The sequence below is a fragment of the Echiichthys vipera genome (assembly GCF_963691815.1).
Source record: "Echiichthys vipera genome assembly, chromosome: 23".
Classification (NCBI taxonomy): Eukaryota; Metazoa; Chordata; class Actinopteri; order Perciformes; family Trachinidae; genus Echiichthys; species Echiichthys vipera.
The window spans coordinates 2,266,365-2,410,543 of NC_139848.1; the positions used below are offsets into that span (position 1 = coordinate 2,266,365).

At 42.8% G+C, this 144,179-nt stretch overlaps 7 protein-coding genes across 10 annotated transcripts in view; 4 read left to right on the top strand and 3 right to left on the bottom strand.

Moving 5' to 3' along the window:
* Window positions 1-43,158: 43,158 nt before the first annotated feature.
* Window positions 43,159-45,806, top strand: LOC310964798 (uncharacterized protein). Its single transcript, XM_083938064.1, has 5 exons — window positions 43,159-43,209; window positions 44,198-44,475; window positions 45,043-45,309; window positions 45,386-45,526; window positions 45,611-45,806. The coding sequence occupies exons 2-5, from the start codon at window positions 44,211-44,213 to the stop codon at window positions 45,775-45,777; spliced, it is 840 nt and encodes a 279-aa protein (XP_083794190.1). The 5' UTR covers window positions 43,159-43,209; window positions 44,198-44,210; the 3' UTR covers window positions 45,778-45,806.
* Window positions 45,807-48,692: 2,886 nt separating this feature from the next.
* Window positions 48,693-62,066, top strand: gart (phosphoribosylglycinamide formyltransferase). Its single transcript, XM_083938274.1, has 23 exons — window positions 48,693-48,763; window positions 48,965-49,056; window positions 52,084-52,233; window positions 52,634-52,729; window positions 52,807-52,981; window positions 54,727-54,838; window positions 55,258-55,326; window positions 56,552-56,677; window positions 56,773-56,860; window positions 56,944-57,029; window positions 57,110-57,278; window positions 57,484-57,715; window positions 57,958-58,052; window positions 58,299-58,408; window positions 58,883-59,081; window positions 59,181-59,432; window positions 59,752-59,904; window positions 60,153-60,356; window positions 60,457-60,615; window positions 60,765-60,895; window positions 61,396-61,537; window positions 61,648-61,763; window positions 61,840-62,066. Exons 3-23 carry the CDS (start codon window positions 52,089-52,091, stop codon window positions 62,035-62,037), a joined length of 3,057 nt encoding a protein of 1,018 aa, XP_083794400.1. The 5' UTR covers window positions 48,693-48,763; window positions 48,965-49,056; window positions 52,084-52,088; the 3' UTR covers window positions 62,038-62,066.
* Window positions 61,780-64,509, bottom strand: hemk2 (HemK methyltransferase 2, ETF1 glutamine and histone H4 lysine). Its single transcript, XM_083938275.1, has 7 exons — window positions 64,295-64,509; window positions 64,122-64,208; window positions 63,927-64,017; window positions 63,146-63,229; window positions 62,931-63,072; window positions 62,688-62,847; window positions 61,780-62,079 (listed from the first exon to the last, which is right to left on the bottom strand). The coding sequence occupies exons 1-6, from the start codon at window positions 64,429-64,431 to the stop codon at window positions 62,741-62,743; spliced, it is 648 nt and encodes a 215-aa protein (XP_083794401.1). The 5' UTR covers window positions 64,432-64,509; the 3' UTR covers window positions 61,780-62,079; window positions 62,688-62,740.
* Window positions 64,510-67,240: 2,731 nt separating this feature from the next.
* On the top strand, window positions 67,241-79,857 carry nfkbiz (nuclear factor of kappa light polypeptide gene enhancer in B-cells inhibitor, zeta; the record flags this gene model as incomplete). Its single annotated transcript, XM_083937976.1, has 10 exons — window positions 67,241-67,319; window positions 68,770-68,858; window positions 69,261-69,586; window positions 71,755-71,860; window positions 71,949-72,095; window positions 74,024-74,087; window positions 74,170-74,339; window positions 75,093-75,203; window positions 75,292-75,459; window positions 75,854-79,857. 10 exons carry the CDS (start codon window positions 67,241-67,243, stop codon window positions 75,890-75,892), a joined length of 1,299 nt encoding a protein of 432 aa, XP_083794102.1. The 3' UTR covers window positions 75,893-79,857.
* Window positions 79,858-80,406: 549 nt separating this feature from the next.
* On the bottom strand, window positions 80,407-88,318 carry LOC310964787 (protein jagunal homolog 1-B). 3 transcript variants are annotated; one of them, XR_014593759.1, is made up of 11 exons: window positions 88,205-88,318; window positions 86,279-86,376; window positions 85,828-85,900; window positions 85,267-85,742; window positions 85,084-85,126; window positions 83,565-83,689; window positions 83,393-83,481; window positions 83,167-83,312; window positions 81,709-81,857; window positions 80,979-81,073; window positions 80,407-80,898 (listed from the first exon to the last, which is right to left on the bottom strand). XR_014593759.1 is itself a non-coding variant. In XM_083938048.1 (4 exons), the coding sequence occupies exons 2-4, from the start codon at window positions 86,365-86,367 to the stop codon at window positions 85,353-85,355; spliced, it is 552 nt and encodes a 183-aa protein (XP_083794174.1). In that variant the 5' UTR covers window positions 86,368-86,376; window positions 88,205-88,318; the 3' UTR covers window positions 85,037-85,352. The 3 variants fall into 3 exon arrangements, 1 of the variants encoding a protein (XP_083794174.1); XR_014593760.1 differs by having other exon boundaries at window positions 85,084-85,742; XM_083938048.1 differs by lacking the exons at window positions 80,407-80,898; window positions 80,979-81,073; window positions 81,709-81,857; ... (1 more) ...; window positions 83,393-83,481; window positions 83,565-83,689 and having other exon boundaries at window positions 85,037-85,742.
* A 1,299-nt stretch (window positions 88,319-89,617) lies between these two features.
* LOC310964496 (uncharacterized protein) lies at window positions 89,618-106,648 on the bottom strand. Of its 2 annotated transcripts, none has more exons than XM_083937635.1 (4): window positions 106,576-106,648; window positions 95,794-95,949; window positions 93,353-93,614; window positions 89,618-92,655 (listed from the first exon to the last, which is right to left on the bottom strand). In XM_083937635.1, exons 3-4 carry the CDS (start codon window positions 93,609-93,611, stop codon window positions 90,704-90,706), a joined length of 2,211 nt encoding a protein of 736 aa, XP_083793761.1. In that variant the 5' UTR covers window positions 93,612-93,614; window positions 95,794-95,949; window positions 106,576-106,648; the 3' UTR covers window positions 89,618-90,703. The 2 variants fall into 2 exon arrangements, with proteins under 2 accessions (XP_083793761.1, XP_083793762.1); XM_083937636.1 differs by having other exon boundaries at window positions 95,794-95,946; window positions 106,576-106,642.
* Window positions 106,649-142,089: 35,441 nt separating this feature from the next.
* filip1l (filamin A interacting protein 1-like) overlaps window positions 142,090-144,179 on the top strand; it is a 66,312-nt gene continuing 64,222 nt past the window's right edge. Inside the window, exon 1 of the mRNA XM_083938188.1 lies at window positions 142,090-142,324. The gene's annotated coding sequence lies outside the window, so the exon portion shown is untranslated. The remainder of the gene's footprint in view (window positions 142,325-144,179) is intronic.

Consider the following 144,179-nt stretch of genomic DNA (forward strand, 5'->3'; position numbering starts at 1 on the left):
AAGTAATAGTTCCTTCTTCTGTGCATCATAACTTTCCTGTTTACTGACATAGTGCTTAATAGGCTTCTTTTTTTGACAAATTCAGTGTGTTTTCTTTTTCTCCCTGATGTTTGCCCATTGCTCTGTGAGCTCTTTGGTTGTTTTCTGTGTCCCAGCCTGGTCAGATACGTACATGAACTGATGAAGCCTCTTGGATGAGAGGTGAAACGTCTTCCTAGACAAATAACCAAGTCCAGTTGAGGATAACGATGACCTGGACACATGAGAACCTTCACAGGCTTGATGTTTTCTGTACTTTCTAATGCAGGATGAGCGGAGAGAGCATGACTTGTCTTCACGTCTTCACAGTGCCGCAATCTTATTTATATCTTAAATGTTAGGCAGACTTTAAAAATAACACTTCCATTAAGTTTCCTTCTGTAACTGTATATATTTCTAAAAATATTTTATACTCCTTAAAATCAAGAAGGCCTTGCATGAAGCTTTGGGACCCCCAGGTGCTCTATAACTAGTTTTGGGGACGACGAAAAGTCATTCATGAAAGAGTCTCGGGTGAAAGGAAAAAAACAAGAACAAATCGCTGAGTGCATATCATTCCCTTGAAAGGGTATTTACACCCCCCTGTGCCTAAAAACTCTCCAGAAAGTACTTTTCAAAAAGTCGATTTTCAACAAGTTCTCCCAGAAGGCGCATCATACCCTGGAGCATTTCAGCATAAATGTCTTTGTAGAGACGATTTTCCAGGCACTTTTGCTTTATTAGACAGTTCGCAATGAAGAGAAGCTGAGAAGTGGGAAAGTAACAAGCAGCAAAGGTCCAGGCTGGTTTTAAAGTTAGAAAAACGCTTTTACATTGTAGTTGACGGGGATATCCAGATGTTACCCTTTTAGAGAAATGTCTCCATGTTTCTGTGACTGTTCTTCTGTGTGAAATAGCCTCAAGCACTACCCCACAAGTCAAACATTAAATCTCTTCAGCTGCTCTCAGTTTACAGTATATTTTTTTGTGCTTTGCTTGCCGTTTACATTATGTAGGGCCCTTTTTTAAAAACGGTATCCTTCACAATGGAGGCGATCTATCACCTCTGCCTGATTTTTAATCCCAGGTGACTGAAACATCTGTCAGGATGACTGAATGTCGATAGAGCGGTACAGCAGGGAGAAAGGAAGTGGAGGCAGAGGAGGGAGGGGATGCAGATCCAGCCAGGAGTGATGACTCTGAGACAGCCAGAATCTCATCCAGATATGATGAGTATCGCTCAACAGCAAGCGCGTGTGTGCGTACGATAGAGGACACACAGAAACTTCATAAAATACATAAATAGATGGTCGTTTTTCCATCTGATGGATGCTTTTATCTGCAACAATATCATGGCTGCATGTATTAAGGTGGCACCAAAGCAACCCTGGCTGAGATAGTGTCGTACTTTATCCACTGATGGTATATGGGACCAACAGATGGTCTACTGGAGGATGTGTAGCGCATGACAACAGCCCCCCCATGGTTCATTTGAGGGCAGCTGTACAACAGATGCTCAGGAAAGTCCATCTTTAACAGACAAGGTTATCAGATATTCATGGAGACTAATTAAACAAGTACACCTTGTGTTTAGTCCCAGAGCATATTTCTTAGGGATGACATATTGACCTAATTAAATTTTGGTTTATTGGAATACAATTTCAGCCCGCGAGCTCGCAAGTTCATCACCTACCCTCTGTAGCGATGTTGCATGCATGCCTTGCCGCTTAAGGACTCTGTGCAACTTTTCCCCCTCAACTTACGTCCTGAAATCAACTTTACTTTTACACTTCCTGCTACATGCCCCATGTAAATTCACAAGACTGTCCGACCCAGCATCCCTGCAGATTACACTCCGAAGCAGGAAGTCGGGTGGCCCATACAGCGTTGGGGTCCCAGCGGCGGGTGTTATGCGTAGTGCATCCAACATTCATGACCGTAGCCGAGAACTTTCACTAACCTTAGAGCTGCCGTGGAGCTTTCCTGTAAACAAACATTCAGGGTTTCACACCAAAATGTGTTGTGTGAGTGCTGGATGCATTTCCTTCTGTGTGTGCACAACACAAACAAATTGGAGACCCGACTCACGGATTCATCTTAGCCGTTTATTTTCTCCCCATGTCGTAAAAAGTGAGATTTTCATTTCTTTTGCTTTATTGTAAAGCAGGTGAAGGTAATATATAAATACTGTTAAAATATTTCAAAAGCTCAATCCACAGAGAAATGCACACATTTTCCAGAAACTCTGCCTTTAAACCAGCTTTTATGACAAAATATATAACTACTTCATAACGTTACGGGACCTTTGTCTTCATGGTTACAATAATAAACACTTGTTATGGTTAAAGGAGGGTCTCTTTCAGTTTGAAGGGATGTCCATAAAGTCCAGGCATTGTAAAAGTCATGACAGGAATGAAAAACAGACTTTGGGGAAATGATTGCGTGTAAAGAATAACTCCAGAAAGGCTTTGGATGTCCCTGGTTATTTAACCTGAAATATGACTTTACAGCATCCATTTAATATGACAACATGAAAATCATAAGCTCGTAAACCAAATAACACATGCTGCCCATTGGACTCATTGGATTGCAATGATGAATCATATTTGTAACTCTGTGCTGTAAAACGCCTGTAAACCTGAGGTATGGTCCTCCCGTCTGCTCCAACACATCTCTGCTGCAGGTTTTTTAGATTTGTCCCCAATTAACATTCGCACGCCTGTGGTGCATCGCACTTCTGGGTCTTTTATACTGTAAATTCCCCTTGGTCAAGATGTCCAACGTAAATGTCATAAAAGCCAATTTACTTGTCCGTTTTGGAGAGGGAGAGAGAGAGAGAGAGAGAGAGAGAGAGAGAGAGAGAGAGAGAGAGAGAGAGAGAGAGAGAGAGAGAGAGAGAGAGAGAGAGAGAGAGAGAGAGAGAGAGAGAGAGAGAGAGAGAGAGAGAGAGAGAGAGAGAGAGAGAGAGAGAGAGAGAGAGAGAGAGAGAGAGAGAGAGAGAGAGAGAGAGAGAGAGAGAGAGAGAGAGAGAGAGAGAGAGAGATATATCCAATCACACTTCCCAACATTGCCACAACCTGCCCTCCCTCGCCATATTTCCTACTGCTTGCATAATTGATTGATAATAGTAATTGCTAATACATGATGGATAATAATGGTAAAATGATAAATAGCAATGAGAAAGACCTTTGGCAGCTTCGTCCATTCAACTGCCAATAAAAAAAGATTTAACAGAGGAGACTGTTGATAATATTTTTTTACCTCGTATAGATGAAAATGTGAAGGATAGTATAAAATAAGTGAAATCTGATGCACGCAGTCTCCTTTAGCACCGGATCCCATCTTAGTGTTGTTACAAGGCTGCGGGCAGATTTGACGGGGGGGCTGGAATCAGGATCATGTGGTTTAGGTCAAGGATTTAAAAGACGGCAGGGTCTTGGGAGTTAAAGCATCAAACATAACTGAAGACCTTCCCGTACAAAAAGGCTAGCGTACAGGGGAAGCTGGGTAATCCGAGCCTTATTAGCAATCCAAACAGACGGCCGCTCGCTGCCCCGTGTACCTTTGTATAAAAGTTGTTAAAATCCCAATAAAGGTGAGAGGAAACGCTGCCTGGATGCTTAAGTGGGCCGCCTGGACGGCCACCTGCATCTATTCCTGTCTTCTTTTGCTTAATTAAGATACAGATGTTGGTTAATGAGAGTGGACGCCGCTAATGAGTGATGCTAAATCCAATGGGTCACAGTTGGCAGTGCCACATGTGCTGCTTTTGATCAGGCTGGCTAGTGTCTCTCTGCCTCTGGAATTAGACTGATCCCATGCCATTTACGCAATCATTTATTCATCCACTGTTTGTCTTGTTTTATTTCCCTCATTCAGTCACGTTTCGGGCGGTTAGTGGCTTTAAATCACAGCTATTTGCCATTTCCAGAGTTTAAGACCGTTTAAAACCATTACTTTTCCACCAGAACTCCTCTTCTGTGCGAGTACAGTCGAGCAGCTTCATTTGACAGGATAGGAAAAACTCATTTCACCTCTTACACACAACATCAGTATTAAATGACTTTTTTCCCTTTTAAAGCCCAGCACAGCACTTTTTCTTTCGACTGTGTGTTACTTTTTTTCATGGAAAACAGTAAAGTTGATGTAAGTATTACATTAAATTGCCTGTAAATGTATGCGTCGATGCATCCAGTCGAGATTCCTCCCGTCTCCCAAGGTGGATAATGAGGAATTCACATCGAGGGAAGCGGAGGACGAGCCGTTAAGCTCGTGTTTGCACACTTTTCTGCATTCCCGACACTTCCACACTGAACTAAACTGTGAGATGGCATCACGATTCACATGGCGTCCTCTTAAGCACGCACACAACTCCCACTATGCCGAAGAGTTCCGGCTAATCCAAGACCTTCATAAAGCATGTGTTGGGCCTTAGCGACACATCTGTCACTCTGACGTCTGCTAGCATGGTCTGGACTGTTGGTTTCTAATCCATCTGTGCTCCGCAGAGACAGTCTGCTGCCAACTGGATCTTTGCTAAGCCTTTAGAGGAGCCGACAGAGCGGCAGCTCCTGCCAACTTGCTGAAAGTTTTTATTTATATCTTACCGTTTATTTCACCGATCACTGATTTGTTTCCCCTGATTCCTTCTTTAACACTTGCCTGGTTAAGTGAGTATGTTGACAAATGTTCCCTCTGATGAATCAGATGCTTGTGCTCTTTGCTTTGATGTCACCAGGCGATCAGAATTGCATGGAAAGAGGGAAACTTTAATCCAGAGCACCAAAGGCGGAATAAGGCCAATGACTTTGATCTCCCTCATGCAAAAAAAAAAACCCAGTAATTTTCCACTGCAATGCCACCGTGCTGGTAATATTGGATTAAAAACTCTCTCTTTTCTTCTGCTGTCCACTCATGTATGGCCTAAGGTGTGGATGAGGTCTGTCAGGGATGCTTCAGCATACTGCACAATAGAGATAGAGAGTGAGAGAGAAAGGGTAAGGAGCCAAGCTATTTTGACATATCATCTTCAGTGCCACGGCGAGGCAATTCAGCACAGCAGAGAAAAACATTTTCATGAGGGCATAAGAACTCAAACGGCCACCGTTTGTTGATATTGTTGGTAATATTGCGCCTCTTTCAAGCTCGACCTGTTTCCATGCGTCAAGCCAAGTGGTGGATAAGTAACGTAATAGCAAGCTCGATGTGAGGATTTGTTTACGTGCCACAAGCCTAAGCATGCTGCATTTCAGCTACTTTGCTAAAGGACGGTGCCAGCGGGTTTTTTTTCCAGAGCAATCAGAGAACTTCTGTCGCTAAGGGACGATGCTGAAATCATCAAGGAAAGGCGACAGACTCTGTTGTTTATGAGCTAATAACGAAACCAACTGCTCTGTGCCGGCAGTATAATCTGCGTCATGTCCTGCCTCCTGCATGCTCTCCCTCCATCTTTCATAAAATGTGTTGCTCGTAGTGACAAACCCGCAGTGATGTATCGCCCAACTCTGCATTCCTTTCAGCTCTGCTCGGCATTTTAGCTCATTATCAGCTCATTGTCAAGTCCAACGAATCCCTCTTAGATTCAGTGTGACCTTTCTCATTAACACCATCTCCAAAGAGATCAATTTACGCGCACAGCAGTAGTGTATACAGAACTATGTGCTCGTGAGTATATGTCTGTTGAGTAGATCAACACTGCGCCGTCTGTTTTCCCAGCATGTGATTCACCGGTCGGTCACACATGTCTTCATAGACTTGCACCGATAGCTCAGGTTTCACTTCACTTATCCTTTAAATATGGCTTTTATCATCCTTTCATGTGCATCAGATTTTGATGTTAGACCTTCAAAATAAGATGTGCAAGATGTTCTGGTCGGTGAACAGATGGAGACACAGCAAGAGCAAGCAACATAGATGTATGCAGTGGGTTTAAAGATGCAGATATTTGTTGATATATTGTGTGATCTGAGGAGATCAGATTACATTGGAACATATGGCTGAGAACGTCTCGTATGGATTGCGGCGCTGCTTCAGTTGTTTTTTAGAGATCCACACAGAAAATGACAAAGATTGCATTTCAGAGAGGACGAGTCTGAGAGGCTTAGCCTCTGACACGGTGGAGGTACAGAGAGCTGAGCAATCTCTCTTCAGGGTGAGCGGCTTTTCTAGTTTTGGGGTTGAATAAGAGATTCTGGGGCAATACAAGCACAAAGGGAAGAGGGAGAAAGTGAGAGACGTGGAGGTATGAAACAGAAAGGAAATTGGAGTGACAGAGTCTGAGACTGTGAGGTGAGAGGTGTGACAGAGAGTGCAGCAGAGACAGAGATCGTGTCATATTCCATCACTGTGTGGACAGTGGAGGGGTGGTAGTGTTGAAAGGCCATCACAAAGGCCATGAAGGAGCATCAGCCCAAAGCTTTAAAGAGATTGTCAACACTTGCTGTGTGTTGCCGGTTCTCTGTGTTGACCGGTTCACAGATAGTGAGGACTCGACAAACAAGCAGATGAATTTTCGCACGGCTGTGTGCGATGCCAAATATTTATTTATTTTCCCCAGATATAAAAAAGTGTGTGTGGTTAGCCGTGTGGACATGTACATTAATTTATGTTCGTAACAAATAAGCAGGAGAACAATTGTGTTTACTGCTTTGAAATCTCAGTGGAAGAGTCTCAGCGTGGGATTAATTATCAAAAGAGAAGTGGAGCTTATGAATGTGGATGCTTTGGAAAGGAGCTCACATGTTGGGATCACATTGTACCAGATCTATACATCTTAACACTGCTGCGAAGGACGAATACAATATTAATATTATATTATTATTATTAATAATATTATTCATTAATTCATACATGCAGCAGAAATGTTTTACCCCTTTTTAATATGTGTAAAAAAACTCTGGATCTGTCAAAGTCACGGATGATATTTTGCTTTAAAATGATTTTAAAAGGTTGTGAATAGAGTTGAGTGTAAGCACTTAACACATTTTCATGTATCCACTGAAAAAACCCAGTACCAGTATCAAGTAGTATCGAAACGGCCCACGACCGCAGCAGCTACAACCCGTACAGTCCGTCGTGTGGCGACGTCGAACATGAGCTTTTAACAAAGTTAAGCCCCATCCACTAGGCCTGTGAATGTTCTCATTCGTCCAGGTCGTCGTTATCCTCAAAGCAATTTCAGTCAAAAGCAACTGGACCTGGTTATTTGTCTAGGAAGATGTTTCACCTCTCATCCAAGAGGCTTCATCAGTTCATGTACGCATCTGACCAGGCTGGGACTGGACCAGGACCAGGACCAGGACCAGGCTGGGACTGGACCAGGACCAGGACCAGGACCAGGCTGGGACTGGACCAGGACCAGGACCAGGCTGCAACTGGTCCAACTAACTGGTGTGGAGATCCAGGTATTTAACCTTTCACAAGGCCGATGATGTCACTGAAACCCTTTGTGCTCCAAGTGCCAACGGCCGCCGTTGTAGTGACAGTCGTTGGTGGGAAGTTGGTTTGGACTTTGTTAGTGCTCTATTGAGTCTGCACGACAGTTTGTTAGGGTCACAGGAGGCCATTTGTGAACAGTTGTTCTTTGAGGTTAGATTGTTGAAATCTAGCCAAATGCTGATAAAAAATGCCACTTTAATATGCAAATATAAGTCCTGAAAATCTGATCCACACCCTGTATCGCCTGAAGCTATCGTCACCAGGTGTGATGTCTTTCTCTGTGGACATGTGGTGAAGATTTAAAGAAAGCGCAGGGTTTAAACCGACCGCTGTCGATCAGCGACCAATTGTTTTTGGTATTGTCCTGCAGTGGATGTTTTGGTCCAGGTCCTGCCTCTTTAGGATGATTGACTTTCCTTTCCTAGAACCCTTTTGAGATATGGTTCATTCCACACCAGGTAATTAAACGATCACACAAACATGTACAAAGTTTATTTCTCACTCCTTAGACTTAATCTATGCGCCAACAAGTGCATTCTGGGTGGGGAAGGAAAGCGCTTTGAGCAGCATTTAGATGTTGTTACTGGGCCGACTTTCATCTTCAGTCGAGCCGGATTGGCAATGACGAGAGGCAATTTGTTGGCGAGCAGCAGGTGGTTGGGTTAATTGCCCACGGTGATGGTTGGAGAGAAAGTGTCTCGCTGAGTGTGGAGTGCCTTCTGCACTGGCAGAGCTCGAGTCCGGATAAAGAACAGCAGTAAGCATATTGTCATCTCCCACCTCACCACCCTAATCAGCGCTGCTATGCACTCCTATTGTTCAACCAAACTGGCTCGCTTCCCAGAGGAATTCTCTCTTTCGCTCTCAGCCATTTTTCCTCTTTCTCAGTGCCACCCACATCCTCTTCTTCTTCTCAATCCCTTTCATCTCCAAATTCACTTCCTTTTTCTCCCTCTGTTGCTAACTCCACCCCCTCCTCTCGTCTTTAGAATTGAACTCCCGGTTTTCCGGATCAATCCTCCGATCTCTATCTCTGCTCATTACCTTTCCTCCTTCATCCTATCTCCCTATGCACCTTTCCCTTACTTCCTGTTATGTGCACCCCTCCTTGCTCCTGCCCTTTCTCCCTCTAGCTCTGCCACTTTCCTTTCTCTCTCTCTGTCCTTTTCTTTTTCTTTCTGGAGGAGCCGGATATTGATGTAAACACACACAGAGCCCTGAGTGGTTCTTAAGCTGCTCTGACCGATCCACGGGCCTCCCTCTATTGTCCCGGCAACTGTTGGAAGGGACTCGATTTCCAATAGGCTTATCCCACCAGTCCTCCCAGTGCCGTGTCCATAAAAAGATGGCAAGAGGTTTGACTGGATGACTGTGGGGCTTGGCTGGACTGAGCATAGCTGGCTGTCAGTGTCACGGCTCCACCGTGGTAATGGATCAAAGGGATGTGGGCGGCGGGTGAGAGAAAGCGTTGTAATTAAGCGTTGGAGACCACGCTGGCAAAAATAGAAGTGGCACTGAAAGGATGGTTATGGAAATGATGATGAAGGAAAGCAACACAGCCTCACAAAACTTGATGAAATCCCAAATGATGTGGAGATAGGATAGAGGTCCTCCAGCACGCAAACAACGGTGAAGAGATAACAGTCTCACCTGTGGAAATCTGAAAGTCACTACAAGTAAATACATACTTAGTAAACCATTTGAAAAACCTTCGATAAAGGCAAACTGCTTGCACTATGTCTAGTGACGAGATGTGCTACGCAGCATGAGAACACTGAAAAGTTCTACATTAAATAAGTTTAACAAGTTTAAGTCAGTTTAACTACACCAGTGTAGGACTCATAGCTGTGGCTGCTCTATAATTGAAACGTTTTTTGAAAGTCTGCCACTAAATCCCCTATAATTCATCCAGACATATTTGATATACGTAGAAACTTTGTGATCTTGACCTGAATTTCAAATCGACCTGTACGCATTATCAAAGAATCGCGGGCACGTAGCATGCATGCGTAATGTGGCTCTTATCAGACGAGGTAGAGGAGATGAAAGTTCAGGTGAGGACAGCCAGGAGTCCACCCACTGTTTCTATATTTTTTAGATACATGCGGACCAGTTTGTGTATCTTCTGTTAATGCTATAGTCCTACAGTTTGCTGCAATCCTTCCTTACCCTACCTGCGGATGTTTTTATCAAAGCCTGTAGCGACACATTCTTCGCCTGACCGTCTATATATAGTATAGACGGCAAATGCATTTAAAGGCATGTCTGCACAGTGACATTTCTTCCAACAGCGGATGGAGCCTGCCTTTGTATTGATGTTGTTTGTGTCTGTGTCCTTTTTTTTTGTACTTAACACTTTGTCTCTGTATTTCTCTCCTCAACCTTTCTCTTCAAAGTGGCATAAAAGCCAGCTGTCATACCTGACGATCAAAAGAGCAACAACCAAAGCTCGGGCTCTCTGTTGTGCCGCTGTCATTTTTTCTTTTCTCTTTAAAACTAAAAAACAGAAACCTTCAAAACTCACGGCCACTCGTGACAAACACACAGTAACTTGACACGGTTCGACTCAGGAGACCCGGGCCTCGTCTCATGTTTTTGATGCGAACATGTCGCGGTGTTTTAGTGTTTTGACATAATTGATCCTCTAACAAAGACCACAGTCATTCCAAAGGGGCTGTGCTGATTTTGTGGCAGATTATAAAAACATACAGCACTACCAGGCTGTTGTCGTTCCCTGTGTTTCAAATGGCAGCACGTAAGGCAGCCTTTAGCCTATGTATGCGACGTACCAGGCTGTCAACTGTAAACCCATCTGTAGACGCTAAAAAAGGAAAGTAGACGTAAAAAGCGACAAAGACTAAACGGTTTGTGTCCTGTTCAAAACACGGGTGTTAGCTGACGTGGTGGATAGTGCCCAAAAAAACAGGACTTTCACCAGGGGAACCGGTGTCCGTGTCCCAGTAGTACCAAGCCTTACCACAACCTTTTTTCTAATCCTTACCAAGTCGTTTTGAGTGGTGTGCAGGGTTCCCAATGAACTATAAATTATTATGGTTTAATAACTCGTATAACATTTTATCTTAGGTTGTGCAGATTTTAGGGATATGAAGCATTTGAAGTTATTCCAAGAAACAATCACAATTAACTAATATAATTCCAATCCAATTTTATTTACAGTGCCAAATCATAACTAAAATTATCTCAGGACACTTTACAGAGTAGGTAAAGACCACACTCTATGACTTATTTATGATTTACAGAGACCCAACAATTCCCCCGTGGAGTACGGTGGCGTTGAAAACCTTCCCTATAACAGACAGGAACGTCAGACAGACCCAGCTCTGTGGAGGACGGACATCTGTCTGCACCGGAGAGAGGAAGAGAAGGAGAGAGAAAGAGAGAGAAAAGACGCACAGATGGACAGAGAGAGACAAAGACAGAGACAGACACACTTACAGTAACTATAAGATCACAGTCATTTCAGTTGCAGAGATATTTATGCCTTAGTGCAGTACATTTTTGCCTTCAAAGTTTGGGATTATAAAGCCCTCATATAATATTTCAGTTCTGGGGGCAGTAGCAGAAGTCATTTGCAACAATGCTTTTAAAATGCTTTCACATGCATTAAGTCATATTGAGTGATAATCAGGGAGTAATCAGGCAGGTAAGGATAAATACATTTAGGACATCATGTTAGATTTGGAAGCACTCTGCTGTTTTAGTAATTCGTCGTGGATTTCATTGTTGTCAGTGAGGCTGTCAGCGGCAACCGTCGGAGTCAGAGATGATGTGGATTGGGTGAGCATGAGTTGTTCATACAGCGGGCAGCCGGATTGTCAGAGAAGCATCACAGAGGGATTGTGGGGCTCTGACGGGGACACAGAGGATAGAGACATGCTTGAAAGGTTGAGGTATTGAATTTTACTTCCTGACAGCTGAATGACCTTTCGGTTCTCAAGGGGGACGAGACAGAGATGGATTTCGCAGTTGTCCGCCCCGCTCTCGGCCACTCCTCCCACTGGGTTAAGAATTAATGCATCTTTCTGCTTCTCTGCTGAACAAGGAGACTCCAGCTGAGCCGCATCACTGAGCCCTCCTGTGCAACATGGAGGTAGGAGCCGGAAAAGCAAGCAGAAGTGGTTATTCTCACGTGAACTCGTGCAATTAAAGGAGGAATTGCACAAATTTGCTCGACACAAGAGTGAGTCTTCTCGTTCATTTGCATTGCAACAGCTGCGCCCGGCACAGTGGTGAACCTGGCAGCGTCAGGACGGTTCAAGAAAAATGGCCGAGCACCCACACAGTTAATTGCACCCTGTTTTCAACTATGCCCCTTTCCCCTCTTCACACCCCAGAAGAACTGCTATTCATAAATATATGCAGCATGACTGGGCCAGGTCCCATGCTAATGCACTGAATACCAATGACACTCTCATCTTGACTCTCAGGCTGCGAGGCAGTTCTCTTCTTCTTTTTGTGCCTCTGGGCAGAATTTACAATCTCACATCCCCTTTGTGCGGCTGAGAGGTGAAAGTAGCAGATCACAGTTTCATTTGACGGCCCTGCTAACTCTCCACAGGATCACCTGGTGTCTTCAGGAGATACGAGATAAGAATACACAACAATGAGCTGATTTGTTTGATCTGGGCTGTGATGCATCTCTTCTTTACATGCACAGAATGAGCTCCAAGCCATATTTTTTCTGCCCCTTTTTAAAGTTCACTGACTCTTGGCTTTGCTAGTGCCGCCCTGCTTTGTTCCGGTGGGGTGTGCAGGGGGTGCTTTATAGCTGCTTAGGAGGGGTAGTCACGTAGTGCCAGCCTCCCTGGCAAAGTGACCAAGTGCTCAGAATGATAGAGTTGAAATGACAGCGGGTGATTTCATTCTCCATCTATCTTTTTCAAGGCATCACACGCAGCGGCCAATGGCGTGGCGGCTGTCTACGCTCCATTACTCCAACCGGCCAATGAGCCATCTGCATGAAGGGCCTCATTGATTCCTCTTTACTCGTGCTTTGTGAAAATATACAGAGTCAGGTGGAGTTAAATACGGATACATCAAGAGGCGGCTCACTGGACAAAGACAAAAACCAGCCAGTGGAACGTGAGAATGCACAAAACCCTCTGTTCATAAAGTCTTTGTGCTTTTTCATTTAAAGATTGAATTGGTAGAGCACCGAGGTCAGCGCTGATGTCTTGCTCAGGGACACTGCTCGCCAACACAAGTGACTGAGCCCACAGCATCCAGCTAAAAAGGATAGTCTCCCATTTCTACCGCGGCAGTATTTACTATTCACAGCATTCGGAGCATTCCTTCTAAATTCTTCATGAGCATGTCAAAATATTGTCCTGAAAAAGCACTTCTATATTTCATACCTTGAAGATGCTGTCAGCGAGAATATTCATAATGTATAAAATAGATTTTCACACTGAGTGCTCAATTTGAGGAGAAAAAGAAATGCATAAAATCCTCCAGGTACCTGCACTCTTTCCCTGATGTGGCGTCAATAGCCTATTGGAAATGCTCAGAAACTGTCTAATCTTGACTTTTGTCAGGGATGAGTCCCTGACTGCACGGGGGAATAAACAGCCCTCCTGATCTGCTTGTAAAAACAGACTGACTTCCCTCTACGGCAAATTGTCAGCCATGTTTGACATTGTGGCAGATAAAGTGCAGACATGGCACGACAAAAGTTTATTGTTTAGATGGTCATTTAAAGGCAGCGGATCAGTGTATTACTGCAGCCTGTGTGTGTTTTTACCCACTTCATCTACACTCTTAATGTCGTCTGTGTGTCAATATCAAGTGTAGCGTGATGTAATGAGAGCATGCAGCGATAGGATATAACAGCTGGAGGCTCGGCTATTGCTGGCACCGAGTAAAATACCACCTCAAACTGCCATCATGCCCTCGAAATAACCTGCCAGCCCCTTTGCGACCCGTCCCCCCCAGCAGCTCTGACGGCCACTTTATTCGCACCATGAAACATGTCTGATGAAAGGTTAAAAAGAGAGGGCATCAAGATTGACGGACTGTTTAAGCGGAGAAGAGAGGGAGGAAGTGGAATTCTATTGGATTTTATGGTTTTGTGTGGGTGTCATCGGTCCGGAGGGAGATTTGCTGATGGGCCCGATCCCAGCAGGGGTGTCAGTGTCACAACCCCGTCTTTCCTCTCCCCTTCAGTGTCCCGTCCATCTGTGCTTCGGAGACTTCATATTTTCCATAGCCAACCGTTTTCTGCTTGTGCAGCAGCTTTCTGTTTAGCTGAGTAATGTCATGAATAAGTCATGCGCTGTATATGATTTGATGTGTTTGATCTGCCTCTCGAGGCTGTTGTGCCAATTTACCTACAGCTTTTTAAAGTAAAAAAGCCACTACGGGGGCAATTTATTTCATCACCTGTGAATTTTTAGAGAGCCTTTTTTTGTTGTTGTTTTATTGATATTGTATTCAATTCTACAAAATAAATGAGTCCAGATAAAACTCCAGTCTCTTCAAGGTGCATCACCAAGAGGCATAAATCAATAGAAGAAAAGAGCGACATCAAATAAGAAAGTCTACAGAGTCGAACCACAGCTACAATGAGAAAACCAAAGCTGTTTTTCCACTGCTCGGTGCAACTCAGCTAGAACTTTTTTTTTAATTTTTCATTAGCAAAAGTTAAAGATAGCACCTGTTGTTTTTTTGGGGGGGTAGCATCTTGGTCGAGGTCCTTATAGAGTGGAGTTAAACACTGCACGGGACATCCTGCACAAACCCGGGATTTTTAAATGGCCAGGTTTCCGTCAATAGTGACAGCAATTGCTTTTATTTACTTGACCCAGATTTTTAAGGAAAGGGCAGCTGTAAAACTATGCTAGTCATATGTTCATTGCTACGTCCATTGTTATGCAGTCTATGGTCTGAGTACATCCAACAGGTTTAAATAAAAGCTCTTCACACCTGGTGCCTTAATGCCCATCTTTTCCTTCTGTATTCTGTGTGTTTTCAGAGAAAAAGAGGCACCTAAAGATAAAGACGGGTAATGAAATTGACAGATTAAAAACAGATATTAACCAAAATAAGAAACTTTTTTGATGCAGTTAATAAACCTCAAACGTGTCCCATAGTTCCTTTCCATAGTTATATGCTGTGTATGTGACATATATAGCTGAAAATTGATCAGTTGTGTTGTGGAAATGGATTCTTCAATAAAGATCAACAAACAGGATCAGCTTTTTCTCCGTGGTTTATTTTGCCAAAGCATTTTTCCTCTGCAGACAAAAATACGTTCACCCCTGCGTCCTCACAAAGTTAGAGTCTAGCAGGAATGACAACGAGCCAAATCATGTCCAGTCTTTAAGGGGAAGGGACAGGAAACGATAAGCCCTGGTTGGGTGACGTCTTTAGACCAAACAAAAACATGCCTCAGACATTACAATTCTGAACAGTCTGAACCTCTGTCATCACAAGGTCTCTAACACAGGGTACAGATGCACAAATATACCAATACATCACCATGAGTTAGCTATTTGCGTTATCCATTAAGAAGGTGAGACAGAGGAGACACTGAACTGTGTCTGACCTGACAAAACTATGATTATGAATTACAAATATCCACAATTCCCACAACAGTTGCCTCAAACATTGTGGTAAAAATACATATTTTTGGAATTTCGTATGCAAGTTAATGTTTGTACTGTACTTGTAGTTTAATCCTTATATAAACTTTTGAAGTGGCACTTCACTTCCTTAATAAAGAATGGAGTAGCGCTCCCCTATCTGATCAGAGCTGACACTACAAAGTTTAATGAGAATCTCTTTCAAGCTTTTAAAACTCACACTCCTTCAGCTGAGCAATGACATAAGCATAATAGCCGTCTTGTTTTGAGGCAACTTTAATGGTTGTTTCATTATTTTCCCAAAAATAAAATCAAGCATAACAACAAAGGCTCCTGTAATGTAGCTCCCTTCAACATAATGACAAAATGCTCTTCAGTTGTGCCGCTGGTGAAACACAATTTTAAGAAAAGGCGGTTTATGTAAAGATGCCGTGATTTAATTTGTCTCAGACTATTGTCTGGCGTGACGAATGGCGCTGTCTTTGTTTCTTAAACTCTCTTTTCTGACAAGTTTTTTTTCCCTTTCTCCCCGAAGCCCTGAAACATCCATAATTACATTTCCCCATCTGTCTCCTCACATGATCCTCCATACATCACCATCACAACAATTCCATTAAGTCCCACTGTAAATAAAGAGAAAGCATTCATAAACAAATAGGAGATGACGCCGTTGATGAAAATTCGTTTGATGGGGTTAATCCCTCAAAGCCGTTTGTTTTTGAAATATTTTCAAAGAGATGCTATCGTAGAAACAAAATAATCTGCTCTCCCTGCCTCCTCCCCCCTCCGTCTTTGTCTCCATGCCCTTGACACCTCCGAAATCCCCCCACAAGATGGTGGAGTTGGAAGCGACGGCCACCCGGGAAGTAATTACGACGAGCTTAAAGCACGGAAGTGTTCAAATGAGAGTTGAACAGAACCAATAATGACCAAAGTCTTTTTGACACTAATGAGAATCTCTTGACAAATTTCCCTCAAGGAGTTAAAGCGGGCATCAACGCACACGAACACACATAAGCATGTGTAAACAACTCACAGTGGTGTTTCACTTGAAAGACTCCTCCTTTTCCGTGTTGATATTCTCTGTGAAACATACACCTGTTATATTAATTTAAATCCCAAAATGGGGCTTTAAAATCATTATATCTCTTTTGATAGTTTGGTTATAATAAAATATAAGAGGGTTCCTGGTTCGAATCCTGGCTGGGACCCGTCTGTGTGGAGTTTGCATGTTCTCCCCGTGTCTGCGTGGGTTTTCTCCGGGTTCTCCGGTTTCCTCCCACAGTCCAAAGACGTGCAGGTGTTAGGTTCATTGATGACTCTAAAATCGCTCGTAGGTGTGAATGGTTGTCTGTCTCTGTTTGTCTCTATGTGTCCTGTCCAGGGTGGACCCCGCCTCAGGACCGCCCCCCCGCGACCCCGACAGGGACAAGCGGTTGAAGACTAATGAATGAATATTTCCTACTTTTTAAAGGAATAGTTTAACATTTTGGGAAATATGCGTATTCTCTTCCTTGCAGAAGTTAGAGAGGAGGATCGACACCACTCTCATGTTTGTACATTGATATGAAGCTGAAGCCAGGAAGTAAATATCATCAAAACTGTCCATAGTTCAAAAATCCACCTACCAGCACCTCCAAAACTCCCTAATTAACCTGTGGAATGTTCCTTTAAGCGTCCATTTCCATCTTTAATTTAAAGATATGGAGGAAGTGCAGTACTTAAAGGATTAAAGTGGAAAGGCCTTTTTCTCAGCAGAATTTTGAAAACCACAGGTGTTACAACTAACATTAAGTGTCCACGTGAGTCCTGACAGCATGCACAGTACCAGGACCCACAGTTCAATGGAATCTGCCCACTAATTATATTTCCTTTCTTTACATCTGTGCTTTTCCTACTATTACACGTCAAAATGCCTGCTGTTAAAAATTGTCCCATCCCAGCAGGTGTCTTGTTTTGATCAAATCAATCACTTGTTATTCTTAGATATACATCAGAACTGGATTTAAACTGCTCTAAAGTCATTTCAACAACACAAGAGGTTGGACTTTTACTGCTTTCTGACCATATTGTGATGTTGCCATGGGAGTAAAGCGTTCACTTATATTGTCTCTGATTTTCCCAGTTAGTCCATGAACTATAGTCCACAACCCTCCAGTCAGTCACGCAGGTTAATAAACTATTTCAGGCAAAGCGTCCGTCACTATCGAGGCCTAATAGACGATAGATGGAGAGGGAACACAGATTGAAAGCTAAAAAAAACACATTTTAGAGTGTTTCATTCATTCATTCATCTTCAAAAGCTTGTCCCTGTCGAGGTCGCGGGGGCTGGAGCCGATCCCAGCTGACATCGGGCGTGAGGCGGGGTCCACCCTGGACAGGACGCCAGTCTTTTGCAGGGCACATAGAGACGAACAGAGACAGATTCACACCTACGGGCAAATTTTAGAGTCATCAATTAACCTAACATGTGCGCGTCTATGGACTGTGGGAGGAAACCGGAGAACCCGGAGAAAACCCACGCAGACACGGGGACAACATGCAAACTCCACACAGAAGGACCCCAGCCGGGATCCGAACCAGGGACCCTTTCGCTGTGAGGCGACAGTGCTAACCACCACACCTGTGTCTTTTCATATTTTACAACCTGATATTTCTCACAACCCTTTTAAATCTTATGTTTACAGCCACCCGTGAACAAAAAAACCCAAAAACTCACATATTTTTTTGGCCTAACCGAACCACAGGTCATGAACCCTTCCTTAATGAAGTGATATCCGTTTTCATCAGTGTTCTTTACCCACGGGAACATTAAGGCAGGTGAAATAAACAGCATACATCACACCCACTCAGTCAACCCCCCACATACATACACACTCACTTATAAATTCACGCACATGCACAGATGGTGAGCAATGTCTGGAGATGGATAGTTGCTTTAATATAGTGTGCTTTCGACAAGGAGTGATGGGGTACAAATTGGAGACGGATGTTCAGTCAGAGCCAAAATCAATAATAAAGACTTTCATTTCCAAACAAGATGAGGCGGCGAGAGTTGATGTATAGACATGGAGCTGATGGTGCAGACTTGGCCCCTGCACGTCCATCAGAGAGACAAGAAACCAGACCTGTGACCAACGTATGACAAACGACTGACAGAGCCAATACTACATTAGCTCCATATTGGTAATCAGATCAGAGTTGGGGGGTGGGGGGGTCTGCTTCTTCACTTTGCTGTACATGTATTTCACTCTCCTCTGCAAGATTATGATAGCCTTGGTATAGTTCAGGGGTCTGTAACCTTTCCTATCAGAAGAGCCATTTTGCCCCCTCTTCACCAAGTCAAATTAGTTTGGAGCCGCAAAACATATCTGATCTCACAGCTTATAAAGTTGTTTATATAGTTATATAATGTACTGTAATTTCCGGACTATAAAGCGCACCTGACTATAAGCCTCACCAGCTAAATTTAGGGTAAAATACAGATTGCTCCATATAAAAGCCGCACCCGACTATAAGCCGCAGGCGTTTTGATGTGTAATTACCGTAGTATATAGGGGTTCCTGCTACCACGGAGGGGATTGTCGGGACAGAGATGACTGTTTGGGAACGCAAAGCGTCCCATTTATTAACAATAAATCTTTCAATCATTCAATCAAACTTTCACATCTTTGACATGGCAAACAGCATTCGTGCAGAGTACAAATAATACAACGGTGCAAAGTAATACAAAGTGCTCGCCTGTAACACGGCAGTAAAAGTGCAGTCCCGCAGCCGTTTACGTTATCAAAATAACCAGCCATTCATTGATGTCAAGGGTACGTGCAGCAGCTCTATTTCCTTCTTTGACAGCCAGATCGATTGCCTTTAACTTAAAAGCAGCATCATATGCACTTCTCCGTTTGTTTTCCATGTTGAGGGTGTTTGCATGAACACTTTCTTTGCGAAACTGTCGCTGACGCTCTCCTACTCTTTGTTTTGCTCTCGTTACCTGGCGCCAGATGTCTGCCTCGGTCTCGCGCATCCTCGGTAGTGCGCGCCCCTGGTTACCGTAAGCCGTAGAAAAGCCGCACCGTTGAATAAGCCGCTGGGACCAGAACGAGGGAAAAAAGTAGCGGCTTATAGTCCGGAAATTACGGTATACAAAAAACTACTCTGCAAACTACTTGCTGCATTTATGAAATTATACAACAAAAATAAAGACAACTGTTGACGTTTCATTCCTAATATGATTATTATTACCTGTTGTTAATTGTTGCTAATTTCTCACCACATATCAAGCATACAGGTAAGCCATCAATGTTTGCAGTGAAAGCAAATTGATCTCTCCACGCAACACTCTATTCTCCTCGGATACGTTTTTTGGGGGCGTTTAATCCACAGTTAGCATAGACGTGACGGCGCAGGTCAGAAACTCGAGATTAGCATGTAAAGGTGCTGAGCAATAGCCGTAGCATGTGACGCATATTTAAGTTTCACATAATATTTTTTTAAAAACACCTTGAACTCCAAGAGAACAGGTGCTCCCTTTGAAAGATTGTCCACTGTGCAAAAAACACACACGTTATTTTTTGGCAAAGCTACAGGGAGCAACTGAAAAGGGACTGAAGAGCCGCACGAGGCCAGAGAGCCGCAGGTTGCAGACCCCTGGTATAGTTGGTACAACAGAAGATTCTTGATATACTGTATGTCTGCAGTTACTAATCATGGAAGTTCTTTTAAGACACCTCTTAACATTCAGGGAAAGTTTTAAATAGCCTTTGAATAACCTTCAGAGAACGTTTTATATCATCTCTAAATAACCTTGATGCATGTTTTAAATAGTCTTTGAATAACCTTCAGAGAACGGTTTTAATAACCCTTGATTTCCCTTTTAGGGAACGTTCCCTGGAGTTTCTTTGAAGGGTTTTAATAACGGAGTGTTTATTTACACCCTGGTGAAAATAGCTTTTGTCGTGTGATCTGGCTATTTACAACAGACCCTCATAGATTTTCATAGAGGATCTCTGGAAAATCCTTGTCAGCAAAGTAATGTGTAAGAAACCCACTACAGTTATCGAACTGTGGAAGAGACTGAGTCAGAGTGGACCAAGATCAAACCAGAGCAGTGTGAGAAACTAGTGATGTCCTGTGGGCGCAGATGTGCTGAAGTCATTCAAAGCTGTGGCCTCTACACTTCCTGTTCATTTTTTAATCCTGTAGCCCAAAGAGAACATCCATTCTGACACAATAGTTACAGTTTTCTTTCATTTTTCTCACTGTTTTTTCTCACAAAATAAGGTTTTTGTTGAAGTGCCTTGGTTATTTAAAAAACATACAACCAACATCAGTGGTATGGACACAGAGGATATTCTATCAACCTCTGAACAATAACAAATAACAGCATTTTAGAATAAATCAAGTATTTATTAGTTGTTCTCGATCTCTAGATTTAGGCAACACAACCACATTGTTTGGTTTAGGCAACAGAGCTACATGGTTAGGGGATAGGGGAAAAACATGGGTAAATAAAGCTTTGTTGGCTACTGACAAATAGAAAACATTGATATCTGTACCAGGGTAAAAACAGCCTTTGCCTTTGAATCACCTTTTACCTGTAGGCGTTTTACACCAAACTTGGAGCGATTCAGTGTCATTAATAGAGCAGCAAGCTTGGGTTTTTGTTTTTTTTGGTTTTGCTTTAGTAAAGAAGGCGAACAACATGACCAGCTGACAAGACAGCGAGTTGTCAAGAATTGAATTCTTCGAATGAGGCGGCACTGAAGGAGACGCTTGCCCTGATGACAGATAGGTTTGTTGTTATTGTCACACAGACAACAAGCAGGGTATAGTCCTTTTAGGTAACGGATTGTTTCTTGGTTCACTTCCTGTATTTATATCACTCTTGTGCTCTGTGAATCGAGACACAGGCGTACCAGAGTGCCGTTGTTTGCTCTGCACCAGAATGGAAATTGGTTTCCACACCACCCCGAACCACCCGTACTATCCAACGAAACGCCGCAGGGTTGCGTTAAACAAACAGCTCAGGTGTGAAAGCAGCTGATTTCAGACTACAGTAAAGGCATTACACACTGTTCTGCTGTGCAACAGGTGGAGGATGTGCTGCAGTGTGCCAACAAGTCAGAAAAGATAGTAAACTAGTAAACACAATGTCTCATTCAATGCACGTCGTGGTCAAATTTCAACAAGTTCGATTGTAGCTTTAAAAACTCGCAGCTTCCCAAGCTTGAAGCAATAGAAATAGTAAATATTGACCATGCTCTGCACAATGTCTAATTGTGGTCAAAGCCTTGTGAGGCTCAACACCACAATATAATGTCCCGTTTTGATAGAGTAGCACTAGCATTATCATTTCCTCCGTCTCCAACTGTGTGTGTTTCTCTCCGTGACTCAATAGACAATAGCTGCACCCATTATTTGAGTTAATGAAAAGCTTTTCAGTCGTTCCAGTGACCTTTTCAGTCCATTTTGGGGTACATTAATGCAAGTAGCACATGCAGTAGCTACCTATACTGAGTGCTACATTACAAACAAATTAAGCAATGGAACAAGTCAGCAGCGATACCCATTTCACTGGGTTTCTTTTACTCTAATTGTTCTGTATGCATTCATCGGACAAAAGCATCAAATGGCAAATTAATGTACTGTGAGCACTTGGTATTGGCAGACACCACTGACCCCCACCGCAGTGAATGTGTTCAAACTGTTTAATCTATTTTTAAAAAAAGGTGCTTAAAAAAGGTTTTTACAGTCACAGAAAAACAGAAATAGTCATTTGACGGTCCGTGCTCTGGACATCAAAACACACCGCAATCCTCTGTACTCTCTCTCTGTGAAACAGCACAATGGCGGAGATTTCAATACAATTCCAATTAAATTTTATTTACAGTGCCACATCATAACAAAAGTTATCTCAGGACACTTTACAGAGTAGGTAAAGGCCACACTCTATGACTTATTTATGATTTACAGAGACCCAACAATTCCCCCGTAGAGTACGGTGGCAACGAAAACCTTCCCTATAACAGACAGGAACGTCAGACAGACCCAGCTCTGTGGAGGACGGACATCTGTCTGCACCGGTTGGAGAGAGGAAGAGAGAAAAGACAAAGACAGACAAAAGAGAGAAAGACAGACACACTTCCAGAGATGCAAGTAACCACAGAGTAACAGAAACTATAATAATATCTATAGTAATGTGAATATGACTTATATGTTATGACAGTTAATACAGCAGAACAGTAGAAACGAGCACAGCTAAGGTGACAGAATAGGATTTCAACATGTAGTCTTCTTGAAGATGTTGCTAAGTCATTACAGAACCATGGCCAGCTTTGTCCATGCTTAATAGAGATTAATAAGATCATTTTTTTGCATGCAGGGGTAAATAATTAATCGTACAATGATCTGAACTCGACGTGTGCAACCTCTCTCGTCCTTACGCTCGCCAGGCCCTTGAAACCTTTAAGTCTGTGTGTTTAATAACGGGAAATTAGATTGCAGTGTGTGCAAACATTTACATATTTTCAGCTGCAGCGTTTAATATTTGTACAGTTTCTCCTCCTTTTCCTTATTTATTTGTTGTGCGATTGGCTCTGTATATTCTAAGTCTACATGATGATGATTTATTTTGGTGCTCTCTATTCTTCCTTGTGTTGGCCTTAATATGTCGTCGTGCTGAATGTTAACAAAGCCTCACTGAATGTAAACACTATCAGAGAGCTCAGTGCGGATGTATTTATATCCCCATCAAAACACATTTCTTTATGCTCCTCATGCTGACACTTTATCTTATATTCCACATTAACTTAGTATTTAGCTAGCATTGTAGATGTAGGGACTGTGTAGATGTAGGGGCTGTATGGAAGTAATCGTACTAAATGGTTTTAAATGGGCACCATTTGTTTATTCATTACTAACTCAAATTCTCTGACTTTTAAATGGTGTGCTGCAATTTCAACTTTAAAGGAATAAATCCACATTATGGGAAATACACCTATTTGCTTTCCTGCTGAGAGGCAGATGATACCGCACAGCTTAGCATAAAGAGAGGGAGGAATACCTAGAATGAGAAACAACTAAACGACACATTTACAAGAGGTAATATGCTGAAATATTTATTTTCTTTCTAAGCCCTACCCCGGATCCAAAGTATTAAAGTAGATGTGAATTAGATAAGATAGCGTTGCAACCTAATATATATGAGTAACAAGAAAAAATAGAAACATGGAATAAGAGAAAAAGACCCTCCCTTGCTCTCCCAAAAAAGTCCTTCCTAATCATTTCCCCTTTAGTCCCTTAAGGATAATGTATGTAGATATCTCTATCTCTGAGTTTATATACCCAAAATAGAGAATATCTGTCATGAACGGTTCAGGTATAACACAAAAAGGTGGACCCGATGCAGACACAGACAAAAAGTAAAGTTACAAAATAAACGTTTAATATAAAGAACGGACAAACGCAAAACACTACAGATATACAAACACAAAGACTAACTAAACGAACACGGGAATACAGGAATAGGAAGACGACGGAAGATCAGGAGACGGACGAGAAACGGGAACACGGGAAACTACGGAGAAAACAGAAAACAAACACGATTGGTGGTGGATTAATCAGCATAAGAGGCTGCAGCTTGGGGGGAACATCTACCGGACCTACACAGAGACGAGGGAGAGAACATGCAGGGAAACACAGACAGGGGGAGACAAACTCACACATAACGGAAGAGAGGAGGGTACTGACAGAGCCAGATCTTGACAATATTTGTATTTACCTGATTCTGGGGGCGGCAGTAGCTCAGTCCATAGGTGACTCGGCTGGGAAATGGAGGGAGTTCATGTCCTGGGCACTGCCGAGGTGCTGTTGAGCAAGGCACCGAACCCCCCAACTGCTCGGGGCGCCGGTCACTGGCAGCCCCTTCGCTCTAACATCTCTCCATTAATTGCATGTATATAGGTCCTGTTTGTGCATGTGTGTGTATTTGGGGTCTGTGTGTGTAACATGAATAACAATAGAGTGAAAAATCGAATTTCCCGTTGCGGGATTAATAAAGTCATTCTTCTTCTTCTTCTTCTTCTTCTGTCTAGAATTTAAGTTTAAAAAAGCCACTTTAATGTGGCTAGGTTGTGTGCTGGAACATTCCTATCTCTAAAACACGCAGTATGTTTCCTATTTTGCAACTGCACGGTCCACATCCACATGATTCTTTCCCGGCATCCTGCAGAGAGGCACCTAAAGGGTGTAATTACAGGTAGTCAGGCTGCAGTTAGCCCAGTGCTATGAGCAGCACACAAGTGCCTATCATCACACTAAAGAGCGTCTTGAAGGTTGTCAACACTTTCATGTAGCAAATGTTGCAGCCAGTCTCTAAAATGCAACTTCAACACATATAAGCAGGAAGAGAAATAAAGTGTTGCAAAATGATTAATTACACAAATTCAAAACAAATCCTGACACTTTCTTATCTGTATTATTGCTTAATGAGCTGCCTGGGAACTCAATCATGTAGAGATATTGAATCGTTATCCATCCAATTGTATTGTTACCATTTGAGAAATGTACTTATGTGGTCTGGTTTAGGGTGGATTTGTCTTTATGGTACTAATTTCTTTGACAAGGATCGTGTGATAAAATCCAAAGTTAGAAATGACAAGTACCTGGGGGAGAATGACGTCAATGTGATTAAAGTATGGCAAATGAGTAGTTTTCGCACTTGGGGTGAAAAGTACTTCACCCATCTGCAGAATGAATGAGTTGTTAGTTTGAAATAAATTGAATGATCTTATTTGCAGCGTGTTGGCACTCGGTAATCTGCACTCGACAAAAACACCCTGAGCAGAACAAATGCACGAGTACCAGCATTATGTGTTTGTGCCACCCTCACCTCAGCCGCGTCTTACGCTCATGGAAGTGATATGGTGTCTATATAAAGCTCCCTATTGCCTCTCATCCCCATTCAAAGCCACAGCCTCCTTGCTCCTTTCCCATTTCAATCTGCACTCACTGTAATAGAGTTCACTATCACCTTCTCCCAATGGGGCAACTTTGCCTCCAAGCCAATCTCTTTAGCTGTATGTTTTTATACTGTCCCCGGGTGTGAGTCATGGGTCAACAATGAAACTGTGAGTAGTCCCCCCCCCCCCCTCGCTCCACCGTCGGCGCTCCAAGACCCTGGCGCCTTCACAGAGCGTGGGCTGCCCTCATGTTGGATTGTTGGAGCGCCGCGGTGTCAACAACCTCTTCATGCCTTGTGCAGGGGTGACTAACTCGGGGCATCCCAGCTGAGATGTGTTTTACTTACAGGCGCGCTGTGGTACTCCACCCCGGAGTAATCTGCTGGGCTGTAAACAAAAGACCTCCAGTGCCGTTAATACTATATTTACTCTCAGTGGATACAGAGATTTATAAAGCAATATAAAACACTATAACTCTAATAATTCTATTTATTGCTGGAGTCATTCTTTCTAAGCACAACACCCTCTGGTTTCAGCCTCTGTAATGTGATGAATTGCTGTTTTATGTCATTAAAAACTGAATATTTGGGTATTGGACTGTTGGTCGGATAAAATAAGGCACTTGAAGACGTTACCAAGATAAATAGGATCCATAAATGATCTGATATTTTGTAGACCAAACGATTAATTGAGAGAATTAAAATGAAAATCTCCCCTCCCCTCTCAAGGTGACACAGTAGTGTGCTGGTTGGCACTGTTGCATCACAGTTAGGGCTCCTGGTTCAAATCCTGGCTGGGGCCCTTCTGTGTGGGGTTTGCATGTTCTCCCTGTGTCTGTGTGGGTTTTCTCCAGCTTCCTCCCACAGTCCAAAGACATGCATGTGTTAGGTGAATGTGAGTATGAATGGTTGTCTCCTCTGTTCGTCTCTATGTGTCCTGTGATAGACTGGCGTCCTGTCCAGGGTGTACTCCGCCTCACGCCCGATGTCAGCTGGGATCGGCTCCAGCCCCCCGCGACCCCGACAGGGACCAGCGGTGTAAGATGAATGAATGAATGAATGAATGAAACTCCCCACTCTTTGTGAAACACACCTCCTAAATTAGCGCATAACTCCTTCTCCATTTGTGCATTTTCATTCCAGAAACTGTTGATGTAGATGATGCAGGGAAGAGATTTTTTTCTGTAAAGCGTTGCGCACTTTAAGATTTTAAGATGAGTTTGAGTTTTGATGGGCTTGCATTGAAGCGTCCATTAGTCCACAGCTGTTTGTTGGGAGTTTGTTGACGACGTCTTAGGTTGTTTCAGACGCAGCTATGCGTCTCTTCCACGGTAACATTCGTGATGTGCCTAGTGTTCTGAAGGGGCCATCTCCTGATTGCAGAATTTCCTCACATTGGGAAGAGTCACGGCAGTCTCTGATTTACGCGTGGATCTCTGACTGTCATCTCGCAAAACAATCCCCAATTTCAAAATCATGTCAAACTGATTGGAGTCTTTCCAGAGGGTGTGTCGACGCCAAAGCAGGGAAGCCGGCTGATTGGAAAGATTTATTATTGTTTGGCAAGGCGTGCCGATCAGAACCAAAGGCCATGCTGTGGGGCGTTAATCAGCCCTGTCACTGATCAAAAGGAGACTGATAGGTGTGTGCAAACAGTAAAAACCTAAAAAGAATAAATGCATGTGAGTGTGTGTATGTGAGTGTCTTCATTAAGCACTTTGATCTAAAATCTCCATCATAACTGGAACATCTGTGCTGCTTTTTAATGACCGCTTTAAAGAGTGATATTTCAGTGTAAAATGCAGATGTAACCCCATTAGAGTCTATTTAACGAACGAACCATGTCCCATCCACCAATTCCCACTGTTTTTTCAGGGTTGTATAATAATAGTGAAGCCTTATTCTTCACTGTGTAGCTTAATCTGCACCAATAAGGCTCTCTTTAAACTGGAAACTGTCCTTTAACTTTACTTTCTGCACATATCAGTGCATGTAAAGTTACTAAAGGAGAAAGGAACAGGAGAAGTTATAACTGTGTTATAACTGGGCGACTGTGGTTCAGTGAAAGAGTGGATCGTCCTCCATTCGAGAGATTGGTAATTCGATCCCCACCTCCCCCGGTCCACATGTCAAAGTTTCCTTGGGCAAGACACTGAACCCCGAATTGTTCCCCGTGCGGCGCATGCGTGTGTAAATGTGGTGTGAATGGTTAGATTAGATGGTCTGTAGATGTCCACTGCCATCTGTGTGAATGTCTGTGTGAATGGGTGAATGTGACAAACACTGTGAAAGCGCCTTGAGTAGTCAGAAGACTAGAAAGGTGCTATATAAGTACAAGTCCATTTACCATAATCAGGGCTTTAAATTAAATTTTTGGATCACCAGCCAACATGGCTAGTACATTTTTATGAAGTTACCAGCCAATTAGATTTTCCACCAGCAAAATCTTTTCCCGGGAAACCCAAACCAGATTATGAGTGCCGCTGAACACGTTTAAGCATCTGTGCACCCGTTGCATTAGTTTAGCCAATGGTCCAAGCAAGACCCCCCCACAGGCTGCGATGAAGACATTTTAAAAATGGCGGAATGGAATTGCGATGTATTTCAAATGCTTCCTGTGATGCATTTAATGGCCTCACAGATCAGTGCCTCCGCTGTTGCCTCTTTCTTAAGCGGTACATCAGAAATGTTCAACCCTGAGCTGTGGATGCTATGCTTAACATCGAATGCTAACGCTTGCATCGTTTGAAATATCTATTTTTGTGCAAGCATAAATGAGTCAAACTATTCCTTGAAACAGAGTCTTGGAGTTTGGCTATGAAGGGTAACTTTTCACTTAGTGTTTCCCAGAAATCTACACACCAGTCAGGACAAAATCCCTTTAAATATCCCCCCGTATTTCTTCACCTCAGTGCCCATGGGGAATAAGCCCTATTCTTCTCTGCCTCAGCGAGCCTCTCCACATATAAAACACAGCCCAGTCTCTAGGCAATCGGCACATTATTCTATTATATTAGAGGCTTCAGGATTAGTAATTATGGCGTTTAATCTGAAGCATGACTAGTGTCCAGCCTGGCTCTCACTGTGCCGCTGTGCTGCAGTGCATTTGGGTTCGGAGCAGGCGGAGGGTCGCGCGAGTCTCCAATGCGGCGTCCTTTTAAAGGAAAAACAGGAAAGAGGGGGGAAAAACAATGAGGAGAGAGCAGGTTCTTGCGGGGACTCCAAATAAAACAATTTACACACAACTGGGGACCTTGACTCAAATCCTCCCGAGCAGGGAGCTAATTAAAAAATGTGACCCAGCACAAAGGGAGGCATAAACAATTTTTATACCCTTTGCTCTGCTCTGGCGCCATTTCTCTCTCCTTCTCTCTGTGCGCATACACACCCTTAAACATATCAGTCTCAGGGGAGTCTGACTGAGAGAAATGAATTACCGATTTCACTCTGACAACCTGGCTAAGTAGCTTACAAGAGCAACAACTGCACTCTTAAGGCTGCAGGGTTTCACAGCCAGCACAGGACTCTCACTGATCATTTACGTTTCATAATTAATGTCCCATATTGGAACTTTTTTTTATGAGGGGGGGGGGGGCCTGAAAAATGTAAATGCATGTAAAACTTAAGGTTTTGGCCTTCTGAAGTTATTTCCCACTGTGGGTTGCACACTTTGAAGTGTATTAATCACTAAAGCAGCCGTGTAAAAATGGGTCAGTTGATAAAACATCGACCAATAGCTTTGGGAGAAATATTGTAATTTTTCCTCCCTACATAATTCACACCAAAAGTGATTTATAAAAAAAAAGAGGCTGACATTTGATTAATACCTCCATCAAACAAGTCGATTGAACTAGATTGGGACTGTCGATGTGTCCGGACTCACACTTTGTACATGTACGTGTTGAGGATTTGCCAATGCTGTAAGGCCTTAATGACCCATAAGGTGAGTAAAACATCTTCACTGCATGAGCCAGCGCTGACATCAATACTGATCAGGGTTATTTAGATTCAAATAATGGCTATCTAAGTATCCCGCCAGCTCACAGCTCCGTGTTTAACTGTTTTTACCTTTAAGATATGTAGCTGTCTGTCGGAGTGACAGTGGGTGAGCAGGAAGCGGTTCAGTGTCTTGCTGAAGGACATTCGGAGAGGATAAACGGCTTTTGATGGATACACACTGGCTGTCGGCTGGGATACAACCTGTGACCTTTCCGATAAAGGAAGGTCTCTGTACCCACTAGGCTACCCGGCCACCTCATTTCTTTTTTATAGACCAAGAACCAAGGTCAAGAACATGTGAGTGTTACATTCCCTGTGTGTGCACATGGAGGCTTCTAACGCTGAATCCGTCCATGATGTGTGAACAAATACCAAGGATGACTTTCTGCAAAATGACCGCCTGCTCACATTTGATAGTTCATTACCGTTAGCGGAAAAATAACTAATTCCAAGTCCTCTCTTTGCTTTTATTAAGTGCTTGCTTCGTGCACTTGTGTTTTTCGAGCACCACTACTTCCACAGAAGCACATTGACCCTTTCACCGTGTAACTCAGTATATGGTCAGATAGCAGAGGTGCTTTTTTGCTTCTATTTGAGTCTTTTTTCAACACCAGTCCTCGTTCTCCCTCTTGAGTTGATACAAAGAATAATTCCAATTTATTTCAGGTCTTTTTTCATAGTTCTCTTAATATCGATATTGACATCAGGAGCGTTTCTATTAGGGTCGAATACCCGTGATGAGGCGAGTTTATCTCGCCAAAACACACATCTAATTTGCATGTGAACTGCTCGAGTGGCCGTTTGACCCGCTGTTTATTTTACCCTGTCACGGAGCAGGGCCCTTTTCTCCCCTGAGAGAAGCCCGGTTGCTGATTGGATGTAACTCCCAGCCGGATGTGTTGTGTGGTAGTACAGACGCCACAACAACACGGTGAAGTAGAGTAGACATTTTTATACAGTGGTGTAGTAGAACAGCGCAGAAAATAATCCATGCACGGGCATCTTTGCACGGGATTGTTTGAGGGCTGCAGCTCTCTCTCTCCTATTTACACACACACACACACACACACACACACACACACACACACACACACACACACACACACACACACACACACACACGTACACACACACACACACACACCGTACTGCAAGCAGGGTGACAGCCTGTGTGTCCACAAACTTTTACAGTACCCAGAATTAAATTTCACGTTGTGAATAATACGGACCACCTTAAATCACACTGCATTTCTCAGAAAGAATGTGCACCATTGCATCACTGATCAGCTGATCGCCAGTGATGGAAACCCATTCAGAGTGATACGTCACCTCCGGGATCTTGTAAATCCCTCTTAGGCCTTTTTTTGTAATGGAAACACGGCAAGTGAACAGCCATTTGAGAGGGCGTGGCCTGGAACTTTCCAAGCGGCCACATTTGCATATGGTCATTTCTGTAAACGGAAATGCAGGCAGGCAACGGGACAAGATTTTGGTACCTGGTTTTGGTTTGTAGTCCGTTGGTAGTCCGAGAAGTCCAACTCCTATTCTATGTAAGAGCACGGAAGAAGCCAGAAAACTAGATTGGAATCCCTGGGGCTAAATCCTGATCAGACCCACAGCCAATGGGTTCCGACACTGTGTGTGAATAGTAACTACAGTCGGGTAAGGTTAGGGCAAGATCATCGTTATGGCAAATAAACTTTGGCTATGGTTCGGGAAGATTGTGGTAACAAGAAGAAAGCAAAAAGAGGCAAATAACTTTAGTGTCCTGCATGAAAATCTGACCCGCTACGCGTCCGCCCACCTCCTCGATCTCCACACCATTACTTTCCACCTTGCTACATATTGGGATGTAAATCTCACGATACTGGGCGGCACAAAATGTTACCATAACCAATGGAAATTATGGAGAGAACCATAAAAATAAGACCCAGTCTGTAATAAACCAGCACGTCTTTGAGGATAATTTAGTACTCTTTCCACCCCGGATGATCATTAAAGACTCCATGATAACTTTGACCTTGGACACTTACTTTCCCACTCATACCCTGTTCAGTCCCTGTCTTTTGGTACTCTGCTGGCTCATGCACTCACGCACTTGTACATGCAGGACATTTTAACTAAGACAATTGAGCTGCACATGCACGATTTGCATTGTGATGAAAGGTCTTTTTAAGTACTACCTTAGCTGTCCGTGTGGATTATTGAGAAACTCTGTGATGCAATGGCCAATAAAAGTAATATATGAGGAATTAGTCTTTAAGTAGAGAGAGTTTTGAATGGTCCATAGGTGAATAAACCAACAGACTCATCCCTCACCTGCCCCTGCCTCGCCGTAATGAGATGCCAAGTAAAAAGAGAAAGCGGCAGCAGGGGCAGATGGTGCAGAGAAGTCTTTCCACTGAGCCAAAGATCTCAGCAGCACCCTGAGAGGCTTCACTCCTCTGATGCTTATTAATCCTGAGAATGAAATGAGGTTGGAAGCACTAAGTGGTTCAGAAACAGCCATCAGCGCCGTGGTGGGATTTTGATCTGCTGATAGAGGAGAAGGCTTGAATTTTTTTTTGACAAAATTAGACAAGATTTGTGGAGCGAGATATCCGTGATTTCTTCTCAAATGAGTGACAGCACCAGACGAAAATATAGAGTTTTTGACATTGACATTTAATAGTTGTCATAGAGTTGAATGTTTGAAAAAGCAACAGTTTAGACGGATCCTTATTTAAGAGTTACACATCATGCCAAGGCGAGTTATTAAATCCTTGAAGTCTTTGAAGTACTCAGTGACACGATAACTCCTACCCTGGTTCGACGCCTCTCAATAACAGCACACCGCTCTGATTTGTTCAGCCGTTCAAATGGGTCTGGTATTGTTTGTTCATGACTGTTCTCCTATTCAATATATTTATTTCATATTAAATTTAGTTTGTCAAACGTGTCACCCTGGATGATACCCTTTAATGTGCTTCTCATCCTCTCTCCTATAATCGTCTCAGTTAATCCAATCTGCTTATCATGGACGAGGCAGGGTTTTTGTGCAGGATCCACATTCAAAGTGTCAGAGTGTGTTTCATGCTTTTATTCTTATGCTCCAATGCTTCTTGGTTATTTGTTTTATGTTTCTTAATGCATGACATTAAGTGGGAATTTGCTCATCCAGACGTGCTGCAAACACCTCACATATTGCTTCAATAATTTGCATTTCATCCTCCTTTGGTTTTTATCTGCTGAAATGAAGGCCCATCATCTTATGACTCATATGCTTAATCTGATTGCAGAGTATGACAACTATTGAAGAGGAATCTGAAATGTGATTATTTCTTATTTCGGTGGTGCCAAAGATGCTTCACTTGCTTTCCAAATTTCATTAGAGAAGCTCCAAGAAACACTACTCACCCAGCGCCGCGTACGCAGCTAGACGGTGAAGCATTTAGCAGCTAAAGAACCCGATATTTCCCTCAGGAATCTTTGCTCAAATATCAACTTTATAAGGTGATAATTAACCTGCAATCATGCACCTGTTAAATTTCGATTTCCAATGGTTGTTATCAGACTTAGATTTAGAAGTGAGATGGTGCAACATTATCACTCCCAGCATCCGTCTCCCCTGTCCCGCCTCTCTGGGAGACTAGCTGCAGGTCCTGAGTGTAGGAAATAACACAGTGTGTCTATACCATTTCATTCCATTGGCGCAGCTTGAAATGTTTCTTTAGTGTAAAGAATCTTTGGCGTCATCAATGAGTGCGAACCAAACTGCCTCTTGACGCAATTGGATAGACCTGAGCAATGAAACGCGCACCGAACAACACATGCTTGTTGGGGCATTTTTAAAAAAGGAAAAAATGGTGGCTTGGTCACAAACATTCTTAGATAGATAGATAGATAACTTTATTTATCCCCGAGGGGAAATGAGGTCATCGTAGCAGCGGTACAAAGCAATCAGAAGTGCTAAAAATAAGATATAAAATACAAAATATGAACAACAACAAAAGTACAGTATCGCAGATAAACACTATATTACAATATACTATGTGGATTTTAATGTGCAAGAGAGAGAAAGGTGCATTTCAGTGATAGGTCACTTCAAGTAGTGTAAGTTTATTCCCTGAGCGTTACTCAGCGTTGCTGTGAAGCGTCGTAGAGTCTGATGGCAGCAGGTAGGAATGATTTCCTGTGGCGTTCTTTAAGGCAGCGAGGTTGAATGAGTCTGCTGCTGAAGCTGCTCTTAAGCTCGTCCAGGGTTTCATGGAGGGGATGGGAGACATTGTCCATGATCACCAGCAGTTTTGCATCCTGTGCTCCACAACCTCCTCCAGGGTGACGAGCTTAGAGCCAACAGCAGACCCTGCCTTCTTTTTGAGTTTGTTCAGTGTGTTCGCGTCTTTTGCTTTGATGCCCGCAGACCAGGACACCACAGAAGAAGAAGATGGTGCTCGCGATTCTTAAATTACTGCGAAACAGTAGCCCACCCTAACATGGAGAAAGGGAGCAGTCGTGTGGCTCAAAGGCTAGGTGTTAATATGTATTTGTTAAAATAATGCAGCAGATCTATTGGGAGAGGCGACTCAAGAATAGCAATGCAAGAACTAAGTATGGATGAAGTTATTAAACCTTAATTTATGGATCCTTTCATCTACATGAACGTAGAGGTAGCTCAGCAGCCCATGACAAGAATATGCTTCATACTGGAAAATGTTCAAGGACCACTCAGAAGTCTTTCATGGACTGCAAGTGGCCCCTGAGTGGGACTTTGAGCACCACTGATCTACAGTAGCATGTGTCAGCGAGACCATCTGAGCACATAATTAACTGAAGGACTTGGCTCCTCTCCTTTGAGATGGTGGAGTGTAAGACTTTTCCTCAGTGCGTGTTTGCATGGTGATAAGAAATATTTTATTGAAGGTGTGATATGGCCTCGCCCACGGAGGGCGGAGGTAGTCTCTCCTTAAATCAGAATCACGCATAACAAATGCAGAGCCGTGCATCGCTGGTGCTGCAGGGGAGATTGCTAACGCTCCTTGCAGCATATCATCTCTTTCGGGAACACATAAGTGAAATAGGGGTCATCACACTCCTTTGTAGTCACACAAAGTTTCCCTATGCATGCGTGTGTGTGAGTAGGCATGAGTATGTGAAGGACAGCAAGTGGATGAAATGCGAAACGGCAAATCTCAGTAAATCCTTTGCAGTCTATTTATATATTCTTTTGAAAATCCTTGAGCTCCTCTTTCTTCCACTTTCATGCTCGACGCAGCCTAGAAATACAGTATAGCGCCACTGTAATTCTGCTCACTCATCCTGCTCTTTACTGTTTTTATGGGCAACAACAACAGCTAACCATCACGGCCAGCAACCATTACCAGCAGTGGCACACATGGTTTTGTGCTTGCGTCCCCTGCAGCGCTTGATGAAAGGTGCTGCCTGGTTGAGAAACACTGCAACAAGCAGACGGAGATATTCGTTAACCTGAATGATGCTTCAGGGCTTCGGGGTAGTGGCCAAGAAATATGAGCGCCCGGTCTCTGCCCCATTGGCTTAGAGGAACATTTCCCCGCAGTCTCACGATCAGTTTGCCGGCCTCCTCCCTCCTCCCCCCCTGGAGGTGTGATTCTCCCCTACAGCTGTTTGTCACAGCAGCGTGAAGTACTGCCCTCCGGTCGCACACGCCGCACTAACATGCATCACACGGCAAGTTTGTCAGTTCAGGAAATATGAGCATCTGCGGTGCTTTATGTGTTGTCTCACTCGCCTGCTGAGTGTTACAGCACCTTAAGTCAACCCTGCCTGCCCACGCCGAACAATGGCAGCTTCTCAAATCAGGTTGTAGCATTTGCATAGAAATTGGTTCTAGATCGGGAGATGGGCCCTCAAAAACGCTGGCTCTCCTTTGCCTCTCTTTTTGTGCAAAACACACACACAATTAAGCAGTCATGGAGAGAGTCTGCTCCTTTAAGGCCCAGTCACTTGCACATGGAGGAAGTCAAAGGGGGGGGGGGGCATGATGAGAAATAGATTAAAGGATGACTCTTCATGTTTACCAAAAGTGTGAGTGGATTGAACATGCAGACATTTTCTGCACGGCGTTCTCTTTAAAGTTATCTGTAATTCACATGCCTTTGGTCCTCCGAACTCCATTCCCAGTTGTTTCATATATATATTTTGATTATATAAGAAGGTCTTTAGGGTTTACACGCCTTTAACATCCACTATTCTCGTCCCTGCTGCTTTATAGAGGTTGACTTGGCAGAAAGGGGGAAAAGAGAAATCCTCCATACAACATATGTGAGCACTTTCTGACATCTGTCAACAGGATCTGCCCCGTTAAGATTGCAGGAATAGTTGTTATTATAGTATTATATTATTATAGTAATTCTTTCTTGCTGAGTTAGACAAGACGAACTTATGCCTGTCTGTTAAATATAAGGCTATACAGATAGCAGCTTGTTAGCTTAGTTTAGCTCAGCATAAAGACTGGAAGCTGAGGGAAAGCAGTAAGACTAAGCAGACCGGCTCTTTGCTGTAGTTTCACCGAAGAGTGGTATCGATCTTCTCTCGCCTGGAAACCAGACCATCAATCTGTGAACAGCGTTGATCAAATACGAATAAAGATTCAGTTAGATTTCATATTTCATGCATCAAAAAAATTCAGAAAAAAAAATTAAACACAGCGAGAAGTGTCACCCTCTGCCGTTAACAATCCAAAATTTGCTTTTAGAGAGAGTGTGGCTGTATGATTGATGGTGTACTTGTTCTGTGTCTCCAAGGGGGTTTCGGTGGGCCGGTCTGAGCCAAAAGTCCAGGGCTGTTATTTAATTTTCGAGTCTGTCCTGGGAGAATTTCCACCTTCCTCTTGGCAGCCTCTTTCTACACAAAAAGGTCTTGGATGTGGACAGAAAATAAATGAACAACAATGCTGAACGTATGGTTCAAGTGTGTAAGAGAGGTCTTGTGATGTTTCGTTAATTTGGTTCTGAAAGACTAGGGTCAGCAGGAGTCAAAAATTCCAGTCGAACCACTTTCCTAAAACGCTTGACAGCTGCCCTCATCTGCCAAACTCTCAAAGCTGCGACGTAGTCCTCCTCCATAAACCTTTTTGTAGCCTTCCTGAACATTTACAATTTCTCCCTGGATAGTGAAAATGTGTTTTGGAGAAGCCAGGATAGGAAGAAAGATGATAAATATCAGAGGTTGATGGCTAAACTGCGGGCCGAGCAGCAGGGGTCCGGAGAAATGAAGCAGGGGAAATGGCATTCTGTTGCGGAGACACTCATCTGCAGTGACAGCTACCACAGAGGGCATCATGAGCTAATGCCAGGCTGCCTGACGCAGGTGTCTGAACCTAAAGAGCACCTTTCAGTCACATCTGCCATATCAACGTGTGAGGGCTTCGCCGCAGCTCGGCCACGTCAGTGTTGGAGTGTTGCTGCGAGTTGACAAATGGAAAGTTTTCTCACTGCTCTGTGAATGTCATACTTATGATTTGCAATGTCAGTGCAACTATTCTGGGCTGACATCTTGAGAGAAGAACTCAGCGCCTTCTTGCTGTGATATACGAGCGCGCTCGAGCAACTGTATGGAACGTTATCTGCCAAGGACAGTTTGTTTTTGCAGTTAGCTGGTGATGTTTAGGATTTCACAGCTAGCTTAGAGTGTTTCTTAAATTGCCAGGCAGGTCGGGAGCTGAACCTGATCCTGATTAGACACATGGGTGAGGACACAGAGGACCCCCACCCACCCACCCACCCAATTAAAACATGAAAGTAGCAGAGGACTTTTATGTTGAAGAACTGCTCGAATGAGACTCATAAATGCAGCAATGGGGCCGCATGCAACCTCATGCTTCCTGTTTGGAAAAAAATATCAATATAAATATTGTTTTCCTTTTTTTAATTGAAATTGTATTTATTTATTAACCCCAGCGGCTACGTGTTGTTGTTGGATAATGTCTGCATAATAGTATCATACTATTATAGAGACACTATCCAACAACTGGACAGAAATGAAGAACTGCTAAGACAACTTTCTCTCTACTGGTTTTGGCTTCATATTCGCCTTTGAGTCACAAATGCAAACAGTAATTCCACGGCATTAATGTCTGAATTAGGGTGGTCAAAAAGATTGATACTCGGAAAATAATCAATACTAGAAATCAGTATCTGATTAGATACTAACTCAACAGCGCCGTCTCCGCCTATTCCAGTTGCCGTGTATCATCAACCTGCAGCACTGCAGACTATGAAAGGCCACCCAGTTCAAATACACGTGAACACGTTACTAAAAACTACAGCAGACAGAACAAGACAGAAGCTACAGCTTGTCTCTCTGAGCACATGATGGCTGGTTCATCACTTAGCTGACTGAACACAGCTAGTGCTGCTGCTGGAGGACCATCAAGACCAGTTGAAACCAAAAGTGGTGTATGGAGGGGGTCATCCCTATGTTCCCCGGGTCCTATGTTCTCCAGTCGCATAAGCCTCTGCATTCGCGGATTTCCATTTTGCTCGGGCTAGAGGTCACGGTTAGGAATAGGGCGATGGGCAGGGTTAGGGGGTAGTGTTAGAGTCTAAATAAGGCTATTTGCCGGGGAATTGATTGTGGAAAAAATTACAGTCCGGGGAACAAAGGACCATTTCTGTGAAAAGCGATGAACATCGGACCCTTTCTTTAAAAATGGTCCTCTGTTACCAAGTCAGAAACAAAGCAGGGAACATAAAAAAAAAAATGGTCCAATGTTCCCGGGTCACATAGAAAGCGGGAAACATCCGGGGAGCATAGGTACGCTCCCTTTGGAATTATTTAGCATACAAGGCTAATGACCAGGGAAAGGCTAAAGATGTAAACAAGCGGCTAGTGTCTAATAATAAACAGTAACGTTAACGGTTGATCTAAGCAGCTAACATCATCAATCCTTTCTGTCTAGAGTAAAGAGACATTAATTTAACATGAGATGAAATAAACTTGTCCTAAAAGTCAACCAGCAACGAGACAGAAACAGTGGCAGCTGCTGTACCAACTCTGTTTAATCAGCAACGATAATATGGAGCCAAGTCACGCGAAACAGAAGATAAACAGGACTATAGCTGGATACATTAGCATGGAGCTGATCCCTGTTTACACTGTGGAGAAACCCGACTAACAACAACTTATTCACCAACTTAATCCAAGGTTTAACCTCCTTCATGGAATCATTTAATGTCCACACAAATCCCTGAGCTATACAACACAATAAAACAAGAGTGTTTGAAAATATTTGTCACTTATATAAAATCTACAGTTATGTGTTTTATTTCTTATTTTCACTACATCAGACAACATTTTAAGTGTTGTTTTTGATGTTTTTTTGATTTTTCTAATCTCCATATTAAAAATTCGGCCTTCATTTTAGGTAATTATCTCCCTGCGGTATCAAAAATGGTATCGAGTATTTTCCTGGGTATGGGTATTGACTTTGAAATTCTAGTACTGTGACAACGCTAGTCTGAAGGTATCACTTACCTTGCCTGATTTAAATTAGACTTTAAATTTCCCTGTAAGGAGGCTGACGCACAGCACGTCACCTCCAGATGCTCCATCTGACTGAACACAGTGTGATAGGTTCCTAAATAAAAGAACAGAAAGAGGCGGGAGCTTCTATTTGCCGTTGAAAAGAACAATCTGTGCTGCGCGGGTATTCACTTGAGAGAACAGACCATTGATGGGGTTTTGAATAAACCATAAAATAAAAAATCTGTTTCTGTTAACTGAGCTCGGCAGGTATAGAACATTGTCTCAGATCCAGCTATGCTTCCCTCTATCATTTTAATTACCCGCGGATCATGATTTTGCTCTTATGTGACTTAAACTCCGAGCACAGCCTTAAAGAGCTGTCACTTAAATGTTTCCTGGGGTGCAAAATTCACATCAGGTGCTTGACAAAAGACAAAAACGCTGTCCTTGCAGAGACTAAATGTTCTTTATTATTTATGCCCTTGCCTTATGAAATCCGTGGAGCTTTTACGGCGGGAAACGAGGGCTCATGCCGGACAGGTTGCCTGCCGTATTGGCATATATAAAGGTAGGTTAACAGCGAGAAATGTTTTACAGCCAGTTGAAGTGAAGAACAGATTCCCCCCCACACAACTTATGGGTTTGTATTAAATTTAATGTAGAAAAGTCTGCCATGGATGTAGCGCGTAATGTGAAGCAAAGTTCAGGTGAATTCCTTCCAACACTGATGCCTTCCAGCTCTCTAAAGAAATCCATCCCCTGCTCCTCTGCAAATGAGCCAGGATGTTAACACTGTTGACATTAGTGATGTAGGCGTATGGGGCCGGGGAGGGGACAGCCAAGTGTGTGCTCAAGTCCCTCCGGCAGTATTCAATGTTTGTCTCCGTGACCCAGAACTACCTTCTGACAAAATGCTACCTCATTTCAATGCTAATGTGCTGTTATGGGTATTTTCAAAGCGTTGCTGCTATTTATTATGAATCAGCTTACCTGAGAGGTGCCGGTTAATCCTGTAGATCCCTGCACAGCTGCTGAGCGCCAAGAGGTCATGGAGATAGTGTTTAAATAGACTCTGCCTGCCTCATTATTCCAAGGGGACGACTACAGACCTGTACACAGCTGACAGGTTCGCAATTTTCTCCCTTTTTCCTGCATATCTATTAAGTGGCACCAAAGGTAAGGATCACAGGATCAACTAAGACACTGTTTTCATGTAAGAAGACCTCTTGTGATTGTTTCTGCACTCATCGGAAGCATCGAGCATCTTTATGAACGGCTCCCGTAATAACCCGCAGGCTCCAAGAAGCTATCGCCAACAATGACACTTCATGAGCAGGTTTTGAAGAGAAGACAGCGTAATATAATGAATTTGGAATATGAGCGTTGTAATGGGCGAGAAAAACAATCTCAAACGGCCTCCAGCTGTTTGATATTGGATATTTGGAGAACGTACATGTCTGGCTGTGTACATGCCAGCGACAGTCAGTAGAGAGTGGTGAAATGTGTGTTATCTTTGTGGCAAAACATTAGAATAAAGCAAATGATTCATCAAGGTTGTCCTCATGTTGGACGTCATACATAGATGGCACCAGAAGTGAAAGGATTTTGGTTTCCTCATTTAGGTGTTTCTCCACCAGGAGGATGGCCATTACTTCATTCATTCATTCATTCATTCATTCACAAGCTGCTTCAAAAATAGACTCCGTACTTGGCCCATGGTCTTTTTCGGCGCTTACACACTTGATACACACTTGCCATCGCGACAGTTTTTTTTCATGTAACAACGGAGAAATCCAGGAGAGTCGCTAACAGTTGGGCGTGGCTGACACTGATTAGCTCGGGGGAGTACGGTGAAGGCATTAAAACGTCTTTTTTAACCACTAATGTTGCTCAAAATAACAGCAAACCTCTGCAGCAGCATGAGAAGAGTCCCTACACAGAAAACAAAGCACCAATGGGCTCCTTCCTTTGGGATTGACTTTGGTAATCCAATTGAATGGACTCTACTATAAGAGGAGCTGGTATAGGGGCCAGTAGATACGTCTTTAAAACATTTTTTTAATAAACTCCGGGTTCGTTTATGTGTAAGGACTCTTCTCATGCTGCTGCAGAGGTTTGCTTTTATTTTCAGCAGTATTAGTGGTTAAAAAAGACCTTTTAATGCCTTCACCTCACTGCCCTGACCTAATCAGTGTTAGCCACGTCCGACTGTTAGCGATTCTCCTCCGTTAATAGCTTTTACACAAAAAAAATGTCTCGATTATTTGATGTAACTCCCGAAAAAAACATTGGATTTTAGCGCCAGAATTACACTTTAAAGATGGCGTTTGAACTGTTCAGTTGAGGCCTACACTTTCACCATTTATGGAGCTCAGCAGGCGTCCAGCTGCAAAAGTTACCACTCGACAAATGCCACTCAGTCAGCTACACTGATGAATAACTTAGATTTGACAATTTGGTGTGGAAGATAATCTGATTGTGTCTTTCTTTGCTCTGTCTTTACCCCGCCAGTGAGCTTTTGGTGGGAAGGGTAAGCATCCCTTTAACTGCTGTGTCAAAACAGTTCAATCCGACATCTCCTCCAGTCTCGTTTGCTTGTGTTTTGGTTATTGATTCAGTCTTAAATAATTGTGCCTTCACTCCTGTTTAGTTGCAGATAGGAGCTGCTGGTTTAATCCCACAGTTTCACATTATTCATGTGCCTGTTCAGACAGTTTTGATCTGTATGTTTGCTGACAAGTATGATAACTAATAGCTGAGGCTTGTGATGACTTCATAGTAAGAAAATTCCCACTACAGCGCTTTCAACTCAGCCTCTGCGCGTCTGTAAAGAAGCAGAAGGTGATGTTGAGGTGAAGGCTGCCGAGACAGCCTCTCTGTTTCTATCTTTCATCCCAGACGTGTGAAGACTTTCCCCTCCCACCTCATCGCTCTATTGACGTGCTTCATATCGGCTGCCGGATCACGTTCGGAGAGCCCAGTCAGTTTTAATCACACTCTGCTTTTAGAGCTTCCAGCGGCCATCGCTGCAGCTGTGGAGAAACCAGGAGGAAGTGGAGGCGAGAGGAATACCAAGTTCTCCATTACTGATCCTGGATCCTGCACAGATAACGTTTGAGATGGAAAGATCAAAGCAAGGTGGTCAAGAGCATAAAATCAGACGTTCTTAATAAACCTAAACTCTTAAAGTCGGTGTCTACATCCTTTACCTCCACCAGATGGCATTGTGCGGCTACTTGATTCATCTGAACTTGTGTTCATGGATGAAAATAGTTACACTGCAGAAAAAAGGGAAGAAACAAATATAATACATTCACATTTAATCCAGTGTTGAATGTGTGTTTCTCCCCTGAGAGGACCAAATAATCCATGTCTGCAGCATTTCACCCTTATGCCCCCCCACATGATGCACCGCACGAAGAGGGAGGCGGCCGTCTGCAGCACACCTCAGGCTGTTTCACCAAGCACCACCTGTGGTGACAACCCATGCCGCTGTGCACCCTGCTGCACTCCAGTGTAGCAACACTGACATCTCTTGGCCTGACGGAGCACTGTTAGGACAGGACAGGAATCCTTTTAACTCATCACTCCTTTTGGAGGTATTTACTCCAGGGCAGTGTGATCAGGTCTTTATATGAAATCTTAAATGGGGGTCCACCTTTTGAGCTCATTTTGGAAATACGTTGCTTTTCTTTTGATGCAAAAATGAGTTTTGCCGCTGCTACTTTTATGTCTGTGACTGATGGTGATGCATGCATCTGCTCAATGCCTTCACCACTGTGTGTGCCTTCGCTCATCTGTCCTAACAGAGAAGCCAGACTACCCTGAAGTGAAATCATTACTATCTGTTTTTTCCTCTCAAAACACCCTGTACAATACCAGTGTGATATATAGCCTCCACATTTGAGACATGAGTGGTAATGGAGATTTAGTTTAAGGCTGAAATTCAAGGATAAGGGTACGCAAACAACTGGGAGAGCAGGTAAAAGTGAAAAAAATAAGGGTTTTAGTCACCCAGAATATTTACAGTATTTAAGATGGGTAACACAAGCAAGGGAATATTTTTATTTATTTTAGTCTTCTTTTTTGTACTAAATGTTCTTTTGTAGTTATTTTATTAGGCAGTTGTGTTGCATTAGTCCTTTACATGAATCCGTTTTTTATTTATTTATTATGTTGTAATTTTACAAGTTGTTATGATTTCCAAATTTCCTTTTGGAATTAAAAAAAAAGTTCAATTTTAATTCATTTGTAATAACTCTTTAGAATAGTTCTGTAACATATCTGTGATGTACTTTTATTTAGATCTCATCTCATTTCATCTCATCTCCAGCCTCTTATCCGGTGTCAGGTCGTGGGGGCAGCAGCTTTAGCAGGGGACCCCAAACTTCCCTTTCCCGGGCCACATTAACCAGCTCTAACTGGGGGATCCTGAGGCGTTCCCAGGCCAGTGTGGAGATCTAATCTCTCCACCTGGTCCTGGGTCTTCTAGATGTTTTATATAAATGCTGTATACAGAGTTTCTCTATCAGGCTGTGGTGTCTTCAGTGGGTTTTCTCATGGCTGGACGTGGCCAGCGGGGGCGCTAGTGGTCACTTTGCCTCTAAACCCACCCGCTACAGAAAGCACCGAAGGGTAAACCACGTGTAGTGTGCGCATGCGCGGTGCTTTCTGTTGTTGCTGTCTGCTCGTTTGTCACTTCCGGAGATGGTAAGGAACAATTTTAACTGTGAAAACAAACGTGCTTTTGAATTTGAGCGCTTATTCACATTAATACAGTAAATGTAGCAAAGGTGACACTGAACAGGAAGCAACAGAAATTATTTAAAAGGGGCTCGCGGACATTGGTTTAGTGTTTCGCACATGTGAAAGGTATAACAACATAAATAGAAATAATAATAAGAATTACTTTATTAATCCCTCAAGGGGGAATTCATTTTTTTAACTCTGTTATTAATCATACATACATGCGGTCAGGAGATGAACTGGCACCTCTCCAGCCACCAGTCCACACTCCATTCAGGGTCCACACAGGGACTCGAACTGGCGACCCTACTGTTCCCAGCCGAGTCACCTGAGCTGGACTGAGTTACTGAAGAAGAAGAAGAAAAAAAATATTACTTTATTAATACTGCAACGGGTAATTCAATTGTTCCACTCTATTATTATTATATAGATTACACACACAGGCCCCAAATACACACACATGCACAGACAGGACCTGTATACATGCAATTAATGGAGAGATGTTAGAGCGAGGGGACTGCCAATGGATCTGTGCCCCGAGCAGTTTTGGGGTTCGGTGCCTTGCTCGACAGCACCTCGTCAGTGGCCAGGAGATGAACTGTCACCTCTCCAGCCACCTGTCCACACTCCATTCTTGGTCCACACAGGGACTCGAACCGGCGACCCTAGTGTCCCCAGTCGAGTCACCTGAGCTGGACCGAGCTACTGCCGCCAATAATGCAAAGAAAAGAAAAAAACAGATAATATAAAAGTCAGGACACATTTTTTTGTTGTTTTTTGCCAGTATTAAAACACAAAACAACCAAGAAGGAGTAGTAAGGCATTTAAACTTTATATATACTGTATATATACATTATTTTGAACCATGTAAGTGGATATATTTACCTGCCCTGGGTATTTACACAAGGCTGATAGGGTTTATCATTACATTAAAACTACACTGTCTCTCCAGGTGAGGCTCTCAGATGGAGGCAGCGTGTGAGCAGCACATCCATGGAGAGGAGGAGGAGGAGGAGGCAGGTGAAGCCATGCTGTGGTCCTTCCAGGAGGCTCTGGAGAGGCAGACCCTGCAGATAGGAGCGTCTGCCTGCGGGGCCACGGCTGTGGTGGATGTGCTGAAGGCCCTCGGCGTGGACGTGGCTCCTGAGGAGGCAGATCGCTGCGTCCAAACGCGCCTGAGGAGGAACGAGTCTCCGCTGCCCGACTACCTGCTGTCCAGGAGTGAAGCCGGTGAATGTCCTGATATCCTGATAACTAAATGTGAATGACAGAACATTAACATGTAGATGAAGCCAAAAATATGATGTATTCCATGTCTGAAAAAGGCTTTTTCTATTAGTTTGACCCTTAAAATGAACATTTTAGAAGATGGTGTTCGACGAAACGTCACTTAATGGGCAGATACTAGACTATAAACACAAATGCTTCAAACTGCATAAAGCATGAAGTTGTATAGTATCTTAGCTGGGCTCCACAGACAGTCCTATTTCAGGTGTCACAGCAGGACTATAACTTTCTCGCTGGAACGCCTTGAATCTATAAGCGCCGCTTAACGTAAGAGTGACAGCTGGCTCCACTGCCAACCAGGAAAATTTCACAAGTACCCTCTTGAGTTAGACAAAGAGTTTCATATCTCTCAGAGGAGCGTCTGTATTTGAGTTTTTTGGCTCTGCTACACAGCTAATGCCTTGACATTTAAAGGCGTTTAGCTTGCGCTGTCATCACAGTGAAATCTAACAGTATTTCTGCAATGATCGAGTGAAAATAAGTGGAACTAAGGATTGTTTCTTAACTTAGGTGCCACTCACGCTCAGCTCATCCTGGGAGCACAGGAGGCCAGTGAGGGGAAGGTAACGGGCCGCTTCTTCCACCTTCACCCTCGGCGGCAGGTCAGACTTGTGCCCTGGCTCGCACGCTGGATCCGAAACGGTGCTGTCCCTGTGGCGACCATGAACATGCAGCTGACTGTCCCCGAGGGAGAGGAGGTCCCTGATGCTTGGCACCATCAGCTCATCTTTGGCGTCGCATCGAATGCTGTTTTCATGACCAATCCTTTAGATGTAGGTGAGTGAAGGGCAAAGAAACTGCTTTTTTTAGGAGAAACGTGTTTCCTGATATTGACGCATGATGATTTTTGCAGGAAGTGAGGAAGAGGTGCACCAGAGACTCTGCAGTGAATCCGTGTTGCTGATTCGACGGGAAGACGTCCTGCAGAGACTGACGCCAGATTGCTGTCTGTCCAGTTTATCAGACAGCCGGTGGAAAGCCCTGGATGTCGACGGTAGAAGCGGTTAATTAGGGTTTTAGTCATGCAGAGTTTTCATCTTCTTAGAAAGTGTTTTCACCCCTGTTTTCTTCCTGTTAGGTCAAGTGAGGCAGATGGCCCGAGAAGAGGAAGAGGAGCACGCTGGACTCAAGTTAACACACATCACTATCCCTGCAGCGTACAGTTCAGGCGTCACACTGTTCGCCCTGCGAGAGTCAGAGCTAGGACAAGAACTCTTCAATGCTCCTGAACTGCCTCTGTTGTGAATGGACTGACACTCACAGACTTATTTATTTGTGTGACATGAAAAATAAAACTGATAAAAAGACGCTTCTTTGATCCCAGTGTTTAGGATCAGCAGATATCCACCCTGCTGCCATGATGCCACTGTTCACGTGTTGCAAATGGCAACTTGTATCTATCTCATCTCATCATCAGCCTCTTATCCGGGGTCAGGTCTCGGGGACAGCAGCTTTAGCAGGGGACCCCAAACTTCCCTTTCCCGGGCCACATTAACCAGCTCTAACTGGGGGATCCTGAGGTGTTCCCAGGCCAACTTGTTTCTAGGTAAAAAAAAATAAAAGCAGTATACTTCACTACAGTAAACTCGATAATAAATATATTTTAAGTAGCCTAAAGTTCTTACAGGTATACTTCGACGTTTGGCACATATTTAAAATGTGTTTTTAGAAAGTGTACTTCAAAATACATGTAATTAATTTGAACTTGAACGTATGAAGAACACAAATTCTACATTCATAGTGTTGTTTCAGTTTCCTTAGAAAAAGTGTACTTTATTGTAAATTTTACAAAAGTGTACAGTTATAGTGCACTAAATTGCAAATACTTATAGTGGTAATGTAAGTATACATACAAAAAGTGCATTTAGTTAGTTTTTAGCTTTATTTTAAATCACTTTATAAAAGTGAATAAAATTGCCAAAAATGTATTTATAGAAAGTATTCTTCTTTTCCAGTGCTTTTGTAAAACACAAACTCCTATTACCCTAAAATGTATGTGACACGACTATTATGAATGCATTAATACTTGGATTAAATTATACTTAAGATGTACTTAGTATATCAGTACATTAGTATATTTAAGTAAATCTTAAGGGTGACTCAAAGAAGTACAGTGGAGAACACTTAATTGCATTAAAGTAAATATTTAGTGGTGCTAATGATAAGTAATTATAATACAAAGTGCACATATAAGTATCATTAAAGTGTCCTTTTTTAACTTGGGGATTCGAATAAACCACAAAAATTCACGCAGCAAGAGAATGTTTTAAAGGTAAAACCATTCATTGACAAACAAACCCACACAAATCAATTGCACATACACATTAATACACTGGTGTTCTCTAACCTAAGCTGCAGAAGCCCCCTCCTGCACCTTTCGCAAGTGCCCACACGTGGGGCTTCATTTGCCAGCTGCTGTGTGCCGTCAAACAGCTGCAACTAATTCCATCAACACACTTCCATCACTGATGCCTGTTGTTCTTTACTGTGCGTTAACAATTTCCTGTCAGGAGCATTTTACATGTTTGCCACCGTGTATTCCATCGTAGCTCGTTTTGCAAAAGCTGCCCCTCATCTCCTTCTTGTTGCATCCAGACTCTTAACGAGAGAGCAGACCCCGTCAGTGCCCATTTGGCCACTTTACACCGTCTTCCAGTTAACTGTAGGATTATGGCAGAGCTCCAGCATATATATACACATTTATATATATATATATATATATATATACACAGTATATGTGTATCTATATCAGAGCTCTTCTGTCCAGATGGTCAAAAGCTTATATCAGCAGTCTTAGCTGCTGTGATGCTGCTCCAAAGGCCACATTAAGCACTGAAGGTGACGGAGTCATTGCAGCCAGGGTACTTAGACATTGGCACAATTAAAAAATAAACTGTGCCCACTTCTCCAGACTTAATGTCAGGTCTGTATTATAAGTTCAGATGGCCATTGCCCAGTTTAACTTGTTGCATGTACATATGCATTTGTGTTCTTTGTTTCTGTTAAAATAGTTGTGAATTGGCGTTAAGGTTGAATGGTGACTGTTGGTCTGGTGGAAGAAGCATTTACTGTAGATACTAAATTGGATTACAGTGATCATCTTTTTGACTTTAGCTGGATGAAATGATTACGCCTTTGTATAAGCTCATGTAAGGCTTAATGTATCATGTACAAAGTAACTATTAATAGCTGTAATTATGTCTATTTTTGCCATCTGGATGTATATTTGTCCCAATTTAATTATTTGTTTGTTTTTCATTTTATGTGTACTAAGTGTCTATATTGTATATGTCTACCTGTCTGAGGGATTGAACACCTACCGGAGTCAAATCCCATGTGTGTGTGCATACTTAAAGCTGATTCTGATCAAATGTAGTGAAGCAAAAAAAACAAAACAATATACGAATTTAGTTGAATCAGAATCAGAAAACCTTTAATGTTCCGCAGACGGGGAAATTCTTTTGTGACAGCAGCAACAGAGTATTACAAAGCAGAAACATATTACAAAATAAGATAAAAAATAGCAAAAATAAACAATAAAGTTAAATTTAAAAAGGGAAGAAATGGAAAATAGACATATATACATATTGACATGATATAGTGCAGTTGTTCTTGTTTTGTTTGTTTGTAATAATGTAATATGGAGTGAATAAATATGAGTTAATAAGTCCAAATAGTGCAAAAAGCAGAAGTGACCTTGGTACCGATATATTGCACAGTGCAGGGTACAGGATGAGGTCAATAGTCTATTGGGAGCAGTGCTGATTGCTGAGTTTAGGTATAAAATAGCACAAAAATACTCCAGTACCTTACAATTATACCGTAGTAGAGTACTTTAAGACATGCATGTAGTCACTTTCCATCCCTTTTGGCAGTAAAGTGACAGATAAAATCCTTATTCTATCAAAATAATGGTCATTTCTATGTCCAACAGCCGTCTGTTATTATACTCCACAGCAGTGAATGCCTGTTATTACAGTGGCTCTTTCTTTTTTGTAAATATAGTTTATTTTTTATGTATATTTATTAATATTTAGTGCTACAGGACAGACAAACATTAAAAAAAATAGTTTTATTTTGAAAAGCGGGTAAAAGTAGGTCATTAATGCTCCGAATCGCAAGGCGCCCTCCATTTCACTACAATTCCCATGATGCACTTGGCGGTGACACCCCGAGGAAGTTGAAAAATCCCAAAACTTGTTAAAAAAAGAAGCGTGGGCAGAAGATCAAGGTAAGACACGAACAGTAGCAAGAAACAATGGCGACTTTATGCTTTTTAGCACTTCTGGACGACTTTACGTAGCGTTTGCGTGACTTTAGTGCATTTACGTACATTCTATTGGATCCATCATCCACGTGGTGTGTGTGTGTGTGTGTGTTGTGTGTGTGTGTGTTGGTGTGTGTCGTCTGATAACGCTGCATCCTCGGTCAGTCTGCAGGCTGCGAGCAGAGGAGATACTTGTGACTGCTGTCCTCAACCGGGCCCCGGCTATTTCCTGCGTCTCACACACACTTAACCCACAGGTGAGTATTATTTACACAGCATGTTTGAATGTTCACTTCACCAGTGGAGTGGATTATGTGCTAATGTCGCTATAATAAAAGAATCGGTGGTTCAGGATCATCTAGTAAGGATGAACCCTGGGCGCCTCCCTAGGGAGGTGTTCCAGGCACGTCCAGCTGGGAGGAGGCCTCGGGGAAGACCCAGGACCAGGTGGAGAGATTAGATCTCCACACTGGCCTGGGAACGCCTCAGGATCCCCCAGTTAGAGCTGGTTAATGTGGCCCGGGAAAGGGAAGTTTGGGGTCCCCTGCTAAAGCTGCTGCCCCCGCGACCCGACCCTGGATAAGAGGCTGAAGATGAGATGAGATGAGATGAGTCCTGTGTGTGCTTTAGTTGCGTGTACTAAAAACAATGTAAGCTTGTTGGGTTAAATCAAATGTTTTTGCTGTATGAGCTCCAGTATGTAGACGACACCATGCAGAATATGCACAGTAGCTTCATGCATGTGCAGCCATGTTAATCATACAAAGTGCAGGTGAAATTAACTTGTTTATGCATCTTTTAAACTGCAGTACAGTGCTGTTTAGTTGCTGTAGTTGTAGTGGAGTGGAGCACAGATCACAGACCCTTGAACTCCTCCTATTGCTTGATGTATTTAGTTTTTTAACTTGGTGCTTGGAGGACTCATGATTTGCACCCTGACAGGAGTCACATGAGCGGAGTGGTTTCAATCAAACCACCAGTGATTGGGCTAATCGTGGAACATGTGCCCCCGCTGTGCAACACTGGCCCCTTTGTACCGTATCTGATCCCAGTAGTATTGGAGACATTGTGTCGTGTCTCTTTACTTTAGTAGACGATGCGTTGACACAATCAGGGCGCTGCAGATTGTGGTGGTTTGTGCGTTTGTTTGAACTGATGGGGGTTAAACTGTGTTTTTGTCTGTTTTCCGTGTCACATTTTTTACCCCAGTAGTGTTTAATGTTGGACTTTCTTTATGTTATATCGGGGTGGAAGTGAATCATCTGTTTCTTCTAGTTCAAAACAACAACTTAGCTTCAACACCAGTCAAATAATTCAGGTTTTAAAACCTCTGATGAGATCACATTGATCCAATTGTGTGTCATGAGTGACAGTTTGTTTGCCCCCCCCCACTCAGTAGATGTTACAATAATACAAGTAAATAGTAGTTTTAGAGTAATTTAAAATAAAAGCAAATGACAGAAAACACATAAATGAAATGAAATGAAATAAACAAAACTGTAGCTGTTTGTTGCTCCATTTCTTTCATGAAAACACGAAAGTCAGGGTTTCCTTTGGCAAATTGACAATTAGGAATCTCATCTCATCTCATCTCATCTCATCTCATCTCATTTTCAGCCTCTTATCCGGGGTCGGGTCCCGGGGGCAGCAGCTTTAGCAGGGGACCCCAAACTTCCCTCTCCCGGGCCACATTAACCAGCTCTAACTGGGGGATCCCGAGGCGTTCCCAGGCCAGTGTGGAGATCTAATCTCTCCACCTGGTCCTGGGTCTTCCCCGAGGCCTCCTCCCAGCTGGACGTGCCTGGAACACCTCCCTAGGGAGGCGCCCAGGGTTCATCCTTACCAGATGATCCTGAACCACCTCAACTGGCTCCTTTCAACGCAAAGGAGCAGCGGCTCTACTCCGAGTTCCTCACGGATGCTGAACTTCTCCCCCTCTCTCTAAGGGAGACTCCAGCCCCCCCTCCTGAGAAAACACATTTCGCCCGCTCGTACCCGCGACCTCGGTCTTTCGGTCCTGACCCAGCTTTCATGACCACAGGGGAGGGTAGGAACCAAGATTGACCAGTAGATCAAGCCTTTGCCTTCCGGCTCAGCTCTCTTAGGAATGTAAAACCTTCAAAAGAATATTATGAGATTGATTAGAAAATGCTCTTTTTCATATATTGTATTGAAAACCCGGAAAAAAACCCTTTTCCCTTAAAAGCTCTGAATTATATATTATATCCTATAATATTATGCAAGATAAATCTCCAAATATCTTGAAGAACGCTGGTTTCTGTTGATCTTGTTTTACATATAACGACACGGTACATCATGTTTTACGGCAGTAGCTCAGTCCATAGGTGACTTGGCTGGGAACCGGAGGGTTGCTGGTTCGAGTCCCTGTGTGGACCAAGAATGGAGTGTGGACTGGTGGCTGGAGAGGTGCCAGTTCATCTCCTGGGCACTGCCAAGGTGCTGTTGAGCAAGGCACCGAACCCCAACTGCTCGAGGCGCCGGTCACTGGCAGCCCCCTCGCTCTAACATCTTTCCATTGGTTGCATGTATATAGGTCCTGTCTGAGCATGGGTGTGTATTTCGGGCCTGTGTGTGTGTAACATGAAAAAAAAAAAATTGAATTTCCCCATTCGCGGGACTAATAAAGGAATTCTTCTTCTTCTTCTTCCTTTTCAGCCTGAAATCCTCTCACACACAGTTAAAGGTTAAATCACTTTAAAGGTCTTTACATGACTCTGTAAAGCTCTCAAAGCCTGCATTTTCTATCCCTTACACGTGCAAATACTCAAATAAACACCTGCTTAACAGAACATTTGTTTGCTTCAGAAACAGAAAGTGGATCCAGTCGTTGTGGTTGGGTAAAAGAAACCCACTGATGTCAGATTTACTGGACATCCAGCTGATAATGGCTTAGTCTCTCCATGTAAATGAGCCTCTGTTTGCAGTGGCTGGTGATTTGGCCTTGCCCGCTGACCATGCCATTCAATTGTAGACTTGTGCATTAGTTCTAGTTGATTGGATCCGTTTGAGTGTGGCATTGCGAGATAATGTGAGACCCCAGGCCTCAGAAAAGGTCAACGCTTCCTCACAGCTCGGAGGACTGCTTTGGTTATAGGTCAGGCTTTGCATTTCATTAAACGGGCACTTTACGAACGGTTGGAGGCGAATGAGGGGCGGTGAATGTGCCAATGGTTTGGGTGTGTGTATACATCCATGCATACACACATACAGTACATATATGTGTGTGTATATATAGTGAGATCTCCTTTATTTTCCTGTAATAGATACCATGGCAGAGAGGGTGCTGGTGGTCGGAGGTGGTGGACGGGAGCACGCGCTGGCCTGGAAGCTGGCCCAGTCGCCGCAGATTCAGCAAGTCCTAGTTGCCCCAGGTAACGCTGGCACGGCCAATTGTGGGAAGATCAGCAACTCGGGTAAGTACAAGCTTCTTCTTGTTCTTCTTCTCCTTCTCCTTCTCCTCCTCCTCCTCCAGGGCAACTTTATTTCACCGAGAAAGGAAAGCGAGGAAGGGTGAGTGTGTTGCACGAAACAATCAGCTGTTGCACAAACTCTGGGGCAAGTTAGGTGCTTGTTTCATTTGTGAATATTTTTTTAAAACTTTCTCGTGGCAGCATAGACGCATGTACACTACTCATGACTCTCATGTCATCTCCACCCACTGTGAGCCCGTAGTGTTCTCTTAAACGTAGCGCTAAATGCATGTCACCCATGTCGTGTTAATGAATGCACTGATTGAATTAATGACATAATTAGCTTTAATAGACGGAGTTAACTATACCACGGCGGCTGATTTCCGACTCTCTCTCCCTGCAGAGGTATCGGTGAGTAACCACGCCATCTTGGCTCAGTTCTGTAAGGACCATCACGTGGGGCTGGTTGTGGTCGGACCAGAGGTGCCCCTGGCGGCAGGTGAGTGAGCTCCATCGTCGTGTTAAGGGTGTTCCTGTCTCCGTAGTCTTTGCCCTTGACTCAGACGTCTCTTCCAGGTATTGTCGATGACCTGACGGCGGCAGGAGTGCCCTGCTTCGGCCCCTCTGCCAAAGCCGCTCAGTTGGAGGCCAGCAAAAGCTTCTCCAAGGCCTTCATGGAGCGTCACGGCATCCCCACAGCCCGTTATGGATCCTTCACAGACCCTCAGGAGGCCTGCAGCTACATCCGCACGTGAGTACAGTGGACCGAGACACGGAGGAGCATGTTTGTGCACGAGTCCCGACAGACATCTGATAATCTAAAGAAAGGCGTACAGGGACACAGGAGACATGTCCTCCTCACCTATGGAGGACTGAAGCTGGCAAAACAAATAAATGACTCCTTAAATAAATCAGTATGCAACAAAAATATATTTTTCAAATGCAGATAGTCATTAATTCATAAAATGTGACATGAATTGATATTCCTGTTTTTAATGTTTCTTTAACTGCGGAATAGGGAAACTATTCTTTTACTTTTTTATGTTTAATTTTCCCTTTCACTTATTTTTATTAATTATTTTATTTTAGAAATGCATTAAGGAACGTATAACAAATATATTACACAAGTAAATAAGTTTGCGGAGATGAATAGAAGAAGAAGAAGAAGAAGAAGAATTCCTTTATTTGTCCCGCGATGTGGAAATTCAATTTTCACTATTATTATTATTTTTCATGTTACACACACAGGCCCCAAATACACACACATGCACAGACAGGACCTGTATACATGCAGTTAATGAAGAGATGTTAGAGCGAGGGGGCTGCCAGTGACCGGCGCCCCGAGCAGTTGGGGTTCGGTGCCTTGCTCAACAGCACCCGGGCAGTGCCCAGGAGATGAACTGGCACCTCTACAGCCACCAGTCCACGCTCCATTCATGGCCAAGTCACCTACAGACTGAGCTCCTGCAAAAATTAATAATAATAATAAAAGGGAAATGAATACAGAAATAAGAAAGTACATAGACACAAAGAAATACATTAACAATAAATAATGATATAATATAATTATGATAATAAATCAAATAAATACATCCAAAAATGTATAAACATATAAAATCATTGGTACAAATAAATCATGTCATGACATTAAATAAATATAGAAAATAATACAAAAGTAAATAATCAAATTCAAACGGAAGTATTAATTTATGTCACGTAGTTAATTCTGGTATATTTAATGGTTCATTTATTAATCAAGTCATTTTTCTGTCTGTCCCTGGCATTGTCTTGCTTATTAATAATTTAGGTGAGGAGCATGGGAAAGAAAGTGTCATAACTATGGTTTTCAGTGTTTATGGTGGAACGATAACATCATTTTTTTTTTTCTTATGTTCAGTTTTGTTTTCTAGCGGCAGAGTTTTGCTTTCAGAGCCATTAAACACGGAAACATCGCCTCGTAATGGAAAATAATATCTCCGCAGAAGTTTGGTTTTCTCACATGGTTTCGTGAGTTAACGATCTAAGATGTGGTGATTGCCTCTCGTGTGAGTGCACCCTCAAACAATCCAAGCCGCGGACAGAGTTGTAACTTTTACAGAGCGGAGAAATGACTTTAACTCGGCATAAAGGATGTTCTTCTGTCGTATAATGCATCTTGGGCAGAACAACAGCTGCCATATTGTGACAGCCCCCATCCATATGGGTCGCAAACACACTCCAGAACCAATATCGTGGACCGTGAAATGTTAAATGATTCTCACACACACACACACACACACACACACACACACACACACACACACACACACACACACACACACACACACACACACACACACACACACACACAGACACACACACAGACACACACACACACACACAAACAAAGACATTTTATGGTCCGTATCAGCGATGCAGCATCTGCTCCAGATGTTCTTTCGGTGAAAAGATGTTGATTCTTCCTGCAGATTACTGAGTTTATTTTGGGGTCTCCAGGGCCGACTTCCCAGCGCTGGTGGTGAAGGCCAGCGGGCTGGCAGCAGGGAAGGGAGTCATTGTGGCGGGGGACCAGGACGAGGCCTGTCGGGCCGTGATGGACATCATGAAGGTATGACGGGTTAGACGTTCGTGTGCGCTCATTCATTCTCGGCGGTAACATTAACAAGGAGTGCAGCAAAGAAAATGTCCTGCAGTACCAAAAATTGAATGTTAATGTCTTCATCAGTCAGTCGCACAATGACTCCAGCTAGAAAAACACCCTGTTAAATGCTGTGGGCGGAGAATATTTGCTGGTGTGATTCTGGGCTCAAACTCTTTAACGTTCTCAAAACCAACCACCTTCTTTTACTTTTGACTTTATACATATTAACTATTTTCGTAGCCGGCAACTCATTTCTCTCAAAGTTCATACGTATATTCTTTGTGAGAAGCTCTTTTAAGGGTTTTGGGAAAGTAAGGACACTTCCAGTTTGTGCGTTTTCCCCCTGTTCAAAGGTAAAGCTGCGTCTGTATCACTGTGTATTGCAGGACCGAGCCTTTGGAGCTGCAGGGGAGACTGTGGTGGTTGAAGAGCTGCTGCAGGGAGAGGAAGTGTCTGTGAGTTGAACCTTTTTTTTTTGTACAAGCCGTAACAGAACTACACCAACTTTACCTGAAAGGGAAGAGTTTCCATTCATTTTTTGAAGTGAGGTTTTACGAGGCACTTATCCACAGTGAGTTTATAACCTTGGAGGAGCGGGCAGGAGGAAGCTAGGAAATGTACCGCGGCGGACGAGGGCAACGGCTAAACGGGTTTTAGACACCTCAGAAAATCAATATGACTTTAAGTGTAAGCTATATTTAAAATATTTCCACCGCAGAGGCAACTGAGGCCCTTATCTCTGCTCTCGCCAGACCTCATTGACACTCATTCTACCTCGCAGCACACTTGGGTGGCTGCTCTACTGCTGCCTCAGTTACTCCGTTTGTTTGTGTTATGTGTGACTCTGGTGTTTTAAGGGTTAGAAACTACCTAATCTAACAAAAAAAACTAACAGATTGAGGCAGCAGTAGACCAGTAACAAGGTAAAATTACCATTTTTGTCAATGGAGTCTGGTGGTTTTGACCAGAGCATAGAACCACTTTGCTCCACTCAGGGCGCACTCACGTTGTCCATCTGCCTGAGCACGTTTCACTGCTAAAGCCTAGTTCCTTTGACCAGCGTGAGTGCAACCGTACTGCGCTTAGCTGCGGCCAGCTTGCCGTCCACGCCCCGTTTTGTAAAGCACATTTGCACATGTACGAGCACGAGCGTGCGCACATGTACGAGCACGAGGCCTACGATGAAAATATTAAAAAACAGTCGACAAGACGCACAAAAACTCCGAGGTCTGTGGAAAGATTTGGAAACAAAGCCACGCATCACGATGACGTCATCAATGCGTGTGACGTGTTACGCCGTGATGACGTATGGACAGCAAGAAGCATTGGCTGAGGCCCAGGCATTGTGAGTACAAACGGGCCTGGCCCGCGGGGGGGAGAGGGAGGGAGGGGACAAGTACCCTAAAGCACGGGGCACGGTACGGGTGGACAGTGTGAGTGCGCCCTTAAACACGGCCGTCTGTCGGCAAGGCTGTGAAAATATCCTAAAAGCTGCTGGCCCGGTCCACAGCACTACACTTTGTAGCTTTGGTGCCTGTCCTCCTGCCTGGTTCTCATTACAGTAGGTAATACTCTGACAGCCTCATACAACCCCACTTCAAAAAATCCAAACCATCACTTTAAGGTGAGAACTGGCAGAAAACCAACAGGATGTTCTTCCTTCTCCCCCTGGTTTTGTAGTGTCTGTGTTTCACTGACGGCTCCTCGGTGTCTCCGATGCCTCCAGCACAGGATCACAAACGGCTGCAGGACGGCGACCTGGGGCCAAACACCGGCGGCATGGGGGCCTACTGCCCTACCCCTCAGGTATTCACTTCCTCTTCCTTTTTCTGCCTATTTCTCTTCTTTTTTTTGTTGAATCCTTGTTAGGATTACAGCCTTCTTTAATGCCGACTCTGCAGGTGAGCCAGGAGCTTCTGCAGGAGATCAGAGAGACTGTTCTTCAGAAGACTGTGGACGGGATGAGGGAGGAGGGAGCTCCTTATGTGGGCAAGTCCTCTCTTTCTGTTCTGCTGTTCCTATGTGTGCAATGAGTTTAAGAATGAACCATGAGCCTGTGTCTTATTTTCCAGGAGTGCTGTATGCAGGGTTGATGTTGACCAAGCAGGGGCTAAAGGTCCTCGAGTTCAACTGCCGCTTTGGAGATCCCGAGTGTCAGGTGTGTGTCTTTGACTCAAGTCACCTATCACTGGATCTTCTCATGAAATAAACATCAAAAATCCACTGTCTCTCCTCCAGGTGCTGCTGCCACTCCTGAAGAGCGACCTCTATGAAGTGATCTTGAACACTTTGAACGGAAAACTGGTCTCCAACGCCCCCGTGTGGCACCAGGACAGCTCTGCGGTCACTGTGGTGATGGCCAGCGCCGGTTACCCCGGCTCCTACAAGAAAGGAGTGGAGATCACAGGTACGCAGGACACCTCAGCACGGCAGTGTGGGTGTGAAACATATGAATCATTTGTGTCATAGAAACTAAAGAAAAGCAGCAAATCATCACATTTAAAGAAGCTGGAACCAGGAGAGCGTTTGACCTTCTGAAAGTTGTTATAATCCTTAAATGTTAGTGTTTTAAATTTGTAAAGGTCTTTTATTCTGTGTATGTTTCTCCTCAGGCTTGTCCCAGGTTGAGGACTCTGGTGTGCAGGTTTTCCACGCCGGCACCACCCTGAAGGAGGGAGCTGTGGTCTCCAGCGGGGGGCGGGTGTTAACTGTCACTGCAGTCAGGCCCTCCCTGGAGATGGCCCTGCAGGCAGCCAATCAGGGTGTGGAGGCAGTCGGCTTCCCTGGCGCCGTGTACCGCCGCGACATCGGCCACCGGGCCATCGGCCACCTGAACCAACGCAGGTGTGTGTGACAGGGGTACAGGCTACACACAAGCTCTTAAAAACATTCCCTTTCTGTGTTTGTATTGTTTACATCATTTCTATACTGTATACCATATCAACAATAAACTTCTCTTTGGATGTACCTGTGTCCCAGTATTTCTTTACCTGAATGAACACCTTTAAGCTTTAGTTGTAGCAGCCATGATGTAACTCTGAGAGCTCAACAGTTGAGTGAGTGGTGTTTGACTGTGTCTCCGACAGAGGTCTGACCTATAAGGAGAGCGGGGTGGACATCGCTGCCGGTAACAAGCTGGTGGACATGATCAAGCCTCTGGCCAAGGCAACATCTCGCGCCGGTAACTGGATTCTCATGTCCTATAACTAAAGACTTGGTAGCGCATCTGAATAATAATTAGACTGGTAACTTTCAGCGTGTCTCATTAAGCAGCCGCACTGAAAGTGTTTGCTCATTAAGAGACAAATTCCTGTTGTCTCTGTGATTGTGTTTGCTGCAAGATATTCAGCACACAACACAAACGGTCAAATTAGGAAGAAATGATGAAGCACTTACCTCGACAGTAATTGGTCTCTCTGTTCACCAGGGTGTAACGCAGAACTGGGAGGCTTTGCTGGGCTGTTTGACCTGAAGGCAGCAGGTTTTATAGACCCGATTCTCGTGTCTGGGACCGACGGCGTGGGGACCAAACTCAAGGTGAGATTTCATTCCTTTGTCCTCTTTTTTTTGGTTGAGAGTGAGAGACATCAGCTGGAAAATCATCCTCAATCTTCCACTGTTTGCCACATTTGTAATGCTGTCATTTGTTGTCACCGTGCAAATATGTGGCAACAGTTAATCCCGAGGTCCTGGAGCAAATGAGAATCAAATGAAAGTACGAAAAACCTCAACTGGTTGATGCCAGGTCGGCCTAGAAATAACTGTTCAAAATTGGACACAAATGAGGCTGAGGCGTACTGGAGCAGCAGGGGGGAGATACTTATCTATAGACAAATTCAAAGGCTGCTTCAAACCCCGGAACAGAAATACAAGTTTCATTCATTTAAAGTGTGAAATAGCCAGTAGATTATTTCATGGACTCCTTTTAAAATATCAGTCAGATTAAACTCTTCTCTGTTGGAAGTTTCACTTTTGTTTTAAAGCATTTTGCTTTGAAAAATGTATCCTCAGATTGCGCAGGCGTGCGGCCAGCATGACGGCCTGGGTCAGGACCTGGTCGCCATGTGTGTGAACGATGTGCTGGCTCAGGGCGCTGAGCCGCTCTTCTTCCTCGACTACTTCTCCTGCGGTATCCTGGATGTGGATGTGGCCGCCTCGGTGGTCGGCGGCATCGCTAAGGCCTGCGAGATGGCCGGCTGCGCTCTGCTGGGTGAGGGACATGTATTCGTATTTTGGCATCTCTATCATCCAAAAGGGGCCCTGTATTACCCGCTAGTATCTTGACTTTCCTCCATCCTTTTCTGTCCAGGTGGTGAGACGGCGGAAATGCCGGGCGTCTACGCACCGGGTGAGTACGACCTCGCCGGGTTCTGTGTCGGAGCAGTGGAGCGTGTGGCCCTGCTGCCCAGGCTGGGGGACATCGCCGAGGGGGACCTGCTGATTGGACTGGCCTCCTCTGGGGTCCACAGCAACGGCTTCAGCCTGGTCCGCAAAGTCCTGGAGAGGGCCAACCTCAGCTACGGCTCCTCTGCTCCTTTTGGCGAGTCAGGACGGACTGTCGGTAAGTCACCTCCGAGTCACAAAGGTGGACCCGAGTGTGCTCTTACTTTATTCGTGGGAGGCATCACATTTGTAGTACCAATTTAGATGTGATGATAAAGGCCTTTAGTGTCTGGAAGTTTCTGGCTGAGGTAGCTTGAAAGTGCTGGACATGTACTCTTAAAACCCTTTAGTGAACTGGTTATACTGTATGTGGGTTGTGGACTTTAGGTAGTTTACAGATCAACTGATCCATGGGAGAAAATAATAGTTAGCTGCAGCCCTGAAATATTAAAGCCTAACCCTTGATGCCCACCATCTGACTGCAACTCTGCTTCCAGGCGAAGTTTTGCTGACGCCCACAAAGATCTACAGTCGCCTGCTGCTGCCCATCCTTCGCAGCGGTGCTGTCAAAGCCTACGCTCACATCACAGGGGGTGGGCTCCTGGAGAACATCCCCCGGGTACTGCCCCCGGAGCAGGCTGTCGATTTAGGTGAGATGAAAGCACACAGACGTCTCCTTTCCAAATGAGGCGTGAAAAATGTCGATGTGAGCAATCGGGGAAAAGTAGTGCGCCTCTGGATGAAGCATTTGCATTTTTGAAACCTTTGTTTTTGTCAAGATTGTGAATTTCTGTATAAACATAGGTATATATGGGACGACTGCTGAGCACATTGAAGTCAATGGAAATGTAGAGTTCACTTTGAAGTCAGGAATATTTTCTAATGTACACGTGGACAGATGCCTCTCGGTGGAGCATCCCCCCAGTGTTTTCCTGGCTCCACGCGGAGGGGGGTCTTAGCGAGGACGAGATGGCCCGCACTTTCAACTGTGGCCTGGGGGCAGTGCTGGTGGTAGCCCCCCCTGATGCTCAGAGGGTCCTACGCCAGCTTCAAGCACAGGAAGAGGCCTGGATCGTGGGTTCACTGGCCCACAAACAGCAGGGTGAGCGTCTCTAATGGAATACAGCAGCGCTCGAAATGTAGTGTTTAAGGCGACAAATAATATTATTGTGAAAAATTTTGGTTTTTAATGTTTATTACAGGGGCAGAACCGGTGGTGGTCCGCAACCTTAAACACAGCCTGCTGAATACAGCACCCACTTCCTGCAGAGAGCTGGTCGGGGAACAGAACAATGGTTGCCATGGTGACAGCAGCACGCCATGCAAGAGGACCAGAGTGGCTGTTCTCATCTCTGGCACAGGTGCGTTTTTAGTGATCTCAGAATAAGAACGCGAGTGTCTCACATGTCCATAAAGGAATAATTCAACACTTTTGGGAAAGCTACATATTGGCATCAGATTGATATTACCGTCCTGTACAGGTAAAAATCTTCTGCTATGTTTGTTCCAGGCACCAACCTGCAGGCGCTGATAGATCAGGCCAAGCGTCCATCCTGCCCTGCAGAGATCGTGGTGGTTATCTCCAACAAACCTGGAGTTCAGGGCCTGAAGAGAGCTTCGCTGGCTGGCATCCAGACACGAGTAAACATGAATAATAATGAGTTTATTTCTATTGTTACAAAGTGCTTAACACAAAACTAAACAGGCCAAGTGCTCTCCCCTTTTTTCAGGATGGTAAAGTCTGCAATCAATCCTAGTGTAGAGCGATCATGAAGTGAAGCAATACGATCTTTCTTCACGTGTTTAATTATGAATGTTTGTAGTGATTTTTGTTTTACAGTTGGAAGGTTTATTCCTAAATATTTTTTCATGGGAGCATCATCTAGTGTGCAGACTCCTATCATGTGGAATGTGTGCTTTTGTGAACCTTTTTCCAAAAACATACACACCGCAGTCCTTTAATTGAAGTAAAAGAACATGAGGATGCAAAACCATCAGGCTGAGTAATTGCAAAATAATAATTTATTGAATTCAAATTCCAAACATTTTATTTGGCAGTTTGCAGAGCAATACAGTGGCACCATAAAGAAACATTTCTCTAAACGTGTTGATGCAGCCGTTCGTGTCTCACCCCAACGTAGGTGGTGGACCATAAACTGTACGGGAGCAGGGCGGAGTTCGATGGCACCATCGACCGCGTGCTGGAAGAATTCGGGGTGGAGCTGGTGTGTCTGGCTGGATTCATGAGGATTCTCACTGGATCTTTTGTCAAGAAGTGGAATGGTGTGAAAATGCATTTTGGATTCAATTTCTTACATTAACCCAAGGTTATGAGGATGTGGCCGGTCACATGAAGGGCTTTTATATCGAGTGTTTGTCTGTTATTGTGACAGGGAAGCTACTGAACATCCATCCATCCCTGCTGCCCTCGTTCAAGGGGGTGAACGCCCAGAAGCAGGCTCTGCAGGCTGGGGTGCGAGTAACTGGCTGCACGGTCCACTTTGTAGCGGTAAGTATGACGCGGTGATGTCACAGCAAAAGGCTGTTTTGTTTTTCTGAACCGTTTGTTCTGTTCGTGTGTTTAGGAAGAGGTGGACGCGGGCGCCATCATCGTGCAGGAGGCAGTGCCCGTGCTGGGCAGCGACACAGAGGAGAGTCTGTCGGACAGGATCAGAGAGGCCGAGCACCGAGCCTTCCCTGCCGCCGTGGAGCTGGTGGCGGGCGGCGCGGTGAGGCTCGGAGAGGACGGACACATCGTGTGGACGTCCAGTTCACAGAGTTAAAAGGACACGCACACATCCGACTTCTGTTACTTAAACCTGGTTCTGTAATACAAATCAGATCAAGGTAATCACGATGTATGTTGGCAAGCATTAAGCATCCCCCGCAGACATTACCTGACTCAACAGGACGATATTAAAAAGGCATCATACTTGAAACTAAATTACATTCCAATTGTACCGTTTAAAAAATGTAAGTCGCACTGGAATAAAAAAAAGAAGTCCTATTTGTAATTCAGTCCAGATGGAGTATGGGATTATAATTTTTGAATGTGTGTAGCTGAAGCTGTTGCATCATTAAACCTGTCTGGGAGAATGTGGGGACATAATACTGTGTGTGGGTTTGATTTTTAGTACTAAAGGGGCGACTGTGGCTGAGTGGGAGGAGTGGGTCGTCCTCCATTCGAGAGATCGACAGTGTGATCCCCACCTCCCCTGGTCCACATGTCGAAGTGTCCTTGGGCAAGACACTGAACCCTGAATGGCTCCTCGTGCTGTGCATGGGTGTGTGAATGTGGTGTGAATGGTTAGATTAGATGGTCTGTAGATGTCCACTACCATCAGTGTGAACGGGTGAATGTGACAAACACTGTGAAAGCGCCTTGAGTAGTCAGAAGACTAGAAAGGCGCTGCATAAGTACAAGTCCATTTACCATTTACATCACCGAGCCAGTTTGTCCTATGTATGGAGTCGTGTCCTTGTTCGTTAGCTCCTGTGGAAGCGCAGGACTGACAGCCTCTCATTTCCAGCTCTTGTCGACAAGCATGACGCTCCCATTAAACCACATTTGGCCAGCAAATGGATGATCTCCTCTGGCGAGAAAGAGGAAAAACCATCGTTATCCAGATTGTTCTCTGCACTGAAAAATCATTTCGACAGGCCTCTTCAAACTCACCTGGGTCGTTCTCTGCGATGGTGATGAGGTAGAATAACCCTTTAGCGGAGAGCAACTGTGGCACCAGAGGCAGGAACGCGTCGGTCACCTCTCGCCCTCGCTTCCCGCCGGCCCAGGCCGCCTCGATACCTCTGCTGCCCACCTGGAGAGACAAGCACACGGTGATGGAAAAGCTCCTCATGTCTGACGTGAAGATGCACGGAGAGCTGCACAACCTCTTCTGAAGGTGTGACCACGTAGGGAGGGTTGAAGAGGAGGACGTCCACTTTCCCACTTAGGCGAGGCAGAAGACTCTCCACCTTCAGAGAGGAAAGGAAAGCTTTTAGGGGGGAAATCATTGCACTTAAGGGATAGTTCAGATTTCTTGAAGTGCGGACCATAAGATGGACCATAGTCGGTGTATTACCTACAATTAGGGATCGACCGATATGGATTTTTTTAGGGCCGATATTTGGAGCAGATACTACTTTTGCTCCTTCAATTTACATCATAAAAATGAATGAAAAAGGCGTCTCCAGCAACACGGAGCTGCCTGTGGACGCCTCTCTATAAATAATGGCGTAAAAAAAACTACCTAAGAACACAGCAGCCTGCATCGGCCGATACTGATACACGTAAAAAACACAAATATCGTCTGGCCGATGTATCGGTCTGTCACTACCTACAATCGATGGCAGTTTGGACAATACTCTATGTACTAAAATGATATAGATGTTTTTTTTTAGGTGAATAAATTAGGTTAAGCTGCAGTCTGCTTCTCCAACTGCCATTTCCTGCAGGTAACAGAATCCGAATTGTCTTTATTGTCATTGTACCAGTACAACGAGATGTACAGTACAATCCCTTTAAGTGCAGAGATAATTTAACATTAAAAGCATCAAAAGACCCTTTTAAACTCCACCGATTATGGATGCAACTCCAAAAAAATCTGAATTATGCCCTTTAAAGCATGTGAATACCTGTTTTTTTTAACAGATATATAAATAAAAGTCTCACCAGGGACGTGATGACAGGCTGCAGAGAGACACTGTTGCAGGATGCTGTCTTTGCTGTGCACTGTGCTGCTGCTGGATTCACATCAGTGCAACTGAAAGAAACATTATTAAGATCAGCAGAGCCTTTCTTCCCCATGCATTTGCAACAAGTAAACATATTAGCTGGACATGGGGAGGGGGGGGTTTCCTAACTCACAGATACAGAGCTGAAGGTCCAACCACTGATGCCAGAAACGCTGACACCACTCCCGAGCCGCTGCCCACCTCCAGACACACACACGGGCTGCAAACAGCGGAGAAGACACAGTCAGATGTCACACACACATCTCCAGGACGCGTTCAGGGGGAACCAGGTGAGCCGCGTCTGACCTCATCAGCTGCAGCCTGGCCGCGTCCTTCTCCAGCGCGTCCACCAAGAGGAAGGAGTCCTCCGCCGGCTCGTAAACATCCCGGAAGTCTCCCCGTCCAGCGTGGGAGTAAAGCGGCGTGGGGAAACCTGCGGACATGCTCGCTTCAGTAAGCAGCCTCGCTAACAGCCTGCACGTGCATCTGGGCCACCATTTAGCACGTGAGTATAGCTGTGTAGTTCGCTAGCACGCTCGCGATCCACTTCCTTGTGTACGAGCTACGTCACGGTGACGCACTTTAACCGCTTGTTTGGTAGAGTACAGCACTGAATCACTGTTTCTAACATTAGAAAACGATAGTTGTGATGTTATGAGTATAGTAAGATAAGAACTCCATTACCCAGCATGCCAAGTAAACCAAATAATTCAACTTAAATCCACCTTACTTATGTACATATAGACATGTGGCCCAAATTTTGAAAAAACGCATGCTAAAGTGCCCTCTAGGAGCCTAAACTGTGCTAAAGTGCCCTCTAGGAGCCTAAACTGTGCTAAAGTTTCCTCTAGGAGCCAAAATGCGTGCTAAAGTGTCCCCTGGGAGCCAAAATGTGTGCTAAAGTGCCCTCTAGGACCTAAAATGCGTGCTAAAGTGCCCTCTAGGAGCCAAAACGCGTGCTAAAGTGCCCTCTAGGAGCCAAAATGCGCGCTAAAGTGCCCCCTAGGAGCCAAAATGTGCGCTAAAGTGCCCTCTAGGAGCCACAACGCATGCTAAAGTTCCCTCTAGGAGCCAAAACATGTGCTAAAGTGCTCTCTAGGAGCCACAACGTGTGCTAAAGTGCCCTCTAGGAGCCAAAACACATGCTAAACTGTCCTCTAGGAGCCAAAATGCGTGCTAAAGTGTCCCCTGGGAGCCAAAATGTGTGCTAAAGTGCCCTCTAGGAGCTAAAATGCGTGCTTAAGTGCCCTCTAGGAGCCAAAACGCGTGCTAAAGTGCCCCCTAGGAACCAAAATGCGCGCCAACGTTCCCTCTAGGAGCCACAACTTGTGCTAAAATGCTCTCTAGGAGCCAAAATGCGCGCTAAAGTGCCCTCTAGGAGCCAAAATGCGCGCTAAAGTGCCCTCTAGGAGCCAAAATGCGCGCTAAAGTGCCCTCTAGGAGCCAAAATGCGCGCTAAAGTGCCCCCTAGGAGCCAAAATGTGCGCTAAAGTGCCCTCTAGGAGCCACAACGCATGCTAAAGTTTTCTCTAGAAGCCAAAACACATGTTAAATTATAATTAAATAAAACATCACACATAAAACTGGCAGACTACTGCACACAACAACATAAACAGAACTTTCCGGTGTCCATCATTTCTGCAAATCAATTTCTCTGCTCAGCGATTTTTGTGTCTTCATAACCTTACTTTTCAAAATGTCACTCATAAATAAATGTTACAACTAATGTAGGACTTTGTTTGTGATATTATTTTATTTCAAGATTTACACATGCAGTTCCTCGTTTGAACACAGGGTGGAGCAAACGGGGCGGTCTTGTCGCTTTTGTCCTGTTTCATCTTTCATACCTTTATTTAAAGCAGGGGTGTCAAAATCCAATTCACAGAGGGCCAAATTTAAAAACTGGGACAAAGTTGCGGGCCAAACAAGCCAAACAAAATGCAAAATGACTTAAAATAGATGAAAAAACCAGCACAAAAAGATGCAAAATGACTAAAAATAGATGCAAAACCACCACAAAAAGATGCACCTTGAACCTTTCCAGTGCAGCTCCTTGTTCTTGTCGTGGTGTTTCTTCTGTTTGATTCTTTGGTTACAGCCACGGTGACAAACAGCTCTTTACCTTCAGACACAGATCATCTGCCTCCCACCGCTGCTGAAAGCTCCTGTTCTCCATCTTTCTTTTGGTCGTTTTTGGGGAGGGGTGGATTAAGTGTGTCTGCAGAGACTGGCAGCATGGATGCTCATGTTTGTCAACAGAAAAGTAGACGTGTATGTGCTTCATACTCACGGACCAGCTCTCGGAGAACCTTGATATGATGCTGCGGGCCAAATATAATTACACAGCGGGCCAGATTTGGCCCACGGGCCTGAGTTTGACACCCCTGATTTAAAGTGTCATATTGGCTGACGTTGAATCCATGGATGAAACGGAGAAAATCGCTGTTATGGTTGTGTGAAGCACCCGTTTGTCCATCAGTGGTGTTTTAGATAATGTTGGTTTTGTTTTAAAAAGCACTACAACAATATAAATGTTTCAACAACAAAAAAAAAACAAGTCAACAGGTTTACAACTGATTTCTGTGCTTTCAGTCTCATTTTTATGATTGAAATGCAAGTTTGCCCTGCAGCTATTAATCACTAGTAAAGGCTGTAGCCTACTGTACAGTGGCTTTGCTTATGCATGCAACACATTGAGCTTATTTACATATGAACTGACCCTCAGTGCCTTGTGTTTGAATAGGTTTTACTATGTTATATCATATATATATTTATTAATTTAATGGATTACAAGAAAACATGCTGTTTTGTGGCATCTTTATCAACATATGCCATGATTTTGGCCGTATTAGCTTCTGTTAGAGACCATTTAGTTGTTAAATCAGCTTGAAATTTAATGATATCTGTCCACAGTTAAAGCAGTTAAAAGAGATTAAACTAAATTTGCCTTGTAGCATTAGATCCAGGATTGACTTTCAGGAATGACAACATTTCTAAGACCTTTTCTGTGGAAAGTGACTCGTGTTTGTACTCTTGCACCAGGAAGTGGAGCCAGGTGTGGGACCTTTTGTGTGTGTCCGTAGTTCCTCATATCTGAAGAGAGGTGCAGGCAGGTGAGCCAGTCTTTTTCTTATCAGCCCGTCTTTGACGCCGCACTGCACCGTGTCGACAAACCCCTTTCACATTCCAGGTGTGGGAGGGAAGGAAGCGCGTCAGTTCCAGGTAGAGCTGTTAATAAATGACTCATTAAACATGTTGGACCCAGGATGGAACGACACCAGAGGAAACCACATTCTGCCAATGGAGACCAACTTCAACCAAAACCACCGAGGTCAGTTTTTCTTTTTTGTGATAATGGTAATTGAATTCACTTCTTTCACCAGTATGAAATTGAACCCACACACATAATCGCGTCGCTCCTGAACGTTTGATTCCACTTGTGTTGTTTTCGACACAGGGGAATGAGGAAGTCCTGCTGCTATTGACATTAGAGAACACTTCACAAACTCTAACCGCACCGAGGATGTGTGCTTATTCCAACCAGAAGACAAGTTTAAACGTGTTTTTTAATGCTCAAAATAAATCACGTGAATAGATAGAACTGCTGTTGTCACCGACATAAAAGTCAATAAGTGAATTGTCGCACTCGATCCCCTTTAAGGGTCAACCTAGACCGTGATCTTTGCTCTTTGACCCCCTGATGGTTCGGCTGCTTTAAGCAAAGCTCACCCCTGGGTGGAAATGAATATTGAAACGTTGTGAGTAAAGTAAAGAAATAAAACCTCGCGTGCACAAGAAGCAATCTTCCATTTACAAATCCTCCAAAGAAGAATAACACTTTATCTGCCAGTGATGGTGTTACCTGACCTTTAATAACAACATTCAAACACCTATTTCTTTAACTTTACGCTCTTCAATTTCAAAATGTAGGATTTGCTGTCGGACAGCTCGTTGCCGGACCTTGGCATTGGTCGAATAAAGCCGAGTACATTTACTCAAGTACTGAACACAATTCTGACGTACTGTTCTTGAGTATTTCAAACTTAATGCTACTTTGACTCGGTTACTTTTTACATCAAAAGCATATGCGACACTTACAGTTCTATAGGGATCTACCCAGGAGTAAGAAGTATCTGTAACATAAAAATGCTCTTCCATGTTTTCTTAAGGGATGAAATCAGACTAGTATGTATTAAATACTTTTAAAGGAGCCCTTCTGCATTACTGTTGATACTTTAAGTACTTTAAGTTATCTGATAATACTTCTGTAAACTTTCACTCTAGTAGCAATTCAAGGTTCAAGCAGCTTTATTTATCCCGAGGGAAATGATTGTGCAACAGTTTCAATACAAAGATGGGAAAGGATCAGAGTGACAATAAGCATAAACACATAAATCAAATCAAAATAAAGCTAACGTAAAATAAATCAAACAATAACTAAGTGTGACAGAGTGCAATAGACATTGTGGTTAAGCGTAGGTTTATACAATATACAACAATACGCAGCGTGCAGTTTAGCAGCATGTTGAAATAAAATAAGTACAAACTAAAGAAGTGATAACAGTGTTAAAGTGTAGCAGCATTTCTGACTGAACTAAGTTACAGTAAAGTACAGTAAAGTGTAGCAATTTTGCATTCAGGAGTTGTGGTAATTGTACTTACAGTAAGTAAAGAATGTAAATACTTCTTCCACCTCTTCTTATTTGCATAATACGGTGTGTGTGTATGTTTGTTGTCAATCTCCACGTGTTTAAGACTCAGGTTTTGTTTTCCCCCCTCAGGCTTTCTTCTCAGTGACACCAGGCCCCCAGAATACGTCCAAACTGTGCCCAAGAGGACCGTGAAAGAGCTGCTCACGATGAGACGCAAGGTACGTCACAGGTAGAACAGGTATTTGTACAAGCCCACGGACAGGATAACAAGTAGGCGACAAGTTTAACACAAGCTGGGTTTGGACATCCCACAAAATGTTGCAATTAACTTCATTATTCTTGTTTTATCTATCAGGCCATGTCTTATTTCTTTGTATCTGTGTTTGCCTTTCTAGTTTTGTTGTTTATGAGGAAAACCAGGTTCGTTCAGTATGAGGAAGAAGTTGCACATTCCTCCACTTCACTGATATAACAGACAACAAAGTTCAAGTTATTAGTATGCAAACAATTTACAGGCAGCACCAGATGTGGGTTTGTTACAAACATAGACTGTAGAATGCCAAAAATGACATCCACATGTTGGCATAAAATGACTCTGTCATCAATTTGTGCTCTTTCAGAAACGGAGCGGCTTGCAGGACGACGACAACAACTTGGTGCATAAATTTAAATCCGCAAAATCCGAAGCTTTTGCTGATGATCTGAGTCATTACCTGCTGGGCCCTCCGGGACCAGTCAACCCCAATATTACCAATCACTCCCTCCCTGCTTATCCTGGAAATGGTCACATCACCGAACAACAAGTGCAACATCCAGCTCTGCAGGAACAAGCGACTCCAGCTTCTCTGAAAATCACCTTATTTCACTGGCAAATCCAACGAGAGGAGCAGAGGGTTGGAGGACTTTCTCCTGAGCTGCTGAACATGCAAGATGCAGATGGTGACACGTATGTATTGATGAGAGAGTTGGCAGTGTGGACAACCTGAAATAGACAGGTTAAAGTCATGGATAAACAGCTGGAATAGATAGGTAAAAGTCATGGATAAAGAGCTGGAATAGATAGGTAAAAGTCATGGATAAATAGCTGAAATAGATAGGTAAAAGTCATGGATAAAGAGCTGAAATAGATAGGTAAAAGTCATGGATTAAGAGCTGGAATAGATGGGTAAAAGTCGTGGATAAAGACCTGGAATAGATAGGTAAAAGTCATGGATAAAGAGCTGGAATAGATAGGTAAAAGTCATGGATAAAGAGCTGGAATAGATAGGTAAAAGTCCTGGTTAAAGAGCTGGAATAGATAGGTAAAAGTCATGGATAAAGAGCTGGAATAGACAGGTAAAAGTCATGGGTAAAGAGCTGAAATAGATAGGTAAAAGTCATGGATAAACAGCTGGAATAGATAGGTAAAAGTCATGGATAAACAGCTGGAATAGACAGGTAAAAGTCATGGATAAACAGCTGGAATAGACAGGTAAAAGTCATGGATAAAGAGCTGGAATAGATGGGTAAAAGTCATGGATAAACAGCTGGAATAGACAGGTAAAAGTCATGGATAAACAGCTGGAATAGACAGGTAAAAGTCATGGATAAAGAGCTGGAATAGATGGGTAAAAGTCATGGATAAAGAGCTGGAATAGATGGGTAAAAGTCATGGATAAAGAGCTGGAATAGATGGGTAAAAGTCATGGATAAACAGCTGGAATAGACAGGTAAAAGTCATGGATAAAGAGCTGGAATAGATGGGTAAAAGTCATGGATAAAGAGCTGGAATAGATGGGTAAAAGTCATGGATAAAGAGCTGGAATAGACAGGTAAAAGTCATGGATAAAGAGCTGGAATAGACAGGTAAAAGTCATGGATAAAGAGCTGGAATAGATGGGTAAAAGTCATGGATAAAGAGCTGGAATAGACAGGTAAAAGTCATGGATAAACAGCTGGAATAGATAGGTAAAAGTCATGGATAAAGAGCTGGAATGGACAGGTAAAAGTCATGGATAAACAGCTGGAATAGATAGGTAAAAGTCATGGATAAAGAGCTGGAATAGATGGGTAAAAGTCATGGATAAACAGCTGGAATAGAGAGGTAAAAGTCATGGATAAAGAGCTGGAATAGATGGGTAAAAGTCATGGATAAAGAGCTGGAATAGATGGGTAAAAGTCATGGATAAAGAGCTGGAATAGATAGGTAAAAGTCATGGATAAAGAGCTGGAATAGATGGGTAAAAGTCATGGATAAACAGCTGGAATAGAGAGGTAAAAGTCATGGATAAAGAGCTGGAATAGATGGGTAAAAGTCATGGATAAAGAGCTGGAATAGATGGGTAAAAGTCATGGATAAAGAGCTGGAATAGACAGGTAAAAGTCATGGATAAAGAGCTGGAATAGATAGGTAAAAGTCATGGATAAAGAGCTGGAATAGATGGGTAAAAGTCATGGATAAAGAGCTGGAATAGATGGGTAAAAGTCATGGATAAAGAGCTGGAATAGATGGGTAAAAGTCATGGATAAAGAGCTGGAATAGATAGGTAAAAGTCATGGATAAAGAGCTGGAATAGATGGGTAAAAGTCATGGATAAAGAGCTGGAATAGATGGGTAAAAGTCATGGATAAAGAGCTGGAATAGATAGGTAAAAGTCATGGATAAAGAGCTGGAATAGATGGGTAAAAGTCATGGATAAAGAGCTGGAATAGATGGGTAAAAGTCATGGATAAACAGCTGGAATAGAGAGGTAAAAGTCATGGATAAAGAGCTGGAATAGATGGGTAAAAGTCATGGATAAAGAGCTGGAATAGATGGGTAAAAGTCATGGATAAACAGCTGGAATAGAGAGGTAAAAGTCATGGATAAAGAGCTGGAATAGATGGGTAAAAGTCATGGATAAAGAGCTGGAATAGATGGGTAAAAGTCATGGATAAAGAGCTGGAATAGACAGGTAAAAGTCATGGATAAAGAGCTGGAATAGACAGGTAAAAGTCATGGATAAAGTGTTAATCGGTGCAGCTTCTGCCACTCAAAGTTGTTGTTGTAACAAATGCAGACCTGACTAGAATAACCTCTGCGTGCGGACATGATTTGCATGTGGATAACTGTCTGTTTTCCTTTCCAACGGTCAGATTTCTGCACATCGCCGTGGCACAGGGGAAACGGGCCCTGGCTTATGTGCTTGCTACAAAAATGGCTGGATGTGGCTCTCTGGACATTAAAGAGCATAACGGCCAGGTACAAAACTTATCAGGGCCTAAATGAGTTCATCTCAGTTGATCGAATACATCCAATGAGACTATAAACCTGTATGATTTGTGCACAGACAGCCCTTCAGATAGCAGCTGCCGCCAATCAGCAGTTCATAGTCCGGGACCTGCTGACACACGGAGCCCAGCTCAACACCCGAGACCTCTGGGGCCGCTCGCCTCTGCACCTGTGTGCTGAGAAAGGACATTTTCTCACCCTTCAGGTAACAGTGAGCTTTAACCCTTTAATGTCCTCACTCAGAAGAGTACAAACCATATACTGCAATAAGCAGGTAACATGTTACTATGCCAGCATACGTCATTTTGTTACCATGACACCAGCAGTTACCAGTATTTCTTTCTCCATATTTACTCTAAATATTTACCAAAGTACTTTGAAAACATCTCAGAAATGTAGAGAAAGCAAACTGTTATATATATATATATATATATATATATATATATATGTTTCATCAAATATATAATGGAAACAACATTCAATATGTAATATAAACACCAGTGAATATTTATTATATCAAACCTTTTTAAGTTATTTAATAATTGCTCATTTATTCTTAGCATCACTACCTTTATCCCTATTTGACAAACTTATCTTATGAAATGATAGAATAACATTAAATGCATGGAGCATATTAACAACAATGAGTGATCTGATGTATTTACCATAACACATGTAAACTCAAAGGCAGAGTCAGCCCAATTAGCTGTGGAACTTAATAGTCGGAGTCCTTTGGTGAAGGCCTTCAACATCCATGAGTTTATTAATAGTGTTAATTATTTTAGGTTGGGTAAGAACACCTTAAAATGTTGAATTTTGAGAATCCTAAACTATCCAACAGCTGGACCATTATATCATGTTTGGTCAACAGTCTTGAAACAGAAGTAGGAATATACCCATAAATGATATTCTCACTGTACATTTTTCAAAAGCCGCCATTTTTGAGCTCTTCTGTGTGCAGTGCATGAATGATCCACTGGGGGTTAGAGAACATGTGCAGTATGAGACTGAACACAACAGGTGTTTAGGACGGCACTGCATCTGTGTGTCACTGCAGGATGAGCAGAACGTTTTTTGCTTTCTTTGTAGACACAATAATGTGACTTTTCCTGACTTGAAAAATGTAATTATCTCTGTAACATCCTACCAGTGATTTAAACATTTTGCAACATGCTATAATTTCAATTTTTTTTAAACCTTGTCGACATACTACAGTAAATGATGCCACGGCAGCTTTAGACAGGCTTATGGCTGATTTACACATTTTTGGACATTATTCTTTTACTTTGTTGAAGTTAAAGTGAAAAAAAACATGCAAGGCAACTTTATTTGTGCAGCACTTTTCATACACAAGGCAGACTCAAAGTGCTTCACAGCACAACATGTCAACATGTCATGAATTAAAATGCATTACAGAAAGACAAAGCTGTACTATTCTATGCTAGTACAGCATAGAATAGTACAGCAGTTGTATAATCACATCATATATTCTATGACATTCTGAACAATGCAAAATAACAGTATTTCATAATAAATCAAGAATTAATACTTTTTTTTCTAATTTTTATCTCCACTGTTGGGGACACAGTGCCATCCAGTGGATTTCTATAGCACGACACGTCTAAACCAATTGACATTATCAATTTTAACAGCAATCATTCAGGTTTAGCTCAAATCGTGGAACATGAATGTCAAAGTTTCAGGTTCTTGAAGACAGAAACAACAGGGATTACACTCAAAATCAGATCTTATTTTTAGTGTTTCTGCTGCTGGATAATATCTATTAATACTTTTAAAGTAGTTCTTGTCCATTTCTCATATTTATCAGTAACTGTTAGATAATATTGTCCCTTATTTGAATGTTTCTTCAGCTCTGTATGTGCTGAGCTCTTCCTATGATTCATCAGGTGACGAGGGGAATAAAAAAAAGTAAACCTCGACTTAAACCAATATCTTGTTCACATCTTTTGTAACTCTGCACTCGTGAGACTAAGATGAAAACACAAGAAGTTATGTCATATCATATGTATATAAACAGGCACTACAGCATATAGACAAATATGACTATTAAGATTAAAGATTGTTCCTTGTCGTCACTTTCCTGATTTCCTTTTTTGCTGCTTATCTCCACAGAGCATCTGGAGGACCCTAATGGGGAGCGGGCAGCTGATTGACATCGAAATGTTCAATTATGATGGTGAGAATTTTTTTATTATTATTGAAGTGAAAACCTGGTATTTCTGATTTGTGGTAAAATACCCCTGTTTTCTGTCTGGAAGGTTTCACCCCGCTGCATGCAGCCGTCTTGTGTCACAACGGCGTGGTTAAAGAGCGGAGGAGTCTGAAGAATCTGTGTGCGTTTAAGAAAAAGGAGCTGGAGCAGAGGACGCACATGTACGAGGAGTGCATTAAGACTCTGCTGCTCATGGGCGCCTCATGTGGGACAAAGGTAACTATTAAAACTACTGGGGAAACACTCTGTGGTGCGAGGAGGGTGTATAAATATATGAGAAATATCAAATTACAAGCAGTGAAATATATACAAGATCAAAGATTGTCTGTGGTTGAGTCTGAATCACAGAGAGGAGGTGACAGCGTTGTGTAGTTTAATGACCACAGGCAGGAAAGATTTCCTGTGGTGCATCTGGGTGCGAGGAGTCTCCTGCTGGGCCAGTGTGTCCTAGAGAGGGTGGGAGACATTGTCCAGGATAGACCGGAGCCTAGACAGCATCCTCCTCTCTGCCACGGTCGTCAGGGTGTCCAGCTCCTCCCCCAGGACATCACCGGCCCTTCAGATCAGTTTGTTCAGTCTGTTCAGCCCACTGCCCCAGCATGTGACAGCGAAGAAGCTCGCACTGGCCACAACAGACTCATAAAACATCCTCAGCATCGTCCGGCAGATGTTAAAGGACCTCAGCCTCCTCAGGAAGAAGAGTCCACTCTGGACCTTTTTGTAGACTGCCTCGGCGTATCTAGACCAGTTAAACTTATTATTGAAGTACACCCCCAGGTACTTATACTCCTCTACAGGGACCCGCTGGATGGAGGCAGAGGTCACAGGTGCTTTCACCCTGCTCAGATCCACTACGAGCTCCTTTGTTTTAGTCACGTTGAGCTGCAGATGATATTCTTCCTTTTAAAAACATCAACAACAACAACAACATGTTAAAGGGGTCATCTGCTTTGTTTTTCACTTCTGCAGGATCTAAAAAGTGGAAGGACATGTCTTCACATGGCTTCTGAAGAGCCAAACGTGGAGCTGTTAAACATTTTCCTTGACCAGCCGTCGTCACTGTCAGTTGTGAATGATAAGGTAGGTTGCTTTGTTTTAAAGACGTCAAAGTGAACTCAGTGTAACACATGAACTGCGTGTGTTTATTCTGCATCTGTGTGTGTTTCAGACCTTCAGTGGAAACGCAGCGCTGCACATCGTGAGCTCTTTGCAGAATCATAAAGCCCAAGTGGAAGCGGTGAAGCTGCTGATGAGAAAAGGCGCCGACTCCGGGACCAGGAACTTTGAAAACGAACTGCCGTCTCAGCTGGTGCCTGAAGGACCCGTCGGTGAGAAGGTAGGGCGCGTCACTATTGAAAACACACTGTAAAGGCTACGTTTTTTTACATTAGCATAACGGAAATATTCAAAACAAATGTGACCAATCTTCTCTTTTATCCTTTACTGTTAGGGTTATTTTGTAACTGCACATTTCCTTTATTTTCTTTATTACATTTGTTCCATTTTTTATCACTATTGCTTTCTTTTATTCAATGTTTATTTATAATTGTTGTTCATTTTAATAGCGTCCTCTTTTACTTAATATCCATTATTATCTCCTTGATTCCCTGGAAACTACAAGAAACAAAACTGTGAAAAAGAACTTTCCTTAAAGTCGAAACACTACAGTGTGTGTTGAATCTAACTCCTTCATTTGACAGGATGACTGATCATTTCCTTCTTATTTCCAGGTGCGTCAGATCCTGAAAGGCAAACATTTCCGTGCTTAAGTGAAGCCCAAGAACACTGTCAGTCAGACAGTCCAGTCTATCGCTATATTTGCCAACACCAGGCAGATGATGGTTGTTTCAGTGGAACACGCCAAATTGTTCATTACCATGTAATGCTCACAAAGAAAGTGAATGTGTCCTTTTGTTTATTAACCTTTTATTGTTTTAGACATTAAGTGGATGAACATACAATGAGCAAACACGCTCTTTAAATCTGTGTGTTGGATAATTTTCTGACTTTTTCTTTTTTTCATTGTTATCAAGGATTCAATCGTGGGATTTCTTTATTTTAAAAGGCTTTGTTTGAAAATGTTTAACATAGTTCTGGTTTATTGTTGGTGCAGGTAAAGGCAGTAATAAGGCTTCATATGATTCTATTTGCAAATACATTAACAGTTAATATGTTATACTATGTTTTCTGTATGTATTCCATTTAGCGTCTTTAATATATCCATCACGTATCTATAAAAATGTCTGCGTGTCCTCAAAGGTTTAATTTTCTTTGTTCTTTATGTAAAAAAACAAACAGGTGTTCAAACCCTGTAGTGACAGAATGGGACCACGCAGCTGTACTTTATTTTGTTATCAAATGGTTGTGAAATATTCATGACATTTCAAACTGAAATTGTTTAGAGGTGTAACAACGTACATTTGTGTGTGTGTGTGTTAGTATTACCTTTTGATGGTCATATGCATCACTGTATTCCTCAGTTTAATAAATCCAAATGCATCGCCCACATTTTTTTGGTTCCTCTCCTCCTCCTCCCTCCATCGCCCCCTTCATGTCTACGATCACACTTTCACTCGCAACGTACGCTACTACTGACGATCTATTCTACGAACGAGCTACACTAACGGTGACGTCTGCACACTGGCACCAGCAGTCTTGAACCCAGCACGGGTGCCTAACGTGCCGAGGTCAAACCTGTGCCATACGTGTTTAGCTGTTCTTGTTAAAACAAGAATAATGAAGTTAACTGAAACATTTTCTTCTCTCTTCTTTTGATTAAAAAAAACAACAAGATCCATCAAAGTTAAATAGATATATCTTTATTAGCTTCCATTGCATCAGTCTTAGGTATAGTTAAGCCAAATTAAACAAGGGCACTAATAATAATTTTGCAAACTAAACAAAATGTACATCCTGATGAGGTAAATGCACGGTGTACACAAACTGCCTCAGTGTGTCTGAGCATGCCTTTAACACAGGATTTGTCCATGCACTTACTTTCATTTATTGGTGGAAAGTACATTTACTATAGTTGTTTATTACTTTATACCTAAAGTCTGCCTGTTCTGCCTTTGCAGGAACATTTTTCATTTGGATTCCACTACAGACTGTATTTAGCAACTAAAGTTATTAGTGTGTGTATATATATACTCAGCTACACCAGTAAATTGTATATAGTATTATGTACTTTTACTTTAATACTGTATATGTTTAGTACGATTTCCTTTGTTTGTTACTAGAATGCATCACCTGTACTTCCACATTTTTGTATTTCTATTTTTACTTTAAATAAATGTTATTTCTCATCTCTTGTGTAGTTGTCATATTTTGATTCATTCACCTGCTTGTGGACCTTGGTGAGTTGTTTTCCAGAAAGAAGAACTTCTGTTTCTGGGCCACGTTGCCAAGTCCCTCCTCACAGTCCAGCTCTGCACTCTGAAAGACACAAACACACAGCACAGGTGAAAAATTCTAGGAACAAATGACACTGAACACCAGAGGGAGGTGACGTACCTTCTTAACCCACGTGGTGAGGTCCTGGAGTCTGCGCAGGTTGTGCAAACTCTGCAGCTCTTTGGCCTGAGAACAAACAGAAAATGATTCAGGAGGTTGGAGTAACGCACAACAGACATTCACCCATGAGACAATTCCACGTTCATTCAAGGAGGATAGAAGACGGGTCAGAGGACCAGAGGATGGGGATTCAATCCTTAGGATCAAACATCTGAAGGGAAGAAGTCAGGTAGGCAAAGAACTGTTTCAGATAGTGCAAGGAGAGAGAGGACAGTTTAGAAGACTGGAGGTTGTGGGTTTGATTCTTACATGGGACTAAACTTTTGAGGTCCTACGTCAATATCAATATCGGCAGTGACGTCTGTCAATAAGATCTTGACTGATAGATTAGTGAGGACAATGAATTTTCTGTCAGTTTGAAACGTGCAGTGCAGAGATATCTACCAGTGTTGTACACAGAGAAGACTTTGTGTTGATATCTACCAAACAGGAGCCACTGTTGTAAACTGTTGGCTCAATGTGAAAGGTGCTGGGTTAGAAGACATGAGGTTGTCTGTTTGAAACTTGAGCTGTTCATTTGAAGATATTTATCAATCAAATGTTTATTGGCCTGGCCAATGCATCAGTTTATCAGGGTGATGTATGAGCTTCTGTTTGGCAGAGAAAAATCTATTTCACCAGTGATTTATGTCAATGCTTTATTCAGGTTTGTGAGTTGGATGTGTTGGGTTCAAAGACAGGAGGTTGTCAGTTTGATGCTTATGGTGTGCAGATGTTTTTTTGTTTTTTTTTAGATACAGCAACATGTCAGCCATCTATAGCCTGACCACTGCATCAGTTGGGCGCTCCATTTGTCAGGTTGAGATGTTTGCACAGAAATATCAATCTCAGCAGTGATATCTGTCAATGATGTATCCATAGAAGACTGACTTGTGATCTCTACCAATCTGCATGTGAAGCACCAGATCAGTTGGTTTAATGTGTAGAGCTTTGGGTTTGAAGACAGGAGGTTATTGGTTTGATCCTCCTGCTGTGCAGTACATTTATTTATTTAGATAAAGCAAAATGTTAGCTAATGCATAAAGTGGGCTCTACATTTGTCATATAAGACAAATCTATATCAGCAGTGATATCAGTCAATGTTGTACAAAGAGAGTTGTAATTTCTACCAAACAGCAAGCAAGCTCTCAGATCAGTTAGCTCAACTTATTACGTGTTGGGTTAGAAGACAGGAGGTTGTATGTTTGATACTTATGCTGTGCTGTAGATTTATTTATTTAGATACAGCAACATGTTAGCCATATTTTGACCTGACCAATGCATCAATTGGGCTCTACATTTGTCATATAAGCTTTTTGGCACAGACAAATCTACATCAGCAGTGATATCAGTCCACAGAGAGTGGTGATTTCTACTAAACAGCAAAAGAAATGCCAGATCAGTTAGCTTAATGTGTAGAGTTTTGGGTTTGAAGACCAGAGGTTGTTGGTTTGATACTTATGCTGTGCAGATCATTTAATTATTTAGATACAGCAACATGTTAGCCTTCTTTTGACCTGACCAGTGCATCATTGGGCTCTACATTCGTCAGGTTGATATAGAAACTTGTTTTGGAACAGAAAAATCCATTTCTGTCAATGTTGGATACAGAGAACACAAAGTGGTGATATTGACCAAACAGCCTGTAAGGCCTCAGCTCAGTTAGCTCAATATATTATGTGTTGGGTTTGAAGACAGGAGGTTGTTGGTTTGATTCTCTTGCTGTGCAGCAGATTTATTTATTTAGATCCAGCAAAATGTCAGCCATCTTTTGACCTGACCAATGCATCAGTTGCGCTCTACATTATTCAGGTGGACATGTGAGTTTTTTTGCATAGAATAATCTATGTCATCAGTGATAGCTGTCAGTGTCGTACACAGGAAGTGGTGATCTCTACCAAACAGAAAGCATGGGTTCAGATCTCTTAGCTCAATGTGTATAGTTTTGGGTTAGAAGACGGGAGGTTGTTAGTTTGATGCTGATGTCGTACAAGAAGTTTTAGGGACGTCGGCCAAAATGAATGACACATTTAATGTTGAGCACAAAACTTTTTAGATCAGGGAGTTAAGAGCTTGGTTAAACTATAAGAGGTTAAGAATTTGAAATGAATATAATTCTCCATCTTTGAATGAGTCATGGAGCAGTTGAATAACAAATATAACATCAAACATTATTTTCCTGTGATCAGATGGTGTGAGGTGATAAGAGATGCTCTTAAAGACAAAAGAATGTAAGTTCATGTGTGTCGTTAGGGAGGCTCAGTCATCGGTGGCAGTGGCCACGGAGAGTGTCAAACGTAGGACATGGCGGTAGATGGGTTGTTAGGAAGACTAGGTTGTAGTGTAGGGAGATAGCAATCGTAGACAGGAAGGAAGCTGGGAGAAGGAAAAAAGAAATTCTTTCAATTTGAGCTTTTTTTTTTTGCATTTTTTAGGTAAAAAAGCCATTTTTTGCCAAAATCATCTGAACTTTCTGCAGGACTTGAACCTGTGTCTTCTGGCTGCCAACTCTGGCACTAACCTCTACACCATCAGCCCCTTCACACTAAGTATCATCAGAACTTCTGTTTGTCATGGAGTTGGTTCGATGACTTACACAAAAAAAATACAAGTCGGAAACCTGGAAAACTCATTAAAAAAGAGGTTAAATCATCATTTACAGTTATTTTTATAATTGCAACATAAATCTCACATTTTCAAACAAACTTCCTTAACTGTGACACTGCAATAAATAAAAAACATAAAATGATATTTTTACATTTCAAACTCTAATTTAAACACATGTCACATGCAGGAGGCTCTATCCTCCACTTTACTTACTTAAATAACAAAGGGGATTAAACTTCCACATTAATGGAAACATTCAGTAAATGACAAACTATCACTGATACATTAATGCAAATAAAACAGGCGCACAGTCGTCAGTCTAAAACACTGGAGCACTAAATGGTAAAGAGCTAAAGAAAAATAGGTTTGGATCAAATTCACATTAAAAAGTCACAGTATAATATTTAAAAGGTTCAAATCTAATGCTTCAGTCAGTCATAGGACAGAATTTGTTGAAAAAAGTCAGGAAAAGTGTGTCCAAAAATAAAGATATAGTCTAGTATGTCATGAAAAATATCCCAACAACTAAACAAAGGTTAAAGTTGAGCCACTCACCACAGTCTCCTCCGGGCCCTTCAGGTCCTCTCTGGCCTGCTCCCTCTCTTCATTCAGAAGTCTGCACAGAAAAGTAACATGTCAAAATCAAAGTGCATTAGATCTGATACTCAGAAATGAACAGAACAGTTCGATGCCTACATGAGTTTCTGGAGCTTTGCATCCTTCTCCTGCTCTTCAGTTTGTCGTAGTCCAACAGGAGCCGCTCCTGCTCCAACAACAGACCCTGGTTCAGACTGAGAGAGGAAGACAAGTGGCAATAAGTTACATCATTCAATTCAATTCACCAAATCACAACAAAAGTTATCTCAGGACACTTTACAGAGTAGGTAAAGACCACACTCTATGACTTATTTATGATTTACGGAGACCCAACAATTCCCCCGTAGAGTACGGTGGCAACGAAAACCTTCACTATAACAGACAGGAACGTCAGACAGACCCAGCTCTGTGGAGGACGCACATCTGTCTGCACCGGAGAGAGGAAGAAAAGGAGCGAGAAATAGAGTAAAGATGGACAGAGACAGATGCCTTTATTGGACCTCTGGCGGCTGAGAAATGTCAGATAATTAAGGGGAGAGAATTATGAATAAAAATATAGAAATAAACAAAACACAGGATTTGACTTTAAATCCTTAAACTTTAAATTCAAAACAGAGCTTGAGCACACAAGTCGCACGTTTAACTCGAGCTCCATAACCCACTGAACTGATTCTCACAGGTCTTGAAACTATTCTTCCATCTAAAATGTGCACAGATTTGTGACAAATAAAGGAAAAAACATGACAAAACAACAGTAAATGAGACCACTCCTCTAAAAGAATTCATCTAGTTTTTTCCCTCCTATGTGTGTGTGTTTTTTTTATCTCACCGTTGCTCCAGCGCTGGAGTTCAGCCTCCAGCCTCTGGATGATGCTTTTCAGGCTCTTGTTCTTCTCCTTCTGCGTCTCATATTTCTTCTTCCACTCCTCGGCCGTCAGCTCCAGGTTCACCGACACTGTGTTCTTAATGGTCTTGGCTCTGACACAGACAGGACACAGACAGTCATGTTTGAGCCCCAGAACACGCACTTTCATTCACTGTGCTTGATCTTTGGACAGCTTGAACCTTCGTCCCTCAGCTGCCACATCACATTATTCTTAGTATAAATCAAAGTAATCAAAAACATAAATAAGGTGCATTTTAATTAAAGGTACCTTTAGAGAAAAGTGATGAACCAACATGTGCTTTAAAAAGTGACAAAAGGAGTGGAGAAGAAAGATGCATTTGACTTCCTCTTGAAGCTAAATGTGACCTCGTAATTATGAAAATGAATTGTGTTTTTGTTTGTTTATAATTCTCTGAGAAACAAAAACTACCAGTCAAATGATCCAAAAGTGGGGAAGCAGTTAAAGTCGTTTGCTGAATAAATTCTGCACGACTCAAAATGTCGACCATTTTGCGGTTTTTCACCATGCATCACATTTAATAAAGATATAAAAAAAACAATGGGGATTTTTCTGTGGCGCTAACGTTCGCTTCTCTTTCTCTTCCTGCTGCGTTCATGTGCAAATATATTTATGATGACCACAAATTTAACCATAGCAATCAACACACAAGTTCAGTTTTTGATATCAAACTAAAGTACAGTCAGTTTCCTCGTCCACTTGTTATTATTAACTAACTGTTGCATTTGTCTGTTTCTTTTTCAGATCTTTCCTCTGATGGTGAAAATCTCAGTTTCTCCACAGCAGAGTAAACGTTCATCAGTCATCTCCCCCTCACTGCTGCTCCTAATTTTGTATTAGCAATAAGCTGTTGGGTTTTTCTCTTTGCACAAGCTACAAACACAACAAACTAACTAAAAAAAGGTGTGATTTTCTCTCATACTTGTGTATTTTTAGTCAAACTACTATGTAAGAGTGGGGGCTACTCTTTCCACATGTGCAAATATACTTGTCATACACGTCTGAATTAATGAAATATATGAATAAAAGTGCTTGAAATTATATTTGCAAAACAAACAGGTTGCGTGTGTGCCATACAGATTGGAAATAGTGCACTATTGTGAATTATTCTTGGTTTTAGAAGACAAAAAAAAACAAGAGAGCAACATGAACCTCAGCCAAACACAGAACAAGGTGTGGAGAGTTTCGACAGAGGAACATAAAAACAGAGATAAACCCAGGTGCACAGTGGGAAACTGAAAGCCATCTGGGCGCTAGTTCTCAGCTACGGTCCTAATGAGTCACTGTCCTTTTCTCAATATGCCGCCCATCAAGTGGCCAAGACTGAGGAGCTGTGTGTTGTCGGTGTGTGTGGTGGCACAGGAAAGAAGAAGAAGTTCTACCTCTGTCCAAACATGAGCGTGGACCTGGTCTCGGCCTTGTTGTAGACGGCGAGCAGCAGCAGAGGATGATGGTGGTGCGACGGTTCCCCCCCAGAGTCCTGCAGGATCCGAGTCATCTTACTGTCTCTGTATGGTACGTGGGATTTCTGAGAAAGAGATGCATCAAACGTGTCACACATTCATTTTTCCAGTACGTGGAGATGAGAGGTAACTGTGAGGGACTCACGGTTCCCTGACGTTTCCTAGCGCTGACAAAGATTTGTTGATGTTCGTCGCCTCGTCCAACACGGCTCCCTCTGCTCCCGTCTTACTGACCTGTTCAAACAGCAACAACGAACAGATTAGACTTCACGTCGGCTTTACATGAACGCTTTCCTCCCGATGTCACTCAGAACGACCTTCTCGCTGCCCGCCAGGTCGACCAGGTAGAGCTTCCCCGACAGCTTCTTCTCCGTCTCCATGTTCTCCTGCTTGATGTTGATGAGGAAGATGCTGTGGCTGCGAGAGCTGTGCTTGTTCATGTCTGGAAGATAATTGAAAAACAATTACAGTTGGTCTACAGACAGGCAGGCACATGGTTCACATGGATGAAGCTCAGTGGTGGGAGGTACTGTACTTATACTTCTACTCTGCTACATTTCAGAGGGAACAGTGAACTCTTTGCTCTACTACATTGATCTGATATCTACTATAGTTACTAGTTTCTTTTCAAAACGTGTACAATTAGATTAAAAGGGAGTGTGTGACAGTTCTGTGACACCCCCTCTGCTGTTGCTGTTTCCTGTCTTCAAGGCTGCAGACCTGTTGGAGGGTAGTCAGCTGCATGGGACTCACCGGGAGCCCATGCATATAAGCCAGAGCCTCAGCCAGTGTTCAGATCTACATGCACGCACACGCACACACACACACACACACCTACGTGTCCTTAAAGCACATCCTCCATGCAGCACATATTCACGCATCCACTGACTTTACAGATTCCTCCCATCTATGTGTTGCATTTGTTTTGTTACTCTGTGACAAATAAATAACGTTCTGAACTTAAAACTCTACTGCTACATTTACTAAAATGTAAATGACGTCTCTCAATGACACTAGATGATTAACATTAGGTATGAGGCCACAGAAAGTTTAACTACATATACTTTAACTATACTATAATCTTCTAAACAACAAGACATGAAATCCAGCATTTCTGAACAAAACATAATAAAAATAGCAATAGTCAGACCCGTTATAACCACAACCGAGAGTCTCTGTTCCATTCAGTGTTTTTTCCAGAATTGACTAAATATCTTTTAAGTAGTTTGATTTCAGTTAAACCCTGATTTAATTCTTATGTTTACTTTTATTATCAACCCAATATCTTCTTTGTTTGAAGTGTTTCGGTTGGTTTTGTCGAAAGAAGAAAAATATGTTAATGAAACCTTAAGTACAGGGGTAAAAATGAAACGCCAAAGTGTGGTCTCGGTTTTCATCATTTTAAGTGTTAATAGTAAAAAGAAATGTTTCTTTAAGTCCATTACCTTAACAAAGAAAAAGCCTCATAATTTGATTATTAGTATTTCAAAACAAAAATCAAATAAGCTCATTTTGTGTTTTTTAATATATGTTTGTGAATGGAAAATCAAATGACCAAAAGAAACACAGAGCAGAGTTGTTATCTCGATCACATGACTAATTTAACCTCAGATTCTTTGTCAGCTGTGACCTTAACACCTCTCCCCACTTACACACGACAATAGGGCAGCAGTTACCACAAACAATAGGGGGAGAACGCTCACTAATCATAAACCAAAGAAACCCAAAGTGAAACACCCGTTCTCACTAGAGTGAACCACTAGAAGTGCAAAATAACCAAGCGTCCCAGTGAGATGTCCACATTTATTTGGATTATTGTCAAAAATATCAACTTACATGTGATAACATCCTTCTTCCAGTTACACCTGGCCTGTTTACACTGTCGGTACAAACAGGAAACATTTACACTTTATTATTTTGAATGATGAAATGCCAGGAGAATGTACACAAGTGATGACAACTGTCCAGGGTATGCTGTCAAATATAAATATAGAAAAAGATGACAAAGGACCACAATACTTTTGAGAGTCTCTTCTCTTGGTCTTGACTGGCTCAGTCAACCAGTCCCGTGACTGGTTTCCAAAAACGCCTCAGCTGCCTGGCCCTCATTTCTTCTTCTTCTCCTGCGTGCTGGTGAACCACTGGTCCAGAAGCTTCTTGCTGTAGTAAATCTGCCAGCCGTGAACCTGCACAGCAATGACAATCACCAGGTACATGACCGACACGGCAGTGAAGCCGAAGATGAAGCGGTAGGCTTTGCCGTGCCGATAGAGCTGCTGCGCCACGGGGAACATTTCCATGCTGCCGTAGATCAGCGGGGCCACGCAGAAGAGCCCAGCACTGATCATGGAGATGACCAGGTAGCTGATGTTGTTGCGGGGCAACGCCAAGAAGCTGAAGACCGTAGGAATCACGCTCAGGAGGTAAGGGTACTCCCACTGGTACGGCGAGGCTACGACTTTGTGAGACACCAGGCTCAGCTGGCTCACTATCACCTGAGAATGGATAGACAGAGTTACAACCAGCTCCAGATGTCACAAATGTCAGCCAATGATAACTCTCATTTAAAAGTGTTTTTACCTGAGCAGCCATCAGCACCCAGATCAGCACATGGACAATGTTGAGCTTGCGAATTTCAGACTTCAGGGCAACACTGTGCAAAATAAATAGAGACAGGTGGGTAAAGTTACACAACCAATGCAATATTTATCCTCGGATTAAACTCAGATTCTTAAGTCATTTCTATTTTACCTCACATTTATTCATGAAACGGCAAAGGGAGCATTTTGACTCTTAACAGAGGAAAAACCCAACACACTGTTGCATGTCTTAACTTCACGCAACTCATTCCTCAATGTTAGCTCGGGCAAGTTAAGCACTTGCCTGGATTTTGAATATGGTTTACACCCAAGAGTGAAGAAATAATGCCCTCTTTAACTTAAACATTTTGCATTCACTTGCATTTTACTCAACAGAAGTCCTTCAGAAGGTTCCAATGTTTTTAAACTACTTTAATGGTAAAAGATCGTACCTCATCTGGTAGTGTGAGGCAACCCGCTCCCGGTGCTGAAAGTCACTGCCATCTGTGCCTGTTGCTCTTGGTCCTGCTCGAGAAGCCATAGTTGATATCTAGAAGCAAAACAACAACAAACAACTTTATTAGTACTACTCACTACTATTGCAGAGAACAAGTTGAATACATTCAAAAGGATGTTGGTGGCTCTATGATAGAGATGGAGATGTCATTACACGGCACTGTAGATTGCCAAGCATGCGTTTCTTTTAACACCACTACAATCAGAACAAAGATCTGAATCAAGAGCCAGGATCAATGTCTTGTTATAGTATGATACATCATAATACAGACAGACAATTACCGCAACACAATAAAACCCAATACAAAGGAATACTGGGAAATATTTGTAACAAGTGTCACTTGAATCAAAGCCTATGGAAGGAGGCTGAATCACCAAATAAAGGAAAAATGTGATCTGGGCTTTGAGGTCAGACACAAGCACAGTGGAACTGGAGCGGTTGGAGGGTCACAGCGTTACAGCGTATGGGACGAGAAACAAACTCAAATGGATATTTTCATATATTTAGTTTTTAAATGCAATATATCTCGCCTCAGTGTATTTGATCAATGACAACCATGTTTTATGAACATTGGCACATCTCTCAAACTGTATTTTAAAGATCATATATATATATATATATATATATATATATATATATATATATATATATATATATATATATATATATATATATAAAAAATGATAACAATAACATACATTAAAATGTAAAAATACAATTAAACATAAAAAAGCAATGAAGAGATTAAAACAAGAACTTACTCGCACACTATAATAGAGAGGTGCAAAAGTTGGCATACTTTACCGGTCTTTTTAAAATATTTAATTGAATCACACACGTGAATATCTAAAAATGTAATTACAGACATAATACCATTCTCTTGGCAAGTTCTTACTAGTCACAATGATAATTTCAGATATCCACAACAACGTCATTTTTGCCATTCCTGTGTATTGGGCATTCAATTTTAATGTCCATAATTCCTGATATATGTAATGTTATTCTTACTTGTTCGTTCTTACATATACGTGATGACGTTCCTGCGACTACAACATGTGTTTTGGATATTCAGAAGAAGAAGAAGAATTCCTTTTGTTTATCCCTCAAGGGAAATTCATTTTTTTCACTCTGTTATTATTATTATTATTATTATTATACAGGTAACACACACAGGCCGAAATACACACATGCACAAACAGGACCTATATACATGCGAGTAACATTACATTTAGGGTATCTGAATTGTTTGTTTGTGCTTTGGGATGTGAGAAATTAATATAGGACTAATTCAAGCTATCTTAAATGTGACTGCGCATATCTGGAGTTGAAAGCAAAATAATAATAATAAGGAAAGTCAAACGTGACGTCATTTGTACTAGTTAGAATATCATTGTTGATATTTTTAAATGTGCTTTTTGACCTTCAGATGTCCGTCAAACATATGCAGTCCAGCTAGTACGTGTTAACACCGCTTGAGCAGACCAGATAACACACACAACAAAGTTCAGGGTTTTGTGTGTGTGTTTGCGTGTGTGTGTGTGTGTGTGACCCAGCCCCCTTCCGTTAGCTACATGTTAGTTACATGGGTAACGCTTAGCTGGCTTGCCACGCCCTCTCACTATGCATGTCAGTCGAAATGCATCCGTACAAAACTTTATTCGACTCCAGGCGCCATCATTACTGTTGGCAGGTTAAGTTATATGGTCTGTCTCATACACTGAGCACGCAATAACGCAGCTAACCGCTAAGCTAGCGCTAGCGAAGTTTAGCTCCTGGGACGTTAGAAGAGTTGGAAGCTATGTCGTCAAACACGTCATGTCATTTGAGTATAAACATGTGTGTAAATAATCATAACACTTACTTTTTATGTGCTGCTGCTCAGAAAAGGCATTAAATCATAACTAGGGCGGTTGGAAACAGAGAAGGCGACCAGTTGATCCGTGAGCGAAAGCAGTGAAAGTGAACGACACCAGCACCAGAGAAGAGGGATGACGTCTCACACCCTGATTGGTCAGTCTCGCTCTCGAATTCTCTCGCAAAGTCTCGTTGCTTCTCACGCAACTTTAAAGAGACACAGTTTGCAGTGGTCTCTCTTCCTCAGTTTTTATTTTGATCTTTCTCCATATTCAACATTTAAGTGCAATTTTCAGGTACTTGATTATTTCCATTACACTACATTTTAGACGGAGGCGATTTTATTTTTTACACTAAAATTATTTGACGGCTGTAATTCAATTCAATTCAATTCAATTTTATTTACAGTGCCAAATCATAACAAAAGTTATCTCAGGACACTTTACAGAGTAGGTATAGATCACACTCTATGACCTATTTATGATTTACATAGACCCAACAATTCCCCTGTAGAGTAGTTACTAGTTACTTTAGAGATTCAGCTTATTAATACACCACATGATTAACACGTCACGATTATTATATATTATTCAAGCTGGCAGTATACAAATTAGTTTTAACTCGACTAGGGTGACCAGACGTCCCCGGTTTCAGTGACCTCTCCCCGGCTACTACTGTCCCCGGAAAAGTCCCCAGTTTTCACTATGACTGAAAGATCTGAAAATGAAATAAAGGAAAAAAAAATAAAAAACTTAAATGTTTACCAAACGACACGTATAGTTGCACACCCAACTACTCACAGGCCAAAGCCAAAGTGGTTTGACATCTCCAGGTCAAAAGATAAGGAAGCATAATAGATTTAAATGATGTAAAAAAAAAATCATACAAAAATACATTATTCAAAAACAAGCCTAGTGATACATGAGGAATATTACTCTTTTTGTTGCACAAGTGGTTCGACATAATTCAATGAAATGGTTTAAATGCTTCATAATAATGTTTTCTGAATATGAAATGAATGTTGAATATCAAACTGACGTAATACTGGTCGTTTTTTGGAGGTTTTTACGCCTCTGAACCAAAAATGTTCCTGGATTTTGTCTCAGAAATCTGATCACCTTAAACTCGACCACCTTTACCAGCTGCAACATTAAAGTGATGTCTACTCATAAATGCTTAAATAATTATATTTGTAATGGACCATTCAGCACAATGAGCAATCTCACTTTTTTTTTTGGTGGGCTACTTTAAGTACACTTAACACTGTTGTATTTAAACTTGGAGTAAAGGATCTAAATACTTTGGTTTGTTTTTCACCACTAAATTGAACCGAGTCGTTTTTTATGCTAAGATTTCCTTTTTATGCAGCATGTTATTGAGTTAAATAACAGATTATGTCAAGATAAATGTTTTTATTTCTTTATTGAACCAATATTCAACCAATCAAAGCAACAAAATTCACATACTTTAGGCACATTTTCCCATTTAATGCTGTGCACTGTCCAAAGTCAAGGGAAAAGGGAAGAATTTCATTCCAAAACGGCACATCCACAGTTTGAAGAAATAAAGCTCAACATAAAAAAAGAAACTGACACATGGTGGTATGAACAGGTAAGGGTATGAACGTATTTTTGAATATTTGTGTTGTGTTTTGCCACAGAACGTGTACGTATGTTCTGCACTTTGGAATGAATTCTGTCATTTATTGTCAACACACAGGAATTAACACGATCCCAAATAATCAGTAGTCAAACAAATAAATTACAGAGAATGCTGACAAGCTGACAGAAACCTTTTAAAGAATTCATGTCTATTACAAACAAAACAAAAGACAAATCAAGACATCAAAAGGTCAAAAGCAAACAATGAAAAGATAGTTCAACTGCTAAAGTGTCGACAAAACCGTCATACTGTGGACTGAGACTTCAGATATTTTATTTATTTGACAGTTTGTCATTTGTTAGTCAGATGATTATGCAAAAAATCTAATTATGATTTTGCTGTCAAAATAACATGAAAATACTAACCAATAAACTAATAACTTAATCAATGACTTATAATGACCCTAAATACATACCCCAGCATTATGTAGTGATAGCTGTTAGTAAATGCATGTACAAGGAAACCAATATGTTCTTATGTGCCTAGTATACAACTGTAAAGCAATGATACACTGTGTGTGGATGGATATAAGAATAAATGCAATGTAAACATACAAGAATCATGACAACTGAGATATTTGGTAGTATTATTTTTAACCCTTGCTCTCGATAACCCTTTGCAATGGACATACATAACTTCCAAGCATCCATTCAAAGTGATGCAAACAATAGTTCAATGAAGTTTGTTATATGTAAAAAAAAAAATGTAGATTATTGTGCCACCGCTCATTGTAAACCATTAAACTTGACCTACATTGTACCTTTGAGACTGCAGTAGTTTTACCATAACTATGGTAAAAAATACCATCAATGTGTCGTTATCGTCGCCTTTCTTTAGACGTTTCTTACATCGGGTACAATAAGTAGCCAGAAAATGTGGAGTGGACATATGGGCCAGCATAAAGTCCTGAAGCCTGGTCAGAGGGCAGCTGTATATGGACACTGTCTCCTTGTCGTAGCGGAAGTACAGCACTCCCAGATGCCTGATCCAGCAAGCCCTTTGTGTATTCATCATATGTGTACATTACGGCCTCATTGTTCTTCATCAGTGCCACCCACACATTACCCCCTTTGCAGTGGACGTGGTAAGCAAAGTAGTAGACTCCTGGTATGCTACAGGTGAAAACACCATTTTGGGGATTGTAGTCCTGATTACCGTTGTGCAGGAGTTTGTCAAAGATTACAGGAGAGCCAACGGGAGGGTATGGAGTTGTGAGTTTAGCTGTGAACGCAGGCATCTCCACGCCATTTCCACCGATGTCGCCTCCATTCTTTGGCTTCTTGTACCCTTGTTGGCCAGTGTACGGGCCGCTCACAGGGAGGATCTGTCCAATATCAGGAGATGTAGCAGGTAGTCCTGGAGGACCAGGGGGCCCAGGTTGTCCTGGTTGACCTGGAAGTCCAGCAGGGCCACTTGGCCCAGGGTTACCTTGAGGACCAATAGGACCAAGGGGCCCTGGCTTTCCCTCACCAGGAAAGCCAGGTTTACCAGGTAGGCCTGTTTCGCCCTTTTGCCCCGGCAGCCCTGGAGGTCCAAGTGGTCCTCCCGGTCCTGTAAGCCCTGGGATACCTTGTGGTCCTTGGTAACCCATTTCTCCAGACTGCCCGCCCTCTCCTCTTGGTCCAGTTAATCCTGTAACACCAGGGGCACCAGGTGAACCCCTACTACCAGGTTCTCCTTTAGGGCCAATGGGCCCTTGGAAACCCCTTTGTCCTGGTTGTCCACCCCCACCTGACAAACCTGGTTGTCCTGGAAGACCCGGGGGTCCTAAATCACCCTTCATTCCCGGATTGCCTTTTGGTCCCCCGACACCATCCTCTCCCTTTTGACCTGGAAAACCAAGACTACCGGGAAGACCTATTGGTCCTGGTGGTCCAGGTATACCACTAGCACCAGTGGGTCCAATGACCCCTGGAAGCCCTCCGTGACCTTTATCACCTTTTAGGCCCTGAGGTCCAGGAAGACCAGCATGTCCCTTATGACCCTTTGGCCCTTGAAACCCTGGTTTACCATAACCTGGCAAGCCTGGACCTCCGGGTAAACCAGGAGGGCCTGATTCACCTTTCCCTCCGGACATCCCCGGTTGCCCTTTGAAACCATCTTTTCCTGGTTTTCCAATTCCCGGCAAACCTGGTGATCCTGGTGGGCCTCTTTCACCAGATGGCCCAGCCAGTCCCGACTCTCCGGGAGGACCAGGTTTCCCTGGTATCCCTGGTTGGCCAGGGAGACCATTAAAGCCAGGTTTGCCAATCCCCGGGAGGCCCACATTTCCAGGTGGACCTTGTTGTCCTTGAGGTCCTTTCATACCGGGCATCCCAGGTTGACCATTTCCTCTCTCTCCTTTGGAACCTGCGGGACCAGGAAACCCAGGTGGACCTTTTTGGCCAGGCTCCCCTAGAGGACCCAGCTGGCCGGGTAGCCCCTGACCTCCTGGTTTTGAAATGCCTGGGAGTCCAGGGGGACCTGGGAGCCCTGGAGGCCCAGTAAGTCCAGTTGGTCCTTCCCCACCATTAGGACCAAGGTCACCTTTTGTTCCTGGTAATCCGGGTCCTCCAGGTTTTCCCGGCAATCCTGGCATGCCTGGTTTTCCAATTCCTGGGTAGCCCTGAGGACCAGGAGGACCTGGCTTTCCTGGTTGTCCTGGCAAACCCTGGCCTGGTAGCCCAGGGGGGCCTTGTGGTCCTGGCGGCCCTGTTGGTCCCGGGGGGCCCTGAACTCCTTGTGGTCCCTCTATGAGACCTTCTCCACCAGGACCTGGGGGAGGTGGGCCTTTAGCTCCTCTGGGGAATGTTTGTCCTGTAAGGAAGCATCAGATAGATCAATGTAAATACTGATCAACACTGGTCAGTAAAACAATTACATCAAGATCTGTGATGCCACTTCGAGACCACTGAGGGGTTCACATGAACGTTTAAGAAAATGTTAAATGTTTGCGGTAATGTCATACTGCTTAAAAACTGGCTTGGTTCTTTTCAAGTGAAACTGTAAGAGGTACTTAGCGATAGTCAGTGTATAACCTACAGTAGAATACAGTTAGCACGCCACCAGTTACGTCTGCTTCTTCATTACCTGTCTACTGACTATGACAAGTACCTGGTACGACTTCACTTCAAAAAAGGGTAACTATCCCTTTAATTCTTTCTGTTTGAGCTTTAAAGCAATTACTCACTGAATGATTTCTGAAATGAGACGACAATGGCACCCCCTAGAGTTCATTTATGGTGATACTTTATATCAGCCCTTAATTTAACTTGCAAAATGTACTTCAGTTCGCATTTTGTCAGTTTCATGTCTCCTTTTGTGTAAAACCAAACAGAATGTGACAATTTTGAAGTCAGGAGATTGGCAGGTGGTGGTCGCCATTTTGGTATTTTGGAGCCAGAGGGCAGAGCTTGGAGGGCGGACCCGCTACACTTCCTCACTTCAATGGCGCTTTTACTGGCTGACGTTAATCCTCCTTACAGTCTGTTTTCCACTAACTAGTTGACCTCACCTTTGCCTTTAGTCAGTGGCAGCTGAGGAAGCTCTTTTCCATACTGAGGCAGTAATGGTGCTTCTTTTCCGTAAGGATGTGGCATCTCATTTCCCAAAAACTGCTGCTGAGGATACCCATCATTGTACTGTGGCAAGGGCTGGTGCTGTGGAGGTGGCTGTTTATGTCCATAATAGGCCCCACCATGGGCCGGATGTAATGAACACACCTGGAACACTGTGATGAGTAGATAGAACGAGTGGAGGGGTACGGCCACCATTTTCTGCAGTGGAGAAGAAAATAAGTACAAATCAAACACAAGATATAAAGCAGGTTTATATAAATACTGTGAGAGTATCAAAATGCTCAATTCAGAGAAATGCACACAGCCCGTATTCAGAAAGTGTGCCTTTAAACGAGGCGTCAGCATTTAGGTGCAATGACAGTACAGAGACACCAAGAGTGCAGATGGACTTTGTGGTCCTTGAGAAACGCTGACCAATCAGAGCAGCCTGGACTTTTTCAGAAGGGGGTCTTAAAGAGACAGGCACTGAAGCGGCACGTTTTAGACAGAGGCTGAATGAGAATGTATGAGATAAATACTGTGTTTTTTGAACATTAAAGCATGAAACATGATCTAGAGAAAGTATGAAACTTAAAAATAAGCATTAGATGGGACCTTTAAGTCAGTTGCACGAGGCATTTTAATAGAAAACACTAGATCCTACATTACAGAAGGCAAGGCAAGGCATCTTTATTTATATAGCGTATTTTATACCAAGGCAACTCAATGTGCTTTACATAAAGACAAAACATTTTTTAAAAACAGCATAAAAACCACAGTTTAAAGCAGCAGAAAAGTCAGATAAAATAAAATAGAACAAGTTTAACGATTTAAAAGTGCTCACAGTCGGGGCTGATTTCAAATCTGCTGGTAGTTTGCTCCAGTTGTGTGCAGCATCACAGCTAAATGCTGCTTCACCATGTCTAGTTTGAACTCTGTGCTCCACTATCTGACCTAGGTCTCTAGATCTCAGAGCTCTACTGGGCTTATTCTCTACTATGTCTGTCATTCATGTATTCTGGACCAGAACCATTAAGTGATTTGTAAACCAGTAGCAGAACTTTAACATCTATTCTGTAGCTGACTGGGAGCCAGTGTGAGGTCTTAAGAACTGGGGTGTGCTCTTTGTTCTTTGAAGTGCTTTCGTGACAAGTTAACTGACATGCATGCATAGAACTGGTGGAGAGCCCCTTTAAATAGTTATATATGGTCCTTCTCTCCCTACTGGCTCAGGTTTATCATTTACTTTCCAGCCAGGCAGAAATAAAGCTGGGTAAGAAGCCCTGCAGTCTGTAATATGCTGCTTACACCACTAGGATACACAGTACTGCACACACACCATTTGACTTCATGTTAGTCCACGACCAGCAGGCTGTGCTCTTCCATCTCGCAGCTGAGTCAAGAAATTATGAAACCCACTGTGGTCAAACCCAAAAAGAAACACAAACCCTCCACTGCCCGACCCTTGTTTACACATCTATTCAAACATACTGCGTGAAAGTCTCGGAGTCTCATATCCTTGAGGTGAATTTCACAAAGCGCATGCTGCTAAAACATATATCATAATTACACGGCGCCACAGGGGACGTGGTCAGGTTTGAGCATAATCCTTAATACTTGAAAGATGTCTGTGCTAACGAAACTGGCTAACTGCTGCCAACAGCATGGTGTGAAAATAAACAGTGATGGGTGAGTGTATGTTTTGCTCCGTGCTGGTGTTTGTGTGCTCTGAAACGGTACCAAAGAGATCAAAGTTTTTCGCTCACATATTTCAGGGCAATTTCTGAAAAAGCACGCTAAGTAGTGTCAGGCCGAATGTGTCTGCTGTTAATATTTTTAGCACACACTTCCTAATGTGTGTAGTTCATCTGCACAATTAGTGTGTAACGGTGTAATGGGTAAACTTGCACTTATATTTCTGGGAATTTGGGGGTTACGGATAATTATGATTATGTGAATATCTTGAAAATTAACTGGAATTTGTTTTTCACACTTGGTTGCTGCTCAGAAATGTATTTGAGGTTTGTTTTGTGGATATGAATCATCAGCTCAATCATGTGCTCAGCCTTTCTATTATTAGTTACCATATTAAAAATGAACTTTAGTGTATTTTTGTAGTTCTGTAGTTTGTAGTTTACCATCAGCAAGCATTATATTTAAGGCTAATATCAACATATTGCAGCTAAAATATACCACATTTCAGGTACCGTTCCACTACGTTACTGCTGAGAACATTATATACACATCTGCATAGACAGACAGATGTTTTTGTACAAAGTTTCAAATACATTTCTTTACAAATATTAGAAATCAGAATAACCTGAAGGATTTTATGTCACATTTTTAGGGTGAGTTCACGGCCACAGGTGGAACTACATAAAACGGTATATCCTCTTACTTTCTGATTTCTGCGCCTCTCAAACTAAAGGTCGTCGCTCCCTCTGGCCTGCGTCTCCTTCGTCTGGTTTCTCCTCTGCTTTCCTGGGTCTTTTCCAAGGCATGAGCGGGACAGCGGCCTCGCACTGGATCCAGCCAGGTGTACGCTGCAGTCCTGCTGTGAAAATATGAATGTCAGATCGGATGAATGTCAGGTGGTGACCTTTCGCAGAGGCTTGGGGTTTGTAACACTAAGCTGCCATCCCCACCTGGTAGACATATTTGGCCTTGATACAGTTATGCTGAGACATCTCTTTTTCTTGAGGAATGTTGGGCCGAAGGTACTAAAAATAAATGTAACAGAGACGAAAAAGAATGATCTAATCAATCAAATAAACTGTACTAACTGGGAAGACCAGTGGGACCTTGGTACGGGCACCGTAAGAAGGTGTAGAGATGTGTGAGGCCTTCGCGAAAAGGACTAAATGTGATTTTTTCTTTGTAGAGAAAATGGGGCAATAAAAACGCTGCAGTCAGAAAATGTAAAAGCTTAAATTGAAAACAGCTTCAACTCACTAAAACTCTGTCATTTAAGTGTTTCAATGCAACATTGAGCTATTATGACCATACTAAATATCTGTTTTTTGAACGTTTCCTCAAACCTCAGCGCTGGAGCAAAGAATTTATCAAGCACATTTTTCTGATCTAAAGTCAGCAAGGGGTCGATCCTCGCATATTGATCTTCTAAACTGAACATGAGTTCACACGTGGGGAAGTTAAACCGCTCATTGCTGTGGTCGAAACCCCTTGCACTCCCACATTGCGACCTATTCTCTCTGCACACAAAAAAGGGGAACACATGCTCCGCGAGGAATTGAGACAACCTCCGTAAAACAATAAGCGAGCAAAACAAGGAGGACAGGCGGGTGCTTTGAAACACATGTTCCCACAGACATCCAAGGATACGTCAAGACTTCACGGCTTACAGAGACCAAGCGAAAGAATGAAAAAGAAAAGCATCTATTTGCTGGATGTGATGCACGGGTAGCAGGAAGTTGGACGCAGCTTCGGAGCTTCATCAGTGGTGACCTAACGTCTCGGAGACACAGGGTTAAGGATATTATTAACCACTGAGTCTGTGCTCGAGGCAGCCCTATCTTTCCTCAGACTTGTTCTAATACATTATAATATCTAACAGTAGAGGTGCTGCTCCACTGTAGATGTTGGTTGTAATCACATTGGATAAAAAATAGTGGCCAACTGACCCTATCATGGGCGACATGGTGGGGTGGTTATTAGCACTGTCGCCTCACAGTGAGAGGGGTATCTGGTTCGAATCCCGGCTGGGGCCCTTCTGTGTGGAGTTTGCATGTTGTCCCCGTGTCTGCGTGGGTTTTCTCCGGGTTCTCCGGTTTCCTCCCACAGTCCAAAGACGTGCAGGTGTTAGGTTCATTGGTGACTCTAAAATTGCCCGTAGGTGTGAATGGTTGTCTGTCTCTGTTCGTCTCTATGCGCCCTGTAGACTGGTGTCCTGTCCAGGGTGTACCCCGCCTCACACCTGATGTCAGCTGGGATCGGCTCCAGCCTCCCCCGACCCTGACACGGACGAGCGGTTGAAGATGAATGAATGGTCCTATCATATTTTATTTGCCTCAGCTGTCATGCAAATGGATTTTAACTTATTGATAACCAGGTATATCTGGGAAGAGGATGACGTGCATTGCCACATCTGTTCTGTCATTGTATTGTATTTATTTTTTGCAGCCATGTTCTACTGAAAGCAATGAAAATAAAACATTAACAAACAGTCGTGGTGTGTCTTCAATGTCTATAATGTTGGTTCTGTACTTTTTTCTTAACTGTAACTCAATTTACTCTATTATATTAAGTTTATTAAGTGGTTCCTCAACTTGGAGCCTAGAATTAGGAGATATTTTGGGGTTTTGCACACTGAGTCAAGGCAATCACAAAAAAATCACGTTTGAGTAACGTATTTTATACATCACAGGTGCACGGGAGACACCTGCGCATCATCGTTCATAGCTCCTCTGGCGAGTCTCCTCTCTCCTCAAGATGTATTATGTTTCCACCCAGATTATTTCCAGCACACAGACTCCTCCTACTCTTTGTTAAAATGTAACAGGTTATTTCCAGTAAGCACCTTTTTTTTCAGCTCAAACACAAGTTTTCAATTATTGATCAGCAAGCGTGCAGTGATGAGGCCTCAGCTCCACAGGGCTATTTAAAGCAAAAGTCCTGTGGAGCTGAGATTCCATGTAATGTCTGATCTTTCACGGTACAGCCAATGCTTCCAACGAAACGACTGTTTCCAGGATTTGTGAACTGGAGTCGGCGATATCATCGTGGGATTTGAAATACATGCGGTCATATATGTTGGAGGCTGACCGGGGGGGGGGTTACAAGTGTATCATGATGACCTGACATTTCAGATGTGACAAACGTTGCAGATGAGAAGTGATTCCTCTCAGATGTTTTTTTTTATCTATAAATGTAATCAAAACAGATGTAAGCATATCAGAAGTTGTGTGTTTGTTTGATATGAGCAAAAACATCAGAATAAACTTTTTTCACGGCAGACATTTTGACATATCATCATTGGAAAAACTGAATTTGATAACAACCTACATAAAGGCCACCGAAGAGAAACTTCACCACACCACAGCGGACCAATAATAAAAGAAATACACTTCATTTCATACCAACAGTTTGACTATTCCAGCACTACTAGCCTACACTTTATCTATCCACACGCAGACATGTTAGCTAGATAAGAAATAATATCCATCCACATGAAAAAGCCTGAAAATCATGAGCATCTGCGTACACTGGGCATACGTGTACCTGTGTAAACAGGAAGCAGATTGTCTTGTGGTTGAAAAATAATTGATGCATAACATGAAAATAGTGTAATGGCAAAAAGGCCAGATTTCCTTGGTTTGGTTTTCAATGACTGGAACTGTTACTGAAAAAAGTAAGGAGTGAGTATAAGGCGGTAACGAGCGGTGGAAAACACAGATAAGTAGTTGTTGAAAAGCAAATATGGCGATGTATTAGAGCGGCACAGGGAGCAATATCCATCACCCGAGGAAGTCATGGCAAGGAGAAAGGAGCACCCACGCAAGAAGGATGAAAACGCAGAAGGTACGTCAGCCTACCTAACTGATAAGACTGGGGGCGCGCTCACACTGTCCATCCGTTTCACAGATAAAGTCTAGTTCGTTTGACCAGTGTGAGTGCAACCGTACCGTACCTAGCTGGGCACGCTTGCCGGCCGTGGTCCGCCTGGGAAAGGTGGGCTTTTGTAAAGCACGTTTGAACATGTACAAGCATGAGCGTTCGCACGTGTACACGCACGAGCACCAGGCCTACGGCGGTTCTGACGTCATTTTATGTGCATAGAAAAAAGAAAGACGGACCATGCACGGACAAAATGGGATCGTGCCGCATCACAATGAGTCCAAGCTTTCCATTATGTGGCCAAAAGACTGCGCACTTTTATAAACAAAGCGACGCATCGTGATGACGTCAATCAATGCGTGTGACGTGTTACGGCAGGATGACGTATAGGCAGCAAGAAGCATTCGCTCCGAGGCCCAGGTAGTGTGAGTACAAACGGGCCTGGGCCGCGGGGGGAGAGGGAGATGGGGAAAAGTACCCTAAAGCACAGGGCACGGTACGGAAGGACAGTATGAGTGCGCTCTGGGTGTCTGTGTCATCGTTGCAAAGGTCTCAAACGTCTGTACGGTAAAAATGCAGCAAACCCCAGCAGGCGCTTAGCTTAGAGCAAAGACTGGAAACAGATAAACAGCTAGCACGGCTCTTCTCGACGGTAACACATCACAGACATTACAGAACAAGTACAAATCTAATAAGCCTATGGGAGACTCACATCTACACCGAACCATCCAAACGAAAAGCACAACTAACATGGACAACAACGCACAAAGTCTGGAAAGTGTTAGAGAAGAAAGCTGGGGTTCATGTGATACACTTTATACTGATTTAGCATCATTAGCTGCTAGAGAACACATCACTGGAGCGTTGTGCCGTTGCACATAATGCCGTCCTTTGCCCTGTTTTCCTGCTTTGTGTTATTGTTGCAACATGTTACTGAAGGAACAATATTTCATCCCAGTTGTGTTCATTTGGACGGTTCGACAATAAATATCTGCTCCTTCAATCTCAACAAAAAGACCAAACAGGATTCTTCTTTCCAAACAAACTCCCTTGCTTATTTTCTTTTTAATCTTTCATCCTTTGCATGAACTCCGACGACAACTCTTCAGACACCTCGTCAGCCCTCGTCTGATGACAATCCCATCCATGCAACGGCGATCGCCGGCCTCAGAATGGATGCTGGTTCCTCTGAACCTCTTTGCCAACGCTTACAACCACAGACGGCCCCGCTTGGTGACGAGCCACAAGTCTTTTATCACCTCCAACTTGGCTTTGAAAATAATCAAATTTCCATTTCTCCTCTGTGTGTTCCTCCCCTGACCGATTCCAGATGGGGGATTCTAGTGCTTGATAAACAAACGATGAGGAACAGAGGCATGTCATTGCTTACAGATACGGGTGCCAGTCTTAATTGCCTGTGGTCAGGCCTGGCTTTTGTGTTTGAAACTGATTGCAGAAGGTCTTTCTCTTCCTATGACAGCAGGCAGCTAAGAACAAAATGACGACACCTAATCATTTAGGGCCACATTTGAATACAGTACACGGTCAACAATTAAATAATACAAATGCATTTCTGTTATTTATGACTCTAAATCAAACCTTAGTGTATGCAAACTGTATTTCTTTCATACGTGGACGATGCCTCAGCCTCAAAATAATGCAAAATACATGCAACTATTCTGTCAGTGCAGTGTGAAAACATTTACACACACGCACACGCACACGCACACGCACACACACACACACACACACACACACACACACACACACAGGAATGCAACGATCAGCTGACAGAAGTAGCGTACGCGCCAAGACAACATCTGGGGAATGCACCTGTGTGTGTGAGTATTTGCATGCATGTGTGTGTGTGTGTGTGTGTGTCTGTCTATCTATGTGTGTATGTGTGTGTGTGAGTATTTGCATGCATGTGTGTGTGTCTGTCTGTCGGTCTGTGTGTGTGAGTTGTTGCTGTTATAACCTTTATAAGAAAAACACTCACATTTTTCCTGGTTTCAGCTTTTCAAATGTAAGGATCTGCTTTTCTTTCATATATATATAATAATACATATAATAATTGTATAATGTATAATAAATGTATAATTTCATACATATAATAATAAATAAAGTAATGCAGCTGAAGAATGACTGTAAAGGTACTTTTTACATTTATGTGGCATAGTTGTGACCTCACAATCATACAGAAGTCCTGACGTCTCGTTTAGAGTCGCAGTTCACACCCTGACCTGCTTTATAATAAAAAAGACATAGAAATCTCCCTTACTAAATAAAACAAATATAATTAACACTTATCACTGGTTTTGTACATCACACCTGCCATTTTCCCTCCACATCAGTCTCTCACTGCACTACTCCCACTAACCACAGGCCATATTCTGAGCATATTCTGGACCTGAAGCTGTTTTTCTTTGCTGCGTTCACTGCCCTTTCTGTCTCCGAGCAGGTGATTTATCCCGCCTCAGTCATCAAGTAACATTTTTGTTTCCCCCGCACAACTCATCTTATCTCGATCACTCAGTTTCCTTCGTCTGCTCCAGTTCCTCTCCAGCCTATTTTGCTCTTTTACAGCATTCCTTCACACCTACTCGATCTCTTTGCAGCTCGAAGACCAGAGTCGACTTCAGGAAGGGGTCTACAGCCTCAACCTCGACAAGGCAGACGAGGGGTCGGCTGACCTTTAGGCGGAGTGAAGAGCCCTGTTTTAAGGTGGCAACACATTTCCATCTCATGTTCCAAATAATCGCGTGGGGAAGTAGCATCCAGATCCAAACTGGCAACCGCAGTGTTTGCTTACTGCTCGTCTGACCTTTGACACACACGTACGTACACACACATGGTTGCACCTACACCGCCTTCCCGTTCACACGCGCAGCCTGTCCGACCTCCTCACCCATCTCATTGACAGATTTTCCCTCTCCTACGGCTTTGGAAGCCTCAAGTCACCCAATGTCTGGCCACAATTTTCATTTCAGACAAACATCATAGCAGGAGGAGAATTATTTTCCTATTTGCGTTTGAGTTCTGTCAAAACACAGTATCTGGTGTCAGTGAACAGCATTTAATAGCACTTCAGAAGTAGGCAGCAACTTCAGGTCGTTACAGACTTGTACAGAAGTTGTTCATATGTTAAGAGAGAAGGGAGAATGCATTTGCGGATGTTATTATTTACTCTGAAGAGAGCTTATTCTACACGACATGTTCCGCAATTTCACACAGCAGGAAGGAAACACTCTCCAGACTTTTCCAAACCCCAACGTTTTTGCCCGAATTTCATGTGGTTTAGCCACGTTTTTTTCTCATATTTGCACTGGCTCTCAAAGGGACACTCCGCTAGTGAATGATTATTTTTATAGGCAATAACAGCGTTTGGCCAATAATCAGATCTGATCACTTCTACTATGCGTAGACCACAGACTCCAGTGGGGAATTCTGCCGTTTGCAGCTGCATAAATATAGTTTATGTACTGTGCAAAGAGGAAAGGAACAGCACTGAGCAAGAGGCCACATGTTGTCTCCCTTCTTTTGTTTATGACCCTCTCCAATGAACACTGGTGGAAACTATATAGATTTACTCAAGTAATGCACATAAGCACAGTTTCTTTACAACTTTTTTACCTTTAATGCTATTTTATACTTCTAATTACTACGTTTGAGTGTGAAATACTGTATGTTTTACTCCAAGATGACTTCTAAAATAGTTGGAACCAACCATTTTGAATAGTGTCTTCGCATGTTTCAGATGGCTATAAGTTGTTAGTACTTCCACCACAGAGACGTTTCCCCTCTTCGCTTATCAGATGTTTTTTTATTAAACCCACTGTTCGAAAAGGTCAAATTATGCAATATTTCACCAAAAGAACTAAAACTAATTCATGTTGTAGAACCTTTTTCTCCTTTCTGCCCCATTAATCGTCCCAAGACCCCTCAGATTTACCTTGCAATCATTTAGAGGAGGCGTGGCCTTTACTCTGAGAACCACAGGACTTCATGCACATTGATGCAACAGCGTCAATCTAATAATGTCATGTGTGATAAAACAGCAGGGCCATTTTTACTGCAGAACTGCTTTTACTGTTGATTCTTCATGTACATCGTGCTGATATTAAACATTCTTGAATAACGGACCTATATAAAAATCCTCCACCACCACCAAAGTGGGCAAAACCTTCCAGAGGAGTCGTAATTGGTGACATTTGAAGGGTTAGAGCAGACTCTAAAAGATGACTTGGTGGTGATTATGTGTTGCTTTGAGAGAGTTTATTGCTCACAGTTTCACTTTGATGATGCATTTCCCCTGGCACCTTGTTAAACTGCAGCTCTACGTAACGCACTGACTTCTACAAGTAATCAGTCATCATCAGGCTTTTGTCGGGTTGTTTGTATTTTTACACTTCCTGGTTTCTTACACACACACATCGATTTATTGATTTATTATTAACAAGGCCTGGGATCATTAAGTCCATGCTGCAACATGTAGGCATCATCTGTCCGGTGACAGTAATGGGATATGACGACAGTCCCGGAGAGCTTAATGCGTTATACAGTCGCACCGTAAAATATGCCACTCAGAGAGAAAATATGATCCTCCCTTTCCCTACTGTCCAGATGTTTTTGTAGAGGAGTATTTACGAGGCATAATAAGAGCTACAACTCTGTCTTCTGAGGAGTTTAGATAAGAGTTACTTTGCAGTTAATCTGCAGAATTGAATGTAATGTCAGAGTGGTGTTATTAAAAGACACCACACAGATCACTCTGGCAGCTAATACGTGACAAAATGCATGATAAACAACGCAAAATTGCCACGGTTGGAATTCATATTTCATAAATGAGGTTTTGAACTGGCTGCAGTGCTCTGCACGGTAGAAGGAGTGGGTTTAGATACATGGCCTCGAGTCACAGAGGCTGCAGCTGCGGGATCAAGAGACACATTCCCTCTGAGCCACATAAACACTTCCTGTTCAGTAGGTGAGAACTGTGAGGGAGTCTGAGCGCAAGACAGGGAGGGGAAACACAGTCAAAAGACATTAAATGAGTAACAAATATATAAAGTCACGCCTGTTGACAGAACCCACTTTTTCCTTCCCAGTGCAGGGACTCAAACTTGCTGCTTTGACACAGGTTGGCTTAAACAACTTCCATTGTTTCTGCAGCGTCTGCTCCAAGCAAAGTTTTGGCATCTCACAAACAACACAGAACAAACTTTATAAGACACATGCACACCCTCTGAAATGCCGTCTGCTATATCTTGTTTGTTTCAACTGTACAGAGGATTTAGTGCAAAAATAAAAGCCTTCTTGATCTTTGCACTAATCTTCATGTTGCCTTGAAGTGAAGGGTTTAGAGAATCAATATGCTGTTTTATAACGTTTTGGAGTCGGGAAGCCGATTTGTGGCCAAACCTCCGAGTTCACAGAAGAAGATCCAGCTACCCTCAGGCCCTTGGATACACACAGAAAAAACAATACCACTGTACTGCAATGACTATGTTTGTGAGGCCCTGCTTCAAAGATTCACTCCTGACCATAGAGACTGTACAAAATATGGATGTAGTCTCTGTGACGTCACACAGTTCATTAATTCTTATTCATAATTAAGTATGCATAATGTCTGTATGGATGTGACAGCGACTAGGTAGCATACATATTATTTCTACCTGAGATTTTCATCAGCAATAAAGAGTCCCCTGATCCCACGCATGCTACATTACGACAGCGTCACATTTGATGGAGAGACCCCTAGCAGTGATTTTCCACTATGGCTCCTGGTGTTGGACGTGGCCTGAGCCGGGAGCTCTGCAGCGGGACACTAGTGGGAGATTTCAATAAACTCCCCTGACCCTAAACTGTTTGCTGAAGGGAATCAATTTTGTTCAGTTTTCCTCTAATATGGAAAAAGCATGCAGTCCAAAACAAACACTCCCAAAAAAAGGCCTGCATCCTGATACCACTGCCCATAAACGAGCCATAACCTCTTCCATAACAATCAGCCATACACCAAATGTTCTGCCCAAAAATCGCAAAGCTCGAGATTTTCTTGATTTGAGCTTTCGTGACCTCTTCGCATCTGCAGAACGCTGTTCTGTGTGTTTCCACGGCGCTGCCTGCTACCGCATTCTGCTGATGCCAACCCTCCTCTGAGAGCACCGAAGATTACAGGACCAGTGTAACGGTAATCAAAAACCATCAGCAACTTAATTGTGCAACTCGTTTAACCTCAACTTTGTGAGCGTACCACATTTTCCCCTAATTAAGAGATTGCTCTCTAAGGAAGGGAAAACATGATCACTTTAAATGAAAATAAACGAGCTGATAGTTAGAAACAGCTGCGCAAAGTTTCTCTCGCTTCCATAAAAAGTGACTTTTGCGGTGTTTCATTTTCTTTATTAAAGACACTTATCACCTCAGCTCATCAGACAGGCATGTGACGCTCATTAGCTAGAGGCATATTTCCCCTGCTGCTCACGGCAAGACCTATCTGCCTTCATGCTATTGAGAGCTACTCCTGCATGCGAGCACAGTACAACACGTCTCCAGCCACTCGCAGAAGAAAACAGAACCACCTTGGACATGTTTAACGTTGCGATAAATCAACGTCAGGTGTGAAACAGGGATTCCCAACTGTTTCCTGGCAGGTGCACGCTTTGATATTTTGTGATCAAAAAATATCTTGCTGCCTTGGAGCTCCTGGTTAGTTTGCGTAGACACGAGTTTGTCATTTTGAACTTATTTCGTTATCAAAGCCATTTTCAGTTGGATTGCACTGATCTGTGGATAATCTGTTTTCAGCAGGGGACACAAATGTGATCTACTCCAGAACACCAAAGACCGAACACAATCACTTCTGCATGTTTTAGGCAGAAAGAAAGTTTCCTGAACCCCAAACTTTTCCATGTGACGCATATCTCAGAGGCAAGGTGCTGCCAGAAAGCCTCTTTCTAAAACTGACTTTGCTTCTGTTTTCTCTCATTCCCATAAAACTACAGTGTCACTGTATCACAACAGTAAATGCTCTTCTTTCTCAAACGTTGCATGCAAAAGTGCAAAGATTTTTCCTTCTCTGTTGAAAGACACGCAACGAAAATCTCCAAAATGTCAAGACATTCCATTAACTGGTGCTAAACCCTGTCAAGATGCTGCACCGTGCATTTATTTTAACAAGCTTAAGCCTGAGTTATTCTTCCCAGGTGTCTCTTTTGGATGCTCGTTGCATTTGGAAAACTGTCAGACGTTATCTGCAGAGACTTCTGTCAGCAGAGGCTTCACAGCAGTGAGCTTTGTGAAGCAGGATGTCTTATGAAACTTTTTTTTCCCTTTATGCTCTTCTTCTCTATTCTCAATGTTCTTTTCCTCACATGCCATCCCGAGAAGTTACTTGTGCATTGTTCCAAGAATATAAACAGGACGTGATTTGTTATTTTTCTCTCCGCAAGAAAAGGGGAAATGATCCAGTCAAGGCATTACAATCACAGAACCGTGCTGGAAAAACACATTCAAAATCAAACACTAAGCTAAGGAGTGCTCCTTAGATGTTACTGCTGCACCCAAACATCATCATATCCTGCCGTGCCACAGGTGACGCATCACTTACCTTTGTGTGTGTGTGTGTGAGCTGCTGCTGCAGGGTGGAAGTATCACAAGGCTTTGAGGAGTTTAGGACAGACTCTGAACAGCAGCTCTGGTCAGGGTTTGGCTTTTATCTGCAGGTGGGTGGAGCTGCACGGGCTGAGAGAGGAGAAGCACTGGATCTGTGCATGCAAGGGAAGGGGGGGGGGGGGGGGGCAGAAAAGAGGATAACAGGATCTGTGTGAGAGGGAAACCACTACTGGAACTGCATGTTTGCAGCATTAGAAGGTTATTAGAGAGAGAAACAAACCCAATCAGCTGCACAGCTAAGTATCGCAAGCAGGAAGATTCTCGTTTGACTTGGACCTCTCGCTGCCTTCTTTGCATGCAGGAAGATTGAAGGGAAGGGTCTCTCTTTGGTTAGCTGGCTGAGGTCAAGATCGACTACAGTACACACACAGTAGTTGATAAAACTATAAAGCACATGGTCCATTTTGAAGCTCTGCTGGAGCTTTTGATTGTATCTTCCTCAGTTTTCCCAGCTGTCATGGATTTGTTTAAATCTCCACTAAAGGTGGAGTCAGTGATTCTGGAGAATGACTATTGATGTTTGAACCATAGATTGTATACAATTTGGACGTACTCATGCATAGATTTCTGCAGAGCCAAAATGAGGCTCAGTGTTGGTCGCCATCTTGGCAGTGCCCGACTCTGCCTGTTCCCGGATCATCTAAAAGAGATGGAGCGTGGGTAGAGCTGAGGTGAGCCAAATAACGCCTACAGTCCATGCTTAATTATGCATAACCTTAAGCCTTCATATAATTTAAACAGACTTGTAAAGTTGAACATGTTAACATGGGAGTTCTATGAGGCTTGACATTTTGAGCCAGCCTCAAGTGGCCGTTCAGGGAACCGCAGCTCGACAGACTCACCACAGAGCGCTAAAGAAGAATGAGATGAATCCCTCTGCTAGTATAATCAAAATAAAGAGTCTACAGCCATGCTAGCAGCTATGTGAAGCACCTGATAGCATTTGTGAATTAGCACCAAAGACAAAGTAAAGGTGAGACTGAGAGTAATGTCTTTAGCTGTACAGGTATTTGGGGAACGAAAGATTTAGAATTTAAAAATTTGACCTGACAACTGAGCTGCTGGAGGCAGAGGAACATCCAGGTGATCACCAAAGTCATTCAGATCCATCCTCTGGGGACTATGAACGTCTGTACAAAATTTCATGGTGATCCATCCAACATTTGTTGAGATATTTCCATCTGGACCAAAGTGCTGACCGACTGATCAACACTACCATCCCTAGGGCCACCATGGGGGATCCAGGATTTGGTTTGCACGTACTTGTAGCTCTGCATGCAACAGCCCTCGCTGCCACCCCCCCCCGGTGGTTTGGGTGTAAAATGGCAAATATATTCAGCTTTCCGCCAAAGACTTCACTGTATCGAAGCAACAAGCAGCAGTAGGGGGGGAGAACATTCACACTCTGAGCAGGTGGTTCACATTTGAGGAATTATTCTTTGTGTTTTTGTTTGTGTTGCGGTTTCAGTTCTCTAACGTGTCCTCCCCGTGCAGGGACTGCTTACAGAGAAAACATTTTGGTTTCCCCCCTGCTGACTGGTTCTACTGTCAGCTTCTTTGTGCTGAAATCGCTGCACTCATTTGTGCTTGTTAAAGTCATTTGCAATGCAAATAATCAGGACTTCACTCACTCACGGGCAGAAAAAGACACTTTTTTTAAATACAAACACTTCAGGCACCAATAGAATAACCTATTGTTCATTTTTCAGTGTCCGTCCTGCGGTCATCACTTTCAGATTAAAAAGTCCAGAACAGTTTTCCCACCATACACCAGAAAGAACAACAAGCTGCGTGGAAACACTGACATCATACCTGTCTGCGTGCAGACTTCCTGTTCATGTAGTTATTAACCTGCAACTTAGATCTCAGGGCCAAGTTGCCTTGGCAACGGGAAGAGCGTAGAAAACCTTGGCAATGACTTTTAGAACTCCTTGTTTCCTGTTCCTCAATCAGCTTTCTTTCATCTTTGGATCAGCTGCTCCCAGTCGTGAGTAATGCTAACAGGTGGATGCTCTGGAAAAAGAGCAGGAGTTTGTGTTCTGTCAAAAGTTGGATTAACGCTAAACTAGGTAAGGACATTATTTAAAGGTCACTTAATGTAAAGAGTGAGATACCCATGTAACTTAAAAAAATTATAAAGCAGGTTGAGGTGTTTTGAAAATACTGTGAAAGTATCAAAACACTCAATCCACAGAGAAATGGACACAGACCATATTCGGAAACTGTCTTAAAACAAGCCGTCAGGACTTCTGTACGGCTGTGATGTGTGTGTATGTGTGTGTGTGTGTGTATATATATGTGTGTGTGTGTGTGTGTAGTGCTGCATCAGTGCCCTTACAGTCATTCCCCATCTGCAATAAGGTGCCGAGACACAGAGAGCACATGTAAACGTGTTCCGGTAGAAACCTAAAACACTTGAAAATAAGCATACGGACCTTTAAAAAATCCTAACACAGTAACTTTTTCCTAATGCCATGTGATCCACGTGTGATTGACTGAAAGGTGATTAATCCAGTCATCATAAATACATAATTTGTTGGTGGGCATGGGTTTCATCTACCATCTGGCAAAGACTAGAAATATGTTAATGCTCCAAAACCAACAGAACAGTGGAATGAAGTGAAGTGGACATTGGGGGAAAAAATAATCAGCTCTACGTGGGCGCTCTTTTTAAATTTCTTTTCCTGGCACCTGTCCCTGACGTGATCGCTGGAGGGTAACAGGAGTAGAGTCGGGGGAATGCGTGTACTCTATCCTCCATCGCCTTACTGGAGGTTGTTTCCATTTGGTGATTCATAAAGCTTTAATCTAAAGACTATGTTATGTGTTAAAGCGGTCTAAACTAAGGCCCAAACACCAAATCTAAATCTCCACCTGTATTTTATGGTTTGTTTTGCACGGGACATTAATAAGCTTACCTACTGTATAATATAAGGCCATTTCTGTTTGCACAGTTCTCAAAGAAAGTAAAACAAAACACGAATGCAGCGGAAGGGAAGGCTCTACTTATGTCACCACAGATTTAAGTACCACTCTTAGCTTCTGTTCAGATCCACTTTTTTCCGTTTTGCAGACCCACGGCTGTCAAACTTGGCCGTCAACGGTTGCTGGACATATTATAAAGTCGGCCAACAACTCAGAAAAATGCTGACTTTCCCCTTCCTCCGGTGCCCCTCTTAGTTATTTGGTAGAGAACGGAAATAATCGAGGAGTGTGGAAGAGGAAATAGCATTAGCTGTGGAAGATGTTAAAGCTTGATAATTAAAGTGGTGTGGCTGGCATCTCATAACAGGCTGGAAAAGTGTGAGAAGTCAGACTCATGCCAGTGACCTGTTTCACAAGCATGGACATTACACTCTTCACACCAGTCGGGTTTTGGATTTTGCCTTTTTTCAGTGAGTTGACTTGTTCCGCTTTCTGCAGGGCCTCAGATTTACTCTTGCAAACGAGAATATTCTTTTCATGCTCAGTTTATGTGCCGAGCGTTATTTCGAAGCGCAGTGTTTAGGCTAATGTTAGCAGCTGTTTCCCTGCTTCTTTATTTTAAATTATAGTCTCACAGAGATAAATTAATGAGTACAAAAGTTATTATGCCGAGCACATGCAATCAGTTTGAAGCTAGTGGGCTGTGTAGTTTATTTATATCCTAACCTTAGCTTTTTACTTCTGGCAATTGCATTGACACTTCAAAAATCATAAAAGTGGTGTTCATTCGTGGAGATTATCTACATTAAATGTCACACTTTTGTTAGCCACGGATCTTATTTCCTGCAAAAATTCAAAATCCAGTGGAATAATCCCATTGGTTTTTTGTCGAGGTAACCAGAGCATGGCTAACTTCCGGGTCCGCCTACAAAGATGCGTCATCACTGCAGCTCTCACTATTACAAATCCATCTGCTATTTCAGCACCATGGACATTGCCATAGATTTATCAATACACAGTTAGGATCCGTACTCATGCCATGTCTTTGGCACCCTCAAATCCATGGTTGCCTGAGTTAAACAGTGCAGCTGGAGTGCAGCTAAGCCCGATCGAGGCGCTGCATATGTTCCGCCCTTCAGGCTATTGATATTTCAGAGTCGTGGTTGGGGCCATAGATTCTAACTTGCACAAATATAAGTCAGATAAAGTATTAAGGAGTCAGGCAGACTGGACTAAACATATTCAACTAAACAACCCCTCTGCCACTGCTCTATCTGCAAAAAAGGGGGATGACATCCCAACTTATCCCCCCTCAAAGCGCCTTCTGACCTTAATGCCAACTGAACATACACTGCAAATGTACCGGGGAAACAGAAAACCTGACCACTGTGGGACTGACATCTGTGGGGGTGTAGTTTAGCAAATGGTCAGATCTAAAAATTCTTGCACACATGCTACATGCTTAAAGGGTCAATTGTGACTTTGAAGCATCTGTTAGTAAGCACGCAAACAATATTCCATTTGTACACTCTTTAAAATGTGTGCAATGCAAAGTTAAAAGTTAAAAGCAATAAACAGAGAAACTCATAAAGGCAAACAGCATCAATAGTCCATCACACAGGAGCTCCACTCAGTTAATCCTGAATCCACTTGGAGGGATTCAGAGCCATCTCTCTGGATTTCCTGTTGCAAGCACAAGATTTTTCAACATCGTACATCAAGCTTATATGGAAGGATTTCCTTTTGTCACCTATTTGGTAACGTGCCAAAGTGAAAACGTGACAACTTTAAGCTACAACTCATTTTCTAGGTATAAAAGTATCTCGGGTTGGATGTTTGCACATGCACTCATTTGTAACAGAGCTCTGTGTAACATCCTGGGTCTGTTTTTCGTCCTTTGCGGAGTGCTTTTGTAAGAATTTGGCTCATGGATTTACAGATTCGCCCCCGGCTGTAACTACATGATGTCATTACATTAAACGATGCTGCGGGGCAAGACGACCAACAGCCCTAATGCGATGAGGCAGAACTGTGTATACGTTCCCAATCACAACATACATTTGGCGAATAAAGTAAAGGTTATACATCAGTCAACACTGTCTGCAGCACTTCCTCACAGTAAAACAAGCCGATTCCTGCTGGAACCAGTTACTTAATGTGGTAATATCTCTCTTTCTCTCTCTCTCTCTCTCTCTCTCTCTCTGTCTCTCTGAGAGGGAATTTTTCTGTCTGACTGTTAATCTGGTCGTCTCAGAGCCTGCTTTGAAACGAAGCTGCAACTCCAACGTTCCTCTCCATCTTTGGTGGACGGTTTGAGAGTATAGTTATAATAGGTTCTGGAGACGACAGATTGCATTCATTCTTTTATTAAAGCCAGCAGGCGGTGTGAAAAGCACAAGGTCTGGCAACTGATGTTTTCAAAGAGAAGCATTTAGCCCTCGCACTTTTCCTCTGAGCTCTTGACTGTGTCTTACCCACAGATCGTAGAGGAGTGATGTCATGGGACACTTTAATTGGCTGAATAAGGAGCCAAATGGGTAACTTCTCAGATTAAACCAAAGAAGAGGTACAACGCTTCATTCCACTATGAAAAGTGTGCCTTGTGGAAGTTTCCTTTTCCTTTTTTTACCACTTTGAAAGTTAAGGGACGAGTGAAGCGATGAGAATTGTGACTATTCAACAAAACCATGTGGTTTGGGAAATATCGTACATTGTCTCAAAATGAGTCACAGAGAGAAGTTTGATCTTTTGGTTTCACACGGGACATAAACAGCGGTTCCCTGGGTGAAAGTCCCGTTTTTGCTCAACCCAGCCACCACCCGACCCATGCAGAGTTTGGGACACTTTATACGTCACATTACTTCGACATTGTCTCCTGCAATAACTACTACATTCACTAGAGGTCACTGCCTAGCAACAAACGCAAATAAGGGTCGTTATAAGCTGCTTGCCCAGTTGATTGGTGAGGACGGTCTGCAATTGAATATGACGTGGGGCCCAGCTGCCATGTTGCAGTTGTGTGTCATGCCTCTTTTACACATCACAGTGTTGGTGGTATGAGTGAGGACACACCTGGTATGAGCGAGGACACACCTGTGCATCCTCGCTTATAGCTCCTCTGGCCTCTCTCAAGATGCATTTTAGAAATCGAGACATCCTTCAAGATGGTACACTGAGATTGAAATATGACCGGGTCACAGGCAGCATAACGGAGGAGGCACAAAAGAGATAGCTGAGATGAACCCCCTATCATGTCGATAAATATGCGGACAGGAGGATGAGCGTGAGCATCCTCAATGTGACAGCCATTTCATTTCCCTTTAGCGGCCCACGTCAATAACATCCGCCGATGCATAATTATGTAGTGAGTGTTTGTTGGATTGGAGTGTGTTGGATTCTCTGAGCACTGCGGTTGTCTTTTCCCCCATCCTTATAAATTCTCCTCCACTTTCCTTGAACTCCATCGAGGTCAAGGAAACGTGGATGAGAAAGGACAGGGCGTGACATGTTTTTTTGACAATGTGCTTTAAGTTAAAAGAGCGTCTCCAGCGATCCAAAAAAACAGAGTCCAGAGACAATGTCAACGCCGTCAGACTGACTCACTGCTCTGAGAACAATTCCCAAGAACATGCATTCAATGAAATCACAATCCTTACCCCAAGTGAAGGATTTCAAGTACCAGCTGAGACAGCTGAGACGGAAGGCAAAGCTCTGAATCTACCGGTCTTCGTTCCTACCCTCACCTGTGGTCATGAAAGCTGGGTCATGACCGAAAGAACAAGGTCGCAGGTACAAGCGGCCAAAATGGCTTTTCTCAGGAGGGTGGCTGGAGTCTCCCTTAGAGAGAGGGTGAGAAGTTCAGCATCCGTGAAGAGCTCGGAGTAGAGCCGCTGCTCCTTTGCGTTGAAAGGAGCCAGTTGAGGTGGTTCAGGATCATCTGGTAAGGATCAACCCTGGGCGCCTCCCTAGGGAGGTGTTCCAGGCACGTCCAGCTGGGAGGAGGCCTCGGGGAAGACCCAGGACCAGGTGGAGAGATTAGATCTCCACACTGGCCTGGGAACGCCTCAGGATCCCCCAGTTAGAGCTGGTTAATGTGGCCCGGGAAAGGGAAGTTTGGGGTCCCCTGCTGGAGCTGCTGCCCCCGTGACCCGACCCCGGATAAGAGGCTGAAGATGAGATGAGATGAGACAATCAAATCTGTCTGTGAACAGTAACCATGGGCTTGTAAAGTCAAAATATATTTCTATGCTGCAGTAGGGCTCAAAAGAAGAAAGACGTTTAGAGAACTTTAGATAGATCCAAAACAACACACACAAAGAGTTTGGATCCAAACTAGCTCCACAAGATGCAGGACAGTTTCACAACACCTTTAGCAGAATCTAAGATGGCTGTTTTGAACCCAATATACTAAATACACGTACAATAGTGCCACTGGAGTTTTAATTTACAGTTGTGTATGGTATGCTTTTTGAGAAAAATAAAGAAGCCTCACAAAGACCAAGCCTGTGTTTTGAAAAATGGTAATTGCGCAGAGGGTCAAATATTATCGTTACCATCTCACAGTGAGTGAGCCATTCACGGTAGCGTTGCTACGTGGGACGGCCTGTGAAAACATAACAGTGAAAAAGGCACCAGAATAGGGTTGATTCAGTTTGTCACTGTGTGTTTTCCTTTCGGTGAAGTCAGGCCAATTACAGCGCAAACCAAAGCACGCCAGTACCATGTGATATCCCAGGAAGAGGATCATTACGTGCCAACCGCCTTTACCAACATTTCCTGTGGTCATTACGTCTGATGTGACGACAGAAGCGGCAGGGTTGAACGGGGGCAGATCACCGCCACTCCTGCTTTGTCTGTGTCACTGTGCGTGTGTTTTTATATGATGCAATCGTCTATGTTCAGCAAACCGTGAATAATTAATCATCCTACCAATGCGCTGGCTGGAGTAAGTACTGGTTGGATTATCTTTGGCTCTGGGTGCACTGCAGTATAATTTCACATATGCTAACACTACTAGATATTTTTATTATTAATCTTTATTGAATATATTAAAATAATGATAATACAAACTAAATAAAGCTAAGGAGCAGTGAAAAGGAAAGTTAAAACAAGCAAGTGGGATGCCCAGAATCCTCAGCGACAAATATGACTCAAACAATATAGTTCATGTGCGAAAGGGTTAGGAAGAAGTTAGAAACTGAACTGATCAGTTTGGGATGAAAAATGTTTCCAGAAGTGTCAATATTAACTTATATTTCTTGTCTAACAACGGCGTTATGGATTTCCTACATTTGTATCCCCACAGACAGGACATTTAAGGGCATATGGACATTTAAATGACTAAATGCTTCCATGTACTTCTTCAGGCTGTTATCACCAAATTACATTGAATAAAGATGAGTTTTAATTTATTTTTATACATTTAGTCTCCACTGACTTAAATCTTCACCAAGGAAGCCATTCTTCTTGATCTACATGAAGCCAAAAGTCAAAGTAAACTTAACCAGGCAGCAAAAAGTCATGTAACAGGCTTATTTTAACCCAAACCATGATCTTTAACTAAACTTAACCAGGCAGCCAAAAGTCCTGTAACAGACTTATTTTAACCCAAACCATGATCTTTGACTAAAGTTAACCAGGCAGCCAAAAGTCCTGTAATAGGCTTATTTTAACCCAAACCAGGATCTTTGACTAAACTTAACCAAGCATTATTGTTGCCTTTGTTGTTTGAATTCACATTAACCATGTGTTTAAAAATGACCCATGAAAAGCTTCAAATGTAGAGACATTACCTTGACAGAGACAGATTTTAAAAACTGTCAAATATGAGGCAGCAGAAGCTGATATATATAGATATACATATATATCTTGAGTCCCTCCAGCATCCGACCCTTCCCATAATGCAACTCAGGGGGCTCTTTTATCCACAAAGACTTGCTGAAGAGAAAGCACCCGGTTCATTCACAAGTCCCTACAATAGAGCTGTTGTGCACAGCTTCATGTCCCTGTGTTCTGGGCAGGAGTGGACCGGGTTACCCACGACAGAATTACAGTAATATCATTATGAAAAATGCCAATTTGAACCATAAATGTTTACTTCTCCTACTTTTCTGCAGTCTGTCAAGTGACCAACTCCTACACACACACACACACACACACACACACACACACACACACACACACACACACACACACACACACACACACACACACACACACACACACACACACACACACACACACACACACACACACACACACACACACACACACACACACACACACACACACACCTGCCAAAAACCCATTAAAAGTAAATCTGAGTAGATGGTAATTAGATTAAAACGTACCAGGAATAAAGAAAAGAAAGTACTGAGACTGCATATTTCATTCTGTAAACAATGTTTTGTCAATAATTGTGAATATTACTGCATATTTTAAATACTCTGGAGGCTTTAAAACATTCACTGTGACTGTATAAAATTATCGTAATTGCAGGATAATGACATTTAGTCCTAACAGCGTATGTTTTGCCAGAATACCAATAATCTATAACAGATTAAAGCCTCATTTTGTGAGCGCTTTAATGATGACTTCCTCTACAAATAAATCCTCTTTGCAATAAAAAACACTTTGTTCACTCATGTTCTCTACCAACATCAATGCTCAAGATAAATCTGAATCTTTTCCACGACACATGCACAGAATTAAAGCACTTTCCCCACTTTCCTCCACATGATGTCAAATATGCTGTCATCTGACTCTGAGCACTCTTCATCGGCCTTGGAACATGGAGGTAATCTCTGTCCGTCAAGATTACTGCATGTATACGAGAGCACACCGCAGCTTTAGGAGAGCCTCCCTCTCAAATGTTTTATTTATTTGGCCGTAAGTTGGAGCCAAACGCTTGGGTTTGCATTTCATTCCTGGCTGCCCTTGGAACGGGCGCCAAATATGTGAGGACTGGAAACTCCCGGTGTTTGATGGTGGGAAGTGAATTAATCAATTTAAGGTGGATCCAAAAAAACAAAAAAAAAAGCTTGCTCACCGTTCGAAAAGCCACTGAGTCATTGTCTGTTCATGCAGCCTGCAGTCTGGCCAAAGTCTGGGCTCCTGGGTTCGGGGTAAATGTTTGAAGCTCGTTGCAGCCTCTTCATCTTTGAAAGAGGCTTCATTTATTTATTTATGATTTTAGGTTAAAGTGAAGTCCTCTACCTCTCATTTTGCATGGACTGTGTTTTTCTCCCACTGTACAAAAGTGAAGCCAAAATCTATTGTACATAGGTGCCGCCATTTTGTAATTCCTGTACAGGAGTCAATTACAGCTGTCAAACAAGACGATTCAACGATTTTTTATAGCATCAAATCGCTAAAGGTCCTTCAGTGTCTGCAACCGGATGCTTCAGATGTTCTATCAGTCTGTTGTCGCGAGCACCATCTTCTTTGCCGTGGTGTCCTGGGGCGCGGGCATCAAAGCAAAGGACGCGAACACACTGAACAAACTCATAAAGAAGGCAGGGTCTGTTGTTGGCTCTAAGCTCGTCACCCTGGAGGAGGTTGTGGAGCACAGGATGCTGGTAAAACTGCTGGTGATCATGGACGATGTCTCTCATCCCCTCCATGAAACCCTGGACGAGCTTCAGAGCAGCTTCAGCAGCAGACTCATCCAACCTCGCTGCCTTAAAGAACGGCACAAGAAAACCTTCCTACCTGCTGCCATCAGACTCTACAACGCTTCACAACAACGCTCAGGGAATAAACTTACATTATTCAAAGTGACCTATCACTGAAATGCACCTTTCTCTCTTCATCTTGCACCTTAAAATCCACATAGCATATTGTAATATAGTGTTTTAAATCTGCGATACTGTACTCTTATTGTAGTTCATATTTTGTATTAGATATTGTTTTTATATTTTGTACTTCTGATTGTTTTGTACCGCTGCTACGATGACCTCATCTCCCCTCGGGGATAAATAAAGTTATCTATCTATCTATCCACCTATCCATCCATCCATCCATCTATCTATCTAATTAAAACCAAACATATCAGAAAAAAACACACTAGAACAAACATCTGCGTATTAAGAACGACCCGCAAAAGAGTTTGAGGTTCACTTTGATTTTTTTTTTTGGTCCATTCACTTACATGGAGGGGGCGGGACTTATGACCTGTACGGTTTTGGCTTCACTGTTAGGGAGCTGTCGAGCCTTCCATCTTTGTATACACACTGTCTGGCACGCAGCTATCCTGCAGGTTTTTCAGACAGACATGTTGGGGGCCCATGTTGAGTTCCTCATAGGAATGCTGTTTGACTAAGACCAGACTGGTGTGGAGATGCCCCCACACCCACACTGTACGTCCAACCCTATGGAAAAATACAGTAATATGAGCTTTAGTTAAAAGGGTAGCACATTGTGTTTTAATCAGACTAATAAGTGTTAATACTAGCATCAGTGACGTGTTTATTGTTAGATATTAAGCCATTTAGAAGCACCATGGAAACCTAGGAAATGCATTATTATGCATTATTAGCAGTTAACGAGAACAATGCCTTTTAGGGTGAATGAATCCTAAATATATATTAAAAGAGAGAGGGGATCAAAAGTGGAATAATACCCTCTATGTTTAAATAGCTTCAAATAAACTTATATAAAAGGATTTATTAACTCTAAAAAGGCATTGTTCTCACTTCAGATCTGGTAAATGGACTTGTACTTATAAAGCGCCTTTCTAGTCTTCTGACCACTCAAGGCGCTTTCACAGTGTTTGTCACATTCACCCGTTCACACAGACATTCACACTGATGGCAGTGGATATCTACAGACCATCTAATCTAATGTAACCATCCACACCACATTTACACACATGTGCAGCACAGTGAGCAATTCTGGGTTCAGTGTTTTGCCCAAGGACAATTCGACATGTGGACCTGGGGAGCTGGGGATCGAACCGCCAATCTCTCAAATGGAGGACGACCCACTCTTCTACTGAGTCACAGCCGCCCCTAGTAGGTAGGTGCAAAAACCATAGTTAAGTGCTTATGAATGCATAATAATGCATTTCTTATCAGTGGTTATAAATGTCTTATAATCTTAATAAAGTCTTTATAGTGTCATTAACACAAACAGTTTTTCAATATACATAAAATGGCATAATTACCTATTTACTAAAGCTTATTACAAGGAGTTAATAACACAACACAGCTCTGCAGGCTGGTTAAGTGGCATAGTTATTGTATATAATAGTTTGGGTTAATATGTAAAGTGTAGAAATAAGCAGGAGACCATAAAGTGTTCAGTATTGAAAGATTCTTTCAACCTCCACCTAATATTTCTTAGTGCAGTGCAATTATAAAAAGGTCCAGACGGCGTGAAGCCGAACACAAACACAAGTTTAATAGCAGTTCATCTGGGAGTGGCAGCAGAGCAGAGCAATGTGGAATTAGCCCGCAACAAGAAGTCATGTCCGGGGGACTGAACAAATGTTGGCTTTGAACGGCACACAAGCGTTGGACTCTACATTCCCACACTCTCAATAAACTTAATACGGCTAAAATTAGGACAGAACAATAATATGTTATAGGCATGTTTGGCTTATAGCAGCTCTGCTTCTTTGAACGTACTCTGGGCAAAAGTTAACCAGTCTCCTACATATACTGTACATAATGTACATGCACTCCCCGGCCACTTTATTAGGCACACCTGGTGCTTAATAACGTGTCAGTGTGGTCTTCTGCTAGAAAGTCGGTGGTGTTGTGTGTTCACAGATGCTCTCCTGCATTCATCTGTTGGAACCAGTGGAGATTTGAGTTACTGATGCCTTTCTATCAGCTCCAACCCGTCTGGACATTCTTCTCTGACCTCTGGCTAAAACAAGGCATTAGCGCCCACAGAACTGCCGCTCACTGGATCTTTTCTCTTTTTGGGACCATTCTCTGTAAACCCTAGAGACGGTTGTGTGTGAAAATCCCAGTAGATCAGCAGTTTGTGAAATCCCTCGGAGCAGCCCGTCTGGCACCAACAACCACACCACCTTCAAAGTCACTTCAATGTCAGTGTGGTCTTCTGTTGCTGGTCCCTCTCTAGGTGGTGTTGTGCGTTCAAAGATGCGCTCCTGCATTCCTCTGTTGGAACTAGTGGATATTTGAGTTACTGTTGCCTTTCCATCAGGTCCAACCCGTCTGGCCGTTCTCCTCTGACCTCTGGCTAAAACAAGGCAGAACTGCCGCTAACTGGATCTTTTCTCTTTTTGGGACCATTCTCTGTAAACCCTAGAGACATGGTTGTGCGTGAAAATCCCAGTAGATCAGCAGTTTGTGAAATACTCAGAGCAGCCCGTCTGGCACCAACAACCACGCCACGTTCAAAGTCACTTCAATCACCTTTCTTTCCAGTTCTGATGCTCAGTTTGAACTGCAGCACATCCTCTTCTCCATGTCTACATGCATCTAAATGCATTTAGTTGCTGCCATGTGATTGGCTGATTAGAAATTTGCGTTAATGAGCAGTTGTACAGGTGTATCTAATAAAGTGGCCGGTGAGTGTATATGTATATGTGTAGACATGTATGACAGCTTAACGCCTACACACATGTTATGATGCATCCAATAGGCTTTTAAAAGAATGATTGACATTTTCACATCATGCTTTAATTTTAAACGTATCTGCGGATGGCTACTTAAGTATCTACCTTCACTTAATGCCATTAAGCCTCATCACTGTTGTGAAAATGATCATTTTTGTCCACACATAGGCGGATTTCTCTTGGATTGGATTCATGTTTGTGCATCTTTTGAGACACATAGTTTGTCTAAATGTTCTAAGGATCTCTGCACAACGCTAATGATGAAATACAATGAAATATAAATGACATCACTAATAATTATCAAACATTAGGAATCATTTCATCTCATCTCCAGCTCTTATCCGGGGTCGGGTCGCGGGGGCAGCAGCTTTAGCAGGGGACCCCAAACTTCATTTAAAGTAAAATATGAATTTAAATTTAATTAACTATCAATTTAACTTTTTATTTTAAGGATAGTTAACATAAAGTGTTTCCCACTCATTTCAATGGAGTCACCACATCAGTGGATTTGTTGTTGGCGGAGCTGAAGTAAGAAACTTTCATGCTGTCACTGTTGTGATGAGACGACCCAGATACAGCTTTCCTTTTCCTTTCACCGCAAACCAAACTACTACAACCCAAACTACTTCATACATCACCAAACTTCCACTAGGAGCCCAAGCCACTTTTTGGGTGGGACCAGACACAGTAATTACGTGTTGAATATTTGTACGCGTACGCGCTTCCTTTTACTTTCTAACATGAACAAGCTCATATTAGTGCGCTGGAGTCAGGACTGGCAGCTGTCTAACACTCACGCCGCTGGAGGCAAAGGTATGAAATAGAAGAAGTCTGAAAAACAAGACAATGAGCCAAGAGCTTGTCTCCTTCCCATGGCTGTCACAGCTGTCCAGACTAATTAAGGGATCACTTTCACACAGATGATGGATTCCTTCTCTTCCACCTATTCTGTAGGTCTGTAGGTGGGTGAGAATTTACAGCCGTCTTCTTCACGGGTAATTTACAGCACACATTACAGGCTTTGAACTACGAGGCGCACCAGACCACAGGTATTTCGGCCCCGTGTTGTGAAACAGTTGAAAGTATCATAAGAGAGTCCTGTCATGTGTTTTCGGGAACATTTGTCAAGTGCTGGAGCGTGATGTTGAACAGAAATGCTGTTTCTTTGCTGCATGAGACTGAATTCCTTCCTGCTTGTGTGTCAGATGAGGCCACAAAGTCCTGTTTTATTTCTGCGCTTGGCAAAATATTTGCATTAATATCTTCAAGAACAGGCTCACTTCTACGCCTCGCCAACCAGACCGCGACGCCGCGTTCGCCAGCGCGCGAGAAACTGAATGTGGATCCCAGATTCTGTCTGTTTCGGGTTCAAAAGCACACACTCAGACGTGATACAGACGCACACGATCCAATTCTACTTCCATCCAAAGCTTCGCAGACACCATTAAGGCAAACGGGCTGTCGCCATAACACCAAAGCCACTGTGCTCTTTACAGGGTGCAACATACAAAACACAGATGCACACCCTGACAGGCAAAACAAAGGAGTTTGTGTGTGTGTGTGTGTGTGTGTGTGTGTGTGTGTGTGTTTGTGTATCCAGAAACAGCAAAAACTAGAAGCAGCAGAAGCAGACAGTGCAAACAATTCCCAGCATTCCTCCGAGAAGCAGAGTAAACTGACCCCGGCCCACTTCTGCCTGGGAGTGGATGCGTTTGGTGTTGTGATGGCCTACGCCTGTTAGGAACAAGAACTGAGATCTGGGTCTTACTTAGTTTAAACCGGCTTAGTTCATATATTATGTAAAAAAATCACGTCAGAATTTAAATTCAGCCAATAACAGGTTGATATTTCCGCAGTTGACTCTTAGAAATGAACCACTGACAGGATTGATAAGGCATTCCAGTCTGGGGCTCATTGAATAGTTTGTTTAATCACTTATAATTCTTGTATTTTTACTTTATTTTCGTTGGATTATTTTGCACATGGACGCCCTGGAAGTGATACATTTACACTAAATGCTTGGACTGGTAAAAGAAGGTACAGGACTTCAATAATAATGCTCAAACTTACAGAGTGTAATACTCAATACATGACGGAGCGTGGGTGTTTCTTGCAACTTCTCCATTCAAAGATTACTGACTGAAAACAACACAATAGTAAATTGATGGTCAGTTATTTTGTTGCTTTTTATCCAGAATAATTTCAAGTAGCAGACTTAATCCTTTATTTAATCATAATCATTTGTGTACATGAATGTATTTGACCATGAATGTATCTTTTCTAAAAAAATGTCCTAAAACTAAAGTCTGTGCTGCATATCTGTTATTCCAAAGTGCTGCTGTTACCTCATCGGGTTATTACCCTTGTTATATTGTCTAATTTCGCACCTTTCCTCCAGTGGGAGGCTACACAGTGGTAAGTCAGAGTCTCTCTCAATGCCGTATGAGACCACCTTCCTCGTTATAGCCATTAAAACATTGTTTTGTGTCCTGGTTTCATCACTTACAGTATAAAAGTGTGATATTCTCTGTAGCTAAAGCTGCAACACAGCATCATTTGTCTGTGGCTGTTTGCTGATCCTACACTGCTGCTGTTAAGCTTTGCTTAGGTTTACAAACAGAAAGTACTTGGTGAGGGAAAGAGAAGAGCATGGTTTGGGTTAAAGTACGTACTAAGATCAGAGCATGATTGTGGTCATGGCTCTAAAAAACAAATGCTGATTGCCTGTAGGAAACTGGAATCGAGTCCAACGTTTTGTTTACCTATCCAACCAATCCGTCTTTGGGCTTAATGGCTCTATAACAACGTCCCTCTATTTCCCATTTGACTCACGATCATTATTACTAATTATTCAAGGGGCATTACGCTCCCACCGGACACCGAATGTCCCTTAAATTCAAAGAAATACAGGTATCCTTAAAGGTTGCGCTGATATTTAACTGCTCTTATCCGACAAAATGACTTCCAGACGTGGAAACAGCTGACGTCAGCCTTTATCAACTCCATTAGCTCTCACGAGTCAATGCTGCAGAGCTGCTGTATTAATCTCAACCTGCCTCATATATATTTGACTTAGAGTGTATTGTTTACTGTATATACTGTATACTTTCTGTATCTATGTAGTTATGAGGTTATTGGTTATCCTATACCGTATTTTTTTTACAGCTCCCTCGTGTTTTTGTAAACTGCTGGACATTAAATTTCCTTGCGGGAGTCATCGCAAAGGGATCAAGAAAGAGAAGTCTAAGTCTGCCGAGAGGATTAATAGGGTCTGAAAGGCATGTGTCATGACAAAAGGAGCAGAGATGAGACGGTGGAGACTGTAGACAGAGTGTGAGGGAAAGGCTGAGAGACAAAACAGAGACAGAATCAAAATAAGAACGTAGCCAGGCCAGAAAAGGAAAAAGGCAAAAGGCTGCTGTTGGTCTTCGCAGTGGGTCTGTGCCTCCACAGCAGCTCGGCTCTGGACCCTTTGTTTGTCCAGCTTCGGCAGACTGAGCGCGCTCTCTCTTCGTGTGCCAGGAGAACAAGTTTTTACTGGCTCCATCGGGTCACATGCAGGGAGATTACACACAGGCTGTGTTGACTGAGAGAGACGTCGCTCGTCCAAGTTTACGGACGCTAAATCCGAGGGGTCACAAGTTCGTCGGCCTGTTTCACGAACATGGACGTCGTACACATGTACAGCAGTGGAATAAAGTCCTTTTTAACATTACAACTGATATTAACTGGACTGTAATCTATATCTGTCTGGTGCCGGTACAGTAGGCTTTTACAGTAGATTTAAGAATTCACGCTCAGCTGATTGAAGTGAACTTGAGTGTGTTAGATGAGATACAGCAGGCGGACGCACTAATTGACTACAGGTGTGTGTGTGTGGAGGCTGTTTGCCTCCTTTTTTGGGCTACTGGTATTTATAGCATTTCTCACATGAGCTGCTCCAAAGTGTCGGCTTATTGTGGACATCTAAATGTGTGTCAGGGTACAGTGTGTGCCCCGTTCAGACCACCACAGAAGTTGGCATTTCCACATCCCATATCATGCTCATTTTCAGGTTCATGCTTGTATTTTTGTTGTTGCATGTAATTAATTGCATTTAATGTTAGAAAAACATGTTTCTCATACTGTCTGTCTGAATATACCTGTGTTCACCCTCTGCTCTGTTTTAGCACCTGTCTCTTTAAGACCCCCTCCTGAAACTGTCCAGTCTGGTCAGTGTTTATATAACACCTCGACCTGCTAAATAATAATAGACTTGCAAATCTGACTTTTGGCAAAATATCGAACCTTTAAGTGCAGACGTCCCTGACGAACACAGCTCATGTGACGGACACAGGGTCAATGAAAGGTCTCCATCATCTTCCATTGTTGTAGGAGGACACACCCACTCTTGAATGAATAGTTCAGACATCTTGGGAAATACAGATGAGGAAATTTGTAAAGGAGAATATAGTTTAGCTTAGCACAAATACATAATCTGCCACTGTCAGAGAGAGGCTTACATCAGGAAGACTGCTGTAAATACAAAATTCTATACGGTTATCCTGTGAAATCAATCATTTGCCTCCGCAGGAAGAAGAAGTCAGTGAGTAAAGTCATCTTTCTACAGCTCTGAAAAGTAATGAAATTCTTCTGCCTAAGGTTTTTCAAAGTGGTTTCAGTGGTGTTACACAGCTTGTCATGCAGCCACAAACACCTCGGTTATGGCCGCACCTCTCTAGTGGAGTCTGTTTCCTGTTACAGGTCCTTCAAACTGGTGTTATAATTCTGCGGTGAAGGATTTATTTTAATGTGATAATGCAGTGTGTTGCTCCCTACGGAGAACTTCCCGTGAAAGTTTGAAGAATGTGTACTCCCCACATATGTTCACTGTCTGTAAACTGCGTCCAAATGTTTAGTCTATCGCGTTTGATTTTTCATTTCGCCCTCTGAGCACCCTTCCTTCCTGTCTTCTCCTTTCCTGGTGGAAGCAGTGAAGCCAAACAAGACTTTAGGAATAACTGCTTTAGACAGGGTTATAGCGTTCTGCTCGCATGGTTATCACAGACACTCGGCTCTAATGATTAAACCACAGCTCTGTTGTGTCTGCAGCATTCAGTGAGCACAAATGGATTTGCTAGACTTGGCTCATACATGCGTCACCTCCTCTGGTCTCAACTCTCGCTAATGTACTGTTACAGGGTTTTCCTTGGCAGGGGACTGGAGGAGAGGGGGGGGGGGGGGGGGATGACTGTCTTGCCACGATGTCCGAGCGAAACAGAGAAGCGTTACAGGGGAGGACAGATGGTTTGTGGCGGCGTGCAAAGAGTCTGAAACTAAATAACTTTGTTACACCAAAGACGTTCTGCTGCTGGACGGTGCGTTTTAACCTTGACACTAGTGTTTTTCACAGATGTGTGCCCTGTATCGCATGACTTTGACTTATTTTTGCAAGATTTGCACCTTCTGATTATGTATTAATGAAAATATCGGTGCATATATATATACTTTTTTGCTGCCTCAGGACACAATATAAACAGTGCAGTGTTTCCCTCTGATATTGGTAAAAGTAGATGACAAAGTACTCAAGTATTAATACACTTTAATTCAGAAAGTTTGCTTGATTTAAAAGTGATTATGCTTTCTGATATCTCCACTTCCCCTCACGTGATTACACAGAAACATTAAAATACATATAAATGTGAAGGTAAGAGGGTCAAAGAGACTTCAGGGCACTGGTGTCTGTTACAGTAGAGGGTAAACATCAGTAGTACTGCCCTCTAATGGTGGCTTCTTACATCCACGCCAAAGTTTAATTGGTAAAATTCATAATGTAGCTGTAAAAAAAAGGTACCTGAAGTAATGGTTTATAGTCCGATATTGCGCATTTGGCGCTAAGTTTTTAAAAGCTATTCTATACTTGTAAGATTTTAATCTTTCAATGTATTTCACTCTCACTCACTCATCTTCAATCTCTTATCCGGGGTCGGGTCGCGGGGGCAGCAGCTTTAGCAGGGGACCCCAAACTTCCCTTTCCCGGGCCACATTAACCAGCTCTAACTGGGGGATCCTGAGGCGTTCCCAGGCCAGTGTGGAGATATATTATTTTGTATTAAATGCAATATATTCTGACAACAATTTGGAAATTTAACAAATCAAAATGTTATAAAAGGTCCCAGTTTGTAAAAAAAAAAAAAAGAGAAAGTCATGTATTTTGTTCTTAAAGAGTACGTCAAATCCTTGTTTCTCTTTGTGGACACACAGAGAGAAGAACACACACTTTTTACCAGAATTCAATTCAGAACACCGTTTCTTGAAATGCCCAATATTGTAAAAAGTGAGATTTTCATGTATGAGCAGGTGGAGATGTTCTCTAAATACTGTGAACGTATCAAAACATGTCTTTAAACACTGTGATGTCACAAACAGACTATATAAAAGGTAGAAAGTGCTGCCACAGTACAGTTACAGTAATTCTCCGGCTGCAATGATGCTGCAGAGACCATTCCTAGACGGTGCATACAGGTATATTCAGGCAGCCAGTTTGAGAAAAAGACTGGTTTCTGAACATTAAAGCATGTAAACATGTTCTAGTAGAAACCTGAAAATGAGAGTTATATGGGAAGAAGTTCCTTAACACAGAGGGAAGTTTATCCAGCCACAAGCCAAAAGACATGAGCAATTTGTATATAATCCATGACCCACAATTCCTTGGGCCAGGATCCCGGCTGTCTGCTTGGACTCCTTCCGTAAACAAGATCTGATTTCTGAAATTGACGCATTTGAGGTAACGTTCCCATGCCTCGATTTTGAAAAGGCGGCTCAGGGTTCCAGGTTTGGCAAAGGCGAGCAAAGAAACTCAGAGGAACGCTGAGCCACAGAGAAATAACGCAGGAATAACAAGGAAAGAAGCAGCCAAAACTAAACCCATTCAAGAACAAACTCATTGCTTATGATTAGTTTGCTGGAGACTTTATTGGTATTAGACTATTAAACTTAATGGCAGGATATGGAGCCACGATTCCCGCCCTGGGCTTGGATTACTTTGGTCTTGGCCCGGTCGCCGTGCTTGACCATCGGACCAATATCTCACCAATCAGGTATGCTTGCACGCATAGTTGTGAGGGGGGGGGGAATCCCTCGTCAGGTTCTGGGGATTACAGCAGAACTGAAAACAAGCGTCCCAGATTGCAGGAAAAGTCAAGGACCAGGACCCAAGGTGGGAACATATAACAGAGCTTGAGCTGTTAAGATAGATGTCCCTCCAATTGTCAAGACCGAAGCCAAAATCTGACCGTTCGAACTTAATTTGTAATTTAAGAAGCTGCCTCGGAACATTCCAGCTGTCAGCACGACGTTTTCCCACTCCAGACGCACGGAGAGCGATCGTGGTGGTGTTTTTCTTCCTCCCCGCTCAGACCGATTGATTGGGAGTTAATGTAAGATTAATAATGTCTCACCCACATTGCAGCGCGGCGCGTCCAAGAATTATTACAAGGAGGAAATTGCAGCGATTCAGCGGAGCTCGTCGTGACTCATTGTGAACCGTGGAGAGAGATGAGGTGCGATAAAGTGTTGGGTTTAGCTTTCTGAAACATGTAATCTCACAGAAATCAAAGCATTCAGGATCGTTCTAGGGTTCTAGTTAGTAAAACAGTTGTCAATTTGTAAAAACGGTTTTAATTTAATAACCGCCGAATAAACAACACGTTTAATTGAGTTTGTCATGAGGGTTATGGCTTCAGGCCTCTGTGCTGACAAGCATTCACTGCTTAGAGGTGTGTTTGAACAGACATTAAAAGGCCTTTTTTCATGATAAAGCAGGTTGACACGCTATATGTTCATTCATCTTCAGCTTCTTATCCCGGGGTCGGGGTCGCAGGGGGCTGGAGCCGATCCCAGCTGACATCGGGCGTGAGGTGGTGTACACCCTGGACAGGACGCCAGTCTATCACAGGACACAGAGACGAACAGAGACAGACAACCATTCACACCTACGGGCAATTTTAGAGTCATCAATGAACCGAACACCTGCACGTCTTTGGACTGTGGGAGGAAACCGGAGAACCCGGAGAAAACCCACGCAGACACGCGGAGAACATGCAAACTCCACACAGAAGGGCCCCAGCCGGGATTCAAAACAGGAACCCTCTTGCTGTGAGGCAACAGTGCTAACCACCACACCACCGTGTCTCCCGGACGTGTTATATATACACTGTATATAAATACTGTGAAATTATCAAAAGACTTGATCCACAGAAAAATGCACACAGCCTGTATTCAGAAACTTTCTTTAAACAAGCCGTCAGGACTTTTGTACAGTTGTGATGTCACAAAACGTAGAAAGTGCTACTACAGTCATCCCTCGCCTGCCACGGTGCCGCAAAGACACCGAGAGCTCAGATGCGCAAGACCTGTAAACACTGACCAATCAGAGCAGACTGGGCTTCTTCAGGAGGGGGTCTTAAAGAGACAGGCGCTAAACCAGAGCGTTCCAGACAGAGGGTGAATACAGGGATATTCAGACAGACAGGATGAGGACAATAATGTGTTTTTTCTTAACATTAAAACACAAAGATGTTCTAGTAGAAACACAAATACACACAAGTATGAACCTGAAAGTGAGCACTATATAGGACCTGTAAACCCGCTGCTGCCCGTGACCTTTGACCTACACATCACCGTCCACCAAGTGGCAGCTTCATAGCATCATTATGCAGCAGTGACACTCAGACGTGAGTCTAGTCTACGAATGTTTCATTTTATTTTCATATTTAAAAAAACCCAACAACAAACAAACAAACGGCTGATAGAGATTCTGAGAATGATAACCTACATTTAAAAACAGAATAAAAAAACTGTTGGAATTCAAAAGTGTCTGAAGCATTTTGTGATATAGTGACTATGAACCGCACCTTCACGTCCTGCTGGCTATCCTCTTGGACCTCCTCACAACAGTCTCTTCTGCAGCAGTTTGCTTTCTGCCCTGCTGGGACGTGGACGCCACTTCCTCGCTTTTCACATGACTTGGATTTTTGGGCTGTGGCGCCGCGTGTCCAGGAGGCTTTCTTCGCCCTCTGACGGCTGGCACGGACTCTTGCGGATCTGGCTTCTGGCGCTCCACTCTCTTCTGGGGCCCTCTGGCTTCTTTCACCGACTTTGTCTGCTTCTCCGCCGCAGCTCCAGACTTCGGCTTCGCCTTCAGAGCTTCACTTGTGCTCTTTTGCGGACCGTCTGCGAGTTTGCTCCTTGTTGCTTTACTTTGTTTTGTTGTTTTTTGCAACTTTTCAGTAGATTTATCAGGTTTCGTTCTCGTCTTTCTTTGAGGTTTCGCAGCGGCTTGCAGTTCCTCTGAGGAATCAACTTCTTCCCTTTTGATTTCTGGTGCCTGTTGGGTGTTGATCTGCATTTCAAGAGCCTTATAGGTCACCTATAGTTTTAATGGGGGACATTTTTGGTCCAAATAGTTAATTAAGAGTTAAAAACGCAGAAAAAGCCGAATGGTAAACCAAAAATTTAGTCTTTTCTATGGAAGCTTTAAATCCATTTCAATTTAAGCTTTTGCTTTTTAAAGTTCACTTTTTCCATTGTCACTTCACATTTTCACTTTGCTTTTCCAAGTTCCATGATAGACGGATTATTCCTAGTATTGTATTTATGTATTCATTTCATTTTCATTTGAATTATGATCAAAGTGTCCTCCATTTATTCGTCTTCAGAGAAAAGTAAATCCTGCATTTGCTCAGCGAGTCAAACATAAAGGTTTATTACAAGATCAAATGAGTTTCTCACCTCTCGTTGTGCGAGTTCAGACTTCAGGTCAGATAAGTGGCTCATTAATCCTTGAATCTTCAGCTGAAAGCAGAAAATTATTGAAAAATCTCTTCTTACTTTATTAAAATGATAAATCCCAGTGCTGGAGCCTCTCTTACCTGTTCACTGGCAACTTGTTTTTCAAGCTGCCCTCTTTCTTTAGCCTCTTTCTTCCTCCTGTGTTTCCAAGGAATCCATGTTAGTGTTTAACCCCGTCTCTATAATACCGGGATATTCAAAACTACAAAAGCTCCAGTGTTGTTTTCTCAGTGTTCATAAGACACACTGATAGAAAAATGTTGCTGTCAGCTTATGAGCATATTAATGCACCGAAATACAAAATTAACTACTAATGAATTACTTGTTTGCCAGCATCTTCTCCATCCTGGTGAGCTCAGTCCTCTTCTCGTTCGTGGCTCTTTGGATGCTTTCTTCCGTCACCATGGCGAGGAGAGACTTGGCATCCAGGTCTGTTAACTGGGTCGCTGGCGATGTCATTTCGAGGACCACCTTTACCCACTGTGTGAGGTCCTCACAGGACGGTAACTGATGGACAAACAGCAGGTTCATCAGGATAAAACAAATTCTCACCAGCGTTGATGATTAGAGAATATAATGGGTTTGTGCTCATGTGATTCTATTGTTGTGCAGGCTCAGTGTGAGTTTCGAACAGACTGTAAATGCCACAGGAATGATCTCAAGGGATCCATCATATTTAAACAATCGGTGACCCTGTAGGGAAAGATATTCTATTTTAGGGGCAGTATAAAGAGATAGTAAAAATGCCTGTACCAGACATGCAGAGAACATCAGAGTGATGGTAAAAAGGGCAGATGTGCAAAACGATCAGCTTCAGACTTCAAGGAATCACCAAGGTGGTGCTGTTGGATGAAAACCTTTGTTGAGTTAATGTTTTAAAGTATCTGTAAAGTTGACATTTTGGCAAAAAAGAGATTAGACACTACAGGTGAATACATTAAACATTTGTGATAGATATCACCATCTTCCCCAGCTGATTACTTCTATTTAATAATAATGAATTGGATTTATAAAGCGTCTTTCTCAGTACGCCCAGGTTCCATTCATTCACACAGACATACATGGTGGTGGCGGTGGTGGTGGTGGTAAACTACGATAGTAGTCACAGCTGCTTCAGACTGACGGAAGCGTGGCTGCTAATCAGCGCCTACATGCAGCAGTCATACACATTCACACGAGGCAAGGTGGGTCTTGTGTCTTGCCCAAGAACACAACGACCACGACACAAGCAGGATGGGGAATCGAACTGCTGACCCTTCGGACATTGGCCGACATCTAATGCAACTGTTAAATTTAAGAGAAATCTACAGACACAAACAGAGTGATTGTAGCAAAATACCATAAAAAAACACCTTAATATGCGTTTTGGATGTTTTCTTTCCACTAGTTATGGAAGTAAAATAGCCCAAACTCTAAAAATGTGCCTGACGTTTGTCACCTTAACATGTTTACTGTCATTTAAAGATACTCACCTTTTCTAGTTCAGCCTGTGCTTTCTCCCTGGAAGCATACGCCAGCTCTAAGGGCCCCATTTCCCTTTTTATCAGCCTCTGCAGCTCCTCCAGGTCTCCCTGAGGACAGTCAGAATAACCCGTCACACACTGCCATTAAATAAACAAATAAACTCTGCAGCAATGGTTGTAATCAAGCAGCTACAGTGAGCCAGAAAGCCAAACGTACCCGCAGCTTTTTAATAAGTTTCTCTTCCTTCATCTTTTTAATGAACTCCAAGTCACTGAGTGTCAGCTCGTAGCCCTTCATCCCTTTCAGCATGGAGTTGGGATCATCTGGTTCGGGAACGTCTTCTGAGCAAACAAGGAAAATACTGTTTCAACACTTGGATCCAAATGCATGTTTCCCACAGTGCTTATACTGTATTCCCCAATGTGGGCTGCAAGAAAGCATCCTAAAGAATCATTAGAGTCAAGTAAAGCAAGCAGGCTGTGTTACCTGCTTTTGTCTCGATTGGGTTGAAATCAAACGTCGTGTTTTGGTCGTTTCCATCTCGATCTCTGGTGTCTGCCTGTTAAGCAAGAGGAGAGCTGGTGTGGTTACATGCCAGTGAGATAGAGTTTGACATAGAGGAGCAGTGATTTAACGCACATGTGTTTCCAAACTCTGCTGGGGTTCCTCATTTGAGTCTTCATTAGAAAAGTCCAGGTGTTTCTTCACACTAGGTAAAGGAGGAGTCCTGGGGAGCTGTCGGCCAGATCTGATATAATTCCAGGAAAGATGGCTGTTCTCTAGATCTAAATACCCGTCTGACATGTCTGAGGTTAAATTCAACTTAAACAGAAATCACCAGGATGCCCAGGTTCTGAGTTCTGCTGCTGCTTTCTCCCAGACTGCTCTTCACTTTTGCTTTAAATCAGTCCCTCATTGTTTTCACCTGTGGCTCAAAGTTGACTGATTACGCGTTTGCACCAGCAGATGGCAACAGATCCCTTTGCAGCACATGTGGAGGTTAGTCACAGTTTTTACATCAGGCCAACAAAGGCAGTCAAGTCATTACAATCGTGCACTTCTTACATAGATTACATTTTACATGATTTACGTAGAAACATGTGTAAAACCATACACAGGCCTACCACCAGTACTTCTATTGCTACGTATACTGCTGCTACTGCTGTTACTATTTTGTTTATAGATGGATTAGATTAAAAATGTAACAGAAGACATGACTGTTTTTGTTTTGCACTTTTTATACAAGATATGCACCACAACATGTTTTACATTACTAGAATGAAGGTTAAAAGGGGACAGAATGCCATAACTAATGTAAAATAAGATGTTAAGTAGACCCAATTTATAATTCATTCATTCATCTTCAACCGCTTGTTCCTGTCAGGGTCACGGGGGGCTGGAGCCGATGCCAGCTGACATCGGGCGTGAGGCGGGGTCCACCCTGGACAGGACGCCAGTCTATCACAGGAGACATAGAGACGAACAGAGACAGACAACCATTCACACCTACGGGCAATTTTTAATTATAATAATAATAAGGTTAAAGTCAGTGTTTGGTATCAAGTTCACTCTCAAAAGTACTTCAGTTCTTAGAACTTAATTATGCGAGGGTACAGTAGTTTAATTTTGTGTCATTTCAGGCTTTTACCACATTTTAGAGGCAGATATTATACTTTAATTATACTGTACCATATTCCACAGATATGATAGCTATAGTTACGCTGCTGATTTATATTTTGCATTCAAAGATCTCTCTCAAGATATTAGCATTTTTAAACTTTTATGGATTACACACAGAATATACATTAATGTCGATTAGCAACAGTAAAATAAAGTAAAGTAGATTTTTGTCCTGTATTCAGAATGATCACCAAAGTCCTTTTACACTATTTAACTGTTACTTTTATTTAATTAAATGATCAGAATACTTAATCCTACTGCTATACTGTTTGATTTTCTTTCTTACATGCAGGTTTCTCACATGCCGAGTAAGTTTCCGGCCCCACTTCTCTCTCCAGTCCTGCTTTAAATGCACAAGATGGACGCACAGACCCTGATACAAAATAGCCAGATAGCCAACCAAAAGCCTGTCTATCTTTAAACCTGGCTGGTGGTGTCACACTGCCAGCCCCGCATGTTTGTGAAGCTCCAGGAACTCTGGCAGAGAGTGCTGAGTCGTAAATACCTCTGTTTTTAAACTGCCCGCTTCCATAACGCCATAATGAGGGGGGAGAGGAAAGAGGAAGAGGTCAGAGAGTGTGTGTGAGAGTGTGTGTGTGTGTGTGTGTGTGTGTGTGTGTGTGCTGTATCTGTGTGACACTGACTTGGCATCCTTCGAGTGGAAAACATTCACATGGTTTTACGTTGCAGCTAACAAATCATTCCTCAATAAAAATCCAATTCAAAATGACATTTCTCATCTTCTTCATACCGACAATTCCTCCTCGGTGTAAGTGTCTCTTTCTATCATGTGTCTGTTATTTCTCTGTTCAGCAGGGGGTCCGCTGTGTCTCAAGACGTGTTTTTTTTTCCTTATACAGGAAGTGAAATGTGTGTTTTTCTTTGTGGACACTCGGCAAAACTACCAATACATAAAAAAAGACCACACTTTGTCCTAAATTGAAACAAAACACACTCCCAGATGGTAAAAAGTGAGATGTCCTTGTCTTTATAATAGCATTTTAATGTGCTGATACTGTGCAAAAAAAAAAGACTCAATCCAAAGAGAACTGCACACAGCCTGTATTCAGACACTGTGTCTTTAAACGAGCCGTCAGGACTTCTGTATTGTTTGGATGTCATACTTATAAATATATAGGAAAAAAGTGACGCTACAGTGCTGTTACAGTCATTTCCTTGCTGCAATGATGCAGAGACATAGAGAGCACACATGTAGACCTGGAAGCACTGACCAATCAGAGCAGACTGGGCTTCTTCAGGAGGGGGTCTTAAAGAGACAGGTGCTTAAACGGAGCGTTCCAGACAGAGGGTGAATACAGGCACATTCAGACAGACATGACGAGAGAAATAATGTGTTTTTTTTCTCAACATTAAAGCAGATAAACATGTTCTAGTAGAAACTCAAATACACACAAGTATGAACCTGCAAGTGAGCATGATATGGGACCTGTAAACCCGCTGCTGCCGTGACCTTTGACCTTCACATAACCGTCCACCAAGTGGCAGCTTCATAGCATCATTATGCAGCAGTGACACTCAGACGTGAGTCTAGTCTACGAATGTTTCATTTTATTTTCATATTTCTTTAAAAAACCCAACAACAAACAAAAAAACGGCTGATACAGAATCTGAAAAATGATAACCTACATATAAAAACAAAAAGCAGTTGGAATTAATTTAACAGGTCAAAAGTGTCTGAACCATTTTGTGATATTGTGACTATGAACTGCACCTTCAGGAGGGGGGCTTAAAGGGACAGGTGCTAAAAGCATGAAAGGAGCGTGTCAGACAGAGGGTGAATACAGGTATATTCAAACAGACAGCAGGAGAAAAATAACGTGTTTTCTGAACATTAAAGCATCTAAATGTATCTCTCTCTATGTAGTAAAAACCCCAAATGCAACTAAATCCTAGCATAGCAACCGTAACTAGACACAGGAGGCTAGTCAAAATCAAAATTGGACTTGAATCTGCCACGTTTCACTGTATCATTGAAACTGATGATGTGCCGTGTGAGAATCGAGAGCTAACACACTAACAAATAGCTCTTATTACTCATATAAATGACCGATATCAAGGGACAATGGGACTTTTCTTCCTTTTGTGTGATGCTTTGGAAATAAACCCCCAAATGACCCCGTAACAGCTCTGCAGTACAGGCAGCTGTACAGACACACTTCCACTGACATGGAAATCCTCTCAGACATCATTCAGACGCTCTTTGACAGCCTGCACACACACATGCAGAGACACATAACAAATCCAAAGTGGCTATTGTGTCCTGTAAAAGCTCCGCGGTGCTGAGAGAAGTGCTCCAAAAAGGCCACTTACAGCTGCTCAGACATGTAGCGCATTGAACAGGCAGAGCAGACAGGTCGTAAAGGGACGGATAAAACAGCACCCGCGTGGCCGCGGATGAGAGACAGGTGTTCGGACTTACTGAGGGACTAATGGAAGAGGGGTCAGTGCCATTACTGTGAGGGATGGAGAGAGTTTCAGAATCAGAAATACTTTAATAATCCCAGGGGGGGAAAAAAATTTTTTGTTTCATACTCCAGCAATACAGCAACATATTCAACAACAACAACATTATACAGATAACATATCTGTAAAGACAGAAATATGGGGCCCTTCTGTGTGGAGTTTGCATGTTCTCCCCAAGTCTGCGTGGGTTCATTGATGACTCTAAATCGCCCGTAGGTGTGAATGGTTGTCTGTCTCTGTTCGTCTCTATGTGTCCTGTGATAGACTGGCGTCCTGACCAGGGTGGACCCCGCCTCACGACCGATGTCAGCTGGGATCGGCTCCAGCCCCCCGCGACCCAGACAGGGACAAGAGGTTGAAGATGAATGAATGAATGAATATATACGGATCAAAAGTACTGTAATAACCTGCAAAGTACCGTAAAAATTTGCAAATGTGCAATTTTACCTCCAAGAAAAGCAAAAAGATGCCCTTCACTGCCGTTCTGTACAGAAAGATGGACTGTTGAATGTGTTTCATCAGTTTATTGAAGTGTTGAATATGACAAACACTGTCCTTAAAATAATGTTGAGAATTTGTTGTACAAAACCAGATCACATAAGCTTTTTTTTCAGCCTGCCCAAACACACAGGACAGGTGAAATCTGCAAACGCGTACCAATCATTGAAATTTGTGTTTAAAGCAGTGGTTACCAACCATTTTGACTTGTAAACCTTTCACAATAAAGCAGTTTCTTGTTGTGATCACTCGTAACTGCTTGCATATGTCTACCAGTTTGTGAACATTCATTCATCTTCAACCGCGTGTCCCTGTCAGGGTCAGGGGGGGGGGGGGCTGGAGCCGATCCCAGCTGACATCGGGCGTGAGGCGAGGTCCACCCTGGACAGGACACCAGTTTATCGCAGGGCACATAGAAGAAAGCCGGAGAACCTGCAGAGAACCCGCGCAGACCGGGGAGAACATGCAAACTCCACACAGAAGGGCCCCAGCAGGGATTTGAACCAGGAACCCTCTCGCTGTGAGGCGATAGTGCTAACCACCATAACACCGTGTCGCCCCAGTTTGTGAACACTTTATCAAAACAGAAATCGTTTTCTTTGCTTGACCTTTAAAACCCTGGAAAGGTGAAATCAGAGTGTAATGTTCAGACCCAGGTGGGTAACCACTTTAGATAAGATACCCCTCTCCCCTGAACCCTCCCAAGCATTAAGACCGAAACCAACACCATCACTTGATATACATTTATTTCTGTATTGTTAAATATTGTTTCCCATCACTTTAATTACTGTCTCATGGTCACTGTACGGTTTTAAGATGCACAGCTGTAGTGGGTTGTCTTGTCATGCCATTGCCAAAGACAAATGTCCGTCTAATGGACAATAAAGTAATCTGAAATTAAAACAATGAAAACAATGAAAAGCATGATTCTGCAGCTGCACGGCATTATTTCACATTTCTGATTTATTTGCAAACCAATCTTGGTGGACAGTTTTAGAAGAAATACAAAACAGCTGCTGTGATTTTCCACGTCGAAAAGGGAAACAAAGGCCAAGAACAAATAAATAAGTACAGGACAACGTCACGGAGCTGTTGCTGTGGGTTTGTATCACACAATCATCCTCGCCAGATCCAGTTGCATGGCTGTTCTTCGTCTGCTGAGGACTTTTATCAGGATTATGATTCATCCAATCAGCATTTGTTCTTTGATCATATTACCATAAATACTATATCGTAATATGAATATTAATAATATCGTTATATGATCAAAGAACAAATGCTGATTGGACAAATTGTTTCCAAGGTCAAGAATGAGCTTTAAAACTCTATAATTTCTTTATGGATCCATTTTTGGACTAAAACACAACCTCTCATCTCATCTCATCTTCAGCCTCTTATCCAGGGTCGGGTCGCGGGGGCAGCAGCTCCAGCAGGGGACCACACACTTCCCTTTCCCGGGCCACATTAACCAGCTCTAACTGGGGGATCCTGAGGCGTTCCCAGGCCAGTGTGGAGATCTAATCTCTCCACCTGGTCCTGGGTCTTCCCCGAGGCCTCCTCCCAGCTGGACGTGCCTGGAACACCTCCCTAGGGAGGCGCCCAGGGTTCATCCTTACCAGATGATCCTGAACCACCTCAACTGGCTCCTTAAAACACAACATTTCTACTAAATTCATAGATTGCATATGGGTCCAGGGAATTTCTCTTGTCATGTCTTACGATCAATTTCAATTTAAAGAAAACAAAAACCAAAAACCTTGAAAGTAAACGAACTCCATGCCTGAATATGGTAGTGAGTGAGCAGAGTGAGAGTAAAGTCACAGGATACTCACACATGTGCACATACAGCACACGTTTTCCCAATCATAAACACACACCCACTCACAACCGTCTGAGAGTGATGAGAGACGACTAGTTGGAAACTTTGGGGCGTGCACTTTCTGTCGTGCCGCCCTCCGAGCTGTCAGTGAGGTTAATTTTGTGATGTTTGTGATTAGTGACCAGTGTAAAGTTACTGCATGCCTCAGACCAGCCCGGGACGTACACTCCAACGGCGTTGTGACTTCACAACAACGTGTTTTAAAGCGACACACACACACACCCACCCACACACACACACACACGCACACACACACACACACACACACACACACACACACACACACACACACACACACACACACACACACACACACACACACACACGCACACACACACACACATACACATACACATACACACACACACACACACACACACACACACACACACACACACACACGCACACACACACAGGTACTTTAATCATTGATTACATTAGATGTGTAACTGCAGCACACAGTCATGTCATCACACACATGCTTAGATTACTTCACACAGCGTTTAAATGTTTGACAGAGCGGCCGATGAAATGTAGCAGTAAGCTGGAAACTGTATCCACCGGAGGAATGCCCTTTACCAAAAGTATTTACCATAAATAGAGCGAAATATACGTCCACTTCCTGTCAGCGGTTAGAAGGCAGAATAGTCTTCAGGCACATAATCATGTATAAGGCAGTGTCACGCACACTTCTTCTTTATTGGATGTTTATTATATTTTATATGTCCCTTACATTTACTTACTGATATTCTTTATCCTTTCTTGTGTTTTTAAATTATATTTTGTTTAAATACATTCATCTCATCTTCAGCCTCTTATCGGGGGTCGGGTCTCGGGGGCAGCAGCTTTATCAGGGGACCCCAAACATCCCTTTCCCGGGCCACATTAACCAGCTCTAACTGGGGGATCCTGAGGCGTTCCCAGGCCAGTGTGGAGATCTAATATAATGTTTAATTACATTTTATATATTTAATTATTTCCCCTTATATTACTTATTTCATTTTAATATATTTTAAATGTCCCAAATACTTATTACTAAATGTTTTCTTTTTAAATTTTCCTATATTTCTTTTGTTATTTTATTACATTTACATGTCCATAACATTTACTCCTCACTGTTTCTTTTCCAAAAGCCTTCCTCATGTTTGTATAACAAGTGACAATAAACATCTTGAATGTTGAATTAAGGAACCACGTGGATGAGCCATCTGTGATAAAGACGACCCTCGTAAAGCCACCTACGTGTATTCTTAACAGCTACTGTGTCCGCTCGCAGGATCGTGAGGGAATTCAAATGAATGGAGGCAGTAAAATACTGCAGCTGCTGTACTGCGTTTATTAACTGAGTTATTAAATAAAAAAATGATCCATGCACGATGTAACCTGTTTCCACATCCTTGTTATTCTGGGTTAAGAGAACATTCATTCTGTTTTTTTGTTTTTTTGTTTTTCTGCTTCCTGCGGACATTTTCTCTTCTGACAAAGAAACTCCGTAAAAGTCATGATTTTTCATCTTAAGACTGATAGTGAAAAAAACGTGTGAGCAGTTTTGATGTTGTCACAACCTGGCTCAACAGCATGTGACAAAAGAGGGAGACCACACATAGTCTGTAAATAATTCAGATAATTATAATTAACCAAAGGAAATAAGCAATATAATTGAGTATCAGTTGTCAGTATGTGTGCAGTGTCTGTGTGTGTGAGAGTGTAAGTGTATGTGGAAACAAGATCGAAACAAATAATAATAATGTCAGTCAGTCAGTCAGGCCAGGAGAGAGAGCGAGAGGGTCCTGCAGGTGTGCTTTATAGCCACCTGAGCCCAGCCTGCTCAGGTGAGCCCAGCCTGCTCAGGTGAGCCCAGCCTGCTCAGGTGAGCCCAGCCTGCTCAGGTGAGCCCAGCCTGCTCAGGTGAGCCCAGCCTGCTCAGGTGAGCCCAGCCTGCTCAGGTGAGCCCAGCCTGCTCAGGTGTGCTGCATCTCTGATGGCACAGCTCCTCCCACCAACCTCCTGAAACAAATTAAACAAACAGCCAAAAGAGGACCGACCCGAGGGTCATCACAATCTTTATTGGACTCTCCTCTTGATATTGTGGGGAAATGCAAATAGTACAGTTCACTTGACATTGTACCGTACAGAGCTGCTGTAATAGGAGCAGTACGAGCTTTAATCAATATAGAATAACAAGGACTGACAACTATGTGCCGCTGCGTGCCAACAGTGAAGGTGTCAGAATAAAAGCCTGCACACTCTTGGCCCTCTGTGGCATATTATTACCTCCTCCTAGTGTAACGTTTCACACACTCACACAGAGCTTTGAAAACCCTTACACACCTACTTTTACTGGTACATTTAGTTTAAAGGCTTTCATTTGCTGTTTCAAGACAGAAAAGCCGACTGACTAGTTGAGCTTATTACAATAATATTGTTTTTGTTTTGTATTAATTCATAAAGCTGCAGTCGGAACAGCCGAGTATCTCATGTTGTTTTCTCCTCCACCAGCTCTGAAACACTGTTAACTGTTGTAAAGGCACGTGGCATACATGTCTAAGAGCTAAAAGAGTAATTCTATCACTTGATTTTCATAATCAATTCATAATTCATGTGATTTTCGAGGCAAGAATCCTAAATATTTGCTGGTTGAAGCTTTTCTTTATCACACATGACAGAAAACGTTCCTCTCTCCAACGGCTCTCACCATGCTGAAACTGCTATGAAGGGAATTTATAGTGTGTAAAAAGAGTAACGGCGAGGCAATCAGCATTGACTTACACGTCTCTCTCGCTCACACACACACTGACACTCACACACACACACCTGGGTAAATAAAGGCGAAAGAAAAGAGAGTTAAGCAGGAGATTTACAGCAGCGTGTCAAGGAGAGGAACCTCTGACAGCTGGAGGACTCTGGGTGAGCCTTGACGTAATTCAGGTCACGCTCTCACCCGCCTGTGCTCACATACAAACGTATAATAAGACACACACTCACACATATTCACAGGTCTATCCTTATTTGGTTACCTTGATCCGACCAGACTTTGACATTGAAAACTACTTCATTTAAAAGCACTTCATTTGAGCTCTGCACGCCTCAGAGAGCTGAACAATGCCCATATAATGCTATTACAGCTCTGACGTCTGTGGAGAGGAGGACACTGACTGTGATTCAACCATCTGTGACCCTCTGACCGATCACAAATTAACCCAGTTTTTTAAACCGGTGCAGTAGTCGGCACTGAAAAATGCCTGATACCTATTTTTGGTGCAACCCCACCCCACTCCAAGGTGAAAAGAATCTACCCTGACGATTTTACATATTGAAGAGGAGCTTACGTGTCGGTGCGAGTGAGCTGTGAGGGCGCTGTGTGAAATCAGATGAATTGTCTCGAGTGATGTCACTTGAGTCAGCTTCAGTCGGGGCTAAGAGAAGTTTGAACAAGGATGCATGTCTTAAAAATAAGACACTGACAACGTGTATGTGCACAAAATCAATGTGGTTTTTGCAGTTTTTCTTAAAAACACAATATTCAATAATATTGCTACTGAAAAACAATGTTTCTGTTTATATGGAGCCATCAAAGAGTAGTGTTTCACTGGTGTTCAGCCTATATTTCTTCAATCACCTTTGTAAAGGCTGGCATTGTGACATTTGAACATATTAAAAAATCATGCATCAGAAATATGTGACAACATATTGTATCTGTGTGCAGAGCGTTGCAGTTTTGGTGCCATTTTTCTTTTCATTTTCCCACTGAACAAAATGTCTAAATATTGCCTGTCACCCCCTACTCCTCGCTCTCTCTCTCTCTCTCTCTCTCTCTCCTCGGGGACAGTCACAGCCTCCCAAGGGCTCAGTCTACTGTGAAGGGCCATATGGTACCATCAGTGTGTGTGTGTGTGTTTATGTGTGTGTATGTGCGTGCTGGAGAAGGAGGGCAGCCGTGGATCAAGGTGTCAGAAGGGAGGGTGGTTTAAATTTAACTGCACCAGGGCTGATATCTGCATGGCAGGTCATGCACCCCCCCACTGCTCTCTCTTTCTCACACACACACGGTCTGTCTTCACAGTCCCCACACACGCACACACACACAGACAGCAGCTCCCTCAGTCTGTCAGGGCACGCTGCTCTCCCTCCTTTTCTTCTCTCCCACCTCATCAGACCCCCTGGATTGTACGACAGGCCAGCTGAGGACGTGACGGAGGAGGAAAAACCCGTCGGAGAAGGAGAGCAAACATTCACACTGAGGATAACGCTTCATCTGAGCCGGCAGGCTGAAGGCACAGCCAGTGGCACTGCAGAGGCACGACAGCACAGTGAGCTAAAGCTTTGCTGCAAGAGGTAAGACTGGAGCTTGGCTTCGAGAGGCTGTCAGGGACCGGACCCAATGCAAAAGTGTTAATGTGTCAGCATTTTGGAATATCAAAAAAATACTGGAGTCTTTGGTAGATGTAAAGTGAAATGTCTAATATATTAAGAACATTGTTTTCTCATCAAATCAGCGCTGTTTATTGTGGCATTTTAAATGTATTGTTTTATATATTCTATGTTGTTCTATGTTCAAAGACACAGCCCATTGTGCAGTTTGCTGTGAACAATAGTTAAAAGTACAGATGCACTGGAATGAGTGAGCGAGATGTAATCTGCACTGTGGCAGCTTTTCTGCACGGTTCTCCCTAATTAGACACATATAGAGATTAGAGAGAGGGGCTCTGGGGGTCACATGAATGTCTGCTGATCTTCAACTAATCTAACGAGATTCAATTTGCTCTAATTGGGTTGAATTTATTTGGCCACGGGAGAAAAGAATCGAACTATGAAGTTGCATTTTGTGCATTTTTTGCAGAAAAAGATGCACTTGAGCTCAAAGTCATACTTTTGTTTTGCAGACTTACTCGTCAGTAAATCACCCGTGCTTTCCAATAGAATTTGCTGACGAGGGTAAAACACGATACAACCCTGGCGGCGGTAACACACCACCGTGGTCAATCTGCCCACCACATCAAAGCTGCGGTGATAATTCATTCGCTCCTGTGCAGTGATACTGTCTCGAGTGGACGCTGGTGTTGCATGATGGGTAGTATTAGTTGCAGCCAGGGAATTTCCAAAGGGCAGCGTGTCCATGAGAACTCGCGGCAGTGTCATACAGTTTGTACATGCGGGGAGGACGGGCGAGGGAGGGAGGTGGTCAAGTTACCAGACCTGTACTTGTGTCTCAGTTTGGAAAAAGGGAGTGGGAGCAAAAACAGAAAAAAGGCCAGGCCAGTAGAGCATTCTCCCTGGAGTTTAATTGTGAAACATTATCATTTAGAGCCAGAGTTTTCACATGCTCAGTCAGGATCCTCTGCACTGACATCTGTAGATGGATGATGTGTTGGTATGCTGTGGTCAGTAAAAAGAGATGTTACTAAGGGAAAGGATTAGCATAGCTCTCACCGATCAGCACCATGCAGGAAGGTCTGCAGTTACTCGCAGGTTATGAATACGTGCGAAAATAGGTTTCCTAATGTGGTATTTGATAGAAAATGTATTTATTGAATTACCAGAAAGAATACAGTATATCGAGCAGGTTTTGGCCCTGTCGCCCAGCCCTAAGTGCAATAAACATAAAATGGATCAACAGGTGTTGAAGCATTCCTCCAAGACTCCCACAAACCTCCCTCCTGAGAGTAAATATTTGGGCTGGCAGAAGGACTCCCCAGCACGTTCCAGATGCAGCTTTAAAAGGCTCGTGACTAGAAGTGACAGGTTAATCTGTTTAAGTACGTACCATAGCGGGGCGGAGAGCCACGGCCTTCTGGTGCTGGTAATCTGCCATAAGCCAACAAGGAGGCGGCTGACCAGACAGATTGATCAGCAACTTTAGAGTGAATGGTGTTTGTAGAGTCATGAGAGTTGAGAGTTGAGAGTGTGACCATGTTTATGGTGATAACAATGGGTGTTTAATATGACGGGAATGTACTGACATTCATCTCTGGGCATCTTAATATCATTCAAATGAATGGGGATGTCACTTGTTAGTTGAACAAGTCACTAAACAGTATGCAACCTCTGACGAAGCATCATAGTTGGACATTTGTGGCAGAGCTATGATGCCAAGGAATAAGGCCTGATCTTACTTGAACCTGCATCATTTCTGTCTGAGCCCGAACTGCAGCAGTTTTGGGCCCAAACCCAATTCAAAACACAAATTTCC

Excerpts from the sequence above, each read along its gene's own strand:
- LOC310964798 (XM_083938064.1), top strand. The coding sequence starts at position 44,211 with ATGGAGGCAGCGTGTGAGCAGCACATCCATGGAGAGGAGGAGGAGGAG. Across the intron at positions 45,310-45,385 it reads GACCAATCCTTTAGATGTAG|GAAGTGAGGAAGAGGTGCAC; the intron begins GTGAGTGAAGGG and ends TGATTTTTGCAG. Across the intron at positions 45,527-45,610 it reads GAAAGCCCTGGATGTCGACG|GTCAAGTGAGGCAGATGGCC; the intron begins GTAGAAGCGGTT and ends TCTTCCTGTTAG.
- gart (XM_083938274.1), top strand. The coding sequence starts at position 52,089 with ATGGCAGAGAGGGTGCTGGTGGTCGGAGGTGGTGGACGGGAGCACGCG. Across the intron at positions 56,861-56,943 it reads GGAGGGAGCTCCTTATGTGG|GAGTGCTGTATGCAGGGTTG; the intron begins GCAAGTCCTCTC and ends CTTATTTTCCAG. Across the intron at positions 60,616-60,764 it reads TGTTCTCATCTCTGGCACAG|GCACCAACCTGCAGGCGCTG; the intron begins GTGCGTTTTTAG and ends TGTTTGTTCCAG.
- hemk2 (XM_083938275.1), bottom strand. The coding sequence starts at position 64,431 with ATGTCCGCAGGTTTCCCCACGCCGCTTTACTCCCACGCTGGACGGGGA. Across the intron at positions 63,073-63,145 it reads TGGTCACACCTTCAGAAGAG|GTGGGCAGCAGAGGTATCGA; the intron begins GTTGTGCAGCTC and ends TTGTCTCTCCAG. Across the intron at positions 62,848-62,930 it reads CATCGCAGAGAACGACCCAG|AGGAGATCATCCATTTGCTG; the intron begins GTGAGTTTGAAG and ends CTTTCTCGCCAG.
- LOC310964787 (XM_083938048.1), bottom strand. The coding sequence starts at position 86,367 with ATGGCTTCTCGAGCAGGACCAAGAGCAACAGGCACAGATGGCAGTGAC. Across the intron at positions 85,901-86,278 it reads GCCTCACACTACCAGATGAG|TGTTGCCCTGAAGTCTGAAA; the intron begins GTACGATCTTTT and ends TATTTTGCACAG. Across the intron at positions 85,743-85,827 it reads GGGTGCTGATGGCTGCTCAG|GTGATAGTGAGCCAGCTGAG; the intron begins GTAAAAACACTT and ends ATCCATTCTCAG.
- LOC310964496 (XM_083937635.1), bottom strand. The coding sequence starts at position 93,611 with ATGGTGGCCGTACCCCTCCACTCGTTCTATCTACTCATCACAGTGTTC. Across the intron at positions 92,656-93,352 it reads GCCACTGACTAAAGGCAAAG|GACAAACATTCCCCAGAGGA; the intron begins GTGAGGTCAACT and ends GCTTCCTTACAG.